Below are 133,084 nucleotides of genomic sequence, written 5' to 3'. Positions count from 1 at the left end.
ACAACTTTCTCTAAGGACCCTAAATCTCGGTATATAATGCAGAAGGTTTTTTATTGCAAACAAACAACTGAAATGGCCCATTAGGACAGTTAGCCCAGAACCCTGCCTTGCCAGGTTCATTGCTTACAGTCAGGACCAGCAGTATAATGCAATTACGTGGCTGTGTACTGTGCTGCATCTTAGGAAAATATATCTGATCATATGTCCGTTTCCCTCTGGTAAAAAGAGCTTGTGGACAGCTTGATGGCAGGATATGGCCGGTCTTTGTGTGCGGTGATAGCCAGACTGATGGTAAGGATTGAAGACTGAACACTGTAATTGCCTGTGATTTTAGTTGCTTTTGCGTAACATTTTGAATAATTGTTATGTCTAAGTGGCTTGTATTAGCCCATACCTATTTGATTGTTACAGTGCTCATTGGCAGGGTTTTGGCCCATTTGGGAATAATTTTGGGGGAAAATATGTAGCTGGGACTGTTCCAAATAAGTAGTTCTGGCAGACTGGCAGGGGTTGTATATTTTATCCATACACCCAGAGAACACATCCTGGCCCATTTTATTTATTTATGTTGACAGTCATTTTCTCATACAGTCTTTTATAAACACCTGAAAGAAGGAGTAAGTTGTTCTTATCCTGATTGTCTCGTATTATTAGGTAAAAAACCTTGGACCAAATAATTTCCTACCATGCAGTCAAACATCCACGAGAAACTAATTCAATTCTGATGGAATCAGAGTTTGGAATATGAATAAGATTTCATTTGGTTACAGCTTGTGAAAAAAAAAAAATATCTTGCCACAGAAACATCTTTAATTAGTACAGCAATTATGAAGATATCAAGAGCAATTTGGATCTTGGGCAGGAAATTTCTCTTATGCTGGAAGATTTCTTTAAAACCCAACAGGAACTGAAAAGAATGGAAAGAATTTCTTTCCCCAGTTAAAACGTGCTATCGACAAAGCCACTCTGAGCCTAGTGCATGACATGAGCATGGAGAAAAAGGACCAGAATACAGGGTTTGCATTATCTCTACAGCTTCTTAGTTTCAGTAAGGGGCAAGAACCATGTTTGCCCAGGGTTAGTCAGAAGGTGCCTGTGTATCAGAATCTCAGTGATAACTCATGGGTTAGTTAGTCTATACTGCTAAATCAAAAAGGACTAAGCAGTATGGCTGAGTCCAGATGACCAACCAGCTTGTGTTTTGACTGCTTTCTGGCTCTTTTACAGATTTGCTTTGGAGAAAACTAATGGAAGCAACCTAGAGCAGAAACAAGGAGTAAAGCAGGAGCTGGCAGTGTGGATGATCTACCACAATGGCTCAAATTCACTTTTTGAATCTTTTTTATTAAATAGTTTAAATGTCTCAGTGTCAATCTGACTAACCTGGATTTCTGGTGCAGTGAGAAATGATGGTGTAGAATTAACACATTAATCTATATCATTCATATTTATACTTTGTATCCTGGTTCCAGGTGCACATGATATCTTCAACACAACGTTATGTCAGGACTGCTAGATGACTGCATGGGACTGTAGAGAGTGGCCAAGAATCCATTATTTCCCTGAACAGGCAGGAAAAGGATCTTTGCAGACAGGTCTTCGAATTAAGATTGTCATTGCATTTTGTAAGGATGTGTTTCAGCAGCCTCGTTGACGGTTATGATCCTAAGGCACATGGGTGCTGTCATTTATGCCCATCTATTTCACGTAAATCAGTAGCACAAAAGGAGTGAAATTGAGCCTCCTCATACAAGGGTTCTTGCTGTAGTTTAAAATGTAACTCAAACTCTATTTCATCTAGAAAAATATTTGTCTTTTCTAGTTGCTTTTACTTTTAGACTGATAAACACACTGAATTGTGTGGTGATTTTGTTACCTAGACAAATACCTACAAGGAACAAGTATGAAACCACTAAACTGATTTTCACTTATGATTTTAAAACAAGATTTCACAGTAGGTCTCTAGAGGCGAGATCTAACCAAAGATTAATCTCAAGTCACCTAACTGTTTGATATTAGCCTTAGGAGTTTATTCTTCATAAAATAAAGCTCTATTTTGATACCAGATCTTAATGCCTTTACTCAAACTGATCTCAGCTGATAGCACTACTGAAAAAGCTTTTAGCAACTGATAGGAATTGAAGCACTATCTCTATTTGCATGTAACTAATATATATGGTAGACATCTTTTAAAGTATTTCTCAAACTAGATGGCTTGATACTCAATACTCAAATAGGAAAGAAAAACTATTCACACTGATCTCCAGAGCAGAATGAAATCAGATGACTAGTGACTGAACAAGCTAGGTTCATGAAAACAATCTTTGAATATTATGGGTTGAATATAAAGAACGCACAGAACAGATCAAATCCAAAATGCAATACTGTATTTCTATTCACTGGGTATCAATGTGCCCCTTTTAACAGCCTTTCAGAATCCAAGGAAGTCGTGATTAGATGGCATGAGTGTTCCATTTCCAGAAGAATAGATAAATGGCATGAAAGTCCCCTTAAGAGCTTAAGAAGAAATTCCCCCCGCACTATTTCTGGTTCCTAGTAAACTTTGCTGTTCTTTGAGAAATACCATTCCTGCAAGATATCATGCAATTCTACATCTGCAAATGCCAGAAACACTCAGATGCCAACACCACTGAAAAAGTCCTTCAATATATTAAATACTTCTCCTAACTACCCTTCTTGTCACAAATATTATTCACTATTCATTTCTAATGACCTTTTTTGCACTCTTAGATTGGCTTATACTTTAAACAAGAAGAATCTTAGTGTGAGGGTCTCCAACGAAATTTTATGAGATAATTATGCAATAAATGATGAACAGAACTTACCACTACTATTCTGCTATCATCATCATTCTGTGCTTTACTATTCTTGTTATCACCACCTCTAAAGGCCTCAAATGAGGCTATTGAGGCTTTACTGAATGCTGCACTTGCTCAGATGAAAATAATTTTTTTTCTTGCTGGGCTTTCACAGTCTGAGGCCCTGGCTGAAGTAAGTGGGGTCATTTCAACCAAGTTAAGTGCACCTGTGTGTTCAGTTTTCAAGAACCACAAGTAGACACAATCCAGTTTCTGGATAATTAGATATCTGGATTGTCATGAACAAACTTGCTTGAAAGGTGTGGTAGGAAGTTAATATTCCAGTGCACATGGAATACAAATTATCAGATCATAATGCTCTAAATCTCCATTAAATTGAATCCCAAGAAAACTGAAGAAATAGGAAATTTAGCCAAATTTCTTCACCCATTTACTATGTAAGAAGTCTTAATAACTGCAGAATTCCAAAATGTGTTTCAGAAATAAGTTTACTAGTGATCTGCTATGTTATTGATGCTGGGCTTCCCAGCTTGTTCATTCACTGGGGTTTAGTGAGAGGAAGGCTTGAACTGCACCTGGTGTGACGTCCTTATCACAACAGAATCAATTGTGAGGTTTTCCAGCACTGACAGGGACATAACGAAAACAGATCTGTCTTCTGACCTAGCTACCTCTTGTAGAGCAAGAGATGGCATCTTCAGAAGACGTGAGAAACCACAGCTCATTCTTTTGGCATAACGTAATATATTTGATCATCAACCCTGGCTTTCCCTTTAGCTACTATTTGGCCCTCCATTCAAATTTTTTTCAGTTTTGAAGTGTTTAGTCTCATCTCTGGGCTGTCCACTGAGCACAGAGTACCATCCTCATAAGAGGATTAATATAAGAGGCATTTGTGTCCTTATGATGGGCATGTATTTGATCAAGTAAAGAGCACAAAAAGATGTTTATTGTCCTAGACTAAATATTTTTTTTCATGTATCAAATGCCTATTTTAGATCATATTTTAATTAGAAGTAAAAATACTTTAGGAACAGAAATGCATTAATTTGATGGTTCACTTCTAAATTTAACATCAATCAGAAGTTACAGTTAGAAGACAGATCTACATGTTCTTATTTATATGCTTTTTTAAGTCATGCGTGTTTGAATTTTGAATGACTATTTTCCAGTTTTATTGCTAAGTGATAAATCCCCTGATAAGCACTATGCAAAGCCAAGACAAATAAATATTTGATTGACATGAGTTTTATTTTATTGCATAAGCTGATGCACACAGGTGAAGATAACTAAATTTTATGGTTTATGCCTGAGGCATCTCTGATTTAAAACTGTTGTAAAATAGCCTGGTCATATGTAACAGTTAGAAGTGTACACTGCCACTATAGGATAGCAAGGTTGTTAGACTCGCAAATGTTATCAATACTAATCCTTGTTCTGAAAAAAAAAACCAACTTCTTTTAAATAGAGGTCTTCATAAAAGCAAAGGCACTAGAAAATATTCTTGAGGAAGCGGGTTTTATGTAGGACTGTAGTTAATTTGGGCAGTCAGACTTACCAAGGTTACCAGGTTTTGAACCCTACAGTTCTGACAGCAACCTTATATTGACCATGGACAACTACTGAAAGTTGTTACCATCTTAACTGGGTGAATAATTGGTGTCCTGACCAAAACCAGAACCTTAGAGATGCTTTTTTCCAGCCATCTTGCAAAACCGTTTCCCCTCAGAAATCGCAGAGTACTTTTTTGATTTGAGATTATTAAAAAAATACAAAATATTTTAATTTCCATCCATTTGAAAAAAAACTCATGATGGAAAAAACATTTCTGCTCTGAAAAAACAATATTTTTTTTTAGAATTTTAATATATCAGCACTATCAGCATTTTTTTCAGGTAAAAATGAATATAGCAGCAGATCTCAGAGGCTGCACTAACCCCTTTCTTAATTTTGTGGATATGCTCATAGTGTCCTTTAAACTAACACAGTAAAAACAATCATGTCTGATGCTGTTTCATGCCTCCCAATGAACGGATATTATTAACTGAAGGACTTTAATGATGACTCACAGAGATTTTCTCCTTAACATCTCAGGAGGAAACACCTGGGTTGCCAACATGCATGAACTTACTAAACTCCATTTTAAGAGTATTTAGATGTTTCAATTTCACTGTTCTCACTGGAAGGCTGGTACATATTCTGCTTGTTTGGTTAGGAGGCTGCTTCTTGTTTCTACTCTAAATACATTAATAACAATTTATACCCGTTAATTTTTGTATCAACTTCAACTTAACTAATTGCATGCCTGTGCTGTTGTTACCTAGCTAATACAGAGCAATTCTCTTCTACTGTCTTCTCATAAAGCCAGCTCTTCCCTGAAGAATACAACTCTCTATATTTCTGTGTCAGTTCCTTATTCTTGAACTTCTGTCACTGGAACTGTGCAGTGTGTTCTGGATGAGGTTTTGTCTGTGCCACATACAATGACAATAATATTTCTCCATTTCTTCTTATTGCCCAGAGGATCACCTTTATCCCTCACATTGCTTATCATTTTGGCAGCTCATATTTGTGCTTGGGTAGCCTGGTACCTTCAGCTCCACCAAGGTCACTTCCAAATGATACCTCTTTTCCCTAGCAGTTTTCCTGAGACCACGTGGTTATGATTTTGCATTTAGTCCTACTGAATTTGATCTTGTTTCTGTTATTCAGGCTCTTGAAGCCACTCAGATTTTTTTGCATTCTTTTTGTCTTGAAGATACCTCCTGTCTTTGCAACACTGCAGATAACGTTATCTCCATACTAATGGCTATGCCATTATGCAATTATGAGCATAATGAACAAGAACAGTCTTGCAATTTATCTTTAAGGAACTACATTAGTAAGTACCCATCAGTCTTCCCCTTTTAATCTTTGCCATCTTTGCCAGAGCCAGTTCCTTACTTACCTGTAGTTCCTCTAATACCCTTCTCATTATCCCCTAGCAGTGCCATGCAGCATCACAGCATTTTTTTAAATTGATGAGATAGCAGAAATCTACTACATTGTCTTTTTATAGAGAAACAAGTCTATTTGACACCTGTCATAAACTTATATTGACTTCTAGCTGAATTACAATGTAATTATTTTTTAATTGTTTGTTACGTTAAGGAATCTCATCCATTGTGTTTATTTCAAATATATTTTCTCAAGTACATTTTCATTCAGATCATGTGAGGGCGGTGGCATCAGTAGCAACCTCCCTGTCTTTTCCTCCAGCAGCCTACACTTCCTAAAATTGAGGGGTTTGCCTCCTCGCCATTTCCAGAGACTGGGGAAGAAATTACAGACATCCTGCTATAGCATATATAATTTTTATTTTCTTATTTCACCTTTACTTGAATTCCTCTGTGTAGATGACCCCACTAACCATCTTCTTAATTTATTGATTAATATTCTTGCAAAATATAGAAAGTTTAGAGAAATATATTTTGTTTATTCTTCAATTTATTTTAAACCATATCCTCAGGGTTATTTTCAATAGATGGTTATCTTACAATATTGGTATTATTTTCAAAACCAAGATCGATGTAGCAGCTCAGCTTGTTGATGCAGTACTGGTAAGGAAGTTTGTGATCTGTAACACTTCAGAATAGCTGGAATGTATGGTTACAAATAATCTGTATTCTTTCATCTGTATCTTAGAAATCAACATTTTTCATAATAATGCAATTCCCGAGAGCATTTATTCTGTTATTAACCTTCCCTGTTATTTATCACTTTAATTTCTATGAATCCTTAAGAGTCGTTAGCCTTCAGTACTCCTTAACAACCACGCCTGCTATTCCATCATGTATTTGTTATCCTGACAATGGTGGATGTCACACCCGTCACTAGTTATTCCAGTTCCTTAATTTTTGCTGCTTAAGACGCTCATTTTTCACAGAATCATATAAATGTTGACTGGAAGGGATCCCAGGGGCCAGGTGGTCCAACCTGCCCCTTGAAGCAGGAGCACTACCAACACGACATTCAGTCACCTGCGGCTTTTTCTAGCCAAGTCTTGAAAACCTCCAAGGATACAGATTCCACTACCTCTGGGAAATATACCGCTGTATGGAAATTATTCTCTCATTTCGTATTATTCGTCTCTCATTTCTCAAGCACATTCCTGTCACTAAGCACACTACCTGCTACAGCTTCTTGCACTTCAACCTTCTCCTGACTGAAGTTTATCTATTTTAATAACTATTTCTCTGATTTGTTTTCTACTTGTTCTAAAATTAGTATGCGACTTACCTTTCCCTTTTCATATTTTTTTCCCATTTTACTTTTTATCCATCATGCCAGTCTGAATCCTAGAATGCTGCTTAAAACCCTTGGCACGAATGACTCTTTGTGGTCCAACATCTTCATGTCTTTCCTACATCACCCATCATGAATTTACCTGTTGAGGACATCTTCTCATAGCTTCTGCCTCCCCAGTGGGCTATCAAGGGAACTATACTGAGCACTGGCTGGGTTCCTTTTCCTTTAAGCATCTTTCCCAGGATATTAATCAGTCATGCAGTCATTGCAATGTGCATTTTGTCATGTCAGGTGAACTTCCAGAACATTTTCCTCCTCCTGCCAGAATTATTTTAAACTTAAGGTCTCCACATTGTTTTTTGCTGCAGACAAATGACTCTGAAGGAATCACATGACAAGCTAGCCAGACTTTGTAATATATCAGGGCTTTTAATAAAGGCCCTCTACCTAATGTCATCCATGAAGATTAAAACAAAGGTGCCAGGCATCTTATCTTACCAAAGAACTATTGTAGTGGTCTTGGACAAACTGTAATGTAAGACAATCTTATCTATGACAAAGAAGAATTTTTTAAAATCTCTGTTTTATCTTTTGATTAGGAAAATGAGACCAAGGGCATTTGTATACTTTTCAGAAGTGTGCGTCTCATCAACATTCATGTCAAAAAGAGCAATCATATCACCCAAATCATATCCCCAAAAGCCTGCCCAAACCTCAGTGAAACTAACAGTGAGTATAGACAATTTTCTACAGACATTCCCTGAATTCCCTATGCATCTCTTCCCGTGCCACTGACTGATACATCATTGACCATTATATTTCAGAAGCTGTCATCCATGTCAATAATCATGCTCTGTGTTTAACTCTCCATTTTACTTGTGACCTTCTCTAGATTGCCTACAATTTCCTCTTCATAATGCCAGATACCTCCCTTGAACCCTAACCTCCCTGTATTTTAACTTTCTAATAAAGTCATTACTAGTGGCTCTGTATAAGCAACAAAAATTGACAAAGAAGAAATGTAAGACAGTTCTTTTCTGCAAAAGTCAGAACATGGAAGGACAAGCATCCATTACCAGCCACCATGGTCAGTATACAAATCAGAAACCTTATGAATGAGTGAGAAACTTATTCTTGACTTACCAGTAGAATATCTGACTACCTGGTATCCTTGAAGATTTTTACATCTCACTAAGAACATTTTCTGGGATATGGACAGCTTGATTTCATTTGATTTCACACCACTTCAGCACACAATTAGATCAGATTTAGATGGATGGACTTTACCTATGACTGTCTGGAAGGACAAATTTAATTAACCTGATTGTCTTTCCATGTATTCTTTATCTTTTCTAGGTTTGAAACTCCTATTGATTATGACTGGCCACAAGAAACAGTTGGATAAAATACGCATATACTTTCTTTTTTGGCAATGGTGATAAACCTAGATAAATCTAATTAAATTAGATAGAATAAAATTTAAAAAAATAGAGGGATTAATGATATAAACTGGAACCCTTGGATCATTTGCCTCCTAGGTTTGGATTGGTATGCTGTGAATGAATAAACACCAATGAATAAAAATACCCACCTCCAAAAAACCTCAATAAAATGTCTACAGAACACATGTGAGTCCACTGTTTTTAAACAATTTAATATCAAATACAGAACATTAAAAATATTTCCACATATCCCTATCATGTAATCATCCAATCAGTTTTCTGTGACTGAATTTCTGAACGGGATTTCACAAAGAATGCAGAAAGTTTTCAGAGTTTATGTACTGCAAAGTGCTTTTGAAAACTCAGCACCTGCAGTATGTGATAAAAGGTCCAAGAAGAATTTACACAATAAATGAGACCACTGGAACCTACCCCATTTAGGAAGACATGATGGATTGTGTAAAAACTGTCCAAAATCAAAAGCTTCTCTTTGAAGCTTCCTCTAATTTTAATAAGGATTTATATATACACCTGTAACACATTTACTGCCTAGGTACGCTTGTAATGATCTTAAGAGTGCAGATGATACTGACAGACACAAACAAACATCTAAAGATACTTGTGGATGAAATCAGAGGCAGCTTTGGGGGTTCAGAGAACAAAAAAGTGCAGCCCTCACGTTTCCTGTAGTTCTGAGAAAAGTTTTGTGTGTGAATGGGGTGGGATTCCCCACATTCTGACCGGTGCACTTATGTCAAGGGAAATCTTTGGCTTGCGTCACCTTCAGAGAAAAGCAAAAAATTCCTTGGTGGTTCATTTTCATTCCGTTTATACAGCTTGCAACCCTGATTATTTCTCTGCAAACACCTGCTTATACTGAATGACTGGCAGAAATGTAACCCTGCTCATGAATATCTCTGCTGAAAAAGATTGGACCACAGATACAGTGTCATTAGTCTTTAGTTACTAATGCAGTGCTGTGTTAAGTGTAACTGACACCAAAATTTGTGGGGTTTTTGCTCAGTTCATAGGACAGTATTACAGAAAGGGAATATTTCTTTGCACATTTCTGTGCATACATACAGGTAACATTCCTTGCACCATGAACTGAGCTTGTCCTTGGGAAATCTCACAGCTTTGGGTTTTTTTCCCTTGTCCTCTTTTTATTCCCTCATTGTAGCCTGTGATCAGTAGAAGAAAAGGAGCCTTTTACCAACAACTCAGAACTGAGTTCAGCATTGATCAATACAGCTCCAGATACTTCTTCAAGATTGCAAGAAGATGCTTATTGATCTTTCCTGCTGTGGTACTTCTAATCAGGCAGTACAGGTAGTCGAAAGTTCACATCTATAATTCACTCTGGCCCCCCATTTGTTGATATGGTCTCTTGCTACAGAATTCTAAAATCTTCCTAACCTTCCTTGCATTTATTAAAAGAACACTTGCCCATCTTTCTCTCCATTCTTCAGTTTCCAATATTTTTCAGGTCCTTACTGGGCTGGACATTGCAAATAAAAAACACTGGCAAGGCTGCTCAGTGATTCAGTCATATGCTAAGCCTTGTGACATACCTCCAATCTTTAAAAAAATACATATATAAATTAATCATAGTTCTTTGTACCATCTTAAGCTTACACTTACAGCTTCTGTGTCACTCCTCTTAATAACACAGGGACATATAAAAACGTTGAAAGTTACAAAAATACTGACACAGAAAGCAACTGGAAGAAATATCCTCCTATTTTGCACATCTTCAGAAAGGTTGTGGTTTCTCTTTTTCACTGCTTTGGCAGGCACTTAGTGATTTAAAGGGTCATCCTTCCAGGAAGGGTGAGTAAATGGAAACTCCAGCTGCGAGGGAAAAGAAAGAAGAGCATGTTTGATATTGCTACAGACCATCGAGCAAAAATCACAAAGCAATCTGGTAGAGAGAGACAGAAGACTTCTGTATCTTTTTCTGAAAAATGTAACATGCATTGACCCGATGTCCTTCATTGTTTCTTGAGATTTGGACAGCCAGCTTGAGATAACCACAAACAAGAACCAAATTGTTCATTACAACTTTGCATAAAAACTTATTTTAGTTTTGCGTTATCCCCTACTGATACAAATAATGGAGCTAGTTTGGCTATGAGAAACTGCAATCCTATCGACCTTGGAAGAATGTTCTCTCTTTTATTTGAAATAAATGAAAACTGTACGCAGATGTCAGCAACAGTATCTTCTTTCAAATCAAGGAGGACAAAATAGATAAATCATTATCTGAACCTCAAGTGCCCCATGCTGCAAGGTGGTGAACACCACATAAACAACGCTACATCAGCTTCTGTTAAAACAATTGAGAATTGAGGCAACTGGAGACCACAAAAGATTGCATGCGTCTGATGGTGATGCTTTTAAAAAGACAATTAAAAGTTCAAACTTAAAACAATCTGTAATGCAAAATACTGTTTCTATAAAATATTTATTGTGGCTGTTGAAATTTATTTAATAATAACTGTTGTTTATAAAATATTTCCATAGCATCTGTAATGAGGTTTTCAGTAATTAATTTGAAACACCCTAAAAGCCTACTTCTTCTTTGGATATTCAAAATGGCTTCAAATTATAGATGGAGTTTTGCGTATCATTTCATCTGAAAACACACAGTGACTAAGAAAGAAAGTGACAATGGGGACTCAGGAGTTGTGGATTCCATTGGGTTGGACTAGATGATCTCCAGGGGTTACTTCCAATCCTAACCATTCTGTGATTCCATGATTTCCAGCCCAGCTATGCTACTGCTCATATGCCTACAAAAAAATCACTAACCTTTTTGACCCAAAGTCCTCACTGAACATCTAACTAATAGTGATGTTGTGAGCACTAGTAAACTTGCAGTGTGTCTGGAGAGTCTCAGCCAGAGCTAAGTAAATGCAAAGCATTGCTTATTTTCTTTCATATATTTCTAAAATATTTGTATTTGTATTATTTTACAGACATACTAAGGTGGGGTTTTTTTCTCTGAGACTTCAAAGTGTGTTAGTGGAAGCAGGTGTATACGTTTGGGCCCAAAAGGTCAAAATATATCTCTTTGCAACCATAATTTTTTAAATTGAGAGCTGATCCCAAGTATCGTTACTGCCAATAATTCTCTGATAGGCTTTTCAATTTACTGGGGGGAAGTAGAGAGCTGTGTTTGTTACAATTTCCTATATGTCTGTGCTGATTGTGATGGGCTGCCATAGAGGAGAAATAGGACTGTATTGCTAATGAGGTAGGTAAGTTCTTGGCAATTACAATGATACTCTTCTAAATATCTGAACTATTCATCACCAATGAAAGCAAACCGGTGCCTTGATGGTCCAGAAGAATCCCCTTAGAGCTGTCGGAAACCAGATCATTAGTAACACAAGATTCAATTTCTGCTCCTCCTCTCTGCTCAATCGGCAATATTATAGCAGAGGAGAATCGGGCAAGGGAGAAGCCAATAGCTGACACTTGATTTCTTAAGATATAATTTAATGTCTTCTCTCAAGTTAAAGTAAACAGTAGCATGGTCCAAAGTGCTCAACAGGAGAGACCATATCAAACAACATGCAACAATAAATGCAGAACAAAAGTGAAGGGGAAAGCTGGGAAAAGAAAAACTGAAATAAACCAAAGGAGACTTCTTGGCTGCAAAGGAACAAGTGTGATATTCCTTATTAAGTTTGCCAAAGCATGGTACGTTTTAAGCCGTTAGCTTTGGGGAATAAACAGTGGTTTACCATCCTATTTACTGTGAAAGATAACTTTTTCTAAAAGAAAACATATAATTTAATGTTATGACTGACAGACAGCAACCCAGACCTTAAAAATTGATGTTTTGCTTGTGTGTGTATTCAGTCCTTCCTAAATTACAAATGCTAAGACATAAATAAGCATTTCTGATATAGGTATGGATTTGTCATCCTAGGTCTGTTTAAGAAATACATAATCTTGAAGACTGGTCAAAAGGTTTTTTCACTTGTGACATTTCAGTTTGGCAACATTAAACATCTGTTTGTCTTCCATGTGTATTTCCACATTTCAGTTGCATCTAAAGAAATCTAGATATATCAATATTTTTTTTTCTAATAAAGAAAATAGTCTGGTAATGGTTAAACTTAATTTACTGGGGCAATATTCAAAGCCTTAATTTTGGTTTAGCATAAATGTCAGTCTTTTTATTACACATTTGAGAACACCCAGCAGACACGCTGAGAGCCCTAATTCTCTAGTGCTGTTTACACACAGTGTTCTTCACCCACAGAAAAATGGTCCCAAAACAGCAGGTAAGTCTTGTGCCTACTTTGCAGCCACTTTAGTAAGAGATGAGTGGCTGGGAAAAGAAGTGGAGAATCAGGTTCTGCATCTCCAATTTAAAAGGTGTTAATTAGCCTCAAGCCTTAGTTTACTTGTAATTGTTATTAGAATCCATATCAGCTGACTCTCATTTTGCTCCTTTCCCATCAACATACTTCATTACACATTCTCCTGATGCCTTCCCAAGTCACCATAAACCAGAGATGAGGCTGATTGCGGATATTGATTCCAACATCCTTGTTCACAAAAATATGTCTTTTTTTGCTGCTAAAGAGTAATTGAAAGCACCTGGGAATGATTAGAAACTGGAGTAGATGGTTTGCTGTCCTGGAACCCGTGCTGCCAGAAGGGGGAACCTGCTGCACATCCTTGAGAGAAACTCGGGCGTACAAACCACAGGAAGCTACAGGAGCTAAAAGGCAAAGGTGTCTATCTTGAGGCTCTCAGTTCATTTTATTTTACTTTGATACCACTTCAGCCAAGTTATACTAGATTTATAGACGTCCAGCTGAGAATAGAAACATGTTCACATAGCTATCCAGCACAGATAATTTAAAAAAAAAGAAAAATTAATATTAAGACAAGGGTCAGATTAATGGAGGATTAACCCTTCCCAAAACCTTGCACATAGCATATGTGACATGTTGCAGAGTGAGCAGGAGGCTTCTGCTTTGTGCCGTCCAGCTTGGTCCTCCTGTCAACGTTGCTGGTATGCCTGTACTTGATTAAAGCTCCTTTGCTTTAAGGTTAAGCGATTATAGATCAAAGATTCCAGAAACTTATTACGAAGCTTCTGCATTTTAATTTAATACCGCTTGCAGGATGTTTGGGCACATGGAGCTTTGAAAAGGCTTTTTTTTTTTTTCCCTTTTATGTTATAGGGAACCAGTAACACTAAAATACCATCCTGAGGCAGGATGATATTCAATTTTTATTCGCATCATTTTTGTGTGACACCACCATGACACTGCGGCACTGGGGAACTGGAGAGCACCGTCTGAGACCTCGGACCTTATGATTCTTAAGTCTGTGTCTCGGTAAATGGCTCTGCAAAGCCTGCCCGGCCCTCGGTGAGCAAACGCGCCCCAGACAGGCGCCGAAGTGAGCCTTGACGCTGTCACAACACAGAAGAACCCCTATGTAGACCCCACTGAGGAGCGGTGGCCGGGCCCGCTGTGTCCTCCGGCCCACGCGTGTCCGCCGGCAGCGGCAGCCCCACGCCCGCCCCCGACAAGGCCCTGTGACGCCGCCTGGGGCCGCCGGAAGCGTCACGTCGCCTACATTGCCCGGCAGGCCCCGCGGCCGCAGGAAGTGACGCCCGGCCGGATGCGGGGAGCGCGGCGGTGCGTGGTGCTTGGCCATTTGTGGCGCTTGCGGTGGGTCGCGGGCGGCCGGGCCGGGAGTTCGGGCTCGGGGGGTGGTCGCCCGTGTCCCTGCTGAGGCGCTTCTCTCCCCGCAGGTGCGGCCATGGCGGACTCCACGCAGAACGGGCCCATGCAAGGCGGGGCCGGCGGCGGAGCGGTGGTAAGGAGCGGCGCGGCTGTGCGGGGGACAGCAGGCCGCGGCGCCGGCCCGGCTCTTGCGGGGGGAGCGTGAGGGTCCTGGGCCGGCCACGGTGCTTCCTGGGCAGCGCGGGCGCCCCGTGCGCTGCTCGCCCTGGGGGGGAAGCGGCCCTTCCACTTCTTGATGGAAAACGTGTTGCTGCTGCGCCGCCGTTCTGGGAAGTGCCTCAATCAGAACTATTTCCGTGCGGCAGCAACCATGTGTCTGTGGTTATATTACGTAAGTCAGAAGATGATGATATGAAGACGCTTTCAGGTTAGGTTAATTTCTGGTCGCTTTCATAAAAAGGGTCTAGGAACGTGGAGGAAAAGTGCGGTATTCGAAAGCTGGTTCAAATTCGGAAAAACATCTTGAGCTCTTTCAGGTGAAAGGGAGCTGATGTTTTGACTCTTAGGCACCTAATGGCTAAAAGCGTGTGATGTTAGAGCCATTCTGGTACCGAGACTGCATCAGGTGTGAAGAGAACTGTGGTTATGGAGAGCTGCTAGATTACCGTTAAAAGTTTTGCTTTTTTTTTTTTTTTTTTTTTCTTTAGGCCAAGAATATGTAGGCCAAAACGGTGTTACTTTCCTTATGATGTAGCTATGCTAAATCTCCCAGACCCCTTCTGTTTTCCCCCTTCATAAGAAATGTGATTTAACCTTAGGTGTGTGAAGTGTATTTTAAAAGAAAACTTGAAGGAATAGATACAGAAGTCAGACCTTGCATGATGCATTTTGGAAGCTGGCCGTCTTGTGAGGTTGGTTTGTTCAGAAAAGCTACCTCCACACAAGATCTTACTACTGTGTTTTATTGCGACGTACAAAGGAGCCTTTTGATTCTGAGACAGCCAAGCTGTTTGTGATCTGGTTAGTAACATTGTATGAGTCAAGTTTTATACAGATGAAAAAGATGCTCTTTGCCTCGAGCTATGATTTGATTCTGTTCAAGGTTGGAGAAAGACTTGCAGTTTAATATAGAACAGAAGAATGTTCATTGTATTCAAATATTAAGATATCAACTTCTGTGGGGGTTGGCTTTTTTCTTTTCTTCCTCTGATGTAGCAATTTCTGATGGCTAACAAGTTGGAGACAGCAATGTGGATTTCCCGCTTGTTCACAGTTTACTGCTCAGCTTTATTTGTCCTGCCTCTTCTGGGGTATGTATTGTAATTTTGTAAAATAGCATTGAATATTTGCAAAATAGCTACACTCCCTTTTCAAAGAGTTGTTTTCCATGTTAGGGTAAATTTTTGTTATTCAGCCCACTTGGGTGATTTCTGTAAGAACAGTTTATCCATTTTAGATTGGTTTGAAATGTTTGTAGACACGTTTGGAAAAATGTGTTGAATAACTGCAAAGTACTGGCAAATGTGTGTTTTTATGTGTGGTTATGGTCATATATTGAGTTGGTTTACCTTTGGTACCTGCAGTAAGTTGGTGTTACCAGTTTTTGAGTTGTATTTTGGTAATACTGCTTGTGTATGAGAATAGAAATACTCCAGGTATTGTGCAATTGTGATGCAATTCTCAAGGGTGGAAGACTTCTGAGCAGGGGCTTGGTTCATATGGTAACGTCTCCTCTGATGATTTGCAGGTTGCATGAAGCAGCGAGCTTTTATCAGCGTGCCTTGCTGGCTAATGCTCTTACTAGTGCCCTCCGACTACACCAAAGGCTACCGCACTTCCAGCTTAGCAGGGCGTTTCTGGCCCAGGCTTTGCTGGAGGACAGCTGCCACTACCTGTTGTACTCACTTATCTTTGTGAATTCCTACCCTGTTACAAGTATCCTTTGCTTTGGTCACCCTGGTGATGTTTTTAAATATGTTAAAAACTTGATTCTTCTCACCACCTGTGCCATGGGTTGAAAAACTAGTTTAAACTAGAATATGTTTGCTATTCATAGAGCATATTCTGTGTAAAATAGGAGAGGCTTATGTTGATTGATCCATACTCAGGTTAATCACCTCTATAGTGCATTGCAGTCTCTGTGTACTTAGGTTTTCTTTACCCGAGACTTCAGTGGATTTTATGACCAGCCTCAAGTGATACTTTGACAAGTTGGTAACTTTCATTTACTACCAGTACTGAGTTTATATATGACTCCTCACTGTGAGTAGGACAGTAGTAGCTTTTGAGATAAGTTATTAAACAGATAAAGTCTGCAAAAAGAGTCTTGGTCCTGTGTCTTGTCAAAGGCGATGTGTAACAACTTTCTTTTGTGCCACTTTGTATATATGCTTAATATCCTACTCTTAAAATGTTTCTGGCAGAGGCATGGCTATGTTCTTGCTCTCTCAAATCTGAATGGCTGGCAACTGCATGTTCTTTGGTAAAGAAATGCATTTTGTAGCATCTCTAATTAAAAGTATTATTACTACATGTATTTGGTAGACCTTAAGTAGTAACCTCACACGTCTTTCATGCAGAAAGAATGCATTCCAGCAGAAATGCACTGGTGTGTAATGGTGTATGTTGTACTTTTGCATACCTACGTACGCGCACACTTTGAAGTTAATAAAAATGCATAGCAAAGAGGTGTAAGAAGTGAAGAGCTATAAATACAGATGTTAGACATATACATATTTTAATACAGCATAAGTAATTTCAGCCAACCTCTTGCAAAAAGCCATCAAGCTGTTACTTGTGTGTTAACATCACGGAGAAATGAAGCACTTGTGGAGCCTATAATTTTCCTTATCGCTTGCTTCAGTGAGTATTTTTCCAGTTCTGCTGTTCTCTTTGCTTCATGCTGCCACATATACGAAGAAGGTTCTTGATGTAAGTATGATATGATTTTTGACACAATTAATACTGTTGGTATTCTTGGGGTTTATAAACAGGTTTGAGTTGCAGCTATGGTTTCCTTTAGCTACGCTGGAGGAGTTAAAGTGATGTTGTAGTATGGAATTTCAGCACAGAGAACCTGAGAAGTCTTTTTTTAGGTTGGTGGTTTGTTTTTTTTCCCCCTTCTGTTATGACTTAATGCTATGTTGGAGTTGACACAAATTCTTTCTCTTCAAATGCTGTTCTTTGAAGGAAGGAAAAGCTGTGTAGCAGTGAAGCTGAAACTTAAGACACGCTTTCAAGCTAAACCATAGCCTGTGAAATTGATTGCTCTGTTTCAATAGTAAAATTACAAAATACAGGCTAGCAAGGAAAATACTTGCCGTTGGACTTGCTGCTCAATGAACTGCCTTGTGCAGCTTCATGCAAGTCCAACCTTTGGTATTCCTAACCGGACTGTCTTGCTGCCATAGGTGCTTCCTCCTAGTGGGCAGAATAAGGCTCGTGGCCTTCTCTGTGCTGTTGAACCAAAAAGGGTGTGGGAGGAAACTGCAGCACCTCATGATTTTAATTGAACTCTATGTAATTACGGAGTTCCAAGCTTCCAGTAGTTTTCTTTGAGTTACTGATCTCCACGCCTTTAAATGACTTAGTCTTAAAATGCTTAAATGAGTTTAATATCATTGTTAGTATTTTTATTTCTTTGTGCTGGAGAAGGTAGATTTAACTTGTATGTTTTTCTAGCAATCTTTTTTTCTTCTTTAAAGGCACGGGGTTCAAATAGTTTGCCCTTTCTGAGAAATCTTTTAGAGAAACTGAATGCTAATCAACAGAATATTCTAAAATTCATTGCTTGCAATGAAATTTTCCTGATGCCAGCTACAGTCTTTATGCTCTTCAGGTAAGAATTACCATAAATATTTTCAGAATTGGAAACTTGCTACATGGGATTACTTTTTGTAATTGAGTTCTCTGTGGGTCATAGATCTCCATTTGTATGGTTCTGACTGACTGAGGCTTGAACTTGGAGAAATCTAGAAATCAAATAAATTTAACTCAAGTTGGTGCATCATGAAGTCAAAAAGCATTCATTCTGAGATAACTAAGCACAAAAAACGCTTCCCTGTCATAGCATGGGTAACATTGTTGGGTCAAATCAAAGCTTTTCAGGCCTGTAACTCATGTTCTCCTACATTGTTCATTTAGGTTGATGTAATAGAATTGAAAGTGAACTCTTATTTTTGACTATTAGATTCCATAAATTTAAGTGGCATTATATTTCATTCTGCTAAAAGTGTGCAAGCAGGAGTAGGTTATGCCCTTTGTTCTATACAAGTTGTAGCATAGTAAGAATGTTTGTCTTGAGTGGTCTCCCAGGCAGCAGAAGGGAGGCTTTATCTTCGTGGAAGTTGACAGAATACGTAATTTGTCTTTAATATGTCAGCAGAACACTTAAATGCTTCAGCCCTGAAGGATTCCATTTCATTTAAGGCCACTTACCAACTGACAGATACTCTCTGTATCCAATATCTGAAACCTTGAAGTGCTTAAAACTCTTTAGGGTAACTTTTTTTTTTTCTATCTCTGGAGAATTTAGTATGAAAAGTGTTGCTACTTTTGATATATCATGTAGTAGATAATGAAGCTCATAAAAGATCATATGCTAAATTTTAAAATTGTGTAACGGTTAAATGTGGCAATTGTGAGAATTTGTTCTTCAAACTGTCCTAGCATATTAAATGCTTGTAAATACTGTACAGGTGCAAGATTTCCTCCTGTAGTTCACTTTTCACTTCGTTTTTTCTTCTGGGTAAAGATATCGCTTATGCTTGAATGTGCTGTAGTTACTGGGACTGTGATGTTCAACTTCAAATAGAACTTTTAAATATTGTGTTATATAAAGAAACTTCAGTCATTGAAATTATTCATGGTATTTCTGTGCTTTGCTGTATGGCTTCTATGCTACCCTTTCACTATTTTACAGCACTTTCATGTGAAACAGCAGTTTTGTTAAGCATCAAAACCTAATTTCAGTGTAATTGAAATAGTCAAATATTGGCTTGGCATTGATATCTCAATACATCTATAGTAGTGTCCAGTGTGTTCTGGGAAGTTTTGCAAAAGATACTAGAAATGTGGCCCAGGTATTCAAAGTGCTATGATGAGAGCTGAAAAAGGTCACTGTAACTGGACTGTTTGTCAGCCAATTTCTGTGCTTGGCCTGCAAGCTTTTTCTTAATACTGAACAGGCACCCACCATCTTTTCTGTAATTCTTTGTCCGCCGCCAGAAATGAGATATATAAAAAAACTTTATAAAATCTATACAAGAACAGCACTTTTAAAACTGCTTCATTGAACACTTTTATTCTATAATGTAAGTTTCTGCTTTCCTAAGTGTATGTTTGTGTACTTTTTCTTGTCACATGTAGATTATCTGAACCAATGTGACTCCAATGTAGCCTTTTTGATCCTAAGGAGTTTGATTGCTTTTATTAGGAAAAGTCCTGATTTTTTTCTTTTTTTTTTTTCTTTTTTGTGAGTATTAAGTTCTACTTATCTATTCTCTTTCAGTGGGCAAGGTAGTCTGCTCCAGCCATTCATTTACTATAGATTTCTCACATTACGCTACTCCTCTCGGCGAAATCCATACTGTCGGTAAGCACGAAGTTGATTTTGGAAGTTAACGTTTAACTGCATAGTGTTAGGTGTTCCGAAATTTTTCCTTCTAAAATGAATGCATAACTTACAATACTAAATTTGCAAATGGTAATTATAGAATGTGGAATACACCTGGATGCTAAAAAAACCCCCAACTAGGTGGTTTAAGGTTACGTTTATTTCATGTAACTGAACTTTTCTGAAACATGCCATCTTGAATGGGAGGTTTCAGAACATGCTTATGTAATTAAAACTATGCTTTGGGAGAGGAAAGTCTTTTAATTGTCCTGTGACCATTTAGCAGAAAGATATTCTTATTTTAGATTCCAGGCCTGTCTGAGGCTAAGTCTATATGTGAACAGGCACTTACGAACTTGTGTGATGTTGACAGAAAAAAAAATCTGTGGATGATCTTAAACATGTTCATTACTTCCTTTAGTTAAATTCGTAAGTCAGGTTAATTGTAATTGAAATAGAGCCTTCTCGATTTAGTTTGAAAGTTGGTCAAGCCAGTACTATGGCTTTAAACTTTGAAATCATAAATATTTCTATGAGGATTTGCTCAGGTCAGTGCTTTCTCAGAACTTTTCTTATTACAAGCATTGCATAGGGTAAGATTTTGTGAACTTTCCAGTATGATCACTACTTGATTAGAAAATGTTTTGCTAAAGTACCAAGTAAGTGGCTTTGGCTGCCATCGTATGCAAAGACAGGTCTGAGAATCATAAACTTAATTGCCTCCTATTCCTTACCATTTTGTAAGAAATCAGTTGCTCCATCTTAGTACATGGATATTTTTTTAACAACAACAACAATCTACAAAGGCACTTTACTACTTTGGTACCTAAAATAATTAAAGTTTTGCAATATTAAAACTAACTTTCAATAGAACTACTTTATCCAAGATGTTCTGGCATTTATGTGCTTTTAAGGGAAACTGGTGGTGTGGGTTTTATTTCTCATGTCCGTCTTCTAAGTGTTGCTTCTAGAGTGCAGGGTTCTTGCATTCTGTCAAGAAGCAGTGCAAACACACAATTGCCTCCCAACTCCTTACACCATTTCTGATAGAGCATTACTCTTTTTTTAGGGCTTGGGGGTTTTTTGTTTGCTTGTTTTTCTTGAAGGTAGATTTTTTTTCTGCTGTTTTTATATCTGTCCTTACCTTGCAAGCTGCTGAACTGAAGTTAATTAAAATGTTAATGTTTAAAGGATAAGAATTCTGAAGCTCTTGCAAGATACTGCAACACTGAGTTGATCTAAAGAACTTGCTAGCTAGAGTTTGTGGGGGGTGTTGAGAAAAGAAGTGAATGAAAGATAGATTTAGATTATACTTCTGATAAATGCTGTAGGATTTTAAAACTCTCTTTAAATCTGATTTTCAGGACTCTCTTCACTGAGCTGAGGATTGTTGTTGAACACTTAATAATGAAGCCCTCGTGCCCTGTTTTTGTAAGAAGACTATGCCTCAGCAGCATTTCTTTTATAAGCAGATTGGCACCAACTGTTGCATAGCCAGATTTCAGGCCCTTGTGTTTTGTGAACATTATGAGCAGCTGGTACTTCTGCTGATGGTTATAAAATCCTGGTTTTACACCAATCTCACTCTAGGCTGTATAAAAATGTGTATATGCTTTTCTTGGAGATAATATGAAGTTTAGCATATCAAAAGTAAGTCATGGAAACTTAAAATTACTGTGCTGTATTGGTAATTGGTGAAAAAGAGTAGCCGTGTACTATCCAAAACATGCCCGGTCACACAGAATCGATTTTTAGGAATCAAGGACTGTTTGAGGTTGATTAAAACTTTGAGAAGCCTGTGCTCAATAGGCTTGTTAGTTGGATCTATACATACTGCAGGATGTCTCCAGTGGATAGCAGCTGGTATGCATACCTATGCAATATGCTTTGGACAGTGTTCTTCTGCGTATTAGATGTATCTGTAGAACCATTTTTCCTAAATTACTATATTCAATGTAAAAAATATGGCCCACATTGAATTTCACAAAAGAGATTAAAATCTATCAAGCTGACATAGTTAACACCTTTTCTGAAGGAGAGGCTATTTCTGTTTGCAGTACTTAAAAAGAACTCTTCCAAGTTTCTACCTTGTGAAATAGTCTTCATGTTGTTGGAAGAAATATCAACACTGATAGCAGAAAACTGTGCAGTTTTCTTGTCCTAACAAGATGTTTTACCAAGCTGAATTGCTGACCTGTGGGCTTTTCAGACAAAAATGCAATGCTTAAACTTTTAACCATCTCTCAAGTGAACTAATCAATGTAAACTAAGTAACTTTTGCAGAATCATTGCAAATTTGTTCTTGTTTCTACACAAATGTGAGACTGCAATAATCCAAGCATGCCAGCTTTTTAGAAAATTAATCTGTAGCTAGCTCTATATAAATTGTTCTTACAGTTTCTGAGACTCATTGTGATGGTAAATTTGCATAAGGGATTGCACCTGTTTAGGCAGCTCCTGAAACAAATGGGTGTAGGATTTTTTTAGCATAAATCCGTCTGATGACTGATCTGGAGCCAGTGTAATTACTACAGAAATTAATATTAAATTGAGTGCTGATTATGTATTTGCCCAGCAGCTGAAAGATAGGTTATGGAAAAAGAATATTATCTGTCTGAACACAACTGCTTTCCGTAAATTCAAGGCAAAGTATTTGCCTAGTCTTCTGTAGTTAATGTTAGTATTCTAATTGCATAAAGTAAATGGGTTTCCCTGGCCTTTTGTAAGGCCTATAGCACTGTACTTAACTATTCTTCCTTGGTCAGAGAAATCTTAATGTGAAACACTTCTGAAAACAGTCTTGAAGCAAAGTATTTTCCTGTAACTATTGAGTTATCTTGTTGTGATGTGGATATCATTCATACTTTCCCAGCTGTATTAGTTCGTTAGATCATAGCCTGTATTTATGAACTTATTTTTTGCTCAACCTCTTGGTACTGATGAACTAGTCGGTAATTGAATGTGATATTCTTTGACTACTTGTCTTGCTCTCTGAACATGATTAGCTATTTATAGAACACTTGCACACTGCAGAAGCAACTGCATGCAGTAATGCTCTACAGCTGCTAAAGACTTGCCATGAGATTCACTATATGCATATCCTGTAATTTGAGGATTTTATAAAAACTAAAATTTCTACTGCAATAAAAGAAGTGTTAAATGTAATTTGCTAGGCTCTTCAAGCTTATTTTCTCACTAACAGAACATACTGATGCTTGCACCTGGAAGTTGAGCAGAATGCTGTCCCGTGTGTATGTGTGCATGTTCTTATATTCCCAGTGCTATTTCTGAATTGGGACATAAGGTCCCGTGTATTTCTCAATTATTTTATAGAGAATTTTTGCCTTCTAAAGTGCAAAAATTTATGACTCTTTCCTTCAAAATTTAGCCCAAGAATGAGAACTGCAACAGAGGTATCTAATCAGAGCAGAAATCTAGGCCTACTTACCGCCATTTCAATTCTTCAGCACTGTTCTAGACGCTCTTTTTTGTTATGCCGTATATTTTTCCGAGTTGTGACATCAGACTCTGTTCAGCTCTTTGCACCACTGTGATTTAAAAATTAATTTGGTCATCTAAGTTTGTCCCCCATACTGGGAGTGGAAGGCAAAGAAATACTCTTGTAATTAATATAAGCAAAAGAACGTGTTACCTCTGAGCAAATTTTTGTGGTCTAAAACTGCTGTTATGGTGCAGTCTACTGTTCCTGTAATTGCATGCTGTTATTAAATTAGAGAGGAGTCTAAATTGGATATACCAGGTATCAGGTTGAAACTAACTGAAGGATGCTAAGTCTTGAGATCCAACTCTATGAGTGGATGAGAGGATTGAAGGAATAAATGAATGAGATTGCAGTAAGTAGAGAGTTGGAAGACAGTGCCATGAAGCAGAGCTTATGTGGATACTTGATTTCTTGTGAACTCTTTCTAACTAGAAAAAGCCTTAAAAAAGGATCAAGAGGAGGAATATCTTTCATAAATGGGATTTGATTTGGCTAGTAGTATATTCTTGGATTTGCAAGGAATTGCTTGACAAGCGAGACCTGGATTTTACTTGTGGCCTGGTAAAACTTACCTCTTTAATATGCCAAGAAAACATGGAACAATGGGATAAGAAGAACTTCCAAGCAAATTAAGTCTAGCAACTGACCTGCACTCTGCATCAACTATGATTTTTACTGTAGCCTTTAGGCTGCCTAAGTGATAACACCATGAAGTTTACTCAATGCTGGCAAAAACACTGTTGTGCCTGCTTCCTTCCCACTGTTTGTGACCGCTTGTATACTAACGGTTCAATTAAATGCATGAAATGCTGGTTGTGTCCTGATAGGTTGAAATTTTTCTGGTGAAAAGAACTGTATGTTCATGCTGCTGTGCTGTGATGCAGAGGCTGCAACAGAAGTCTGTGGTAGTAGAGGAATTTTGCAGCTGATCATAAAATGCCTGCCAACCTCAAATGTAAAGCAGAGGATTTTTTTTTGTGTTGCTGAAAGGTTGTCTACCTAATGTGGTAACTGCTTCCACTGGTGTAAATCACACCCATGATTGTTTTTATCGTCTTGGCTTTCGTAAGCTGTTGCATAGATTCTATGGGTAGACCTACCCCTTCCTGTGCTCAGGCTTGCTGTAGATCCAGTGTGAGACTCTTCTGTTTTCAGCTGTAGATAAATGAAATATCAGGACACATTTGGTCTGTTGGAGCAGCTTATGCCAGTCGGGATTTCTTACATACAAAGTAGTTTACTAATGCATCCATCCTTTCTTTTATTATATTTTAATTTTATATTTTATTGTCATTTTTGTGCTGTCAGTTTTATGTTTTGTTCCCTCCTTTGATGGATGTTCAAGGGGAGCAGTATCTGTTAATATCGTGTTACACATTTTAAGGATTTTTTTCTTTTATGTAATCATGAGCCACTATTTGTTTTAACAGTTTCCGAGCTGCTAACTATATATGTGATAGTACTGTCCAAACAAACAAGATACGTGGTTGTTTTGTACAGTCTGTCTTGGAACTCTTTATTGTTAGGCACCAGTATTGTGAGATTTGCTGTACAGATCCCTTGTTAATTAAGGAAGTGCAGTTCTTGCCCATTTAACAGACAGGAATGGAAACCTGATTACAGACAGCACGGAAGACTGATTTGCCTGAGATGATGTAAGAGCCCTGGCAAAGGAGGAAATATTTAAAAAAAAAAAAAAAAAGTTGGACAAGTGTTCAGGAGGAACTGTGATTTGTTTCTACGCCATATATGACCTTGTGGTCCTGTTTCCAAAATGATACTATCTGCTGCTTAAACAATTTCAAAAAGTACTGTGCCTCATGGTGCTCAAATTAAGGATAGCAAAGACCATTCAGCCAGAACAGAACATTCTTTTAAAGTAGTGTCAAAAACTGATTCCCGCATGCAAGAGCCTAGATATGGGCCCTGGTATTGTCATCTTTCTGGTGAGGAGAAATAATGCAACAGAATAAGATTGCAAGCATTTACATACTAGATGTTAGAAGGGTATGCTGATCTGTTGTAATTGTCTATAATTTTTTAGTTGTTGCAGTGCAAGTATTTGTGGTTAAACTATACTGAAATTGGTTAAACTATACTGAAATTGGTTAGTGTATCTCTGTACTGTAACTTTTCTTATGCTATAATTTTCTTAAAATCATAGGAAGAATCAGGCCTTGCTGTTTTAAATTGCCTTCTAAGGACAGAACCTTAAGCAATCCTTTATTTCAAAAATGCATTATCAGTATGGATAATGTAATTTAATCTTAAATGTGGATTCAAAAATACCTTTTTCTAAAATGTCAACTTATTAACTTTTCTGCAGAAGCTTGCTCTGTGATAATAGCAGATATTGTGCAGGTAAGGGAGTTTCATTGCTTAGTTTTGTGCCATCCAGATGGTACAAACTTCTAAAATGAATTGGAAAAATTCATCTTTTACTTGTATTCAAGGACTGAGGCACAAAATGCTAATGCAAGGGCTCAGAGGGGAAATACAGTTCTCCTGCATATTTGAGAAAATGTGAAGCCCTTTCAAGAAAATCTAATAAACATAATAATCACAGGCTGCTGACACTAAGGAAAAAGCACCTCATTCGCTCTTTCTTTTATGCAGCAATTTACTGGTCCCTACTGATTTTCAAATTGCATCACTGCAGTAAATTATCCCTGCCAGTACCTGTGAAAGAAAGCACTGGGATCCATATTTGTTTAGTGCTGTGCTTAAATCAGCAAGAATGATAAATTTGATGGTATGAAATTGGAAATACCAAGGGCTTTTCTCAGTGAACTAGCAGGTATCTCCATTTGTAATTTATTGTGACCCTTTTTCACTGTATGTGCTTTGTATGTCAAATATTTATTTCTAAACAAATTGTTTTCTGTATTGATATAGCTATGGTTTTGTTGATGTTCTTGAAATCAAATTGTGTATTTTTTTCTGTATTTAAAATATTACCAATGTTGTGTTGCGTAACAGCACTTGTTAAGTTCAAATCTCCGAGTTTGAGTTAGTGACAAACAGTTTTCAATGTTAAGTGTTCTAGATGTGTGTTTGGTTTGTTATGTGTGTGTTGGGTTTTTTTTTAATGTGTGTTTATAACAGTGTAGGATGCAGTGGCTGCTGCAACTTCTCATTTGCTTTTTCCAGAGAAAAAGGAAGATTAAGCTGTATATCAAAGCCAAAGCAAGCTGATCCCTGTCTTTAAGTCACTGGAGCCATTCTGCTTTACACCTGACGCAGCTAACACCAATTCCTGTGAAAAAATGTACCTACTTGCTCAGTTTACTGCCACATTTTCAGTGCAGGTATTAATAGAGAAAGTTGACTGTACGCTTGTATTTTCACAGGAGTCCTGTCCCTTTAATCTTAAAATAGGTTGCTTTCTATGATTACATCCTACTGCCTAAATAAGTGTCACTGCTGAACTGAAAATAAGTTGTAGCTAGTGCTTCGTTACTTAACATTTATATCAGTATAATAGTAATAATTCAGTTTGCAGCTAGTAAGCAAAATTGTAAACCAGTGCTGTTAATAACGTGACCCTGTGTTACTCTCTTGTGGGCCAGGCTTAGCTCATTTGTGCTGGCACATTAAATAGCTGGCTTCTGCTCAACCCCAGTGCCAACTAGATGGGCTTTATTCTACCACAGTGAGCCACCACCACACAGCTGCAGTTTTGTAGAAGCAGTAGTGTGGACTGTATTCTGAGGAGCCATGAATGCCTTTGCTCTTAAAAGAAAGCAATGATTAATTTGAGTTCATCTCTTTTTATCCCAGTCTCCATGTGCCTGACCATGGTATCAGGCTTGTGAGGTGAGTGAAGTGTTGCAGCGGTCCAGACTCCTGCCTGGGGTGAGGAATCTAGTTTCCTTGAGAACAAGTGCAGATCATAGTGTTTTCATTTGCGGTGTGTTTTCCTGAGAGTGTTCACTCATGCACCTTTGCTGGTGTGAAGAGTAAGAGTATGTTGGATGAAGATGGTGCATCAGTTGGTTGAGATTTCACAGGAAAATTAAGCTGAAAATCAGAAACTATAAAGATGCAGGGCTAGATTATCTGCAAAGGTTAAGACAATGTCAACTATCGTTTTCACAAAGGTAGAAATGTAATAGAAGGAGATGGAAGAACAATGGAGAGAAAAACAACAAGAATGCATAGGAGTTGAGCTCTATGTGATAAAAAGATGTACGGAAATCCTACTGGGTGCTCTTGCATTCACAAACCCCAATTCACCATTCATGGTTTTATCTATCAGTATCCTCTGGATAGTACTTAAGTCTTCTAGCTGTAAATTATTTCGAACTTAGTCTCTATTAAAATACTTTCAGAATAGCATGTTCATATGCTGACATGTTGTACAAGAGCTGACAGCCTGATCTTGGTTTACTTAAAATGGAAAACAGCTGCAGTGCAATTATGTGTTCTTGTCTGTTATGTTTGAACTTCCTGTAGTGGAAAAGTTGATAAATAAACACAATGGTCTACATTGCTACTGGGTGCCTTTTTTTTGGGGTGTTTTTTTTAGGCTTTTATCTTTCCATGTTTTTTTGTTACATTTTTATATTGACAATCTAAAAAAAGATATCCTGTATGCATGGGGTTTTGTCCTCATGTATGTTTGTTTCTGTCTGCAAAGACACATAGAACATGATATTTGTAACTTAGCATTTTGACATTTTTGGATTTAATTTTTTAATCTACAAAATCTGACCAAACTGTTTTCAGATGACAGATACTTGCCTATTGCAATCCCTTCCAACATACTTTCTGCTATAGCAACTTCAGTTAGGTTCTTACTAAAGTACAATGAAAATCATTGTGATTCCTTTGAGTGATAAAGTTTAAATCAAAGCCATTATTAGGAAGTGGTGGTGGTTTGTGGGTTTTTTGCGTGTGGGTTTTTTTTTTTTAATGGCAGATGGAAATCTGAAGTTGACTTTCTGAATTCTCCACTGGTGTTTTATCAGTTGTGTAACTGTATAATACAGAGAAATATTGAAACCTTAGAAACTACAGTTGCAGCACCAAGCATTAGTTGAGTGTGCATTTGTAGAGCATCCACTGGTTCTATTTACGTATTTAATTCTCACAATTTTTTTAACATCACCCTGGGGCAGAGGTAAGCAAGACATCTGGTTGCATCAGTGTACATGTGCTGTGGATCGATGGTGTATACGTATACTTACAGCAGTAGATAAATGACAAAATGTAGTATTTTGAAGGTTTGGGGTGGGTTTTTTTTTCCATTTGGATATGTTAATATACTTTTTAATCATAAAGCCTGTTCCTTCCCTCTGCCAGCCTCCTCTCTTTTCAGAATGTTACGCATTTGTAAGGAAAATAGTTTTTAGAAAAGATTCTTGCAGTGCATTGATGCTTCTAATGTCCTACCTTTATACACTTCAAAAGTACTAGTCAAGTTTAGTTCATATTCTTGTAATATTTTTTTTCTTGCAAGCTAAAGTATTAAGTCGTTTTTAAGCTGGTCCTTGATTTGTTCATGTAGGAGAACATATGACAGATGGAGTAGCAGGAAGCTAGACCTGGTGATGCAGGAAGCTTCCTCCAGTCCTGTGTTCCTATGCATGTCTGCATGTTATTGTAGAGATAAGAGCAGTTGTTTCAATATGTTATGTACCTAATATTGTTTGTAAGAATTTTAAACTAGCTTTCTGCTTTAGGATGAAGATATGTGCTGCTAACCTTAAGAATTCTTTTTCCTTATTCAAAGACTGGGAATTTGACGATATGATTTGATGAATTGAAATGAAATTGCATTTTCCAGGTGCTAATTTTATTCCAGTGGCTCTCTATTCCAGTGACCTCTAGTGGCTGGTTTGCAACTATGAACACCCACGTGCTGGAAATGAAAGATACTAACTTTGAGTTTATGTTGGTCTTTGGCCCAGTGACCATGAAATAACTTTACAGATCTACGTGACTCAGAGTGGTGTTACACAGACTTCTGTAGATTTACCATTTTGTGCTTTGGTCATGTACATGCCTGCCATATGAAATATTTTCTCCTGTTATTTTAAACATTTCACCTGAAAAACTTAAAGGCTGTTTGGGATCACTGGACACTTCATGTATTCATACTTTTGTTTTAACTATCAGTATGTATTTGCTTTGTGTTAACATATGTGTAGGATCATAAAAGGTACAAAATCAAAACAGTCCCTTTTAAAAACCTTCCTATGCTGCATGAAAGACACACAAGGCAGGATGTTTTGTGAATCCCAAAGAGTAATTTAAACTATAAGTCATTACCTCAGCTCTTGTTGCTGGTCTGGGGACATTGGGAGTCTCCTCCACTGTGTGAACTTGAAATCTGGAATGAACTTCAGATTCAAAAATATTCAAATTGGCTTTATATTACATCATTTTTTCATATAAAGAATTCTAAAATCCTTCACTGTGTATTACCCTTCACATATCACTGATTTCCTGCTAGGTGGTAACATTAGGGAATTCCATCATGATATACTGTTGTAGCTCGAGTAATCCAGTCAGATCCTAAAAGGTTGTACCCCCACGGTCCCTCTTCTTCCTGAAGACCTGGTAAAGCAACTTAACCTTGTAAGTTTTTACTGGCAAGGTAATATGCTTTATACAACAAAGTTATAGAGTTTTTGCAAAAGGATGTATGAGAAGATGACCCTAATAGAGAAGCCAGCCTCCTCCTTACGAGCAACGTATTAAGATCTTCATGCAAAAGGTACATTAGGAACCTCTTGTCCCCTTGCCAGAGGTCCAGGTGGCACAGAAGCCTCTATACAGGCATCACCTGTATAAATAATAATTTTTATCAGGTCAGAGTTTAGCAACTTGAATGATTTTTACTTTTTTTTTTTTCTTTAACTGGCTTGATTTCATGAAACATGGACTTAGAATAGCTACTGAATAGCTGCTGCTCAAAATTAAACCTTAGGATACAATTCCAGCTATGTTGGAGGAAAATGTCACCACTCAATGAGAAACAAAATCTCGCCTGTTTGCTATGGTTATCTGTAGAAGTCTTTGACGTAGGCAAAAGGTTGTTTAATATGGATTGGGTGTGCTGAAATACATAAACACTTCCCTATAATTTAGGGTGTTTCTCCATTCATTGCTAGTGATTGATAACTAATGTTTGTGATGCTCATAACTAAGGATTTGACATTTTTGTCTTGGGACGATGCAGCAACATGCCATGGGGCATGGCAATTCATTATCAGTTGCTTTATGTACTTGGCTATCCCACACTCTTATTGATGCTCTTTTGCTTGTTCTTAGTCTCCTTCCCTGGGTTGCAGTGTTTATCAAAAGAAAGGTTCATGCTGAGCCCTGGATCATGAAAGTCCTGGTTGACAGCCACACCAGTAGTATCTATTAATCTGCATATGGTATTCTAGCTTTTTTATTTTCCTTCCTGTTTCATATTTGCAACAACACAACCAGACAAGGCAAAGTCAGTTATTCAGCTGGATAAAAGAATATGAAATAGTTTAGTAATTCCATTTGGTTTTGGATAGCAAAAGATAAACCTAAATAAAAGTATTTTTAGAAGTAATGCAACAGTTAGCACCTCTTCTAGAGTATAGCAGAGACTCTTCAGGAATTACAAATGTTTCAAGAATGTCTATATTCTTTCAAATGTCTTTACGTAGAGAAAATAACAAGCAGCTAGCAAAACATACATCAGTTGCATGTTAGACCCCAACTAAAATTGGTGAATTGACCTCACCTTTGCTACTTTACAACTTGCAGTGAATCTAGTACTTCATTGCTGTACATCTGGTACTTAATGGCACAGCATCTGTTGCAGTGCTCCTGATTCACCTGGTATGGCTGTGATCTGACTACTGGGAAGATGATTTACTTTAATCTGCCTGCGTTGGGCTTCTAGGAAAACTTGTATTGGCGACGCTAATCCCTAGCTGGCTGGTAAAGAAGTTACGTGCCAGCAAACCTTGCTCAAAATCTAATTGGCTATGTTAAGGACAGGCGCTGTAATTATTCTCCTCAGTGAGCAAATGCTTTGTGGATTATCAGGTACGTTAATTATCCGAATTCCCTGCCAAGTTTACTTCTGGCGAGCTCCCGTGTTCTTCACAGTGTGCAAACGAAGACAAGGAAGCCAGAGTCATGTAAACTGGTATCAAAGCTATTCTGGAAAAACTTAAAACCGCCCAAATGCTTTTTTATAAAAAAAGTGTATAATGTGATGCCAGGGGGAGCTAATGATACTCGTGGTCCTGAGCCAGAGGACGGAGCTGTCACAGCCGAGACGGGTTCAAGGAGACATCACAACTCTCCGACTGCAGATCAGCAGTGAACGAGCAGCTGCCGAGCAGGACGCGCTCCCGACGCGCACTCCGGGCGCAGCCACGGCCGAGCCGGGCTCAACCGCCGGCCCGGCGCGGGGCCGCCCCGCCCCGCCTCTGCCGCGCTGGGCCGCTGAGGCGGCACCACGGCGCGCCCCGCTGTCCGCTCCGCGCAAGCGCACGGGAGGGGCGGGTGAATCAGCGAGGCCCCTCCGCACATCCGGGTGCCGCCGCGCCGCCCCCCGCCGGCCTGCCGGCTGCCGCTGCCGCCCGGGAGCCGCGGGGCCGCGCCGCAGCCGCGCAGCGGTTCTCCCATGCGAATCGCCGCCCGGCCGCTGGCGTGCGGCGGGGAGCGGCTGCGCTCCGCGTGGGGTCGCCGCCATGATGCCGGCCCTGGCCGCCCAGCGGCGGGGCTGCCGCGGCCTCTACCGCCTGTACCTGCGGTGCCAGGCGGCGCCGCTCCCCCGCAGCTGCCACGGTGAGTCCGTCAAGGCCCGGGGCCCTGCCGGGAACCCCCCCCCCCCCCTCCCCGGTCGAGTCCCGGAGGAAGGTGTAATCGAGCTACGTGCTCGCGTGCGGAGGAGCGCGTACCGGCGCTCGCAGGCGGCCGGCGCCGGGCGGGGAGGGACGTTCCTCCGGCGGCGCTGGCGCTGCCCCCGCTGCGGGGCCGCTGCGGGCCGGGAGCCGCCGGAGAGCGCAGGCTGCCAGCCGAGCATCGGCTCGGAAGAGGGAGATGTTCAGGTCGTAGCTGCCCGGGCAGGCGAGCCGTGTTCTGCGGTGCCTTGTCGCGGGTGTTCCCGCACGTAGGGCGGCTGCCCTGTCAGCCCAGCCCTGCGGAAAACCGGTACGTCACGCCCGTGTTGGAGTTTGCGGTAATGATATAAAAAGAACAGCCTTTCGGGGTTTGTGTTGGCCTGAGGAGTGAGCCCTGGCTTTTGCTTTAGGCCACAGATCCCTTGAAATTTAAATTCTGAGTGGTTTTGTCCCTCTTCATGTTATCGCTCCTGGCTGAATTGCAGCAAATAGTCTATTTCCTTAATGGTTTCCTGCGTATATGTGAATTAATAGGAAAAACGTCCTCTAAACGTGCTGATAAAATTTCTCTTTTTCAACGGCTCCAGTATCACCAAAGCTTGGGAAACAACACTGCTCGTGTTGTGCTGTGTATTTATTGTAGTCTTTTGTGAGCCGCAATCAGCGAGTTCACTGAGCTGTGTCGAGTTGACTTTTCTGGGCTTTTGTCGCATTAGCAGTAACTAGTAGGCAATAAGAGCTTATCTGACTTGGTTTTGGTGAAGTTTTCCTCTAAGGTTCAGACTGGTGCGTGCACACGTGCAGGTGCTTCTGTTCTGTAGAAGACTAAAATAGAAGGAAAGCTGTTGAAATTTCTGTGGAATAAGCAGTTTTATAAAGAATTATTGTTTTGTTGAGAGGTGCGTTATTCATATGTGGTTAGTCATGCCTCATGTGACTTGATTTACCAGGACTGCTTAATTTTTTTTTTTTTTTTTTTTTTTTACATTTATGCATTCTTTTAATGAGTGCTTTCTGAAACAGTCTGCTTGTTGCATTTCTGGTTGGAAGAGGTATATGCCCTCCCTACAGAAGTGTTTGTGCCGCCTAATACAGGTTGGCCTGTACTGCATGCAACTCTGCTTTTGGCTAGTCTTTTGCCTACCCAGGGTGATTTCTCAATAGGCTTTTTATGTATTTATCTGGTAATTTCATTGTTGCTAATGTTGCAAAAATTAAGATTCTTTTGTATAAAATGTTTTGTACAATGTTGTGTGCTTTTCTACATAATTTCTGTAGCAAGTCGCTCTTGATGTGTAATGTACACAGTTCAATTTTTCTTAATTGGTAAGCTGTGGTTTGTACAGCGTGTACATAGAGTGAAATGAAGTGGCAACACTGGCTAATAGTTTTATAGTGGTCTATATTAGTTCTTTTGTCAACACTTTTTTTTTAAAGATTTTGATGCAGTATGACTAGAATGGGACTTACTGTGTCAGTAAGTCTATCTTATCAAATATCTTTTTATCTTTTCTCTCGCTCTTTTTTTTTTTTTTTAAACAAAACAAAACATTAGGATCATCTAGGGGTCTTTAGAAATAGTGTATACTGGATTGTACGGGAAAACCCCCTAACGTTAGAATGAACTTTAAAAGTGGATGTTTGAAGGGAGGCAGTGAAAGCATGCTATGTACTTCCATTTTGTAATTCCAAAACATGGGTAAAATAAGCATAGATCAGTATTTAAAAGCTACATTTCCATAGCTGATGCTGATACAGCTGGATAACCTTTCCTCCAGCCCTCCCCCCCCTTTTTTTTTCTTCCAGAAATGGTTGCCTGAAACATCTTTTTTTCCTCCCCCTCTTAGGATGGCAAGCTTCAACAAAAAGTGGGAGTTTGTCTTATATTCTACCATGCAATCGTCTGCCTGTGCAGTTGATGAGTCAAGTGAGAGTTTATACCTCCAATGGTCAGAAAAAAAATCTTGGATCAGAAGACGCAAATGGATCAAACCCTGAAGAAACCCAGCGTAAAGTTGGAACAGGTAGTACTAAGCTAAAATAAAGAGCATTTATATAAATGTAAAAACTTTTGCTGTTTAACAATTGATAACTTTTTTTTTCTCCAATTGCGTGACGTTATGGTTGTAGAATTCTTAGTATTTGTTGCTTGTGGGTATCTATATATAAGTTTCAAATGCCGAAGCAGGGAGGAATGCTGAAATTTATTTCTTGGTCATTCCAGTATTTAAAGGATTTAAGTTTAGATTTATCATCACCACTTCGAATGTGATTAAATGTGGATGTCAGAAGGGACTAGGTAACTTAAGGGATGAGAAATGGAAGGTATTACTTGTCTTTTACCACTTTGCTTGCTTTAATTCTTTTTGTTGTAGTATTTCAGGTTTGTTGTGTGAAATGAACTAGTGATAAAGATTGAACGAGTGTGAATACTGAGCACTGTGACTTCTCCAGGTCAAGCTATAGATGACTGCTAAGGAGAGTTGAGCTGTTTCATCTGCTAGAGCTTTCAAATCTGACAGTTTTCAGAACTGCAACATTGGTGTTAAACACTTGATATGATGGGCATAACCTGGCCTGCCTTGCTGTTCAGTTTGATTGTCAATCTTGTGCTAGTTAGGTACTTGTGAAGTTCAGAACTGTCTTGTCTTTCCTCCATCGTAGCATCCTCTGGTTTTTTTTCTGCTTATTAAGTGTAGGGCTGCACAGGTATGTTTGGAAGGCTACTTTGCTTAAGAGATAACAAATGCTTTTTAATATGAAAGCTCTCTTTCTGTATGCTTTTGTCTAAAACTTAGTGGTCTACTGAAGAAAATCTTCATTGTCAGATTAGCAGGTATTCATTTTTTCTTTAGTAACTTGTAAATTCCTGAGGCTTGCAGCAGTCTTTAAAAAGTAGTAACTGTAGCCAACTAAGAGTATTACTTTTCTGATGTTTGAAAGTACAAAAGTGGATCTTCAATGTTGTTGTAAGTGGAACAATCAGGTATTGTTTCTTAAGTCTGTGATTGGATTTTAGAAGAGTATAATACCATTTATGTTTCTTAGAAAGTCTTGAGCTGAAGATGGTTACCAGAGGGCGAGATTCTTGCAGAAGAATGTCTACCTGAATACGGTAGAGCCAGTTGTAGCTCTTGGTATTTTCTGGGTTCTTAATGAGCAGCTACTGGTGTTAAAATGGGACATGTGAATGTAGTCCAGCAGTATTGCTTTCATGATTGCCTTAAGTTGATTGTTAACTGTCATCAGAAGGGATGTTCCCACCTTCTCCCACCCCTGTCTGATGACTCCCTCTCTCGTGCTGGCGTTAATGATGTTTAGGCCTGTTTTGTGAAAAATTCACTGTTTTCTTGTTTTGCAGAGCTGGGGCAGAGGTAGGATGGGTCAGTGAGCTGCTCCTGCTTGCTGTCTCTAACGTGGCTGGAGGAGAGACGCTGCCCTCTGTGGCAACGTGGCCTTGAGTCACAGTCGGCTGAGAGTGGAACTGTGGAACACTCAGCTTTTGTTGAGAGTGGGGGCTGGCGTGTGCGAGTGTATATGAAGCTGCAGCCTAGAGATATTGTGCGTGGATGAATAACTGCTTTAAAGTTTGTTTTGGAATGCTGCTTGTTATATGCACACCTCGTATCGGGGGTGTTTTCTGGGGTCTAGTGGATAGAACGTTCTTATGCATTACGGACATAATACTACTGTTTATTTAAAAAAGCATATTTTGGTAGAATTCTGAAGAGGTAATACAATACTTGTAAAGATTCCCATAATTTTCCCGTAACTTAAATATTTAGTAAATAACGGATCTCTTTTGCACTTCTATCTGTTTATCAGTAAACCTGGGAAATGCTTTTCCTGTTAATGTGATATTGAAAATATTAATGCATTCATCTTGAAAGTTCTGTCATATCAACCCCTGCTTGTCTAAAAAGCAGTAGTTGTGAACTGAAATATACTGTATTTTTTTTTCTTCTCACTGATACACTGTGATTTTGTCCAATTAGGTAGTAAACTTTGAAAGGGTAATTGATATGGTCTCTGTGCATAGATGTAAATCTTGGTATTTTTGGGCCTCCTCCGCTCCCCTGAATTCCTATAACCCAATCTTTTGTTAAACAGTTTTGATCATATTTCTTTTAATGACATAAATGGTTGCACACAGAGTTTCTGAAAAATAACCTACTACTCAGTTTTTGTTAAGCAATCTTAGCTGAAGTTTTTATCATAAATATTGATTGTCTGCCTGGTGTTTTAAACTAGGTAAGAAAAGAAGGAAAAGGAACAGCAAAGGGTTTTTTACTTCTGTTTTCAAGTCAAACAATAACTGATAGGGATGACTGTTTTAGGAATGCAAATTTTGTATGGTCCAGCCTTATATGTTGTGTAATAAGACCAGCTTTATACATTTGTAAGTGTTATTCTTCCAAGAAGGTAAACTTGGATTGTTATTAGCCTTAGTCCTCAGTTGCTGTTAGGGCAATAACTAATTGCCTGGTGAAAAGATAGTTACGTAGTCCAAGCTTCAAGAATATCTGACCTTTGAGTAATTTGGGTAGCACGTTAAGCTAGGAGTATCTCATTAATTAACACTAACTTGCTTGAAAAGTCTTTTTTTATATGTTACTTTCAACGAGGTCAGTTTTAATTTTGTTAATGACTGCAGATGTGTTGCAAATCTCCAAAGTTAGGGATGTAAGGGCATAAAAGAGTGGGTATGTTGGTTTGACATGTTAGAATCATAAGGTTTTTGTTCTGAAAGCTAAGTCGAGATCTGTGAGATAAGGATGTAATATTTGTCTGTGTTTTCAATTACTATTGCTGATTCTGAAGAAATCACACTGAAATTACTGGAATTAATTATTTTCCAAAGATTAGATTAACGGTACTGTAAATTACATTTTATTGGCTTTTTGTTGAGTCATATCCTCAAATTTCAAAACCAGTTAAAATACTTTGTTTTCATTCTAGCTCCAGCTTGTGACACAAGCATTCTGGATTTTAGTTTAAATATTCTGTGTTTTAATAAACTAGCTTTTTGTAAGTGAAAAAGCTTCAGTTCCTTAAAATTGAATTGCAGCTTGAAAGCTCTATGAGACTTGGTTGATGTAAACTATATAGAATTCATTATATTTACTAATATAAAATTTTGCCTAAAGCTTGCTCTAAACTATAAGTATACTGTTAAAATATTTTTTGAAAATTCAGATTACTTTCTGAAGTACGTTGCAAGTTGGTGCTCTTATTGATCAACACTGTATCAAATCTCTTATTTTGTTGTTAATTTTTTTACCATTTCTGTCTTTTGAGAGTTTTAAATGTTGGAAATCTAGCAAAAATGGGGTTTTATTGTCAGGATGGAAAGCAATATTAAGACTTATTTTGTTATGTTAACCAATCTCTTTACTAAAAATAAAAAGTAGGTACTGCCATATTTACAGCAAGCTTTATTTTTATTTTGCAGGACAAGATACAAGCAATGCAGGTCAAAAGCAGTCTTTCCTTAAAGAGCCAATTCAAGTAAAAGGTAAAGAAATACCTCCTGTATTGAAACTTTAGTGCTGGTTCTTCTTCAATTGTGTAACAAGTTATATGAATAACATTTTAAAACACACTTGTAAGTCAGCTTTGTCTGGTACGCAGTTGTTTGAAAATGACTTCTGAAAAATCAAATATAGCAGTATTCCTTCAAATTACTCACTCTTCTGTATCAGTTTTTGTTTCATTTAAGCTGATGAGTTCCTCAGGAAAAGACTGATTTGTTTTCTTGTCTGTAATCACAGTCTGTCCTCCTTGCATGTTTTTAGGCATGCCCATTCACCAGCTCAGACTTCATGTGGCTAAGCTGGATACTTGATCTTCTCCTGGTCCTTGCTTTAAGTCTTCCTCTGTTCCTTCTTATTGCTGACTTAATCTAATCAGTGCTGCTTCTAAATATATTTTGACCACATGAACTGCCTAATCTGAGTCCTGTAATGTTCCCATTTATGCCTGCAGTGGATACATGCTTTTGTCTTTAGTTACATCGTTTAAAAACATAAATGGATAAAGTGAGAGCATAACTTTCTTTCATGTTTTTATCATGACTTGATTTCACTCCATCTTCACACCGCTAGTTTCTATTATGTTATTGTAAGAACTATGCTATTAAAAACTCCTGTGCTTCTGATCACTCCTAGCCTTCTGTGCATAGAAATAACTTTATCAAATTAGAAATTGCTATTTCTTTTTAAACTCCATTAAAAAATGTCTGGAGTGAAAGTGACTATAAACTGTATCAAAATTCTGTCATGTCTTTCCCCAAATTTAAAGAAATATAAAATCATAAAACTTGTCAGTAACAAGGTGAGATCAGTGTCTGTGTATATTTTCTGTACACTTTTGTCTACATCCTTTATGTCAATTTCTTTGGGTCTGTTGTCAGTGTGTGTGTGCAAAGGGAATGTACAAGATAGGAGAAATTAGACTGTGAAATAATTGTAAAAATAGATATATCTTTCAGTGAGAAGAGAGTTTTGCCGTTGTAGATTATAGAGGTGCAAGCAAGAATGTTTATGATGAATATTTCAATCGGATCTAGAAAGTGCAATTGTAGTCTTCAGATGCTGCTGTGACTTAAAAACTTACTGATCCAAGTGTTACTAAGGCAATAACTTTTAAAGAATCACTGATCATGTACTACTTAAAATGTTATATTTATATCATCTTTTATTTGGCTTCGTCCTTCTCTTCGAAATAGCATTTTTTTCTCTACACTTATCGCCAGCTTTATACAGTTATTTGAACTAACGGTAGGACTACTGAGATATTCTGCAATTTACAATTGGTTATAGTATTTTCTTTTAGTGAAATTTACCTATATTTCTGAAAGATGGATTAGTAAGTGTTAGTAAAAAATAACTTGTGGATTTATCAAAGGTTGATACCCTTTGGATATATATCTGTTTTAAATAAGAAAAGATGGGAAGCATTCTTCTTATTTAAAAATGTTCATCCTATTCTAACCTTGGTAAATGATGGACTGTTTTTAAGAAATACCTAATTTTTTGTCACCTTCGCTCAGGAGCATTGTGGGATGAATGTGATTACTCAAGTACTTAAAAAAATTGTTTAAGTTCAAACCGGATGACAGAAATCTGATTATTATGGTAAATATTGATATCTGTAGTGTTAGTGGATTGTTGAGTTGTTAAGCAATATATTTTGCCTTTTAAGCTTTCAAAACCCAGAAATAAATTTTACCAGAGTTCTACAGTGTCTATTCTCAACATGTTTAAATGTAGGATCTTTCTGTAAGTGTCTTGTGACTTAAGGAGAAGTTTTGGACTCACTATAGAAATCATGTCAATCCTGTGATACGCAGGAAATTCAAGTGTGTTTGTAAGTCTTCTCACCTGCAGAATTTGAGCTTTTTGTTTTCAGTTGTGTTCTTTATTGTTGTATCCTTCAGTAATTGTAACTTTTCTTCCAGTAAGCATAACAAACGGAAGTGAGTGTATGGTGACTTATATGCGGAAATAAGATGAAGTTATGAACATATTGACAAGCAGGAAATAGCGGCATAAATTTAAAGTTCCATTTTTCCATTTTCTGAATACATGTGGTATTCTTTTCCTTGTGCATGAAAATCCGATGTGATAATATATATTCTGGACATACAAAGCATTATAAATAAAGAATGTGTATTTTTATTGTAAATGCCCAATATTAAGTGCACTAATTTGAAAGTAATAGTTGATAAAAACAATGTATACCGTCTGTCTCAGTTCTCTGTATGGTCTGCAAAGGTCAAAAATCTCGTCTGCAGAAGGTGGAATAGGTAAAGTATTGGAAACAAAGAAATGGGGCTCTGTGGTGCCATTTCAGTTGCTAAAGCAAGGGTTTCCAAACTGCTGTATTTAATGCCATCTTAGTAGCCAAACACCATCTTTGACATCAAAGTTGGAGAAGTAGCTGACAGTGACAGTTAAGTGTGTGAAATGTTTGAGAGACCTGAACTACAATTTAGCAAGTAGCATTTTTGGAGGTAAATCATTCTACTCTTACTCATTCCTTTCTCTTCACTGTTAAGTTTTCTGTCTCACCAACAAACATTGTTTTTCATATCTCCACTTAGAGGTGTCATGATATGACACTAGATTGAACTAACTTTTGAAGTTTCTGCTGGAGTCTCCATGAGTGACTTAACTTGCTTATTCATTTCTGTTTTTAAGTGAAAGCAGTCCTTAAAAAAAGAGAGTATGGACCAAAATACACACAGAATAACTTCATCACCGGAGTCAGAGCAATAAATGAGTTTTGTCTTAAATCCAGGTATGATGGCTTTGAGTTGAAATTTAAATCATTACTGTTTGTATGTGCTTCAAAAATAATTGTGATTGGTGAGGGATTTTACACAGCAACTCCTAAATGCTTTTGTGGTATACATAATCATAAGTGGCTGAAGTTAGTTCTTTTTTACTTAGTGTTACAGTGGATTAGGAACTTGTGCTTAGTTTGCGTGTTTCCATAGTGGCTTTTTAAAGTAATTTATTTGTACTTCTGTGACCATGAATCTAGTTGGGGGAGTCTGCCTCTAGAGGAGCTAGTTATTGGGGGGAGCGGCAAATAACTGTTGTTTCAGAATTTTGAGGTCATGATGATTTGATGTGAACATATCTAAAAGATCCGTGGAAACTTCATGTTACGTGAGGTCTGTAATTTGGAATAAAATATAATCTGGTTCATTGTAACAACTATTGTTAGTTGATTCACATTTACTGCCTTTTACTATGTGCTATGCCTGCCAGTAGGTCTTACTGCATATCGCTATAGTTGAGGTGTCTGTCAGATTTCATGCATGTTATGTGTGTGACCCATGTTAAATCTAAAGGCTTTAGCACCTTTGTTTATAACTTTTTATGCTGTCAGTGTTCTTCCCTAGTTTTTACATCCAGTGTATGTCACCAGACTTGGTCTTTGGTGAAGATCCAATAGCAAATTATGCTTAGTCCTCTGCCATATTTTTATCATAACTGGCTTGTTGTGCAGAGAAATAACCAGATAAAGTTTTGCTGGATTGACCAAAAGGCAGTTTTTTTAAAAAAAAAAAAAGTCTAGATAATTGGTTGGGCTAAAAATGAAATGTTCTGTTGTATTAAAATTTTTTAAAAAAATCCTTGATGCTTCTCAATGGAGATACCCTAATATGTAGCTCAGCACAAGCAATTTATCTGTTCCCCCAAGTAGTTTGGTATCTCCAACCTTGTGCAGCTGGTGCTGGCTGTGTAGGTTTTGAGGTTAAATTTCTTAACTTTTCATGTTACATGACTTCTGATTTCCACTTGGAGATGTTAAGCCATGAACCCTCTTGTTTAGCATTTGTGCACGTTATCAATTACATGCAGATCATTCATTGGTTGTTCTGTTATTCAGTGTTTTATTACTTTGTCTTCCATGTGTAGTATTTAATAGTGTGAGGACATGATTTGGACTTTTGTGTGCGTGAAACACAGTACTTTGCAATAGCATCATAGAGATCTCGTGCTTCCTATCGCATATCTGTTCTGTTTGGCTCAAGTAAACAACTTCACTTTTTTTTTTTTTTTGGTACTGCAAATTAATAATATCAAAGTTGTGGAAGATCCCCCAGACATAAAAGTAAAATTAGAATAATATGAACTTTTTCTTGCACTAAACTGTTTGTCCACTTTCCTTAGTGATTTAGACCAGCTGAGGAAAATTAAACGACGAAGCCCCCATGATGATACTGAGACTTTCACTGTGTACCTGAGAGCGGATGTAGAGGCAAAGTAAGAACATTTTTATGAAGGAAAATATTTGGATCATTTAAAATGGATTACACGAGAGAGAGACAACTTTTAAAAGTCAGGTTAACAACGTGAAAGGGCATTAATGTTTTCCATATTCTATCTGAACACATTTTATATCCTCATTATTGTAATAATTACATGGTGTATATAAAATTGGAGGGTATATTTCATGTGTCCAAAGATGAAGTGCTTGTCCTCAGCTCCCTCTTGCCTGGCTTTTTATTCTGTAAAGTAATCTGCATGGCTTCTTATCAGAAAGAGTGTGATGTTCTGCTTTTAGGAAAGGCATTTGTAATGTGGTCAAACTGAAAGAAATTGCATAAATAGAACCACTGTTAAGTTGCTTTTATTATGTGCAGGTCTCTTGAAGTTTGGGGTAGTCCGGAGGCTCTTGCTAGAGAAAGAAAACGACGTAAAGAAGCAGAGATCAAATACAGGGAAAGTGAGTATGGAGTTTTCAAATAACTTCAAATGCATACAGCAAAGTATGGTTGTTAGAAATCTGCTAGGTGGGGTGTTATTTCATTGACAATTCAGCTTACCTTTGTGCTTCAGAAAGGGCAGAAACACCCTCAAACCATCTTTTTGCTTAAAATTACTGTTGTCATCCTTGCTGGTATTATCAATAGCAGGTGCAGTCAAATCAGTAGTTCGTAATGGATTTTGATCTGTCTAGTCAGTTAAAATCACAGGAGAGGTGATATTGCTTCAAGGTATTTATCCCAATTATGCACCTTAAAACTAGAGATATTTTCATTTTTTTGTGAAACAGTCGTACCACTGGAACATTGTCCTAGTAAAAAGACTAGAGCTGCAGGTACCTGTTAAGGCACATTTAAATGTTTGTACTGAGAGTACAATCAGTAGCTTCAAAATTTTTAGGGACCAGCAGAATAATTATTGGACATAATTGAAAAAGTGAGTTTAAAAAAATATTAGTCAGTCATAATAGCATACTGAAACATCATATACTTGAAGTGGTAACTCCCTTTCATTACAGACTAACCTTGTACTCCACTGTCTGTTTTAATCTGTTTAAATTATTGTGTACTGTGTATTTTACATAACTTTGTGGGGAGAATCTAGCACTACAGCTCCTAGATACTGTAGTATACTAGTGTTTATTTTGAAGTTACTGAACATCATCAGTGGATGGAAAAATACTGACGATAAGAGACTTCTTTGAAATATCATTCCCACTCTCCTTCATGGTTAAGGGGTGGGAGGGGGGCAGTAAAATGGCCTGGATTTGGTTCAGTGTGTTTTGGGTTTTTTTCCTTTGTGTGTCATCCTTTGTTGGTAGGCATGGCAGTGATGTATAGGATCATAAAAGATTGTATTTGGCATTTTGCATGGGTATATAACAATGTGTGTTTCTGGTTATAATAGAAGGATAGACCATGTAGCTCTTCCTAGAAGTTGACTGCTGCATAAAAAAACAGACTTCAGTTCCTGAAACTACTGCTTACTAGTAAGTATTCATGAAAACAAATTTGTATTGCAGATCTATTTAGAAACCAAAGGCTGTTGAGAGAATATAAGGAGTTCTTTGGAAATACTAAGGTAAGAGATGTTTTAAAGTTTTTGGCTAGAATAATGCCATGAGATATACTCTGACATTTTGAATGAAACTGCTGCATAAGCTTAACTAAGTGAACATTCTTGGAAGATCTATTTGTACTGGAATATACCAGATCTATCTCTGATTGTAATGCAGTGGTAAATGTTATGATGCCAGTTTAAAAGGGTTCCTACTGTGGCAGTGTAATCCACCAGTAAGGTGCGTGGTGGTTTTTTTTGTCAGTTGCATTCCTATTAACAAAATTGCAGCTGTATTGGTGGTTTTATCTATAGCTGATAAACATTTATAGTAAATATATTGATAAGAAATGAAGTAGGTTTCTTAAGGAAAAAAAAAAGACAAAAAACCAAGCTCAAACCAAAACAAGAAACATTAACACTTGCTCTGTGCCCTACTGGCCCTTCCTCTTTGCTTAAGCAGACCCATTCGCCAGACCCAGGTGCTCTGCTATGGTAGAATGATTTCTTAATTGTTCTGCTGCGCAGCTGCCTCCTGTCCTTATGGTGCAGTGGCCCCTTCTGGAGGCTTTGGTTGTTTGTCCTTTTTATAGCCATCTATTAAGTTAAGACTCAACTGCAGTTTGGGTGAGCATTCCATAGTAAATTAATAGGCTTCAAGGACTGTAGCTTCCCTTTTGCAATACATGGCAATGCAAAGTTTTTATTTAATAATTTGTATGGTAGGTCCTTAATGAGGTCAAGATTTAGTTATTTTATTTTAATTATCTCTTATTTCTTTATGTAGCCACGCTCCAGTGCAGCAGCTATGTTTTTCAAGGGACCAGGGAAGGTGGTAATGGTAGCCATTTGCATGTAAGTTTAAAAAAAATAAATGTTTTGTTTATGCAAGTATAAAACAGTTTATTATCCTGGAAATGAGAACAGTCTGTGTACTCAACCTAAAGATACCTCAGTCTCTGTAACTGAAATTAATAGATTTGTTTATTCATTGTTGATGGAAGTGAGTCTAGGTAAACACATTCATCAATATATAGAGACCGGGGACAGAATATATCTCTGATCAGAGCACAGCAAATTTTTTGAAATTAGACTAAACAGTTTTTTAAAGTAAAAACTAAAATTTTGAAGGACGTGGAGAGGCAGGCATTTAAAGTTGTCCATTTTTCTTGCTCCTCTTGAGAGGAGCTTTTCATAAGCTTTAAACAATCTTTCATAAAACCAACAGAAAATAATTCACTTTTTCTGCTGTTATTCAACTATTTTCTTCTCTAACTGAACAAAATGAAGCAAAACTAAACTAATGATCCTGATTTAAAGCAAATAAACACAGAGACTGTCTGGCATGAAATAAATAGAAGTAGGTGAAGTTCCTCTCAGGAAACGATGGGTAAAATTTACTTATAATAAAATCTATGAATTTTAAAAATAAATTTGATTTTATAAAAGGTATTTATTTGCTAAGACATTATCTATATAAGGCAGCAGAATAGAAATATAGGGATTTTTTTTGGCACAGGACACATTTTAGACAGGAAATAACTCTGAGTTTTCCTACAAAACTATATGCTTTTTACTTGGGAGAAAAACACATAGTTTGACTGAAAACCTCCCTCTTTCTTTACTGAGTATTCTACTAGTAACTGTTTAGGCCTTTATAAGTTAAAAACATAGAAGAATTGCTAGTATGGGTGTTTCTAATGGGGAAAAAAAGAAATTAAAAAATTTTTAAAAGGGGGGGTGTTGTATTGTCACTTCCACCTCCTTCACTTTCTTAAAATGATCTAGGGAAAACAGTCTTGTCTTCTCTGTTTTGTAAATAGGCTGTTGCAATAAACATTGCGCACTCTTCATAAATACTTTTTGGATGATTAGGCGCTTTTATAAATGAATGCCTGGCAGCCAGGCTGGCAGAAGTTTATAGGGCCTGTTATATTCTCAGTCATCTGTTTGTGGAGCTTTTTTAGAAGTTAAAGGATCTCTTATGGCCCACAAATACCTGATGACTTTTCGGAGATTTAAGTCATGACCACCATCAGTGCTGCTTTGTTTGTGGGCCCGAGCTTCTTGACATGAGCATGATTTTTAATGGCTTCTGGTTTGGGGTCAAGAAAGGCTAATCTGTCTTAACTTCTCCAATTGGAATGATTGGTTGGCTTTTCACAAACTTCATGCTTCCTCAGTAAGGTTGAAATGTGGTTCAGTAAAAGCAGAGTGTGCGGATCCACGTGCGAGGGTATAAAGCAGCTGCACGGGCTCACTCTTACGTTGTTGATGGAATTCTCTGTGCAAGGAAAAGCTTTGAAGGTCTGTTACAGAAATACAGGAAGGCAATGTGTTTTATCAAAAAGGGATTGATCTGTTATTAGCAAAACTTTCTTCAGGGTCTGGCATTGTTGAAATGATTTCATTGTTAAGCTAATGCTTTACTTTTAAACAATAAAGGTTTTCATGGTATATAATATTTAAAAAAAATAATAGCAGTGAAGGATGTTGGTAGTGTTACTGCTTCCTTGTAAATAGATGTGATGAAATGTGTTTAGTTCTCAAATCTAGGCACAAATAGATTTTTTTTTCTATAGATTTATAATGGATCTGAATATTTTCAGTTTGATTTTTTTTTTTTTTAAATTTTGACTTCTTTTTTTACTGTCCTTTCTTCAAAAGCCTAAATATTTTATGTAGGTAGACAGGGATGGTCATGTAAATCAGACCATGTCCTTCTAGACCATTCTCTTATGCTGTAAAATTGAGTATAAAAAGTGAGCAATCATATGATGGTACAATTGCCTCTATCTATCTATCTATCTATCTATCTATCTATCTATCTATCTATCTATCTATCTCAATTGCCTGTAATACCTGTTCCCCATATATATCTTGATGTTTTGAGGTGGTGATCTGTGAAACAGTTTTGGAATGATAAATATATAAATGGAAATATTAATGCCCTTTAATGTTTTCAACTTTACAGTTCAGTCAGGATACATTTATTTGAATTTGTTTTAATTGTAATTTAAATTGTTAAGTTAGGAACTTCAATTTGAATGTTTGATTTTGATCTGCTTTTGCATTTGTAGGGTTTTTTTTTTCAAAGAGGCTTATTCTGTTCATGTATCAGTACATTTAAAAGTTACCAATTAAATTTAGACTTTACAATAAAATTGACAAGACTTCTGACAAAAAGGAAAATGTATAACTTTTTCCCCCCTTGTTCTCTTGGCCTCCTCTGTGGACTTTTTAATACAGTTATAAACAGTTATATTAAATGAAACTGCTTATTTTCTAGATGCAGAAGAGAGGCTTATTAGAAAATGCTGTACAGTAGTAGGTTTAATAAGCAAGAGAATTGTACCTAATGAATCATGTTTGCTTTTTTTTTTTTTTGTTATGTCTTGGCATGATGTCCAAAACATTACAATAAAGCTTTTTCAGACTTTACCTAGCTTTGGTTCAAGTTCTGTTAAGATTTCGTATTCTTTCAGGTCCCTGCGGATAGGAATGAGGTAGTTAAATCAGTCAGTTCATTTCAGTACAGCAGGCAAAATACTCCACGAATTGTTGGTCACTGATGTAAAATATAACTTTGTTTCAAAATGATTCAGAGTATTTTAGCTGCCTTCTCAGAATTTGATGGTTTTGGATTATTTTTCCTCTGCTGTTTAAAATCTTTGTAGTATTTCTTTAGCAGAATTTAGGCTTTCATAGGGCTTATTATTTTCAAATGCAGTGGTGAATTTGTTTTTTAAAGTAATACATATTTTACTTGCAGTAGAAACCTTACCTTTTTTTTTTTTCCTACCCAAACCTGACTTCTATCTGTTGTCTTATAGTAATGTGAACATCTAGTCAGACAGGAGCCACCAAATAGCCTTGATGGCTCTGCAGACTCATTAGGGTTTTTGTAATTATTTCCCATGTGGCAATCTTTATCTTTCTATCTCATGTCTCCGACTTACTGGGCATTATAAACAGATTGATTTTTCTGGGCTGGACATTTGAAAATCTTAGTGTGGTTTCTTTTTAGATCACTAGGATGTCAAATCTTGCCACACATTTAGAATTTGTAGAGGTGAAATAAAATATCAGCTGAGAGCCTGTTGCGTCACCTGAACCAGGCGGAGGCTGTACAGCTGAATTGTACCTTCAGATAAGCTGTCAACTCCATTAATACAACATTGAGAAGAACAATACAAAAGTCAAGAGACGGTGATCATGAATCCCACTGTAATTTATTTAATTTTCCTTCTATGCCAAACATGCACTATAGTGGAAGAACTTTTAATTAACACAGGGAGTTTAAATTATGGTTTAGTGCTACAACAGCTTTCCATTCTTCTTGGATTATCCACTAATTTATGCTTTTTTTTTTTTACTTCCCACCTGTGAATTATGGTGATGCCTCACCATCTCATGAGGTAGTGAGAATAAATGAAAAAGAGTAAAGCACATTCAGGTCCTTGGATTGAAGTTAGTCTAGAAAACAGTGCTACCTCTTGCTTGAAGAAGTCGATGTACTCTCACAGAAATTCTTTAAGGATGACCTTGGAAATGAATGTTATTTAATCAACTATATAATTTGGTGTGTGGCAAGGGGCTGGACTTGTGCTTCCTCTGACTTAAATATAATTTCTTGGCATATGGTTGTTCAAAAATGCAACTACAAGATGTTAATACTTACTTATAACATGTAATTTCATTTGAATACTTTAAAAATTGCCAATAAGCTAAACTCAAATATATTAAAAAAGATGGAGGATAATGTTATAATCTTCTAGCCTGATTTTCTTTGCAATATGATTGTAACAATTAAGCTACCGATAATGAATGTTTGAAGTGAGAATGTAGACCTGGATTTTGGTGCTAATAGTTACCCTCCACTGTACAACATAACACAATACTTACTCCAGTGAGTTCATAACCTAAAAAAGGCTTGAGAAGTCAGGCTGAACAGCTTAATGGAAAAGTTCCGTAGATAATTTTTACAGTGTAATCTGAGGACAGCCTTGTCTGCCTGTCATCTTATGTTTATATCCTACGGGGAATTGCCCAAACTGACACTGAAATGGGGAACCTTGTACTCCAGTATGAGCTGAGGATGTGTAGGAGGCAAAAGATTGACGAGGGAAAAGGAAATCGTTAAGGCTTGTGTTCTCCCACTGGTAGGCAATTATTTGCTCTGAGTAGTGAATGTGATGGTAGTTTTCAGGAAATGTAACTTACTCAGGACTGCTTAGAAGTTAATGATTTTTGAAAAATAAATTGTGTATCTTTACATACCAGTTTTAGCTGGAAGGGCTTTTTAACAGTAGCCGTGCAGAAAATATCTGTGCCTTATCTGCCTGTACAGGTCTCTAATGAACTGATATTTGGTTTCACCACTTGCAGGTATTGCGTGATTATACAGCACTTGTGGTTGTGCTGAAAATATTACAGACCATACATTCTGTTGTTGTTTAGCTTATTTCTTCTCTTTGTTTTCAGAAATGGGTTGAATTTTTTCTTTAAGCTACTTGCTTGGGTTTACACGGGTTCTGCAAGTATGTTTTCAGAAGCCATACATTCTTTGGCAGACACATGTAACCAGGTGAGTGTTTCTTCTGTGCTGCTTAAGGTTAGCACTTGTGATAATTTTTCAGGAATAAAGACAGATACTTACAGTAGTTGTATTACACTTGAATGCAATAATTGAGTCTACTAGTGTTCTTTAGTTTGTCTGTACTGTCTAAATAATAAACATCAGAGAAATGAAAACTGTTTTATTTAGTAGGACTAGAGCTCATGGCAAAATACTTCATTTTTCTTTACAATGTTTGCTCATAGATAACATTGACATTGTAGAGAAGCCTAGAAATTCCGAGTTTATTGACCACAACTCGTATTAAAAAATGATGTTCAGATTCTGCCGTGGTGTGTATTTACAAGGCTTTTCCCCTTCAATACCTGTGATCACTTTCGTACTATTTTGTACAGTTTACATGCTCCCTAGAATTAATAGTGATATATTCTAGGAGGAAAAAAACTAGTACTTAATCTCATGGCTATTTAAACAATATTGAGGCAAAACAGTCTCAAAGGTGTTTTTTAAATAAACAAATTCATTTAGGAGAGGGTGTTTTTGTGTTTTAGTTTATTATTAAATAATTTCTCGTTTAAGTAATTCAGATTACAAAGCCTGCCCAGAGCATGACAAGCTCTGCATGCTTGCAGTCGGAGGAAGATGTATTGTTTTCTGTGTATGTGTAGTATACATGTGTTTTTTTTAGCTTCCCAGAGGCAAAAGTAAATCTCACAGAGTAATATTATTGTTATATACAGTTTTTATCAAGCCGTAGGCAGATGAAGGCATATTTTATCAGAAATTCAGAGTGCTTTAGAAATATTGCTAAGCCCAGAGCTCTTTCTGTTTTTCCTCAGTCCCAATGCAAAGATATTGTTACTCTGTTGCAAAGTTACTTGCTGAAACTGGCGGTTTCAACTAGTGTTTTCTACAGGTTTATCTAACTGCTCTTTTTTTAATATATATTTATGCTAGTAATTTAAAGGAGGGTTTGTAAGCTACCAGTAAAATAACTGACCTAGTCTAGAAGCCTTAAATGCAGAAGGAATCTAGAAAGTCACCTGTAATTAGAAATAAAATATATTTCAAAGGTGTTTGGACTATTATTTCTGCTAATATAATACTGTTGGTAATACATCTACATTAATTGGAGCAAGTGGTTTGAAATGCTTCTGTTTTCCTTTTCTAAACTATTGTTTTTTTCCTATAATTGTTCCATACTTCAGCTGCAATTTATTTTCCCTATAACTGTCAAGATACAAGAGCACCAAAAAAAGGTTAAATGGGTCATAATGTTAGGCAAATACATAAACTTTAGGAAATAAGTCCCAGGACAGACTTAATTTTGTTTGTCACAATGCATATGCATAGTGTGGCCAGCCCTACCTTTAGGAAGTGGTGTCAGAAAAAAATCTCAGTAATTTGGGTTACGTACTCACTCCTCTCTGCCTTGTTCCCCAGCCCTCCCAGAAAAGAATGATATATGGTCATCTTGAAGTATTATTGAGTTCCTGTCCAGATAAGAGTGTTTAAAAGTTTGTATTAATGAGACAAGTCAAAATGTAGATTCTTAAGTTTTTGTAGAAATGAGTTGAAAGAGAGGAGTTGTAGTAATCAGAACTATACTCAGCTACTTCGTAGGTCATAAGTGGGACTTGAAGCTAAGATGATGTACAAAGTAGGCCTCCTGAAATACTTTTCCTGACGGGTATTGTAGTAGAATGACAGACATTGTTGCTTAGTCATCTCTTGGTAGAAGAATGATGAGAATTTGAGTATCTCCGTTTCTTTTCTATTCCTAGACTGCCTTAGCTGCCACTCACAACACAAGTAGCCATGTACCTGGCACTTTTCCTTTGATAGGTTGAGCTGGGCCTGTAATACTAGTGTGCAAGGACAAAATTAGTGTTGTTTTGCTGTGATTTTGTTTGGTGTGCTTGAGGTATACATTACGAGGCCTTGAAATCTTCCCTTCTTCTAGTGTAGAAATAATTGTTCTTGTTGCAGCTTTTGATATAGCAAGGCTTTGGAAACAAAAATACTTAAAGATGCGTGACTGAAACTCTCCTGCAGCTCAAGCAAGAGGGGTCCTTGGATAGCTTGTGATTCATAAAAGCCCTCCAAATTTGACGCATACGTGGAACCTTAGAGCAGACTTGCATCTTAAAAATAATTTTAATATAATTTTGGCTACCTTTTTGCTTCAGTTGTACCTAGCATGGTTCTCTGACCAGAAAGACCAAGCTGAGAATCACATTTTTGTTTCCTGTTTTCCTGTAAGTGGTTTTACGCAGCCTCAGCTGCTCCAGCTGCAAAACGAAGGCAGGTGTGCTAGTAACTCAACTGATAATACTTAAATTTATGGGGAGGCATTTCATCTGGCCATGCATGTCAGTTTATAGGTGAACCAAGTTTGATAGTGATATTATCTAGCACTTACATGCGCTGTTCTGGTTTAAATGTGGAAGTTAAATGGTCTGCTGGAAATGTGGAGATGTTTTTCTCAAATATTTGAGTATGTGATTTTGGGGAAAACACAGGAGAAACATTGTGGGATGGAGGAGAAAATCAGAAAAAGTGAGAAACTGTCTTTATCTCAACCCGTAACTTTTAATAAGTAAAGCAGAAGCTGCGCATGCAAGCGAAGCAAAACAAAACAAGGGATTCCTTCACTGCTTCCCATGGGCAGGCAGTTGTTCAGCTGGGCTCCATCATGCCTAATGGTTACTTGGGAAGACAAACACCATAACTCCAAACGTCCTCCCTTACCTCCTCCTTCCCCCAAAATACATCCTGATCGTGATGTCACATGGTATGGAATATCCCTTTGGCCAGTTTGGGTCAACTGTTCTGGCTGTGCCCTCTCCCAGCTTCTTATGCAGCTGGCACAGCATGAGAAGCTGAAAAGTCCTTGACTGCTCAGCAACAACTAAAACATCACACTACTGTCAACATTCTTCTCATTCTGAATCCAAAACACAGTGCTATACTGGCTACTAGGAAGAAAATTAACTCTATCCCAGCCGCAACCAGGACAACACACTATATAATTCCTTATATTTTATATATAGGTATAATTAACAGTTTTTTGGAGGCAGTAGAGTTAAATGACAGACTTTGAGGATTATATTCTACCTCTAATAAAGCATCATTAGCAAAGCATATGTGCACATCAGCAAATTGCATCTGCCTTTATCTTTCGAGTTCAGTTGATACAGAATGTTTCTGAATTTGTTTGTTTATTTTTTAACAAAGATTTTTTCCTTTTGTCCTAAATAGGCTTTGCTAGCTTTGGGCATCAGTCAGTCTGCAAGGACACCTGACCCTAGTCATCCGTAAGGTTTTTGAGTAAATAGTGATTTTGGTAATTATATATAATCAGTAAGAGTAGTTCTTGTTTGTGCATCACCTTGTTCTTTTTAATCTACTGTTTTGTATCATTTCTGAAATGCATTGTTTCTGATTTTATAATAGATAAAATAAGAAAAGAGGTTTCTTCCAAATTGCAGGAGTTTTAGCTTCAGTGACTTGATACATGTTATATTTAATGATTTTTTTTTTGTGGTATGCTTTTGGATGTGTATTATTTTAATTGACTTTATTTCTTTAAATTATTCTGGGCTCTTCTACCTCTTCCAATGGATAGATTTACTTTATTTTTAAACACTTACATGAATGACAAGGTGGGTTTTTTTAAAATAAAAAAATACTGTCCTCTTCTTTTTTCAACAAAGTGGTTGTCTGCAAGGCAGCTACTTCTATCATAATTAGGTATATTTGACTTAAACTACTCTTTGTTTTTATATGAGTAAGAGGGATATTACTGGTAAGTTCTTAAAATTTCATGAAAGTTAGAAGCTACTCTCCATGATATTTTCTTGGTGTTGACCTGCTTTACACTTCACATGTTTGGGCAAGTCATTCATACTGTAAGCACTAGTTCAAAATATGTCTAATTTACAGAATTAGTTAAGTTTTTCTTCATTAGGAGCTTCAGGTAATTTGAAAAATGTTTCAATCTTAAATTTATCTAAATATTTGTTGTATCTTCTTCCCCTTTTCACTTTTCTCCCTTCTTCCTCAATTCGGTCTTTTGTACTATTGATTTTTAAATGTTGCTACAGAAGTGTACTGTTTGTAGTAGCAGTTAATAACAAGAAAAGGAATAAATGTACACTTTTAATATTGCTTTTGCCTTTCTCACTGCTCTTAAAAACTGCAAGTGTTGAATGCAGTTAGCTGAACTACTTAAAGGTGTCACAGATTTTATTCCCTTTAAATTAGCATTATAAAATATGTAGACTAGCTGCCTATCAGGCTGGAAATTTATTTTAGAAGTAGCATTTCAGTAAAATGTAAAAGTGATGTGAATTTCTTTTTTTACAGTGGTAAAATCCTCAGTCTCTACAAAAGAGATAATGCAGCTATTTAAATAGCTTGCTTAAAAAAGAATTAGAAAAATATCTGTGCTTAATGTCCTTGTGTGTACTAGATATCCTTTTCCAGGTAGTTTTGTTTGTTTGTTTGGGTTTTTTTTCCCCCTTGGATTAGGCTGAATTTAGCAGCTTTGTCTTAAATAGATGCCTGGTCATAGGATGATAATTTAAGACATATAAAAACTAATGGAAAAAACGTATAGTTATGTTTGCAGACATACAGAACCTTGTTTTCCTAAATCACTTCCTTTGTTTTCATCTAGGTATGGTTTCACAAACATGCGCTATATTGCCTCCCTGATCAGTGGGGTGGGCATTTTCATGATGGGTGCAGGACTTTCTTGGTATCATGGGATCATGGGTTTACTCCACCCTCATCCTATAGAATCTCTCCTCTGGGTAAGCTAATCTTGTTTGATATTGTATCTAACACCAGCGACTAGGAAGTAATGGTACAGTCTGAAATCCGCTTCCTGAGTCAGTTTGAATCCCAACGCAATTAACTCAAACTTTCCTTAGTGAGAATGTGTTTTAAGAAAAAATCATCTTAAACCATAGCTGATCTTAGAGTAAAGGAAGCTGTTCTTTAAACCCTGCATCTTCACACCTCCCAAGAGGTCTTCCTTTCTTATTTTCCACTATATTGCATAATTCAAACATTGTTGGTTGCCTTCTGTTCAGGGACAGCTACACAGCACAGTGGGTAATGGGGTTCTGGAATGCTGCATTTGGATAGTCTATGGTCAAGAGACCTGTGCAAACATGCATCTTACATAATAATCGAGACTTTTTTTTTTTCACACAGGCATACTGCATATTAGCAGGGTCATTGGTTTCTGAAGGAGGTATGCAGTTTCAAGAAATATTTCTGTTTAAGTATTTGTAATCTTTAAGAGTGCAATGTAAATACAGTAATAATTGCTCCTTGCTTACAGTAAAGTTTTGAGCTCTGCTGCAAATTACTTGGGTTGTAAATAAACAAAAAAAGAGAACTATTTTTCTTCTCTCTCTATATAATAAGAAGTTGAAGAGTACATCATTTGGAAAGTACACATAGAATACCTTTTTGATGTTAAACTGTCAGTGAATAGAACTATTCCAATTTGCATGGGAGACATGCATGTAGAAAAGAAAATAACTTTATGCTTTGTTATTATTGGAAGTATCAATAATCAGAGCTTTCTTGATGATCTGTTGCTATGACATAAAGAAAAGTTCCTTTTTTTTGCAAAATGGAAACAAGTCTGTTTGCCTCTAATCATTTTCAGCAACTACTTTGGTGTTGTTTCAGCTACCCTTCTTGTTGCTATAAATGAAATTCGCAGGAGTGCTCGAGCCAAGGGTCTGTCATTTTATCAATATGGTATGTGTCTTTATAGCAATAAGGTATGTGGTTATTTAAAACAGAATCTATTAACCTGTATGTGCATAATGATAGAAACCATTTTGTTTATTCTCCCTTTCTCCTTGCTTTATTGATATGTTTTCTAGTAACAAATACATTTTACAAATTAGGTGAAAGCCTGTTGATTTAAGTAACAATGCTTAGATACTTTTACTAAACTACTTGAATTTTTCAGGATATGTGCCCCATAATTGGCACAGGGCTTGTTCTGTGTATTTATGAATGCTTTCAGAAGTCTGTGCATATGCAAAAATTCAGTTTACACCTATATACTTGCAGAAATTTTTCTCTTAAGTTGCTGGTGTTAGTATAGTTTAAAAACTGTGCATAATGTAGTAAAGCTAAGCTTTCCAAAGCAATGTAACTTTTTTTTTTTTGTATACGTAGTTGTGCAGAGTCGTGATCCTAGTACAAATGTGGTGTTATTGGAGGATGCTGCAGCAGTTCTGAGTGTGGCTGTAGCTGCTACCTGTATGGGTCTGACTTCTTTAACAGGTAAAATTCTGCCTCAAACTGAGCTGAGCAGGATATGAATTTCCTCCTCTGCATGATATGAACACAGAGCATTTAGTTTATATTGGTTGATTTAAATACATCTCTACTGTTTTTGTGATATTTGTACTCTGTAAGCTCCTGGAGATTTATACTGTTCTCTGATCTGATTTCTAGTAGTTTGAGTTGAAAATATTTAAAATAAAAAGTGAGGTTTTTTCGTGTATGTTATTGGTAGGGTTAAGCTTGAAAGGGGACGTGCAGATGGGTCTAACTTCCTTTTGACCTGTTTTGTCATACAAATTTAACATATTTTTTTACTAAAGGTATATTTATTGTAGTCAGTTATGTGTTATAAATCATTCTGTGCCAGAGTGGAATTACATACTAGAGTTTCCTCATTCAGTGGTGTGCGGTTCCATGTGCACATGGGAAGGATTTAAGGAAGCAGTTCTTTCCTTCCTTTTGATGCGTAGTGGTATTAGTTTTGTTGTCAGATTACAATAGCTGCTCCTGAACCGTGTGGCAAACCTCAGTCACACAGGTAGGGTGGTCTGGGTGGCAACAGATTCAAAATCTGTCTTTGCTGGACAGTCAAGTTTTCAAAAGAGGGAAGATGATTTATTTATCTGTTGCTTTTTAAGCATTGGCTTTGGCTTTTCAATTGTTTAAAAAATAAATACGGTAATTTCGTTTCTTTGTGGCTTCTAATGAGTTAATTCTAAGTTTCATTTTTGTATAGAAGTCAGTTCTTTATTCCGTCTCTAATTTCCTTCGTAAAGTTAAAAATACGTTATTGTTTCTGCAAATCTGAGTATGAATGAATATGCGTTTAAAGTATTCCAGAAATGGTTAATACAAGTTTTGAGTTACTGATAAAAGAATAGACTTTTGTGCTACTACCTGTGTTTAGATGTATATAATTTTATATTAATAAAGGTAAATCTATACACAGAAACCCAAATAGCTGACAAGAGTTTACTCATTTATTAGTGCTGCTGGAGACAGGAGTGGCTGAGGGAGAGGAGGGGACTTTAGGCTTTATCTTAAGATAATTTGTTTTCTTCCAGCTTCAGCTTGTTCCTTAGTATGAAAGAGTTGGCAGTGTGTTAAAAACGAACCATCAACAACAACCCAAAAACCAAAACCCAAACCAAACCCCCAAAATCCCACCAAAAAGCAAACCAAAAAAACCTGCAAAAGTGATGTACAGTGCGAAATCTGAATTATCTGCTATGTTGTAGAAATGGTCTGTGAAACTAATTTGGCATGTCTTGTTTAGGAAATCCATATTATGACAGCGTGGGTTCTCTAGGTGTTGGAACTTTGTTAGGGACTGTGTCAGCATTTCTAATCTACACTAACACTGAAGCCCTGCTGGGACGATCCATTCAGCCGGAACAACTGCAGCGACTCACTGAGTTACTGGAAAGTGATCCTGTAGTAAGGTAAGAATCTTTACAGCTCAATCTCTGCTAAGAACAGCAAAAAGCAGGAAAATAACATCTGGAAAAAATAGTTCAAGCACTTTAAATGAGAGAAATCTGGTGAGATTGATTAGGGTAGATTCTTCTGTATTGAGATTTTAGGATCTTAATTTTTACTAACTTCTATTTCTGTGCTAAAAATGGCAGTAAGTGAATACTCCTACCTCTCAGACATTCCAAAGCTGAAATAAAATTGCAAATATGTTCTAACAGTTACATACATTACAGGAGTTGATAGTGACTTAACGAGAAAGCCGTCACATACTTAAAACTATTTTCAAATGCATGAAATGTAAGCACTTAAATGATCTTGTAATGTTGCTTTTATAGTTTATTAGCACTTCAATATTTAAGTTCTCTCACTGTTAATATTCAGTGTCTAGAATTCTCTAGCGGTTGGCAGTGAAGTGGTGCAGTAGTGCTACGATGTAATAGATTCTGCATGTTGGATACTTACAGAATGAACTCAATGCTAATTTATCTTTCTTTGGAAATCTGCAATTTGCAGTGAAATAAACTTCTAGATCATTGTAACTCTGAAATCTTGTTTAAATGGTTTTTAAGGAGCTATTAGTTTCCTTTAACCCTATTAACCTTGATCTAGAAGCAAACCCACTTTTATTTTCTTAATCTTTATTCAGGAATATATTTCGGTCTAAATCAGCTGGAACGTTTTAAAGCTTTTTTAATTTGTAGCCGTTACTGAACTCTGTGGAGGGGGAAAAAAAAAGCCCATTATCTTCTTCCACGTATTCTTGCATTAACTGGATGCTGGATCATCTCAGTTGCAAGCAACAGGTCTGAACAACATGTCTTTCATTCCAGAAGCTAAAAAGATTCCTGTTTTGGAACAGGATTGTGTTAGAATTTTCACGTCAGTAACTGAACTCTGTTAAAATATTTGTGGCGACCCCGGATTAGTCTGAGTGTTGGAGCATATGTCAACAGTGCTGTGTTAGAGTAGGTGAGTTTACGTGGTTATTCGTACATGACTTCTGTAGTTCTTTTTGCAAAGTGCACAGGTGGCTTTTGGTCGCCCAGGATGGATCATAAAATTTTTCCTATCCCAGGCACCATTTTGTATTATAGTCTTTTCTGTAGATGGTTATAACTTCTCAACAGTGCAGACATAGTTCATCTCCTTCTCACTGCAAACAGTTCTTTAAACAAAAAGTAACTTAATTTAAAAAAAACCCACAAGATAAAAAAAGCAAAGACTTAATAAGAAACTGTGTGTTTCTCTTAAGGTTGGAAGCTTAAATATATTTAGGTGCTTCTTGTAACAGTATCTTCTGTGTGCACTGTGTCTTGAGTCATCTCCTTCTTAGATCCATTACATGATCTGCGTTGATTTCTTTTAGTGCCAACTTTGTTTTTCACCAAGTTCTTCTTGTAACAACACTAATATCCTGAGCTTGATTAACTTACATCATCTTATAAGACATCTGGTCTTCATCTCAGAAATCTGAGATTTTTTTTTTTTTTTCCTTTGGGAAAAACTACTCTAATTCTTTTCTTACTCCAACCTATGGTTAGTTAGGTGTGTTGTTCTGTTTTCAGCTTTTTTTCTATGAAATGAGGAAGTCTTTTAGCATCAAGTATTTATTAAAAAAGCTAGTTGTACATTTTCATCAATGTAGTTTGGGGCCGATAAGAATTTCAGCATTTTCTTGAATGTTCAAACTCTCTCATTTTCTTAAATGCAGTTGTGTAGTATGATGTCCTACTCTTACATTTTTCCATCTGACACCAAATCTAAAAGAAAAACCTCCTGAGTACTGGTATGCTCGTCCTCACTAACAAGGAGGGTCTGGTCGAAGCAGTAAAGGTGGGGGGCTGCCTTGGTTGCAGTGACCATGAGATGGTGGAGTTCAGAATCTCCTGTGGTGGGAGCAGAATACCGAGCAGAATTGCAACCCTGGACTTCAGCAGGGCCGACTTTGGCCTTTTCAAACAGTTGCTGGAGGGAATCCCGTGGGCAAGGCTGCTTGAAGGTAAAGGCGCCCAAGATAGTTGGTTAACTTTCAGGGACTGCTTCTACCAAGCTCAAGATCAGTGCATCCCGACGCGCAGGAAGTCAAGGAAGGGAGCCAGGAGACCTGCGTGGTTAAACAGGGAACTGCTGGGCAAACTCAAGTGGAAGAGGAGGGTTTACAAATCATGGAAGGAGGGGCTGGCCACTTGGGAAGAATATAAGGCTGTTGTCAGAGGATGTAGGGAGGCAACTAGGAAAGCTAAGGCCTCCTTAGAGTTAAACCTGGCGAGAGGGGTCAAGGACAACAGGAAGAGGTTCTTCAAATACATGGCAGATAAAACTAACACCAGAGGCAATGTAGGCCCACTGATGAACGGGGTGGGTGCCCTGGTGACAGAAGATACAGAGAAGGCAGAATTACTGAATGCCTTCTTTGTCTCTGTCTACTCTGCCGGAGGCTGTCCTGAGGAGCCCCGTACCCCTGAGGCCCCAGAGGAAGGCAGGGCAATGGAGGAGTCTGCCTCAGTTGATGAGGACTGGGTTAGGGAGCAATTAAGCAATCTGGACATCCATAAATCCATGGGTCCAGATGGGATGCACCCGCGGGTGCTGAGGGAGCTGGCTGAAGTCATTGCTGGACCGCTCTCCATCATCTTTGCCAAGTCTTGGGAAACGGGAGAGGTGCCTGAGGACTGGAGGAAAGCAAATGTCACTCCGGTCTTCAAAAAGGGCAAGAAGGAGGACCCGGGCAACTATAGACCGGTCAGCCTCACCTCCATCCCTGGGAAAGTGATGGAACACCTTATCCTTGGTGCCATCTTAAGACATATCAAGGATAAGAGGGTCATCAGGGACAGTCAACATGGCTTCACCAAGGGGAAGTCGTGTTTGACCAACCTCATAGCCTTTTATGAAGACGTAACAAGGTGGATTGACGATGGCAGAGCAGTGGATGTGGTCTACCTTGACTTCAGCAAAGCATTTGACACCGTCTCCCACAGCATCCTCACGGCAAAACTGAGGAAGTGTGGACTGGATGATCGGGTAGTGAGGTGGACTGCAAACTGGCTGAAGGAGAGAAGCCAGAGAGTTGTGATCAATGGGGCGGAGTCTGGTTGGAGGCCTGTATCTAGTGGAGTGCCTCAAGGGTCAGTTCTGGGACCAATACTGTTCAATATATTCATCAATGACTTGGATGAGGGAATTGAGTGTACTATCAGTAAGTTTGCTGATGACACCAAGCTGGGAGGAGTGGCTGACACGCCAGAAGGCTGTGCTGCCATCCAGCGAGATCTGGACAGGCTAGAGAGTTGGGCGGGGAAAAATTTAATGAAATATAACAAGGGGAAATGTAGAGTCTTGCATCTGGGCAGGAACAACCCCAGGTTCCAGTACAGGTTGGGGAATGACCTATTAAAGAGCAGTGTAGGGGAAAGGGACCTGGGGGTCCTGGTGGACAGCAGGATGACCATGAGCCAGCACTGTGCCCTTGTGGCCAAGAAGGCCAATGGCATCCTGGGGTGTATTAGAAGGGGGGTGGTTAGTAGGTCCAGAGAGGTTCTCCTTCCCCTCTACTCCGCCCTGGTGAGACCTCATCTGGAATATTGTGTCCAGTTCTGGGCCCCTCAGTTCAAGAAGGACAGGGAACTGCTGGAGAGAGTCCAGTGCAGGGCCACAAAGATGATGAAGGGAGTGGAGCATCTCCCTTATGAGGAAAGGCTGAGGGAGCTGGGTCTCTTTAGCTTGGAGAAGAGGAGACTGAGGGGTGACCTCATTAATGTTTATAAATATATAAAGGGTGGGTGTCACGAGGATGGAGCCAGGCTCTTCTCGGTGACAACCAACAGTAAGACAAGGGGTAATGGGTTCAAGCTGGAACACAAGAGGTTCCACTTAAATGTGAGAAGAAACTTCTTCTCAGTGAGGGTGACAGAACACTGGAACAGGCTGCCCAGGGGGGTTGTGGATTCTCCTTCTCTGGAGACATTCAAAACCCGCCTGGGCGCCTTCCTGTGTAACCTCACCTAGGTGTTCCTGCTCTGGCAGGGGGATTGGACTAGATGATCTTTCGAGGTCCCTTCCAATCCCTAACATTCTGTGATTCTGTGATTCTGTGATGCTTCTGCAGCTGTGACTAAAATGTGTTGTTTTTATTTCAGCCTTTCAGGGTCTTCAGCTATCGAACTGTACCTGAGTTCTCATGCAATCCTTTTTGCAGTTGCTGTTTCCCATAACAGTCCTTCCGTGTTCTTTCAGGAAGGGTTTGCAATCTTTATTTTCAAATGTGTTCTGCCAGATATGAGGGGGATGTATTAAGGAATCATTTATTTTTCATCAGAAGGTATTTTAGATCCAAACTGACCAAAAGATCCAGAGGTTCTGATTCCATCACCAGCACCACAACTACTTAACTTACTATTTCAGCAGTACATTGCCTGAACATCATGTTCCACTGCTAATTATAAAGTATTTGATTTATCAGACAATACTAGCTGCTGTACTACTAAAATAAATAATGTCTATGTTGTTGATTGTTTTTTCAGCTAAATATTGAATTTTTTTATGAGGTCGTTTGACACAGACTTACATTCTCTAAAATCTTAATGACTAATACTATTAATATATTATTTTTCCCCCGCCTCTTTCACATTTTTTCCTTGGGTTGTCAGGTGAAGTTAAATGAATTGCCTCATTGGCCCTTCTTAAATTTTGACACACTGTTGTTAATCTTTTTTTTTCTCCTTTTTTTAATTATTAATTCTCATCAGTATTGCAGGATGAAAAATTTTCTTAGTTTTCTTTGTTCTTCTTACTCTTGAATGCAGGTTACAGACCCTGCTGAATTAGCAGTATATTTTTTTTCCTTTCAAATATCCAGTATGCTTCTCTGCTACTAATAGAGAAATGCTGTGTTGTAGTAATGTATTGTTGTGCTTTTTTAGATCAAGAGAACAATGCTTATTGCTTGTTTCTGCTTATTCTGTATCATTAGTAACAATTTCACTGTTTCCATCTAGTAGCAGACTCGTTTCCAGGTTATCGTTTGTTTCTGCTATGCTTAAGAGGTGTTGGTTTGTATCACAGACAATGCCTTTTTTATGCTTCTCCTATCAGTTTGCTGGACTTCATAATTGCTTTTCTTAGGCCCGTGGTTATTTATTTCCCCTTTCTTTCCATTTTGCTTGGAGATTCCTAGTTGTAGCCCTTATTTCATTTGTGACCTGGAATGAGCTTTCAGTCCAAGTTGTTCTCAGCTGGAAAATTATTTTATTTTATTTTTCGCTACAAAAACGTTACGTTCTTAACTCTCACACCTTTGGTGCCTAAATCTTTCTTGTGTTCAGTTTAACTGAAGTGTAGGAGATTGAGCTTTCAGAATTGTGAAATAAAATATATGATGTGGTACAGACTGTCCTGATTCTTATGGAATGAATTCATGGATCCCTAGTCATAAACTATTTTATTCACAGTTTCATCTTTAATTTTTACTTCATTGTAGCAACTGTTGGATAATTGTGCTGCTGTTGAGCTGGAAAATCTGTCATTCTGGGGGGGTGGGGGCAAGTATGACAACTGATGGCTCAAAACCAGTACTTGACATCCTCTGGCAAATTTTTCTTTAACTTGCTCTTTTCCCTAGTTTGAATCGATGGTGTCTACTAGTTGTTCAGAGACTTCCATGAGCAAGCTTTGTAACTTAAGTTTTAGCATGCACATTTGTATTTTTGAATTATTAGTGTTTTTTTAAATTTCTGACTCACTGTCTTATCTTTCCTGGACAGATTATAAGCAATAAGGTAGATTTTTTTTTTTCTTTCACATTTACAGAACATGCGTCATTCCACTCAATTTTATCAGGTTACCGCTTAATGAGAATTTCAAATATCTCTTGTTATCTTCTCGCTTAGCTCTGATAGACACTTGATGTATCTTCAAGATTTTGAATCTCATGGTTTCAAATTCTCTTTGGTAACCGTCATTGAACCACATCCATTATTTTAAATACCCTCTTGTGTGAGGAGGTCGTTTGATGCCAGTTAGGTTACTCCAGTTAATACTGTTTTGATTTGGTAGCTTCCCACAGAATAGCCGTGTAAATGTGATTTGAGCTAGAAATTCTCAATTGCTACCAGTAAGCTGATAGTTCTTCTAATCTGCTTTAATGTTTACCAAGATGTATTTTTTGGTGTCTCTATGTTTAGTTCATGTTCTGTTTCTTTTTCGATTTGCTTAACACTACCCCTTCTCCACCCCGAGCATTACAAGAAGTATTCCATAAACATTTCCTGTGACTGTTCCTCTTAGATTTTTGCCTCCTGTTCTTTGTAGGCAGTTCCCTGTAGAAGGCTGCTTCTTAAATACATGCCTTCCACTTTATTCCTGCTCCCCCTGTGAAGTCAGTTTTCATTTATAAATATTCAGATGAGAAGAAACGTTTCTACTTGGGAAGAGTAAACTTGCTTAAAACAAAGAGCATGCTATTTTTGCAAGATGCTGGGAAATTGCATAACTTAGTAAAATGAACAGGAAAAAAGTTTAGTACTTTCCATCAAGTGAGCTTTCTTGCCAAATCTAAATTTTGTGTTAGAATTTTAAAAATTGTCAAGATTGCATTTTTCTGTTAATACAGCTGAAGTCTTTGGAATATTTTATAGTTGACCTCAGATACTTGTTTTCCTGTTTTGCTTTGGAAATGAATAAATAAAGAATTTTTAAAATTTGAAACTTCTTTGAGGTTGATCCCATATTTTAGTCTTTTTTTCTGGCCTAACTTTGCTACGTATCTTTTTGTCCCTGAAGAAGAGGACTTTTTGTTTACTACCTGTATTCATATGTCATGGAATTTGTCTAACAAACTGGAGCAAAACTGTACTTTAGAAAAACAGAAGTCTTCAAATGTCCAAAATAAACATATTGCAACATTTGTATTCTATCATCTATTAGAAAACTTTAAGTAAATACACAATTGCAGCAGTTACAAACAGCTGTATTGTGATTAGTCATGATCAAAAATGAATTCCAAACACAATATCCGTAACCTTTTCTTACATCAGTTGTAACTTTGAATAGAAAATTCTTCAAGAAGTCGTGCTTTTACAAAATGTAGTTGTATCTAGGAAAGGACACTTACATGATTGCAATGTGTACTTTCAGTAATTGGCAAGAAATTATTGTTCTTTCCCTCAGAACTGAGGGTACTGAAAGATTATTAAATAGTTGCATGTATATGCATATGCACAAAAACTTCTGTGCAGTAGAGAATAAGTTGAGCTGAAAAGTTGAACTCAGACTAGGGAACTTCGCACTTCTGTGTGGCATTTTTTTAATACAATTAGTCTAGTTCTAAAATTTGTGATGCGTCTTGTAGTCTGTCTTTTAGTGAGCCTTTTATAGATGCAGGATACTTGCGTTGGTGTAGCAGATACCTGTGGAAGTGGTAGAACTGGTTAAATCTAGATTAGTATTTAATGGCAGTGTGTGGTGACAAAATGAGGATATGTTTGTGAAAGGCAATGGCCTTTTAAAATTACACAATTATTTTACTGTGACGATATTGTTAACATCAGAAGTCAAACTAGCTAGTTGTTTGTTTTATGTTGTTCTACATTTTCTTTAAAAATTATGTGTTTCAGAGCAATTCATGATGTTAAAGCCACAGACATGGGAATGAGCAAAGTGAGATTCAAGGCAGAAGTAGACTTTGATGGACGGGTTGTTACTCGTTCTTACCTGGAAAAACAAGACATTGAACAGCTGCTACAAGTATGTTTTAAAAAAATGATTTTGTAACTTTCAGTATTTGATATTTACTTTCCAATTTCAAGTATGTCTGAAAACAAGATTTTCAAGTAGGTGAGATACATTCCACTTCTTCATTTTGAAGAATTGTAGATTTTTTTTTTTTTACTTTGCGTTAGTGTGTTAAATATCAATACACAGAATAATATTATATGCTACTGAAATGGAGCCACTTCTGGGTTGAGCACGACTTGGGTAGCGTTTTTAATTAAATTTTTTGTTAGAAAATGCAGATTTGTCCAAAATAATTTTGATGAGAACGTAATTCTTCTGATAATTTTTTTAATTGAATTAACAAGACCTGTGGTTAAAACTGGAAGCCTGTTACCTGACAATAAGCATCTGTTTTGGCAGAGCCATTTGCCTTGGGTGCTGACGATGCACTGTTACGGTTTACAGATCCTGCCATTCAGGCTGGGCTTGAATGTGAATTGCGTGTATCACGAGTGAGCATTTTGACAGCATTTAACAACTAACCAAGCTTAAATCAGTGTCTGTCTCTGATTTTAGTGTAGTTCAGAGTAGCTTTTCTTAATCCCTCTCTTCAAAATAGAAATGCAAAATTGCTTCCAGCTGGATTCCATGTGGCAAACCTATGAAGTAAATAATAAATTATCTAAATTACAAAGGGAGTTTTAAGTGGGCAAAATGTTTTGGTTGCTTACCCGTTTTCACCAGTCACATGCTTATATACATTTGCTTATGTACCTATGAGATTTCTGTCTTTGCTACCCTTTCAAAATGAAAAGTAGGTATCAGGTGTGTCTGCATTTTATGTCTGTTTGTTAAACACAACTTGGAAGCTGAGTTTACATTTAAATTACTGCAGTTTTTTAAACCAGTAGTTATTGTCCCAGGTTTTAAAAAGTACTGCCCTTTAATGTCAAAATAAGAATGTATGTATATTATAGATACATAATGCAATAAGTGATCTGTTAATGTATTGGATTTCAATTTAATATGTTTTTGAGAGGAAGAATACTGTCAGCTTTGTACAACTGAGGCACTGCAGCTTTGTTTGCTTTTATATTGCCAGGTCTCAGTTGCTTTGTTGTTACAGCTGTTCAGTGTGCGACTTTTCCTTTCAAAGGCTTTGATGCCTTCTGATCCTTACCCACTATTCTTTTTGGCCATTGCATGCAGCCTTCACTGGTTCTTCCAGCTAGTATTGTTGGGAAAGTTCTTTCTTATTGTTTCTAGGTTGGCAACTGTTGCTCGTTACAGGTTGTGGTAGTTTCTTGTAGTAAGCTGGTGTCAGCTGTGAAACTGTTGTTGCAGGATAGCCACTTTCAGGGAGACTCAGCCACCCAAAGTCAAGGGCAGACTTAGCGTTTGCCTTTTTCAAATAATTAGCTTGTTCAATTAGCACTGATAGCAACATTTACTCTTTCTAAAGTTGTGAAGTATTTCTTGAATTGCTGTCATTCAGATTAATCTTGTTTCTTTTTCTTGTTAGGCTTGCCATGATCCTAGGTTATTGTGGCTGGGATATCTTTTGAGCTCATTCAATTACATTATTCCTCTTCAGATTTAGAGTAATGGGAGGGAAAAACTAAATTGCTGTTGTGTTGTAATTGTATATACAAGAAGAATTAGCTATTTAATAATTACTGTGGCTGTTAGCAATAACCTATTTGTCCTAAACGTACTGCAGCTGTATCACCTAAAATACGGTGAGATACTACAGGGCAAATGGCTTGTGGCCAACTTGGTTCTTGACGTGAGGCCTGTAAGGAAGGCTCGTGATGATGCAGTAATACCTGCTTTGATGCTTCTGATGTCTGTGGCTTTTTGGAGGGAGGAGCATCGCGTCCTGCCTTCCTTAACCTCATTTCTTCAGTCTTGTAAGCTGTGGGTCTCCAGTCTGAGTTTTTACCAACTGCCTTTGAGCTTTTTTGATATTACAGAGGAGCCATATTTACAGCAGCAGCATTCATAGTAATCCTTGTGGGTTTTCAGATGAGTTGGTAATGTGATGCCCAGAGTAAGTAGTGTAATGGAATAGTGAGAATGTATGAAAATGAGGAAAGAATACACAGGGGTACCCTGCTCTGCCTTGCCGTGAGCGGGAGATACCCCAGAAGCTTCTAGAAAATCAGTGTAATTCTCTAAACTTACTTGGAAAATAAAGGAGAAAACCCATTAAAGATAGAAGAGGGGTTTATGTCAAGTGTGGGTGTAATGGTAGGCCAGCCGTACTACTCTTCTGTGTCTTTGAGACTTAGGAATTTATGATGCTTTGAAAGGAAATGGCAAAAGCTGAAAAGTGGGTGTTTTGTGGTTTGGTTTTGTTTGGTTGGTGGTTTTTTTTGTTGTTGTTTTTTGTTGTTGTTTGTGTGGTGTGGTGGGTTTTTTTTTTTTAATCTACCCTCTTCCCTCCTCTACTTGAAATACGTCAGGACCCTCTGTAGTGTTATTCCTTTCTTTTCTTTCCCTCACCTCAGTCTCTCAAACTTGACTTCTTCCTAGGAAATTCAACAAGTGAAAACCCTTGAAGAATTAGAAGCCTTTATGCTTAAGCATGGTGAGAATATTATTGACACACTGGGAGCTGAAGTAGACAGACTTGAGAAGGACTTAAAGGTAAAATTTAGCTGCTTATTAGGGAGTACTTATTCTGTGATATATTTTAAACGTTATCACTGTATCTGCTTTTTGGGATCTTGTTTGTGAATATGGGAGGGGGAAGAGGTTGATAATCCTAATGCAAATTTTCTTGCTATAGAATCATTAACGAAGTTCTGACCAGCAGGAAACCCTTCCTTTGTCATTGATCTGTTTGTTATGTATTTTGTTCAGTTTTATACCACTGTAGAACAATATTTTTGTGAAATGAGACCTAATCGTGTCTTTGTTACTGTATTCTCAAAATATCAGGTTAGTTACAGCCTGTTGAATTCTATTTTAATTGTAAAGAACAAATTTCAATTTTTTTTTTTAATTTTTTCTAAATCTGGTACTTAGCATTGTATCAAATATATCAGTGTGCGAAGAGGACTTTGCTCAACATTTTTTTTGCTCTTGTTGAAGCAGTACAGTATTTCCTTAATAAGCCTGTCATAACTTCTTTTTTTTTTTCATTCTGCAATTTAAATATCCTTTGGTTGATGCGACACTGGATTGTTTCCATTTTTAATTGTATAACTGTGGCTGTTATTCTTACCTTTTCTGGCATGAATACAGAACTATAAGTATACTGACTGCCAGACAAATACAGTCCTGTCATGACTCCTTTTTCCATTCATCAGGAGACACTGCTCAAGAGCACGTCTGTCCTTTCTTATTACATTTGATAAATATTCTAGTTTTCGTTCCTAAAGTGGTGCTATTTAAAAAGTCAAAATTTATTTTTGAGTTTAATTGTACCAGCAGATCCGGTTCTTCGTGGGTTTTGAGGAGTAGGATCATGACTAATTATTTTATGAGCATGAATACTGGTTTTTGGTATAGGCAGGGATTTCAATGATTGTGTTGCTGTTGAATATGGTTTACTAAATATGCTAGTCAGATTTACATGCCGGATGACTTTGAAGTCAGTGACTTTCAGTAAACCTCTCATGGATTTTACAATCCGTGTAATGAAGATAACCTATTTCCTACAATATCAGAAAATGCAGATTTCTTAATAGAAACAGTATTTTGAATCTTTATAAATAGCTTCAATGGCACAGAACAAATTATTTCAGCAATCTTATCCATTATTCAGGAGAGTATCTGTTAAACATATATCTCTCAGTTTAAGGAGGTTTTATTTAGACAGTTTTGTATAAAAACTGCCTTTTTAAAATCAAGAGAGCTGCTTCATAATTTATAAAGCATAAGAACTAATTTATCTGTGATGTTGAAAAGTATTTGTCAAACAAAAAGACGACTTAGCCTTTAAAAACCTTCTTATAGTATGGGCAATGTTTGTTGAAGCTATTCCTTGTTTTGAAGTAGTCTCTATGTTAAAATAGTCCCTATCTTACCAGAAAAGGGGGTTTGTTATCCAGTTGCCAACATCACACCAAAAATAGGTTATTCGTATCCATGTACAAAAATGTTTGAGTATTTTCAAAAAAATGTATTTTTTGTTAAATTTTATTTCAGCAACGAAATCCTGATGTTCGTCATGTGGATTTGGAGATACTATAGACTGGGCAGAAGAAATCTTCAGGTTGCTACCGTTTGGCAAAGAAGTCGTGTAAAGGGCTGAAAAGCTTCTGAAATTGCAGCGACCTCAGCACCGTACCTTGCTTACTTGTGCTGTGAGCTTCCTGGGCTGTTAGCACGGCTCTGTTTCTGGAAGAGCGCTAGACTCGCAGACAAAAATTTCTATGGCAAAATAAGTTTTAAAAAGCTACTTGACTTAAATTCCACAGGAGAGTCTGTCAGAGTATATTTACTGCAATTCAGAACTTGAGGTCTAGTTAGGCAAATGTTAGCTGCCTGTGAAAATATACAACACACTTAGTTTTTCCATTTGTGTCCCTTTGCAGTCAGTTTGCACTTCTCTAGTTTCTTTCAAGATATCGTTAAAGATTCTTGGGAGATATTAAGATTAGCTAGGAAGAGTTTGTTCCAGTGGAACCTGCCAATCTTAAACTTATTGTAAGATTTCAACTGTGTGATTGTTTCACAGTTTTTCTTTTCTATGAGATAAGTTCTTTCAAACAGGCACTGGCCTTCTCTCAAGTACCGTGATCTGGAAACCTGCTTTTTGCTGCTGTTGCGATTACCAGCTGCACTTCAGAAAACCAAGATTTTTCTCCTTAGTGGAGTCACCTGTATGTGGTTAGCCAGAGTACGTTAAGTTACTGTGAAGAAATTACTGTATAGAGATTTCAGTGAACTACTTCTGTTTAAATTTTGTTCTTTTTTCTCTACTTTGACACTTGTTCTTTTATTTGTAAACATCTTCAGATGTAATCTGGGAGATATTTATGGTAGCGCCTATTAAAAGTTACCTGGCACTTTTTGCTTTTTATACTTTTAATAGACTGTCTTGTCAGAAATGGTCTTTGCTAGAAGGTGTAAGAGATATAGTTGGATGTTACAATAGCAAAAAATGTATTAGAACTATTTATGATTAAACAAATGAATACATTGTATTTTTAATTTATTTACCTCTAGACATTTTCCGTTATCTGAATTCTAAACCACTTACTTTTTGTTTTTTAAGAGTTGACCTTGCTTGTTTAGGAAAGTAAATCTATCAGTGGTCCTCAGCAATCCTGAGATAAATGCTTAGAGTTTATAACTTTGAAATGTGCAATTCTAGCACTGCACACAATCAGCCTCAAGACTTTCAGCAATAGGCACCCAAGTTGTACCAGATTCTTTGAGACCCAGTCTTTATTAGTAAAGCCATGAGTACTGATCATGCAAGTTGACATGTGAAATCACTGTGTATAAATAACTCTGACGGAAGCCCTTTATGTGCTTTAACATATTTCAGTAAAATGAGAATTCCTCATGAGTGAGAGGTGGTAATAAGACGCTCCTAGTGACTCCGTCACTGAGTAACGACTGACTTGCTGAAGGAAGAAATGTTGATAAGGAACGCAAATCTTCAAACTTCAATTTAAGATAAAATTATAAGCATTGCAGCAGATAATAATTGTGGAGACTAATATGTCCAGATTTGACTAAAAGCTTTTTAAAATGTTGGGGTTTTTTTTCCTACTAAGTGTCACCAGTGAACTATGAGAATTTAAAATATTAATAGCATGCCTTCTGACAACTGCAAAGCACTTTGCATGCTGGTCACTTTCAGTAGAAAAACATTCCAGAGTTTAGTTACAGATGGAGATTCACATGCAGTAGTTGTGGGTGAAATGGGCTCTTTAGTCCATAATTCCAGTTCATTGGTGGCTTCTTTATAGTATATTATTATGGCTAATCTGAAAGAAGGCTTTATCTTGTTTTTTCCTATTGTAGAACTAGTTGGTATATTTAAACCCGGTGATTCAAAATGCAGTCTAAAGGTAACACTGTATCAAGTAAATAAGGCATATTTTAGCACGTTATAAATCATTTATCTTTCTACTCACTCTTCCATGTAAACTTCATCTCATTTCAGTAGGCACTCTGCTGATGCTAGTCTTATTCATGAAGAGCACTGGAATCTGATAATGCATAACCTCTTTCCTTCTTCCTAGAATATTTAAATGGATTTTGAATTTGAATGTGAATAAACACGTTGGGAAACCCATTATTCCAGAAATCTTAAAAACCTGAAGAGAAGTAATACTGGGAAAATGCTCTTACTGGGGAGGTTAGTGAAGCCAGCCAGTATGATCCGAGTGGTTTGTATGCTGGAGTTACTGACGAATGAGTAGCGGTAGTATGCACTTTGTAGGGCAGGAATTTCACTGAGAGGTTAGTAAATGTCATCTCAATATTGAAGCGTTCCTAAATCTTGTTTAAGATGGGGCATGAGTTTATATTCTTACAGAGCATCTGCTCCAAAAGCCTATAAAAATGTTTTGTTATTCATCAGAGATTAATTCCTATGAATTCTAGTCTTAATTTCCCTATCGGAGACAGAAGCATACCCATCCACACACCTTTTGTTTGTATTCCAAGATAAAATTCAAGTCCTTGTCTCCCAGTTACATTACACTGATTATAGCATCACAATATGTTAAATTTAAGAAGCCAGAACTTGAATGTTTTTGGGTACATAACAGTTGTGGAGTTTGAGGACCCAGTTCCATTTTTGAAAACAACCTGGATGGTGATGTACCACAAGAAGGTAGGCAGGCTGCTGTTGGCAGTACCTTGTGAGTTTGCCTGTCTTGCAGTTGAATGAAAGTGTGGATTCATTGAGCCTGTCAGGTGAGAAAGGAAAAGTAATTCCGAGCTGTTACATTTTAATATATATTATACTTTGCAGATTGTTTTTAGCAGTTTTGACATTTTTACTGCTTTTTTTTCTTATCTGTCTTTATGATCTAAAACTTGAGGTGATGTGGGTCCAAGTGCTTAGTTTACTTTTGCTGTAGTGTTTTTTGTGGAACATGTTCAGCTAGTACACTCACATGATAGCGTTCTCAGAATTAAAGAAAACTTATAAAGTGTGAAGGAATGGGTTTTTTTCCTTTATCACAGATGCAATTACGTAATGTTTCTTTTAGATTGATTTTAAGGAGGAGGAGTGAGGATTTAGCTAACAATAAAGTTATATTCTAGGATTTTTTTCAATTAAGATGTGATCTTCTAAGAGAATTTATTTTTGTAGAATGACCTTGCAGGTTCTATTTTTTCAAATTTTGTTCAAAGTACTGCTGTCCTCTGCTTTGTGAAAGATTGCTTACATGTTGTGCAATGTGTCATAATTCTATAAAACTTGCGATGTTTGAAAAAATTGTCTTGGTATTCCAACATACCCAGTGATCTTAATGTGTTTTAAGTCAAAGTTGTCTGGACATTAGTAATACCTGTTTTCCTGTATAATTTGTTTTTCTGGAAAAGATAAAATTCTGAAGTGATTTTCTTCCCCCCATGAGTCAGTTTCAAGTCTAAATTGTCTCCATAATACACTGTGGAATTCAGTATTTGATGTAGTCCCCCTCTACGCCTCCACTTTGTAAAGTGTTTATTAAGCTTGTTGTAGTAATAACTACTTCAGTGACCTATGGTATTAACAGAGACTGTTTGATCTCTGTTCTGGTCTAGGAGTAGCAAGGACTCAGGGAACAGGAGAACATATTTTTTTAAGGACAATTTGGATCATTTATCCTCTATGACTCTATTCAAGCTGAGGGACTTTTAGCCTCTGCTTTTCTCCTTCCATGAATTCCCGCACGTATTTTATTATTTTTTTAATAACTTTTAGAGGAGGAAGCCATGACGAGCCTTTTTGTTTTAATTGCAGGGCTAGATGCTACTCTTGATCTCTGGATTTTGTACTGTACTTCTTGGTCATGGATAGTTGACAATAGTGATTGCTGTTTTGAAAGCTACAAATCATGTTAGCCAAAAGTTTCCAAATTCTGGCAGGTGCCGATTTTTTCAGTTATATCCAAAGACTCAGTTTTTACTGAGAGATTTTTACTGGCCTCTCTTTGATAAAGAGGAGTATAGAGAAGAGCTTTACGTGTGTTTTGTCTAGGTAATAAACTGATTGCAATTCTGTGCTCTCTTTGTTATTTTAGCTGACTTATCTTTTTTCCATAACAAAAAAATATGCTTTGTGGAAGTACCTCTACTAATGATGTGTGCATCAAATGCAGGCTTCCTGCAAAGGGTTTTTAGGCGTTTGTGTATCGAAACTGTGGCAATTTTTGAAAACTATCAATTAAATAATCCATTTTCTAAAGTTGATTTATATGTGTTTCTTATGAAAGAAACCACAGAAGCGTATTTTTTAAAATTTGAAAGAAAAGTGTTTCATTTCATGGTCATATGTTCTTAAGGCATTTTGACTTGATAGAACAATTGATTAATATTGACTCCTGTACAAAAAGTGAACGTCTGTGCAGGCCTAAAGGCCTGCACTGCAGATGTGAATATAAAATGACAATGTGCTTTTTTTTCTTCTAGCTTAAGTAATGTGCTGCCTCTATTCTTATTGTTAGCTCTGAGTAGACAGTACAACTCTCATCTCTTTTGCAGTTTACCTGCTTAATGTAAATGAGAAGTTGAGGTGTACCAAAAAGATTTTTTTTTTTTTGGGAGAGGGATTGCGTAGCTTAAGTAATTAATTTTTCCTTTTTTGTTAGTGAGACACAAATGATTAAGAGCAAAAGTAGACTATATCTTTATAGAGAAAAGAAATAGGCAACAGGCTTCAAAGCATAATAGTTAGATTTTTGAAATAGATGTCCTTTGAGGAAAATAAAATGTGCCAGGTTGTATAGACTATAGTAACTGCAGTCAATGAGGCTGAAGCAAAAGAAAACTATGATGAAGTGTGTGGTAAAAAGAATACAAGGAAGGAAAAAAACCTAAGGTGTTGAGCACTGGAGAACAGGAAAAGATGAACAATCTAAAAAATGTGGCTAGAAATAAGAAATGATGACTGGGGAGGAAAAGAACAGTAACAAATTGTATTTGATTAGAATGTATAAAACAATGTAGTATGACATGCTCTTAGCAGTATTAAGATAGTTGGGTGATTCTTCCATCCCACCCCCAGCAAAAACTCATCTGTGTTTTTCCTTTAATGAAAATCAGTGCCTCTATTTAACTGTTTCCCTATATGGTCTTCAGCCTTGCAAGTATAAACATATTTGCCCTCTGAAAATTTAGTCTTATTGCTAAGGGTGATGGTGTAATCTCAGTCTGGAGCTTTGTTGGTGAGGTATGTATTTGGTGAGTGGAGGGCGAGTCATTTTAATTGTCGTAATGGGAGCTGGAGTGAATTAAAGAGAAAATGAATTGATTCTTCAGCCAGAAAATGATCGAAGCACCGTACTGAAGATGTGGGGAGGAAAAAATGGTGCGGTGTTCTAAGGTCTATGGTATTCTTAAAATAGACTGCGGTCATTGGTGAATATGTCAGTCCATATTTTTCAAGTTCCTTAAATGCCTGTGGATAAGCAAGATTTTTAGTTAAATCATCACGTTCTGCAAAGGAGTTTAAGAAAACATTCAAAGTGTAATGTGAAAAGAATGTGTATTTTTAAATACCACAGACAATAAAAAATAGGTTGTAGTAGATAGGCAGTAAATTGTTCTATATTACACAATGCTCTTGAGGACAATTCTTTTCCTGTGTAAATCAAAGCCACCAATTAAAATAAAAGGTCTTGTTTACTTTCTAGAAGTGTTACCCTAACAGTAAGCCTGATCAAATTTTTGTATTGCCAGCATTCATAATGCTCTTATGGGGAGAAGGCGTCTGTTAAAATAGTGGAATACAGCTCCACAATCTAGGATATGTTTGATTTTTGTAACCTAAATTTAGATTATATTTAAAGCTTTTGAGTTTGTGATCAGCTGCTTCTAAACCTTAAGACCGAAGGAAAAAAAATAGGCAATGTTGTAGAAATGATGTAATATAAATGATTTTTTGTAAGTTTCTCTTAAAGATGCTGAAGAATTATGTGAGAAGAAGCATTAGGAAAGCATTTTGGTTATTGCCAAAATCGTATTGAAGTTGAAAGTCAAGGGTGAGGATTTTCACTGGTGGTAGAACTTTCAAAGGGCAATCTCAAAGTTGAACCATGTTTTCCTGTGCACCTTTTAATCAAATGTATTCTCTTTCCCCCATTTGGCGTATTGGCTTTTTCATTCTGTGTCTTGGTTACTCCAGATTAGTATGGGGAAGTAATTTTGATTTGTGAAGTGTAGGCATTTAAATATTTCTCTGCATATGTTTTTTCTTTCAGTACAGCCTGTAAAATGTCTGCAAGTTGTAATTATTCAGTAAAACGTTGCATAGCTGGTAAAGGTTGTGTTCTGTTAATTCAAGTGATTTTACATATATTGTAAAGGTAAGCAATAACACTGGCTTTAGGCAGTTGATGATGATTTGCTACATTTCTGAATTCAAAATGCATATATCAGTATTTTATAGATGCAAAACAAAGGTTATATCCATCTGTTTGCCCTAGTTATTCAGTTTCCTTTTTTCGACAGCATGCACTCTGTTAAATAGCATGCACTCAGTATGTGAGCAACCTGCCTAGGAGAGCCGAGCCGTATTTATTAATACTCTGAACTTCCCTGGCAACTGTGCCTTTCGTCCTGTTCACCCCCCCAGGGCGCCGTTCCTTCCCCAGGACAGAGCGAGCTCTTCCTGCCTATGTCTGCAGTTGGATGGCCGTCCTGGGCCGGATCTAAGGATGATGTGAAGAAAGGTAGTAAGAGCGATGGCTTCCTTGTCTGTGTGCAGTCAAGGGTATGGAGAATTTCTTGAAGAGATTGAGTTTATGCATTAGACTTACTTAATAACTGTAACATGACAGTCCCAGCAAAGCCAGGTTTTGACTTCAAATTAGTCAGCTTATGATCTAGCGTACTGTCTGCTTCGTTAAAGTGCCTTTTTTATCATTAATACTGATGAAAACTGGTCATCTCTACAGTTATAGAAAGAACTACTTCGGTTTTAGCTGAAAAAATCTGTATGTGGTTCTAAAGAGGAAACAAAAATGCAAGAAGCCTGGGCGTTAAACTGGAGAAACTCGAAAAACTGGAGTTTTTGTCTGTATGGTGTCAGCTATGAGAAATAGGGTGGTCAAGCAATGTACTTCAGGAAAGATGAAAAGGTTGTTCTTCATCTCAGCCTTAACAAATGATCAAGTTCAGGTTGCTAGAAGACTCAAATTCATCAGGACATGCAGGTAATGCTTCAGGTACCAGTTTTCTGCATTCAAAAATAAACTGGGATATCCCGTGACTTGAAGATGAACCTGTCAATAACCAGATTTTTGTCTGAATTGATAGAGACATTTCATTTCATTGGAATTTCTCTCAAAAGAGACCCCCTTTTTCAAGGGATTTTCTTTCAGGAACACACTGGATATTAATGTGCTGGGATTGTTGAAGACTGCGTGTCACAAGCTCATGTTAAGCAGCATTATTTTGGGGTGGTGATACCAATACCAATTAGTAAGGTTAGTCTCTCACTGGAACTGTCTTTCTGATGCTGTGGACAGGAAAGATAACCTGGGTGTTTCCTACACTTCCCTTTTATCAAGAGATTGTGTTAGAACTGCTTGCTGCTCTGCTTCTCATTTTGGATTATCCTTTAGAAAAATAATCCCTCTCCATCAGTTCAATAAGTAGTTGAGTTGTTGGCTCTTTCAGGTTCACAACCTTTTTGCAAGAAGACTTTTCAGTTTTTCATGTAATGTTACTACAAGGCATTTTTGAAAGGTTTAATTAGACTTTTTCTACTGTACTATGACCCTGCTCCTAAATGAGAACTAAATTTAATATTAACTTTTCTAATGGGAAACTACTTCGAGTCATTAGCAAAACTATTTCTTTCCATTTTTCTAAAAAGACTGCCTTAGTAGTGGCAATTATATCTGTCAGATGAGTGAGAGTAAAGTGTTTTTAAGGACGAAGGGGCTTTTTAGATTTTTCCCGACATTGTTACATAAGTTCATGTCAGTTTTTTTTTCTCTTGACTCAGTTAAGTAAACTGCTAGTTTGTGATGGCTTTTTTCTGTGGTTTTTTTGTTTTGTTTTGTATGTGGTGTTGTTTGTGTTGTTGTTGGAGGGGGCAGGGGGGTGTTTTGTTTTCCCTTAACACCATACATCTGTAGTAGAAGCTGCTTTTCTACTTCAGATGTTGAAGAGCCTTTGGAGGAAGGTTTTTGTATTCATAAGGCAAGGTCATATTCAGAGATGTGCCCAGTATGCCAGAGGACTCCATGCTGCAGCAGGGAGGATTTATCCCTGGAGAGCTGTTCATGTATGAACTTGCTAGGAAATAACCAAGACATCGCCTTTGATTTAAAAAGGCCCCACTCAAGGAGTACTCAAGATGCATCAGTGGTATTGGTTTGCTGTACCAATAAGATTTAAATGATTGTCACCTGGAGCTGTATTCATGCTTTCCTTGTGCTGAAGCCCTTGGGAACCATTTGTAGTCACCCATGGTGCTGATGAGCATAAGTGCCAGGTAAGGAAAGATGAATTCTTTCTTTGCTGTTCCTTTTGAGATGTCATTTATGTGCATGTTTACAAACCAAAGCTGAACTTTGCAAGTCAGTACTCATCTTGCGTTGTTATCCATGCTGAGTGAGCTTGCTGACTGCAAAGCTCTGAGAAGAGAACATAGCGAAGGCAGTATTTTAAGGACTTGGATCTTAAGAGAGAGCAAAATTAAAGCTGCTATGCTAACATAACCTCAGTCTCCTTGTGCCTGTGAGTCTTTGCATCTACTCCACAATGCTGCAGCTGTTCAGCGCCCCAGCCTCCCACAGAAGGATGCTGCTCCTTCAGCAGTGATTGATGTTCTGGTTTATCCTCATGATTTGATCTGCAGCCTGGTTTTGTGTACTGCATGCACTCAAACTACTCTGCGGGAAGGCTTGTTACCTTCTTCGAGGGTTTTTCTGTTGTGCTTAGCACCATGGCTCTGGTTCTGCAGTAGCACTAATCTTCACAAAACACCCGTGGAGAAGTAGAACTATCCGGGTTTTGGGCGCAATGGTCTGAAGGTTGAAACATGTCACCTCATGCTGTGTTCCTTGGGACTCTGATGTTTCAGTCTCCTCACTGTGATGGAAGCACTTCCAATTCTGACCATCCTTCCACTGGCTTCGGTCACAAAGGTGCCTCAGCAGAGGGAAGGTAGCAGAGAAAACAGCAGTTCCTGCCTAGCTGAACTCCTGAGGGCTAGATTTTGCAACTCATCTTATTAAAATATTACAAATATTTTTATAATGTGAGCTTGCGCATGAGCTGTTTTTAAGAAAATCAGTTAAAAACTAAATTCCTTCATATGTATGAGATTCAGTGGTTGACTTGGACCACGAAGATCCTCTTCGGGGACATCTTGGCACTTGAGAAAGGGCATACACGCTCGCAGCAGTGAGCTGTGCTTCTCTGAATGGACCAGCGTTATGGCAGAGCAGAAGCATGGTTTAACTATTGCCCTGCCAGTATGTTTAACAGGTATTTAGTGGAAGAGTGGTAAAATGTGACACTTCGGAACCACGCTGAATCACACCCCCGAGCTGTGCTGCCTGTTCTCCATCAGTTATTTCCCAGGCCTGGTTCTCCCCCACTCCAGGGACCCCTTCCTTACCCCTTCTCCCTGCCTCTCCAGCCCCAGTCGCTACCTCGCACGTTTATCAGCTTTTTTACACACTCCGCTGTTAGACCTCATCTCTGTGGGGATCTTTCCAAGCTTTGAAAACCCAATTGCTGCTTCTAGTTCCACACCTACGTGCTCTCTTTCCCTGCCAGGTTTCCCTGCTGGTTTGCTGCCTGTCCTGCCCCACGACCCTGCTGCTCCCCCTCCGCCTGTCCCCCTTCACTCCTGCCTCTGGATCTGCCCTCTGACACTTCAAGTCATTGCCCAAAGGGCTGGGAAGTTAGAACTTTACATTTTTTTCAGATAGATTAACACCTTTTTTTTTTTTTTTAAAAACTTGGATTTTGCAGAATCATCCGAAATCATTTTGGTGAGGGTTTCACTAATAAGGGTTTTCACAAAAAATACAGTCTAGAAAATACCAGCCCAACCCCAGTTAGTATTGCAACATTACAGGCACCTGAAAGTGTTGTTTTATAAGGGAAATATTTCGCAACTGTTTCTGATGGTAGCACCAGCCTGTGGTCAGACCCGTCTTGCTTCGCAGCCCAGCAGAAGGGGCTTGCCATGCCGAGCGTCTGTCACCCTAATTCCCCTACAAATTATTTGGAGTCAGGATTTTCGAAAGCATTTAAGAGAACAGGGGGACATTCAGCCATCACTGAAATTTGAATTAAAATGGGATTTAAACTTCACCACTCGAAAATCCAGGTCTTATGATTGCAGATGGGTACTTTCTCTGAACAGTCTTTCTGTCTACCCAGTGCATAAATATCTGGTTATATTTTGAGGTGAAAATGATTTGTATTTATATTCATAGTTTAATTCTTCATAATCTTTCACTGTGCTTGCTGGTGCTTCACACCAAACAAGCATTTAACGCAAAAGACAACACTCTAGCCTTTTATAGAAATATAGGTCTAAAACTTTATATATATATATTTATATTGAGAGCCAGTTGTGACAGGTGTCAACACTGACATAATGCCTATACAGAAAGAGAGAGATTAACCAGAGACCAACTTTTATTGTTCATTTTTATGCAACAGAACAAATGGAACTGGAGGTATGTAGTAATAAAACAAATATTCAAATTAGAATTAACACCTGAAATAGTAAACTGTAGGTAACAAATGTCTTTATAATTAAAAAATATTGACTGTTTAAAAATTTCTCTAAGATTTTATATTCTTTAAAAGAAATGTGTGCTGCCACATAGAAAACAATTCACACATCCTATAGAAATTGTCACAAAAACCTTACTAGTCTATATTACACTATGCACTTTTTTTTTTTTTTACAATATCTGGTAAAGGTCTATCCTTAGCTTGTACTTACTCTACACAGTACAATCATCATTAGAAAGTATTCATAGAATTAACTACACCATAACAATAAAAATATCAGGATTAATGGTTTTTTAATCACAGTTTCTCCACAAATATTTGTCATAGAAAATATAGAGAAGGCATGTTGGCACAGATGGGAGTGCGGTACTGCTACACCAAGTTTGAGAGAAGGCAGATACATAAATGACAGTAAGATTAAAGAGTATGGAAGGATAAGACAAGAATCTCTATCCTCCTGGGACTTTCTGGAGTGACATGACAGATAGCAGTTTCCTTCTGTTGCAAGCCGGCTGTCGACATCCAGAGCTGGGAAGGGATGTGGTGATTTTGAAAGCACACCGCTTAAATGCGGGTATCTCGCTCTGCAGGGGCTTACGTGCTATCCCTTATTTTAGGTCCTGTACTATTACACCTAACATCTTGTGGATATTTAGACACTTCGATGTGTATGAACTTAAAATGTTTCATGAACAAATTAATCAGAATAAGCTGTTGTGGAAGGTGTGGGTTTTTTGTTTTTTTTTTTAAAATGAAATGAGTGGGTCAAGAGTCAAGTGGCCATGATGGTAATTAAAAACAAAGACAGACAACCGAGAAAAGTTGTTGTACTTGTTCGTGCTTGGTTTTAAAATAACAAAAAAAAGATGAGCTGGTGTCTGCTAATGCTTGTTTGTGACTATAATTCACGTCACTGGCCAGTGCACACAAGCAACTAAGGGCAGAGTTTTGTAAAGAAAGGTCCAAACCTGCAAAGCCATTTCTAGTGCTAAAGTGGCTTTCAGGATGAAACTATACATTTGGTTATTTTGCACAATATGAGAGCAGAGGATTGTGAGTGGTTCCAGGAGGCTGGCTACATGTTTTACACTAAAAATAAAGCTAGGCTTACTAGTTAGTTCAGCAAATCTTCAAGTTATTAAGTGAGAGAGGTCTGTCCAGTCCAGTAATTCTGTTCTGCGACTGTTAAAAATGAAGCATTTTTAATTTTTGACCTCATACAATTAAACATTTAAAAGGAAACCATCACAATGTTTACAAAAATACAGCATGATACATATTGCTGTGGACAAATTCACAGTATAATGTCGACTCACATTCTGACATGTTTAGCAAGTAGTTCTGGCAAGTGTCACCACATTAAAGACAGACCAGCAAGACTTACACCATCTGAGCAATGTAACATCTTCTATTATAGTTCTTTTTAAAAAAAGAGTGTAAGTTCAACACTGAAAAGCTACTATAGGATTATCTGTACCGTGACATTTCTATACACTGAGTTTCTTTGCTGGAGGCCCACCATGCAACATTGACTGTTCAAAGCCAGTCACCTCCTGCCTGTGGTGAGGGACGGTGTCCCAAACCCCTGGGCCTGGTGAGGTCCAGTGTGACTAAACCGTTCATTCACTTTTAGAAAATAAATGAGTTATTCTGGGTCAACTGAGTGCCTTTCAACCACCTTTTAAAAAAAAAATCACCAGAACTAAAAAGAATCAAGAGGTATCGGACATTTAAGGGCCTAAGGCCTATCCTGGCTGACCGAGGTCCTACTGTGGTGCACGGTGGAGCCCATGTCCCGGGACACCCTGCAGGCTGGCTGTGAGAGACCGGTCACAACCGCAAGCAAAGAAGAGGCAGATGGTGGGAAGAAACCATCGTGCGGGCGAGCCAAACTTTGGAAGACTGCCTCAGCCCTCCATCTGCCACCAGGCCGGAGCTAGTGGGGCGCTTCACCCCATGGGGACCTTCCTCATCTTTGAGGAAGGGGTTGGGTGTCTCCTGCCTGGTGCATGGGGAGAAGGTCGGGAAGGAGAGGAGAAGGGCGAAAGGAGCGATTAGTAGCTTCTCTCAGGGTGTGGGCAAGGTGGTTAGGAAAGCTGGGGAGTATGAGATATGTGTTCAGGAGAGTCAATGCTGATGAGGTAGCACTAGGGATGGTGAAAAGCAAAGTGAAATTTCTTTCCAAAAAAACAGTTCCTTGTACCCGCCAGAGGGGAAATGTTGCCTCAAGGAGAGCTGGCTTGGGCTGTGAAGGATGCCAGCACTGGCCTGAGCGGCTGGACAAGGGTAAAGGGATAGAAACACCCTGATGTGGAAAGGAAAGGGTTTAGTTTCTTTGGCATTGCATGTTTCTGGAGTGCATCAATTTGGAGGGACAATGGAGTTCTAAGCCTTTAAAATTAAAGGTTTTCAGTGGACCGATGTGTTTTTTAAAGCTGGAGTCGGCCTCCAGTGTTGTGTGCCATTATGAATTCTGCTGTAACACATCAGAATTTTTCTTGCAGCTATTACTTGGGACCCTGTGTTTACTTACAACAGAAGGTTAAATTAGGTGCTTCTTACCCAGCCCCTCCCTGAATGCAACTCTGAGCATCTGACTGTTAAGACCAGCACGTTGCCTCATCTATTTCAAGAAATGGATATAAAACGCAAATGAAAGCAAAACCCAAGAAAAGGCAATTTAAAGCCTCTAAAGCTACGTAATACGGCTGCAGAATAGGAACAAAGGAAAACCTGTATTCTGAAATGGCAATTTGTTTTTAGCAATCTTGTTTTAATGAAAACTGTCATGATCAACTCTAATCCCCTAGAAATCTAGATAAATATAGTGTCTGTCTGATATACAAAGCAATTTTTATCTATTAGAAGTGCCTGTTATTGTTCTGGGTCTTTGAAGGATTCTGCTGTTGACGAGTGCTGCTGTTTTACCCGGGAAGCTTAATTTCCTGGCAGACTTGGCTTAAGGAAGTCCCTGAATTTTCCATTTTGTGCGATATTTTAAGGTAGCATTTATAATTGTGTTATTTTCTGTTAGGAAATGGGAGACCACTTCTTTTTTTGTTATAAGCATGCAGACTTGTTCTTACATCTACTACTCAAGGAAAGCAAATAGTACCTAGCTGTTCTGGGTCCAGACTTGGGTTTGTTACCGACAGGCAGACAAGAGAGTAGCTGCTGTTTATTTTGGCATTTTTAAAGTTTAAAATGACCTTTCCTCTAGAACTAGATGAAATGAGCTGCAGTTTCCCTTTGAGGGTGCTATGAAGGATTTGCAAATAATAGGCACTGAGAAGTCCCACACAGCAGGTCTGGAAGTGGATTTCTTTTTGTTAACTGGGACATGGTAGGATGAAGCAGCTGAAATGTATGCAGTATGCGTTCAAACATGCTTTGGACTCTTAAATGACAGCAGGGTAAGTATGTTTAACAAACAGTCTCTCCTAAATTAAGTGGCTGCTACTGTTGTATGAGGATCTTCTCACTGCCATCAATCGCCAGATCCATCTTGCATACCTCTATTGAAGACTTCATCCTGTGATCCTGGGTGGTCAGTCCCTTCATAATACGAATTCCCATTGTGAAGGAAAGTCCCCACGGCACGCCCTTGACGAGCATGTCCTACTGCGTCGCTGAATACCTTGTTTATTTGCTCTTCAGATGGCATCCACCAGTCCGGGTTGGAAGTGCAATGCATCCTAATGAACTCTGCAGGAAAACAGGCATGGATAAAAAACAACTTGTCTTTGTGGAACCCGCTATCGGCCAGGTGTCTAAAGCTGATGGGAAACAAGAAAGGGCCATTACTGCTCTACTTAAGCAGGAGTAAAGCCTTATGAGGGATGCCATGATAATGCCACTTGGACCTATTTTATTTCTGTACTAGTGTGTTTCTCCGCATGCAGCATATTTTGTTATACCTGAGCTATGTGATACATGGGACCTGGAAGTAAAATGCCTTCTTGTGGAAATAAAAAGAACTAATTCGAAGAGGCGGTTGTGATTCAGCATGTGCAAAACATGTGGGAGTTAACATGAACCAGGATGTACTGCATTTGCAACCTGTTGTGTACTTGTACCTTAAGGTGATTACTCATGGATCTTTATGATCTCCCTCTGCTGGCTGCTGCAAAATCTGCAGGCTGCTTCAACATCTGCAGGCTGCAGGAGCCCACAGCCTGTCACTACCATTATTTTTCAGTTTGGTGCTCCTTTCTGTTTGGAATATCTTTCATTTTAAGTCCTGCTCTTTCCCTCTTCCTGAATCTGACACCTATTTTTCAGAGACTAAATTTCCCTTAGAAATGGCTAAATGAGATGAGAGGGCTAATTTGGGGAGCTTTGCAATAGTTTTCAATGCAGGAGAAAATGAATTGTACTGCATGTAATTTGGCTATTTAAATAGCTGCTGCTTCCACATACAGCTATTTGTATGTGATGATTACATTTTTTACGTTTATTTTTTCAGATTCTTTGACATGTAATATGCTAAGCTTGCAGAAGGCATCTTACCAATTCTGGAGTTGTAACTGCTAGACATAGCTCAAATAGGTGTATTTGGACTTTGAAATGTCCAAATACAATTTTAAATGTGAGGGCACCTTATTAGATATATTGAATACACTGTAACTCATATGGAAACTGAGCTTCTTATTTATTCTGTAACATTAGTTATTCCCTCATACGGTATTGTGTGTCCCAGGATATTTTAAAATTCTATTTTCTACTGTTGACAAGCCAACAGCACAGTAAGTGGCGTAAGGTAACTTCGTTACTGTCACTGCATCTCAAGGCAATGGAATGCAGTGCTTTTACATGAGTGCCCGTGCCTGCAAGCTATCTCATCTGTTGGACAATTAGGACGTGATTTTTGCAAAGCTCCTCCAGCGGTGTGTCTGCAAAACTGACAGCTATCTTGGTTTTTAAATTCATTTCCCTGGAAATCCACACAGGCAACAGTAATCCCTACCTAGTTATGTTCACGTGAGGCTCTGTGGACCGGTGTTTTTCTTAGGGAAATGGTTACCACATAAAGGTGTAATGCTATAACTTAAGTATGCCAGGTTGTTTTAAAGCTGGTTCCAGGTATCAGTCAGTTGCGGGAATATATTAAAAATATTTATAGATGTTTAAAATACTCTGAGTGCAGGGAGAGAAGCAGTTTGTGCTCCCTGTTATGGTGAGGTGGCGTAATAGGATGTGCTGAGAATTAGTCAGACACTTGTTGCCTTGGCTTGCAAATAGGTAAGTGCCAGTGGCCAAGTCCTGGCATTGGAGAAAATTGTCACGTTCCCACCCATGCACGGAAGGCCAAAGGGAGAGCTGTCTACTCTGCTTTCTTAACTGGTCCTTGGATACTGAATGTTTTGGTTCCTTCCTCAACCTCCTGAAAATTAAGGAAACTGGCCTTTCTCCTTCTCCCAAGGAGTGCTCCACACATGCTCTATGTCCAGGACACCAGAAAGGAGAGTGGCCATAAGCAAAAGTCCATCTACAGGTGAATTTACTGATAGTCTTGGTGGGAGGCAGGGAAAAGAAAGTTGAACAAATGGGTATTATCACTCTGCTTGTGCATAAATCATTAGATGAAATTTAAAGTAGTTTAGTTAAGGGCTAATGCATTTGTATTCAGCCTTCAGTTTATAGGAGAACTTTTGGGACCCTGAATCTTGCTCCAGACCTCTGTGCAGCATGGTGTGCAACAGACTTGCCCTTCTGCTAAGCTCTGATAGAGTATAAGGTCTGGCAGAGCATCATAGAAGAGGTTACCAGGCTCTTTTGTAGTAAAAAAGAGCCTCTTTGCCTAATTTGGCTGTATGTAAAATCTGAGTTCATTACCTGGTTACATCAGTGTACCCCAACTACAAGTCTTATTTACTTGGCCTTGTTGGGTTCTTCTGTCCTAGATGGCATGAGGCTCTGTCTGATGTGTATAACCACTTTGGACTCCACTTGGATGACTAAAGGTATTTTTATCACTGACTGACCAAAATACAGCTTTTTACACTGTACTGATTAGTGGAACATTCTCAAAGTCTGTTCAACCAAAATTTTGTGTGTGTGCTCACAAAATACTATAAAGTTAACTATGAGTTAATTAAAGAAATTATAAGTGTATGCATTTCTAAAATGCAAATGCTACTACTACAAACATGTCTTTAATTGGCCTTTAAAAAGTCCTGTTCTGTATGTTTCATTATAACGCTCAGTATCAGGCCTTTTGAATGACTTCAGGAAACCAAAGTATGAACTGCCACAACAGAGAATTCTTCTCAGTCTAGACCTTTTCTCTGTATTGTCCAACATCCTTGCCCCCTGACATTGTGAAATGCTTGCAAAACTCTGCCTCCTTTTCTGCTAAACATCAAGGAAAGTTGTTCCCTAAATTTTTCAGTCAATGGTGCATCAGTACTCAAAAAAAAAAGTTAAATCCTTGACAATGCATCTGTATACAGTTTGTATGTAATTAAGCAGTAGATGTTAATTGCCCTACAAAATATTCAAACCTATTCTGAAACTCAGCTTTTAACTCCACTGGTGCACTGTGGCCTTGAGTGCGCTATGCTCACTACACATTAGGCTATAAATATTCTTTTGGTTAGTTTTGTTGTGTATCAGAGTCAAAGAATGCCCCGTTAGCTTATTATAAAAGAGCGTTATCAGGATTGTCTGATTCCCTTTCTTTTTAAGTATATCAGTGTGTTGTGCCCTTGTATTTGTCTCCTCTTTTAAATTAGCAGCCCTGTTTTTTCCCATTAAAAAATAGTACACATATATATATGTGTACACATACATATACTTATGTATGTATAAAAAAAAAAAAAACAACAACATGGGGGGGTTTCTGGCTGTTTGTCACCTGCCTGTGAAACCCCTTCTAGTTCTGCAACTGTCAGCCAAATGCTTCTACTGAGCCAGAGCCAATGTGGTGAAATGAGATCACATATGGTGGACACTGAGCGAAAAGATGCAGTACCTCTGAGACATGTTACTTTAACTGGATCCAGAGGACGTCTTTCAGGACCTGTCTCTCCTGACTGCACTGACCTTTTCCTTTTTCCAAGGCCGCATGAGTACTTAAGCTCATCGGTTGTGAAAACAAATCTGATGAGATAGCGAAGGAGCCGTCGTCCATCTTTCTTGGAGGAATTTACAGCCTCATCCCACTGTTTACTAGTGATGTAGACGGGGTAGTTGTTCAGCAACTGCTTGCTCCCCTGAAAAAGTGAAATATTTTCATTGCTTATTTTACAAGGCAAATAAGTAAAGATGTCAGTTGCAATAAAAAATACCCTTTTTAACTAGCTGCAATACTGACAGCGAAACACATCCTGAAGTGAACACGTAATTGCTCTTACTGTGAATAAGTACTTTTAAAATTACATTTCAATTTTCTAGAACTCGAGTTTGGTGATGTACAAGGACTACTTTTTGAGAGGTGGCTATTGATAATTTCCACTTTAACAAGTAGGTTAAAAAGAATTAAGAACCAGTGACTAGCTATACTATTTAAGTATAACCTTTCTTCTTAGTCTGTTAAAATGCATAAGAAGGGTCTTTGAAGAGTGTGATCAAATGGATCACTTCATTGCAGCTGACAGTTTACTTCAGAGGTGACTCTTTTGGTCTATTTTTATAATAAATTTATTACTTCTGTAGAACACACCTGAAACTTGACAGCAGTTATGTTACTGTGAAAAATAGAAAGAAAATAAATAAAGGAACTATGAAAACTAAAAGCTTCATTATTATTAATGAATGCCATATTAACTCAAATTATAGATTTACAGAAATGTCACCATGTCAGCTGGAAAAAAATTTTTGCTTTTAACCTTCATAACTTGTGTGCTTCAATATTCCAACATTGAAAGAATGCTGTGGGGCTAATTTGGGGGATTCCTGTAATCCACACACATTTATAAGCCCTCTTCAGTCAACTGTACCTAAATTGTATCTAATTCTTGTTGCCCATAAAATGCTATAGTTCAGGATTACCCAATTAACATAAAATAGTACTGCTAATACACTTGAAATAATTGAAGTACACAAAGAAACTAAACCACACTCTCCTAGAGACTCATGCACTTTTGCAGCTATACCTCTTTATTAAATCATGTAAATCTGGAGGCCCAATTAGTAAAATATTTGAATAGCCCCGAGCTTAGACAGGAGCTCACTGTTAACTAGAAAAAACAAGGGTCCGAGGCTCAACAGAGGTGATCATCCACCTGCTGTACTTAGGGGCAACTGTTACAAATTTCTCCCCTTTGCTTCCAGAGCTTTGATATCTTAAGACTATTTTAAGGAATACCCTTGCCTCCTTTCTTGTATTTATTATAGCATCCTGGGAGACAGCTTGGGAGCATCTTTGAAGTTTTTCCTCAGGTATTTGCTTTTAATTTTTTTGCAAGTTTGATGAATATGTGGAAGGTTGAATTTAGTGAGGACTGTGATGAGGGGCTCCTTGAAGAATCTGTGTGATTTAGGGTACCACTGCCTCCCGGGGGGGATAGCATCACTGGGAGCCGAGCCTCTGTGACTGTCTGCTACTTGCTGGCCTCGGTGCAAACCTGGCTGCCTTGGTGCAAACTGCTGACAAAGGCAGCTACAAGCAATCTAAACCTCTGCAAAGGAAGCCAAAATATAGAGGAGATGGGCTTTGTCTGTCTGATGGGCCCCTCCCCTTCTCCCCAAACATCTCAACCCTCCAACTTGCAAATCCAAGCTTGTAAACCCTAAAAGAAAGACCCTTCACCTACAGCCCAACTCTATCTATAATCCAAGGCTTTCTCTTTGCTTGTCTCCTCCTGCCGCTGCAAAAGAGCCAAGGGTCAACTCACCCGCCTCCGCTCATGGCACAAGAACCTGCTTTAATTTTGTCAGGTACACGCACCCCTGGGAAGCCAACAGTATGGCTGGGGAGCTCTGCTGTGGAAAGAACTTTTCTTCCAACCAGCCCAGCTCCTCATCCTCTGCCAACGTGGAAAGGGGGCTGGGGAACCAGGAAGAGCAGGGGGGCAGCATGGGAAGCTCTTTGGGGGTGTGATGCTCTTACGCTGAAGCAACTGTGACTGCTCCATCTCAGGGGGAGCAAACGCTACTATTTCCTTGCCTTGTTTGATCACAGAGGCAATACACCGGACCATCTGATCCCTACAGTGGTACTGATTTTTTTTCAGCAGCTAGCTCAGCATCGCTTTTATATAAAGATAATTATTTTCCTACCTGAGATTCCTGAAACCTACTTTTTTTCCCTATTAAAAAACTGCAGTGAGGCAAGGACCTTTCTTACTGACACCGGTGCAAAGTACAAGCTGCAGCTAACTCTGTAGGCACTGCCTTGCTTTGGAGCCCTGGCAGGCAGGAGGAACGCAATGCAAACCAGCAATGTAATGTAAGGCTACAGGCTTGCTCTTGTGTGTTACGGATGGATGCTCATGTGTGACTTTGCTAAACAGCAAGCTATCCTAAAAGTCACCTCTGTGTTTCAATGTATTGCACTGATGGAAATAGGGTGCAGAAAGGCCCAACATCTAAATTTCATGAGAGCTCACATTACTGTTAACTGAGGAGAAGGCAGTAAATTTTGTGTAATTTCCTCAGTCCCAATTTTATTCTACTTCTCTCTTATTTCCCCTGAAATTTAGGATATTTTTCCTTCTTCTCCAAAGGCATGAGGCGGTCTTATACTACTCTGTTAACCGATTACTGGGTTCCTGCTACAGATACACTTTCATTACATTCTCTGAAAGTAAAGCACTTCTGGGCAAAAGATTCTCGGTAAATATATGATGCAGTTTGGTGTGTCCAGCAGTCATTAAACTAAAACAAACAGAAAACCTTCCAAAAATTAAATAAGCCAATCGTGAAGGAAGAACCGAAGTACAAATGCGTTCATGCTGTATTTGTACATGATTAAGCTTATGAATAAAATATTAGCATCTATGTATTTAATTGAATAAAAAATTCTGTCACATCATGACAAGCTATTCCATTGGGGATGTTACAGAAAAGCCTCATTTTTTACAGTGCTTGAAAATTTTAGTTAAGCAAAAGAGCATTAGAAAAAGGAAAATGAATCCTTGGAATACATTTGAGCAATAATAGCTGATGTCATACATAAATATGAATACTGAATGGAGAAGCAAAGTGATGCACATCCTGAACTGCTGCAAAGCAAGTTCAGTGAAACTACGGTAAGCTGGACTATGAGAGGCTTGCACCACGTATCACTTATGTGCAAAGGGACGTCAGACTAGGCCTGTCTTCCCTCTTCTGATTCTGTTTGCATGAATAACAGGTAGTGACACGTATACACTACATATACAAAAATGTGTAGCAAGAGCTTCAAATACACACAGTCTCAAATAGAAAAGTCTCAAAAAAAATCACTTCATTTGACGCATTTTTGCAAGCCTGGATAGAAACACACTGGAGTGTGTGTAATGCTAGAGCTGATAGAGAAATCTATACATCTATCTTATAGAGAAGGGGAGGACTTAAATCTCCTGCTTTTGCACTGCAGCGCTTTTAAACACAACATAATTACGAAAATCCCCAAACTCTATATCAAGTACAAAATTGTCAACACTCAACATTTTGTTTGGGATGCTTTCTGAAAACCAAGAGGACTCCAAAGACTTGAAGAAGTCTATATTTGGGTCTGTCTGCAAAATGAAGGAAACATATATTTTAGTGTTAACCATCACAGGGCTGCGTGAGCGCTACACTAAGCGTATAGACGTACTTGCATGTGTCCATACACACGACATGTTGGTGCTCCCCCATGCATGGGCTGCAGCCCCTGTGCACCCACAGCCACCACTGCGGCCACTGTCAATCAGCTAGCTCTGGTTCTCACCAGGCTAGCCCTAGCCTAAAGTGCACCCATAAAAGTGAGGCTTCTGAGGAAAGGTGAGAGAAATATTCCCCAAGCAAGGCAAGTGCAGCTGGTGCTGATGGAAGGAGTTACGCACTGCTCAGTAAAATTCATTCTAGATTATACTAGTGCTGAGTCTACTCCCTTTGGGGGATTACTGTACCTAAGAACAACACTTTAATAATAGATTTTACTTTTTTTTTTTTAACTACTAAATATATTCTTCCAGCACCCGCTGATTTATTTGCCTACATGTTTTCAATGAATTGTCAAACATAGAGATGTAGCTCGTCTTCACTGTATACTACCTCAGTCGGATGGTCTGTTGGCTGTGGTACCATAAGCTGGTTGTGATGCTGAAGTACAGTCTTCAAATAATCTAAAACAGTCTGGCAGGGCACTGCATGAAACAAATTGCAATTATTGTATATTAGCTATCTAGCACAAAAAAGAACAACAATATTATATCAAACAGTGTTCTTCAGGATCTGTTTTGTACATCTGTGAGATTTATTTCAAATAGGAAATACTTCTCATTTTGATTTGTGAAGTAATTTCATTCAATAAATATATGACAGACGTTGTATTTCCTATGTTGAGATCTCTGATATTGCTTTTGTTTTCTGCCCACTAGCTTTCAAAGGTTATTTTCCTAGTTTGAAATTATAATTATCACAAATACAAATTAGGTCAGCAGTAATGATAATAAGAAAAAAAAAATCTGTAAATATTGTAAACAGCCCAAACCATACAAAGGAGAAAACATTTATCGGACCTAAATCATGTACTGATTAACATGTAAATATGCTCGAATGTTTTTGAAACTAGTCTGATTAACTATACTGAACAGATTTAATGATTCATATACTTTAATTTCTTTTCCCTCCCTCCTCCCAAATTTGTTACAAAACTAGGTGTTAGGCAAATTGCTTTATTTCTCTTTCCCACAACCTCCCCCCTTTCCATTCCCATCACTCTCATCCATTTCAGTAGTGGTATCAACGTCCTATTCCCTTCTGCTGAGGTGATAGGTTAATTAGGGATGATTCAATTACGGGTCTCTCTTAAGCAGATGCTGCCACATCCCTGATTAACTCTGGAGTATTTTTGAGATACAGTGCTTTTCTCCTGAGCCTGAAACATCGTAGGAGAATTAAACAGATATTAACCCACCATTATGACTGACTCGTGCAAGACTAAATAAGCATAGTTTTTAAGGTACCTTATCACTCTCACATTTCATATGGGTTGTTTTTGTAAAATATTCAGAGATAATCTTAGCTTCAGCTAAAATTCCTGAAAAAATATTTCAGTGTTCCTTTTTTAAAAAAAAAAAAAAATTCTTGGCATTTAGACTTTACACCTGGAAAAATGTGGCATTTTAGCTTTTGTCTTAAGCTGGCAATCTGAAAGCAAGCACTGAAATCACTGGGAATGTCTCAAGGCAGGATTTACATATATTCTGTACTCTTTCCTGGGCATCGGCACTGTGCAGTAACTATGCCCCTGTCCAGGCAGACAGTGCAAAACACCTTTGTGCAAAACAGACCCTTTACTAAAGGCTAAGCAGTGTTACATACAGTACTCTGCATACAGAAGTCATGCAAAGTGCCTCGCATGGAGAATAAAGTCCTGTATCATTTCACCCCATGCTGACTCCTCTGTAAAGACAAGCCATCCATGTATTTACTCTTGCTCCATTTGATACATCACACTTTGCCGCAGGAGGTCAGGAGGTTATGCATTAGGCAGAAGTTAGGATTTCAAGTGACTTGTACCTGTTTAATTTCTCCAGTGACTTCACTGCTCATGGCCAGACCAGGGCAGTGTCTCGGTGGTGTAGCTGCTACACAGTGACTCTGCCCAAGTACATGAGCTTGGATACTTTTTTCCCATAGGAAAAAAAAACACGGATGATTTTAGAAAATATTTCAATTATGATAAAGTCAGAAGGGCAGTCAAGCTTAATAGTCCCACCAACATGTTCTGTGGCCTTCCTGTAACGAGAGTTGTTGTATTTAGCATATAGCCACAATAAAAAAAATAAAATTAATGCAAGTTCTCACATAGAACAAAGGAGAAAAATAACCACAGGTAATGATTTATAATAGTACACTGGATATTCATAAGCAAGTGTGGCAAAAAAAGAATTTGACTTTCTCCTGTGCCCCCATTTTTATATACGGGAAAGCATATGTGGCAAAAAGAAAATATTTCTTTTTCCATGTGGATGGGCTGAAGGATAAGATTGTATTTTGAGATCCTTTTCTTACACTGTCTGTTTGCTACCTGGCATGTCCAAAACGAAGATTAAACTAGGAACTCTCATGCAGAGGTTACTCACTGATTAAGTAGGTGTCCAAGAAAGAGGATCATGAAATCTCATCCCAAGCAGCACCAGAAACCCTGTGACAAGCTCAGCAAAACCTCCCATTTGGGTGGAAGTTACTGCGGGTACCCAGCATCTCCTGTGAGATCCTGGATCCCCTGCAAGGATGGAAGGGGCCAGATGGACTATTGTGCTATGATGGGTGATTGTACTACTGCCTGAAAGAAAAGATGCTCAATACTTGGACCTGGAGGACAGTCGAGCGATACTTGGAAAACCTGAGACACTTGCAAAGTATCCCTTTCCTGCTCTATATGTGCTACTTTTTGTTTGGCAAGCTCACCAAGGACATGGCTGCCAAAGCATCAGCGGTACCTGGAAGCTTTAGCATTCTTTGGTTCCCATGAAGCTGTGCTTAAAACAGTCTGTGAAGTTCGCACTTGCTTGTCTGGTTATCTCTATTAGCAAAAGTCCCTGGCGACGTCTTGATGGCTCTTAGCCATACTTGGTACTATTACCTGTAACTATGTGAAACAATGTGGGGCCCGAAAGGGAACAGAATATAATGCACTGAAAATTTTCTAATTTTTAGGGGCTGATCTCACAGCAGGATGGTATTTTACCCACAGTAAGTAATTTCACTGCAGGCTACATCTGAAGATGTACTTACCTACGTTCCTCCGAAGGGATGGGCACAAGCGAGAAGATACCAGGAAACTATTTAACCTGCTGTGTCCCCAGCAGATGAAGTACATCTCTACTTTAACTGTATTTTGCTAATAAAACGCTTCTCATTACTGGTGAGAAATACAAAGGTACTAAAAGCTGGCCGAAGCTTATAAATACTTCTGTCTTCACAAAAGCAGTCATGTTTCAACCATGAAACCATATGATTTTGTTTTCCTTCTAGTTACTGGAGGACTCTGAGCACTTTTGACTTGTAAAGCCACCATACATCACGCTGTCTGCTGTCGGTACAAATAACCTCAGCCTTTCAAACACCAGATGCTATTTGCAAAGCCAGGCTGCTTGGGCTGCCACATGAACCAAAGTCTAAAGGAAGCCACAAACTGCGCAACACACGGCCGAGAATCAAAGCTTCAGTTTTGCTTCTCTGTCTTTCTGATGGCTCTACAAACATCCTTTCTGCTGAGAGGTAAGAGGAACTGTTACCTCCAAACCCCGCAGCAAACATAGCTTTGTAAGAGCCTGCCGCTCCCCCCTGTGAGTACAAATAATCATTTGAACCTACTAGCTTATTTATTTTATATTTTTTTGACTCTGATGTGGTCTCTGGAGACTTAAGAAGAACGTAACCCTGAGAGCGGATTCTCTGTGTGCTTATGCACATACTCACTCCCACTGACACCACCAACAGGGATCTGTGCCTACTGAAACCAACGGGAGAGACACTCATGTAGAAATCACACTTGCTTGTCATGATTTAGTAGAAAGCCTGTGCGGAGGCAGTAATTTTCCTGCCCATTAGGAAGAAGTTTCCATGGCCTTTACTTTCTGAAAGCGCCAGTGACTCAGAAAAGAGACTGGAAGTGGCAAAGTAACCTGGCCTGCAGCGAGTGAAAGAAGAGTGCGATCTTTGCAGGAGCGAAAGGCGAGAAGGAGATGCTCCAGGGAACGTGGCGTGCTGGGGAAGGCTGGCCTCGCTAAGATGCTAAGCAGTGACTAAGGAGGACATACACAAGACGTGGCAGGTCTTTGTTGTTTATTGATCCAAGCTGTAAGACTTCGTTGTCATTCTAGGCATCTGTTTGCTGTGGTAAGTGCTGCTTCGGCATAGTTTGTCACAGCTTTCTGTGCAGAGTATCCGAATTCCAGATAAACAGTTGAACAGTGTGGAGGCCCCTGACCGTGCTGATCCCAAAAGCCAGGGTGTGATCTCACAGTGCAGCAACTCCCCAGATTAAATCCTCTTTACATCAGCGGGTAAAACACAGTACAACTCAAGTCATCATTTCCCGGATGCAGATTCTACCATTGGTTTGTTGTTACAGTATGTACTATTTCATTCTCAGAAACATTCACCTTAATTCAAGTCTGCATTTTGTTTTCCTTCAATTCGGTTATATAAATTGTTGGAAAAGAAATTGTAAAAGCCTGTCACCTGTTACGTACTTCTAGTTAGCAGTCAAATAATTTATCTGTCTTTTCTTTGCTAAACTCAACACTAACCTTCCTGAGACGCTGGGCTCATGCTAAAAGCAGAGTCCTTACACCTACCTACACGTCTGGGCAGCCAAAGACCACACTCTGTGCTTCAATACTCAGCCACCGCAGCCTCCAAAAGCCTTTCTCAGTGTCCATTTTCCAGGGGCTGAAACCAAGAACAGGCCATGTTCTCTGTGCCTCAATACATGTTGATGACACACCGCGTTTGGCTGAGTCTGTCACCTCTCATGGTCTTCCTCATGCACTGCTGTCTCTGCACTGCTCACAAGCTGTGAGCAATGACTGCATGCTTTCTTTCACCAAGGAAGTATTAAAAACATAGGCTGTGAGTCCTTCCAGAAATTCATCTGCATCATGGCCTGAATACAAATGCATCTGCATTTTTTAAATCACTCTTAAAAAAATATGTAATGTTATGTAACACCCTGAATATCTGCGATACCCTCATCAACCAAACTTTTCATCTCATCAAAACCATAATTTGGCAAGATGTTGCCTGGTACTAACTCTATTATTCTCTTTTAGTACTCTACTAATCTAGCATCAGCTGTGCAATTACTTCATCTGGGAACAGGATCAGGCCAACGAGCTGATAATCATCTCGGACACATTATGTGTCCATTTTAAAGAAAAAAACATTAAGTATTTGTGTCTTTCAGTCTTCCAGAGCATCCCAAATATTCCAAAGCACAAAGAAAATCATATTCAGAGCTCTCTTTGTCTACTGTTGTTTTTGTTCTAGCTCCTGAAGCGAGTTGTCCAGATCTCATGATTCTGGCAACATCACACTTCGGTAGCAGCTGCCTAATGCTTTTGGTAAGAAGTTGATGGGCTCTTAGGGATGAAAAGCTGATGTGCAAGCAGTAGCTGCTCTTGGTGGCCTGTGCTGCGGCTCTCCTGATGATGCCAGTCTCTAAAGCGAAACTCCTGACTCTGCCCTTGAACCACTCTGTCTTACAACCTGAGCTGGGCTCAGCATATCATCACCATTTCCGAAAGGGCCAGCAATTCTGGCGCTAACAAGCTCTTAGATTGTCTCTGACGCTGGGAGAAGTTGTAGCAGATAGCTGAGGTTGCAGTCCCACCTGAAGCCACTACTGAATTCATGCTAACACCCAGAGTTATGGTGGCAATGGAAAATATTTCTACCTGGTTACCATCATCATTGTATGGTGGTGTGACTGCATCACTTTACTCCTCATGAGTACCAGAACAGGAATATGCAATGAGCAGTCCTCTATTATTGGCATAACCCACTATCTCCATCTGATAACGGCCTGATACTGTTATTATGACTCAATATTTTTCCTATAATTTGCCAAGGAAGCAATATCTCCTCCACAAAGTGGAGTTTTCCACAGATCCTAACCTGTGCTTTTTACTCATCACCATGAACTTCCCCTTTACTCCACTTGTTATGATCCTCACTGTTCCTTTGCTTTGCCTCTAAACTGGTTGTTTCTGTAACCAGCATGAAAATTTTCCTCCCAGATACTTTTTCAGGGCCTTCAACAACATGCTTTTAATGTTTCCCAATTATAACCCACTAATTTTTTTTGTTTGGTTGTTTTTTTTAACCTTTGGCTCTGATAATTGTTTCCAATGTTTTACAAAGTGCCAAGAACATCTCTATTATTGGTCTGGGCTGGGGTTTTGCTCATTATGTATGTTACTGAGCCACTTGTATTGGTATCTGTCAAAATGAAGGCTCATTCATCCTCCCCAAAATGTGACCTCCTGTGTAACAGACTTTGGGGCTGTTTCTATTGCCAAAGCACAGTGCTATAAAGAGATGCTTGGGCTTGTTGTAAGGAAGGCATATCGCCAATGTAAATAAAGCTATATCTCCAGCCTCTCCCGGGGCATCAGAGAGCCCTCGCCAGAAGGGATATCTCACCCCTGGCTCAGCCATGTCTCTCCCCATGGTGGCCTCAGCCCCCGTAAGCAGACAGTAAGAAATCTGGTTATTCTGTTCATTAATGAGATTTTGCGCTCTGTAGCTGACACTGGCTAGTATTCCTCCTGGTGTTTTGCACAGCAGAAGATTAATCCCTTAGCACTCAAGACCATTTACTTCTGACTCGCCAGCGAGGAGAAGGATTGGGAAGGGTGTACATCTGCACCCACCTCACTCAGACTGGCAGCTGTTAGTTAAGACTGGCTCAGCTTTGCAATGCGTCCTCCTTTGCTTGACCTTGAGCAATTCTTCACTCTGAGTTCATTGCAGGGCATTTCTAAATTGATGCTCGACTGTCAAAAAGATGTAACAAATGATAGGGAAACTGCTGACGAACTAGATGGCAGTGTGAATTTCTTATAACATTAACAGAGATGCCTTCTCTGCCTGAGATTTGGACAAGTGTGCAGTATAACACGACTTGGATCGCTTTAGCTCATATGCTCATTTATTTCAATAGTCAGCTGAAAGCCAGCGAAATCTGCATGGACAGCCTGTGAAGACAAGTTGTTGGGGTGCAGTGAGCTGGAAGAAGAACGAGGAGTGAGGAGAGATGGTGTTAGTAATGAGGAACTGATCTTGGTGCTCAAGACTCTGCAAATTTGGATGTTCATAATTAGATGGTAAAATAAAACCAGCACTCATTCTTAATGAGAGTAGCCAGCAGAAAGCAGAAGAATTGACATTACACGCAGAAGGGTGTTAAAGATTGCCTAAACTGACCTCTTGTGCCTGCCAAAAGCAGGGAAGAGAGAAAAAATGATAGCAAATATCTCATTACTTTTAAAATCCCTCTCAGTTGTGTTTTCCAGGTGGAGTGGAAAACCATTTTACTTCTGTTAATCTGCATCTGAAAAACTATTGTATTTATTTCAGTTTTATTTTGCAAAAATATTTCTTCCAGAAAGAAAGAAAGAATGTGCCCCTTCCATACGTCCCTGGGATGTACACCTCTGCCTGAACAACAAGAGATAAAACAAGGCAACTGTGCACCTCTCATTTAAGCGATGCTACCACATGCTCCTGTGGCTTTTATTTTTGTCTGTGTTCCCTACCTTTTCTTCTACTTAATAGAAAGTACCTCTTCTTGTCCTCCCCTTCAGCCATGACATTTTCAAGACGGGGACACCCCCTTTAAACCCCTCTACACACTCATACTGCTGATAAAACAACAGGGGAGTCCCTGGTGAGCAAGAACAGCAGTTTGTGTCACTAAAATGCTAAATACTGATCTGCAAAACACAGAACGAAGTTGAAATCAGGGAGTGCAGCTTTGCCAGGCTGAACCACCAGCCCTCCACAAAGCTCCTACCAGCTCTTGCTCCCCAAGGTAGGCAAAGAAACCTGCCTCCCCAAATTCTCATGGGTTTTAAACTAGAAGCATGGAAAAAGCAACTAATTAAGCCCTGGTCTGCTGCAGTTATGTGTTTCAGTAAGTTTTTGTACTCAGGCTGGTTTAGCAAACTAAGCTGGCACCCCCAAGCTGCCAGCAAAGGCGTGCTGCAAATTCAAAGGGGTTCTCACGCCAAACACTGGGCGACTGCACTCAAGGCTCCCTCTTCCCGAAGTAACTTCAACACTTTGAAGCTGAACAGCAGAACAAGGCCACAGATCAGACCAAAACATCCAGAACATCAAAGGAAACCAAAGAAGTGGTTAAACGTGAACATCAAGAAAAAGGACAAAAAAGAAAGGACATGAAAAAGTGTTTGTCACAACCCTTGATGGCTGCTTTATCTACGCTGCGGCTGTGGTAGGCTCTTTGGAAACACGATGCTCTGAAAGTATAAAGGAGACAGGATTTGTAGGGAAAAGTAATATCTTTTATTAGATCATCCGATATAGTCAGGAAAAAGAGTCAAGCCTTCAGCACACAAAACCTTCTGGAAAACTTGTCTGACTTTCTGAATTACACTGATATTAACTCTACCTGCAAATCCCACTTTGCTTTGGCTACTTCCAGTCACCATGAACATCTCTGTAGGTTATCATCTCTCTACACTTGAGGGAGTTTTTCACCCTCATTCTTCCACATTTCGGTGGAGTATTTTCTGCTGCCAGGCTTATGAGGTAAAAATAATTACTGTATCACACACTGCTTTACCTTACTTACTTGTACCTTTTCACCACTTTCTGGCTAGTTGGACACAAACGACACAGCAAAGCTGGGAGCACTTGGAGGCAAACCCTCACTCAAGACTCCTGCCCTTTGCTTTAACCACCTGGAAATATTTTCTCCCTTCTAGGCTGAAAGCTATGAGAAGATCATACTGACAATAGCAAAGAACTGCTTAATATCCTTAGATATTAGATGGTCTACACCCAGGTCTTACATGCAGTTCCACAAATGAGTCTCTAATTTTACTATTGGGAATGTATCAGAGCCCTAGTAATTTTCATACAGAAGAAAGAGATTAGGAGACATTTTTCTCCTCACATAGATAGATTAATTTACTCTGTTCTTGACAGTCTCAAAACTCTAAAAAGACAATGACAAGTTTGCCAAACTTCTTCCAGAAATTACTGAATCTTTAAGTATTTTTTTAAAACAAGACCAAAAAACCACACTGAACAAAAATGTTTCTCTCTTTTTTTTTCAGTTGAACTGAAAATCTTCAGTTAATGCTTTTGCCTTAAAAAAAAAAAAAACAAACCAAAAACGGGGAAAACTGCACAAATTGCAAGATGTCATATTGCTCCAAAACCAAAGCACTGAAATGTGAATTTTACTTCATTTATTCCATAGCTGAAACAATTAAGATTTCACACAAACTTAAGTATTGTTTCAGTCAAGCCAAACGGGTATTTTTTAAGATAAAAACACCCCAACGACCAAGGCATATGCAATATTTCACCCATGTAATTGCTGTTCTCCAGTGGTGTCTGCCAAAGAGTCATGCTAGGCTGGGGGCAAAAAGAACCTACAGGACTGAAAGGTTTTTACAGCAACAGGGCAGAGTCCTGAAAACAGGAAAAACTTATCTTCTGTGCCCAAAAGCTACAGGAGGATGTTTTGTGTAATATTCATAAAAAAGAAAAAAAAAAGAAAAAAAAAGTTGTTGCCTTTACATCTGCAGAGAAAACATGCTTCTTCCTGGTACTCTCTTTGTGAGCCATGCAAATGGTGCTTTGCAGAGCTTGAGGCAGAGATGTACAGTGGTAACTATTTTTAGACCTCAAACTCTCATGGATTTTAAAAGGGGCTTTTGCATATGGAAAGTAAAAAAAAAAAAAAAAAAAGCAAAGTATTTCAGGAAAAGGATAAAATGATTCATAGACGGTTACAGAGCAGAAGGAGGGGTTGGTGCTTTTATCTGCTGCTGACAGGGTTGCTGGCGGGAGCCCCAGGGCCCATGGGGAGGGCATGGTGCACCCCTGCAGCCCGCGGGCTCCCGGGCCAGCCTCAGCAGCTCCAGCCTGGCTCCCCCAGCGATGGGGGGAAATGCCCTATGTTAAAAAAAATCTGCTCTTTCAGCAGCCTGATGGGACAGCACGGCGGCCTCCACGCTCACCTAGCTGCCACCACAGCTGCTAATCACCTTGCCTGGCGTGCCGGGTGCCCAGCGTGGGACACGTGGATGAGCAAGGAAGAAAGTTTGTGCTCTGAGATGACTGATGTGATGGATGGTGGCAAACACCACTGAAACCCTCTGCAGAGGGCCTTCTGGCTCCCTCCTGAGGCACGTGTCTTGAGTGGCAAAACAAGCCTGCTCACAGAATGAGCATTGTGCCTGGTTACATACAGAGTTGGTTGTTTCAAGTCCCACAAAAATTTCTGCCGGCTTCTTTGGTAGCAGAAGCTCATTGGAGCACAATCAGCACTGGAGGGAGAGACTGCCTTTAGATGTTTGATCAGCCTTGCTTAATGGTGGCTGTGGGACTGCTTGGGGAGCTCAGACCTCTGTCCTAACACGTAGCAAAATCTGAGGGCACCTTCTGTGGCTCTTAACACTTCCCCAAACACACAGGTCACTTTGGACCTATCTGTATATGTCACCCAGATGGCAGCAGATGCAGCTGCTGCTGATTTTATGTTAGCTGATGAGGTCATACATCCTTACATATTTATGTTTGTCTGCTTCCTTTGATATACTACTAACAAGGTGTTTGATTACTCCTGAGGGCTGAAAAAGGACTACGTTTATGTATATTTCTCTCTCTTTCAGAATGTGACAAAGGGTAACTGTGATGACCCAGGCAAATACTGGCTGCCTAGGCTCACATTAATCCTAGCAAAATACAGGCAATTGCAACAGGATTCAATTGACTAAGAGCTAAAGAACATGAATATAATTAACGCCAGTCAAAATGGTCTTATGGAAAGTGCATCTTGTCAAGACTAACCCGATTGTCATTCTTTGATGAGATTATAAGTTCGCTCGAAAAAGTTGGGTTGAAGAGATGTACTATAACTAGACTCCTAACTAACTAAACTAACTAACTAAACTAAACTCCTAACTAACTAACTAAAGGGCATTTAGCTTACTACCATGAGTTACCTGATTGCAGAAGCGGCAACACATAACATCAGTAGACTAGAGCACATATGGATTAAGAACCTGCTACAGACACCTCATGTATTTGTCATTGGGGGAATCATCATGAACAGAGGTGTTTCTAGCAAGGCTCACCAGGGACTGACAGCAGCCTCAATACCATTCAACATTTCTAACCAGGATCACAAAGTTAATTTAAAAACAACCAAAAAAACTCTGGATGGTATAGAAATTGGTGAGCCAGCAACAGTGGGAGAAAAGGGCAGCCAAACCAATCTATATCACTTAGTAAACAAACACAGCCGAACACAAAGTACGTAAGTGTAGGAAGAAATGCACACAGAACGAGCAGCTCAGCTGCACGATCAACGGCCAAATGATCAGGGCGACTGCAGGTGGGAACAAAGAAACTATTCACCTTCGTTTAGGCATGTATTTCTAGTGCCCAAGTTTCAAAGAAATGAGTAGAGGAAAGAACTATAAAAAGGTTTCAACTCATTTGAGGAGTTTCAAACAACTCTGCTTAGTTTATCTAAGATAGAAAGTCAGCTTTCAATCTGTAAGTAGCTTCATCTGGAAAAAAAGTACCCAGTCCTATACAGCACTTCATTTAGTGGAGCAAAGCACGAGTCAATGACTAGAAGCTGATTTCAGATGGCCAGGCAGGGAATTCGGCACACATTTTCACCAGTGTAATTCCACTGGAGTCAAGTGTCAGAGTTAGAGGTAGAGCCACTGCTTAATAGAGTCTCCAACCCAGGACTGGAGGCCTTCCAAGATATTACTTGACCCAAATGTAAGTTACGCTTTAGCCAAAACTGGAAACATCACTGGGTTCAATACAGGTCATTGAATGAAAGCTGTAGGTGAGATTATAGACCCTAACGATAATTTTTGGTGTCATACTACTGAAGCTAGGACTCAACGGGAGTCGAAGTCCACACAACTCCCTTTGTCACAGTGTTTCTGTGTGATGTACGAACCACTACTGAATCTGGTGAGAGTGTAAGAGTTATGGTGACTCTAGATTTTGAGAGGGGTGGGGAAAGTATTCTAAACTTTGGGTTTTCTCTGCACTGCACAATGTTCGTTATGGGATTTGCTGCTACTGCCTAGGGACCCACGCACAATAGAAAACCACAATGTAATACAAATAATTCATAATACATCACTGATAGCTGATGAAAACTACTGCTTGCTTTTTGCTCAGATTTTGCAACTCTGTATACATTTTTGGACAGTGGTTGGTTGCTGCCATCTTCCTTTCTGCATAGTTAGCAGCTTCGGAGTATTTTCGCTCTTGCAGCCCATGCAAAATGGCTTTCCCGCTATTCAGGGAGTAGTTCAGTGAACTTTGCATGGATCTACCCAAGGCATCTCAAACTTAGCTAGCAAAGGTGCAGCTCTGTAGCATTTATAGAGATTTCAAAAGTTGTTGTCTACTTATCTTCCTTTCTAAATTTCAGTTTGCTTTTAGTAGTATTATTTGGGGTCCATTTTTGCCTGTTTAAAGTTTAGAGGATAGGGGTCCAACATACTTTGTTCTCATCCAATATCAGTCTTCAAATATGTCAGAGGACCTTAACAGTGTGAAGTTCCAAGTTTAAAGGGGCAAGAGAAGATTTTCCCAGAGGGCGTTTCAATTAGATGGGGTTTTCTGTCTGCTTCCTCTCCCCCAGTGGCAGCTAGGTATTGCTGAACTGGAGAACTTGTTGCCGAGCCTTTTTTCAGGTATTATTTGAAGATCAATGGGAGGAGATGTATTTATGCTTCTCACTGAGCTACAAACAATTTAAGAGATACTGTTCTAGGCAGAAGCCAGATCTATTTTGGATAAAAATGTGGATGTAACTTTGAATAGTTTCTTGAAGTAACCAAAAGGAGCACAAAAAATGAACTAGCTTTATAAACTGCAACATCACTTAAAGAACAATACGGATAATTAGGTATAAAAGCATATGTTTGAAATGACCATGACAAATCACCTGATATTTGGGATTACAAGTACATTCCATCCTGAACACAGCTCACTAGTATAGGACTCACAATTTGTACGGATGAGTATCAGCAGATAATTTTCCAGTGGGCACAGCTAAAGGAATTTTGGATGGAGACAAATTCCAGTGTTTGATTATTAGGACTGCAACCTTAAAAGACAACTAGAACTTAAAACAGACTCCTTTCTAAACTGTTTTTATCCGTGAGTGACAATATTATATGGCAGGGGATTATTTACCTGGAATGCTCTCCAATTTTCTACGAAGTTCTTCATTTTCTTGTTGCAATGAAATTACCTCCTGCTCTAGCTCTTGACACCGAGGGCAGTAACCTTCTTCCTCTTCCTCCTCTTCCTCCTCTGGAAGTGTAGATGATGATGGGTGACCATGGGATTCAGATGTTGCTGGAGATGTCCATCCACCTAAAGTGTGTACTGGAGAGGTTGAAAGTGGATCCACATCTGCCAAATGGCTAAAATCATTTACTGATGAGGTGTTCTGAGAAGGGAAGCTCCCAGAAAGCAAATAGTTCTGAAGGGAATCGGTAAAAACTCTCAGAAAGGCTGAGGTTTGTTGTTTCTTTTGCATATACTGCATCTCTATGTCTAAAATGTCTGATGTCTGACTATGGACCATTTTCCCAAGCTGACATTGCTCTTGTCTTTCACTATAATTTGGGTTTTCCTGCTTTATACACGAAATCATGGACTGAGAGTGATTGTTGTCCAGTAGTTTTCCACCACAATTTAAGAGACTTAGAACCCGGCTGCATTGTTGGGCAAAGGCATCCAGAATCATTCGACTCTCTGAAACAAAAGAAAAAATGAATCACAGAAACCTAATGCAAAAGGTTATGCCAGGCAGTAGCAGCTAGATGAATGTACGCAACCCTTTACAGTAGCATGCATTTTATTTCTGAACACATTAAAATTATGGCTTCTGCTTTAATACTTCTGCAACACTGTGATTTAAAACAATCCCGACTTCGCTTCTATTTTGAGAGTGCCCTTGTGCCCTTGCTGTTAATCAGAAATGCATTGTGATGATAGTCACTGCTTACTGCCATCTTCTTTCAGAAGGATTAAGACAGGAAAATGAGGAAGAAAATACAAATTCCATCCGATTTGCTACAAGTAAAAGTTCAAGTTATTATTTCTCTGGAAGCCTGTTTCAAGCTGCTGGTGGGCCTTGTCTGTACATTTTTGCAGGACTTTGCACTACACCTTCTTCCCATGCCCTGCTCCTCTCCAACAAAACTTCCAAGTGTTGTTTTTTCTCCTTTTCATCTGTACTGCACTTGCTTGACATTGGACGTGGGACACTTCCTGTGACCCACCCTCAGTTTTATGGACTTCGCTTCTGTTCCTCTTGGTTCCAGGATCGTGCAAGAACAACTCAAGAGTGATAAGCACAAAACCCTCTTCTTACACCAAGGAAAGGCATAAAATGTACAATCTGAAGCTCCTCTGGTCAGAGGGGGAATTCGGTCCTGCTGACCTCCTAAGAGTTTGCATGTAGGCCAATATCACACAGTGGAGAGCAGTGCAGCCTTCTTCAAGCCGCTCTGGACATCATCAGGAAACTCTGCTTGAGGCTGCGCAGCAGTTTCTGGAGGCAGCAGCTCAGCTCTGGAAGCAGGATAAGGACACCACCCTGCACCTAGTGAGCCTTGCCTCTAGTGACAGGAGGTGTCACATCTCAGGGAGCAATAGCAGCTACAACCTAAACCTCTATAGTAGGATGGTTCATTTCTGAGTGTCTGTGTATGCAGAGTCAAGCTGCTCTAACAGTTCTCAGACCCAGACGGAAAACGACCAAGACATTTGGCTGTAATTGATGGTATGACTTGTTAGATTCCTCCCCCAAAAATAACGCCTTTAAAAAATTTCCTAGCTTATGCATAGCTGAGTTCCTCTAGGTGCCTAAAACCATGCAGCTAGCATTTTGCATGAGAAAATGTAAAAAAAAAAAAAAAAGTAGATTTAAGCGCTGCCAAATTTGGAGAGCTCTTCTCAGGCAGGCTTGACTTTTAGAAAGTGACAAACACATTTACTTTTGAAAAGGCAACCTGCTACAGATGCATGAGACTGAGTGCCCCAGACTTTCATTTATGTTAACTTCATAACTAGAGATGAAAGCACAGCCTCATCACACTGATAATACATAAAGAACAGAAGCATTCAGAATTCAGGCCTTTAAGAGGTGGCACTTCCCACGGTACTTCTCCATGATCCAAAAGACATACCTTCTGGTGGAAAATCTACTTCACACTGAGGTTAGTACAGCTGGCCTGAAGAATATTTGAAACAACACTAACTGGCATTTTCACCACCCTCCAGACCTCTGCAAAGAGGGCAGGGCTGAAGCAGCATACAAATGCTTTCCATCTCGCACGCAGCCTGAGGCACAAACCCATGGATGTGACCTCCTGAGGATTCACCTGTATGAAGAGGGATGTGAGGCTGCTAGAACAAGCATAGGCACAGCGCTGGGCAATGAGGCTGCCCAGGGCCAAGCAGAGGGAGCCCACCGGTACCTGAAGGATTGGAGCGGCCCTAAGACCCCTTAAAGCATCCTTGCAATCAGCCTCCTGTGCTAACGAGTCGTACCACACCCTTACAGATGGGCTCAGATGAACCAGGAAAGATTTCTCTAACACCTCTTTGATGCAAAATACTAAGCAATGCTCTCTGCGAGTGGATGCTGGTGCCAGGTGCTCTGTAGCCTCTGTACTTGCTGTCCCTCCTTCCCTCTTACTGCACTCACCTAAGGTCAGCGGCCTTTCACCTTTACAATGCAAGTACAAAATAACCTGGCACAACAGGTGTAACGCAAATCAAAAGCACGGAACCACGGCAACATTGCAGCTTTCTAGCTGGAACTTACCGATAAACCAAAAGACAATGAAGAAACTCAAGCATCACTAACCACATTAAGCTGTGCTTGCTTTGCCTGATTTCTTCCCACATTTTCCCTTTAAAATTATTACAGGATGATATTGATTGGAACTTTGCAATCCTACTACAGAGCAGTTTTTCATTCATTTTAATCCTATAATCCGATTCCAGACCTGAAGTCATAGTTACTGTTTGTATTTTAATCATTATGGTCCCTGTTGACAAAACAGTTACTCATTCTTTGCATATCCTTGTTGCAAGGAGAGAAAATATGAATGAAACTGAAAAGAGATTAGATTAGTATAAGATATGTTATTCTAATATTATGGTTTCTCCTAAAATATGGTGAAAAGTAACCTGACATTTCAAATATCAGTTCTGAAGAATGCTATAATACACACTAACATCAGAAAAGATAAAATTAATGATTAGTTTTGTTGTAAAATTGAATGCATTAGGCACATCCACTGTGATAATAGCTTAGAATGTAACTGAAATTTTATACAGAAATGACAGTATTGATTTAATCTTCAGTTCAGTATCAGATCAACTACAAAGACACAATAACAGCAATTACTGTTTTTTTCTTAACTTTAACCCATACTCAAAGATATAAAAATTAAAGTCATGACAAGGCAGGGCTATTTTGAAATGCTAGCAGAAAGATTTGCAAATGCTTTTTTTCTGGGTACTGCTGGGCAGCGATAGCGAGGGATGCTCTCAGCACACATTCTGGAAACATCTAGCTCTGTGCTGAAGGAGGTACCACTTCGATGTGACTTCTACACCAGCAACAGTACACATACCCACAGTGTGAACAACCCTAAATGAGAATGATAACTATGGTTATTTCTTGTAACGGAGAAAAAATAAGAACAAATGCTGGCCATTTAGCATATATCATAGAAATTGGGATTTCAGCTTTTATGGGCTGACTGTCATTAGAAATGCAGGCACAGTGCAACATCTAGTCCCTAAGAAATGACAAAAAGTTGGGTTTATGTGAATATTATTGAATAATCACTGATCTATGATTCTTAATTGATTTACTGTAATGTATGTATTTTCTAGGAAAGAAGGATTCTATTGAAGACTCCACCAGACTAAAACAGTGTAAACAATTTATTAAAGTCTTATTGTGGTATTCCTTTTCCTTATTATGATGCTCACCAACCATGTAATTCTAATGACTCAGACCTCACACTCTTTAGTCTTACAGAACTTTCAAGGATTTTAACTAGACTTTTGCCTGAAGGTAGACTTGCCAGATCAAGCCCATAAAGTGCTAATAGATCAGGATTAAATCGCTAAAAGTGTTAAGTATTCCTAACTAGATTATTTGAGAGCGCAAGCAACCGGAAGATACTATCATACAGCAAATCAGGTACCAGCTCCTGGATATAGCATTCATCTTTACATCTTTTCCTCATTGATGCTGAACTATGGGGCTTCTTAGTTATCCAACTGTCAGACTAAAAACAGGGTTTTAGAAAGAGCAAACTTCTGAAACTCGACAACTTACACTGATGCATCAGAAAAGATATCTGGAAAGACTGGCAGGTATAACATCAGCTTTTCCTACACCTGGTGATCTTTTCAATACTTAAGACCAGACAGCTTTATTAATAAGGCATTGTGTTGGGTCTCAATGGCTTTGGATTCAGGCTGTGGCTCTTCCATAGTTTCCTTTGTAATCTTGTGCATAAGGTTTAAAAAGTCATCTTTGTAACTACTGAGTGGGTCTGAATACCGTACATTCTCGCCTGTGGGGAACGTATTCATTGCTATTTAATTTTCAGCAAGATTTCGAAGTCCAGGTTCCTTAGCAATTTCAATCATCTCACTCTTCACCTTGCAGTGTTTTCTGTCTTCTCACCTGATGATTTGTATTTCTTTATTTGTTGGATTGTAATAACACTATTATTACCTTAGATCCTGGGGCAGCAGCTCTGCACCCCTCAAATGGCTTCATCCATGCATACAGACTTTTTCATTATGCTTTTAGATATGAACACTGCTGCAAACATCTATGCCTGAGTCACAAAATTCAAGAGCATTTGACATCCCCCCATCCTGACTAAGCGATGATTTCTGGGGCATTTTGCACAAAGATCATCAAGGCAGTCCAGCGGATGAAGACTAGAAGTGTTTGTCCATTTCAGGACTGATCCAATAGATCTACTTCCAGATGAGGGTTCCCAGCTTCTTGCCTAAGGCCAAAATTATGATCTCCACCTTCTCTGTTCAGATAAAAACCTTTTTTCTGTCTGGACATGATAAAGGTTGATTAACTGGTTGTGTTAAACATGCCAGGTTTTTGGCAGTGGGATAACACTTCTAAGACAGCTTCTTTCTCTGCTTTCCACCTTAAATTTTAAGGCACACTATAAGGTCTGCATCATGATTTCCTAAGGAAATGGAGATTCTTTGGTGGACTATGACACATGTAAATATAGCATGTAAATATTAACAAAGACAAACATTCTTTTCATCCAGGAAAATCTGAATAGACTAACAAAGAACTAATATTTTACAGGATAAAATGGGTGTCTGTTGGTGCTTTGGATGCATCCATTTGTGTGGCTTACTCCACAGCAGCAGTCAGCATAACCACTGTTCACTAGAAGAGAGAGAAAGCTCATGCAGCTCCACATTTCCCATCATAAGATGGCATTTCTCATGTGGGATCTTTCCATACAAGATGGGATCTCAAGTGAGAGCTTTCCTCACCATGGTGTAGGGTGAACACCAGCTTTTCCTCCTTCCCCTAACTCTTCATCCTGCATTTCTTCTGGAGATGGAAACCAGGGCTGTGTCTTAAAGAGGAATTGAGGAAGAAAACATTCATTCTTGGAAAGAGTTCTAACCATCAGGAAAAGTTTCAAAAATATGGAAGCATCCTTACTTGTAGCTGTGTTTGAGGTGCCAACTCTAAGAAACAAAGTTGGTATTCTGAATCCCAAGCAGCCAGAAATGTCATGCCTGAGGATTAAGAACGCAGAGTTAGACATCCCAGGAATGGTGTTTTACTAGCCAGCTTGCTCACTGTTGCCCACACAAGTGAAGAGGTATCAGCAAAAGAGAGAAATCTCTGAAACTGAGCTTATGAAACAGGCACCCCTATAAAACTGACCTACAGCCCTCCACCTCTTCACTCAAGTAAATAGCTGCCAAGTGCTATGGCCAAGCTAAGTGGGAAAACCATACCAGTCATGGATGGTGACTGTCTCCTCTGTGGAGAATAACCCAGATGACTTGCATCTGGATACCTGCTAAGGGAAGGATCCTTCCCCCACTACAACAGCCACCACTTGGGAGGTGAACCTCTGGCAACAAGGTGTTCTGGAAAGGGCCCAGCCCATGCCCCTTGCTGCTGCGGGGAACCCAGGAGATGGGTGGGCGCAGACCCTGCAGGCACTGGGCAAAGCGCAGAGTGACCAGGCATGGAGCACATGCAAGCCATCCCACTCCCCAGGGGCAAAATCCCAGCTCTGCTTCCCCAGCATCAGCCTGAGCAATTAAACTGGCTCACACATTTGCTAAGAGGATTTCAGGGCTCCGGATGATGCGACGGAAGTACTTCCCATACATACATAGGGCTACAAAGTTGCTGAAGGGTTTGGAGAGGAAGCCGTATGAAGAGCATCTAAAGTCACTTGGTTTGTTCAGCCTGCAGAAGAGGAGACTGAGGGGAGACCTCATCGCAGCTACAGCTTCATCACAAGGGGAGGAGGAAGGGCAGGCGCTGATGTCTTCTCCTTAGCGACCAATGACAGAACCCAAGGGAATGGCAGGAAGATGTATCGGGGGAGGTTTAGGTTGGACATTAGGAGAAGATTCTTTACCCAGAGGGTGGTGGAGCACTGGAACAGGCTCCCCAGGGAGATGTCATGGCCCCAAGCCTGACCGTGTTCAAGAAGAGACTGGACAAGCCTTCAGACACATGGTGTGAACTGTGGGGTTGTCACATGCAGGGACAGGAGTTGGACTTGATGGTCCTTGTGGGTCCCTTCCAACTCAGGACTTTCAACGATTCTACAGCCTCAAGGCCTCAACTTGCTCCCTCTCGACAGCTCCCTGCTCAGCTTACCCGTGCTACAGCTCCTCCAACACAAGGCACCTGGTGTTTCTCCATCTCCAAGCGGGAAGGATAGGTCCATAGCTCAGCAAAGCACCTGCACCTCAGGGATTACAACACCCAACAGACCTAAACCTTGACTCTATTAGCCTCTGGTAACAACTTGTACAAAATTCCACTTCAGCACACCATAGTAAGTTTTTGTTTTGTTTTCTCCTATTCTGTTTTGCTTCTTACTTAAAAGCCTTAGCTGAGAGAAGGGTATGTTGGGACCTATATAGAAACCTAAAGTAAAAGTAAAGCCTGGATGTGCAGGTGACAGCACAGGGACTTCACAGAACTTCAGTGCACAAAGAGCAGTTCCTCAACTATGGTTGTTTGTTTGGTTTTTTTTAGCACAGGACTGAATCAATGACAAACTTTGAAGCCTGCTCTAGCTCTTGGCTAGCACAATCTACAGAGACAGGAGAAAGTCCAAACTTCTGCCTGTGAAAGCCCAAAGGGCTTCACTGTGAATATGGCCTCATATATCATCTACCAGACAGCTGAATGTTTTCCATGGCGTAATGTGCTTCTGTAAAGAAACATAGGTGTCACACTCATCAGAAGCATTTTGATTGTGGGCCACAAAAAATACTGAACTACCACCATTTGGGCATTTAAAATAAGTAGTAGTTTCAAGAAAAAAGAAAAGATGACCCTCTTCCATGGATCACAGGACTATGCGTCAGAGCTGTGAATTTTCAGCCTAATCTATTCTAAACTTTTTTGGTAAAGTACTTGAATTATCTGTAACAAGACATCATAAATTCATCCAGTATACGGCTGCTTCTGAGCAAAAACAGGCATTAAAACATAGCCATATATCCTATTAACTAGCATATCTCCCTGTTTAGTAAGGAAATGTCATCACATTTGTTACAAAGGCAAACAGCAACATACCAAAACAGGATCCAATTTTTCTAAATAAATAAATCAATGATGTGTCAAAAATTAACAGATGAGTTAATATACCCGATGTTATCAAAACCAGATGGTGCTTCATAATATTCATCCTGTTCAGTCAAACCCTGAATATATTCTGGACCATAAGTATATAAAATAGGATGCTGCTATTTGTGATGGCAAACAAAAGCAATCATGCCTGCCAAGCACATACTATAACAGGCAGCATTTCAGCTCTGCTAGACAGAAAGTAATTAGAATGCTTTTAATGTCCAAAAGAATGATGCTGATAGGCTGCCACAGATGTGTAGATTTATGAATATTTATATGGTGGTTTATAGCTGACACTTTTATCAGTTGAAGAAGATAAAATATCTGCCTGACTCAAAAGCTTGACAGTCAGGTTAATAAAATCTCATTAAAGAGAATGACCTATGCAATTATATAGGATTTATTGTAATTCATTTTTGATTGTACTCTGCTTAAAGATGCAATTTCCCATTTCCTGATGCCAAATTTAGGTTGCATATCAAGATCTACGTGGTTTTTAACTCCAAGCCATCACTAGAAGAAAGATATGCGTTCAGCATCTCGGTATCTTACACCTTTAAAGAAAAAAAATAAATAAAAATATCTGATCGCCTGTTCCTCGCTGCATCTTATGAAAACAGTGCAGGCAAGCAGCCGAGCTGTCTTCTTTCCGTTAAAATCACCACCACAGCAGCCTCTCCATTACCAGCAGCACCCCCCGGCAGCCAGCCCCCGCCTGCCGCCCTCCCCAGCCGCGACCGCGGCGGAGCGGCCGGCCCGGCCCCCCCCCTGCCCCGCAGACGGCGGCGCCGTTCCCGCAGGTACGAACCTGCCGGCGGCCAATTGCCCCACCACGTCCCGAGTAGCTGCCGGCACCGCCCCGACGGCAGCTGGGGCGGCAGCGATTCCCCCCCGCCGCCCCGGGGCGATGCCGGCCGGACAGCGGCCCCGCCCGGGCCCGGGAACTTTAACGCTGCCCCACCGACGGACGGACTCAGCCGCTGCCCTCGCACCCAGCCGCGGGGCGCCCGGCGCCGCCAGCCCCGACGGGGGGACCGAGCGCGCCGCCAGCCCCCCGGGAGAGGAGTGTGAGTGTGGGGGGGTAGCCCGCAGCCCCCATCCCGCTCCCGCCTGCTGCAAAGTGCCCCGCGAAGTTGCGCGGCGGAGGAGAGGAGTTGCGGGTACCTGCGCTCAGCTCCGCGCCGCCGCCCCCCGCCGCCGCCGGGCAGGGGCCGTAGCGGCCGGAGGAGCTCGGGGCCGGCGGCGGCGGGCGGCCCTGGGCAGCGCTGGGGGCGGCGGCGGGGCGGGCGGGCGCGCTGGGGAAGGCGCCGTGCGGCGCGTAGGGCAGCGGCTCGGCGGCGTGCGGGAAGGGCTGCCCCGCTCCGCGCCCGCGGGGCACCTCCACCATGGTGGGTCTCTCGTAGCGCTTGGCCAGCGCCGCCCGCTTCCCGGGGAAGGTCTTCAGGACGCTGTAGGGGCCTCGCTGCTTGTAGATTTTGGGGGTGCTGGGCCCCTCCTCCGCCGGCTGCATCTCCTCCTCCATCCTCCGCCGCCTCCCCCGGCGCGGCCCCGCTCCGGGGCTGTGTCTGCCGCCGCCGCGGCTCGTCTCTGTGGCACGGCGGAGCCCCGGCGCGGCGGGGCGCCGGCCTGATTGACAGGCGGCCGCGCCAATGCCTGGAGGGAGACGGGCGGCGACCGGCAAGTGTTTAGGGTAATCTCTGCTAATGGCAGCGGGGCGGGGAGGCGGGCCCTGGCGGGGCCGCCGCCACCGCCCCCGGCACTCCCCCGCGGGGGCAGGTGAGCAGCGGGGGCCCGCCGCGGGGGTCGAACGGCCACGGAGCCTGCCCCGCTTCCACCCAGCTCGGCCCGGCCCGGCCCGGCGGGGCCGCGGGGTACCGCCCCGGCCCGCCCCGCTCCGCCCCGCTCCGCTCCGCGCTGCGCGGAGCCGCCGCAAAAACTTTGCGGCCCCTCCGCCGGGCGCGCAGCCCCGCCGCGGGTGCCCCGCCGGCCGCCCGGCCCTCCCCTCCCAGCACGGAGCGAGTCGAGGACCCGCCTCCCCGGTTATTAGGGATAAAATAAATAATGCCATAAATAAAAGTGTTTGGGAGTCCAGGACCTGTCAGAGTTGATTAGGGCACAGAGGACATTTTCTTTCTCATTATGCAAAAGCATTTCATGGCGAAATAAAGGAGGTTTTGCTGTAACTCATGCATGTCAGATTTCCAGGAATCCGAGAGATTAATCACATTTAACATTATTTGCATCGTCTCCTCCTCCCCTCTTCCCCCCACTCGCTTTTTGGAAACTGCTTGAATAAGGCGACACGTGAGGCGAAGCCTCGTCCCTCTCTCCTCCGCCTCCTGCCCAGATTCTTTCAGGGACAGTTAAGAAATAATGAAACGCTGGTGAAAGACAGGAAGAGAATGAGATGCCATCGGGAGACGTTTCTGAGAAATGGTGGAGATCTGGGTGCGATGGGAGACGGCTGAAACTGAACGATATGTTGAAGAAAAATAAACGATAACAAACCGCTTGCTTGCTCTCCCCATTCTTTTCTGCGAGGCAATTTTATATTTTGCATTAACATTTCCCTTCTTCTGTCCCACTTCTCTCCTGCTTCTGCTGCTATAATTTATCAGGATTACAATAAGCCCTCTGGCTTTTGGAAGTAAAATTACAGAACACCTTAGTTATATTTAAGCGGTGGCAGTGGGAAATCATTCCTCTGTCATCACGTGGAGTTTCGGCTACTTATCGTGGTCATTGCTCTCCCATTTCAGCTTTATTTATTTAGTCAGAGTCGCGCTTGCTGGAAATGAAAAGCAGCCCTTCTCTACTGATGTAATTAACTCCTGCGGTCTTTGGCCCCTCCTCTGCAAAAAAGTCAGCCAACTTCTACAGGCTGGCCATTTCTTTCATGCAAGGTGTGGAAGGAGCTGGGTTGTTTCTGATTTTGATTTTTTTGACAAGTAGAATAAATCGATTCCTTGTAGCAGCCAAAAGCCTCTAAGTAAAGGCCAGTGTAATAGAAATCACTATTTTACTTAAGCAAAATCAATCATAAGTCTTTTTGTTTTCTGACTGACTCTGATCATCTGTGCTTTAAAAAAATATTGTACTGTAACACCAAAGAGAAACTGGAAATAAGTATGAGAGAAATTTGGTTTCCGCTCAGAAATGAACTGTGTCCTCCACCTTGTCTCATCTGATTGGCCTCTGCCGCAGCTGTGGCCAGCTGCTCTCTGAGGTCAGTATGGTAATAAAATTGTACAAATTTAATATTAGGCTGTTAATAGTTAGATTCAAATAAACAGCAAAAAATTGCCTGCTCAGGTATCAACTACATTCCTAGGAGCTCACTACTCTTCAGTGTTCGTGCCTGTCCCTCTGCTGCTGATGAAGGAAACAACCCATGCCTGCCACCAGCCTCCTACAAACACGGAAAACCAGGATCGGCAGATCGAGTCCTCCAAGTCTGCCTTCTTCACCGAGGGGGTCCCTGCAACTCCTCAGGCAGATGCTGGGTCTCTATGGACATGAAGAGAGAAGCAAGTTTGGGGCTAATGGGGTCCAAAGCCACCAAAATGAAGCAGGGACCTCATCCAGGAAGAAAATGGAATACATACTTTATGCACTGAATTTCTTTCTGCTGAGGTTTCTGACAGTGCCCATCACTGGGCCACCAAAATGCCCCTTCAGCTGTTTTTAGGAAACCTTGGCTTTTCCTCTGCTCTGCTCTCAGTGCTCCTTCTGGGTATGTGGACCTGAAAAATGTGTTGTGGGGTTTTGTTTTGTCTTGTTTGGTTTTATTTATTTTATTTTATTTTATTTTATTTTATTTTATTTTATTTTATTTTATTTCATTTCATTTCATTTCATTTCATTTTTTATTTTATTTTTTTCATATTTTATTTTATTTTATTTTATTTTATTTTATTTTATTTTATTTTATTTTATTTTATTTTATTTTATTTTATTTATTTTTTATTGTTTTGGTTTGTCTTCCTCTTCCCGCCCGCCCCCCCACCACTTCTGTGGCTTTTCTCCTGAGTTTCAGAGGAGGGACACTGGTGCCATGGCCCAAAGGCTGTGTGTTGTGCCTAACCTGAGGGGCTCCTGCAGCTCAGTCCTGTGGAGCAAAAGTGTTTAATCCTGGTGGTCCCATCTTTGGCTTTGTGGGATGCACCTTTTTAGGGGAACACCATTTTACTCATAAGCTATGTACAGGTACGCAGTTGCTCTTGCAGCATGACTAATGTTGTTTTGCAGTTGAGGAGTGTGGCCCTTGACTGGCAAAGAGGCAAACAGGGTGAGGTGATGGTCTCAGAGTACGTGGAGATGCCGCTGTACCTGCTGCAAGTGGCTGTGGGCTGCCCCCTTCCACGGCTGCTCCCTGTGGCACATCCTACAGCACCCGAGTGGCCTCACGAGTAACTGCAGGTAGTAATGAAATTACTATTAACCAAACATTTTTCTCTGAATTAGAGTCCCATTTTGGTTGCACAGTGGATTAAAACAGTTAACACATAGCCCTTGCCTTGATCAAGTAAAAAAAAACCCCAAACCTTAGCTAATACCAGCATCTCATTTCAAGAAAGCCAAACACCTTTATTTTCCCTAGACTGTGATACCACTTGGGATTTGACCCTGAAGCGAAGGTTGTGTCTTTCCCTACCTGTTTACTGATGCAACTTTCCACTGTTCTACTGATACTAAGAGCCGGAGATCTGTAACAGGATTATTTCAGAGCACTCTGAGCAGAAAAAGGATGGGAAGTAACTGACCCTTGGAAAAAAACCTAATCAAAACAAAGGGCACAATGAAAAATAAGAAACCCAACATTGCTGCAGCGTATACTCTGCTCCTAGAAATCACTGCGAAGGGAATATTTGTCAGTATATAGAAAAATACCCGATCTAGACACAGGCTATCAATCACTGAACATGCCTGTGTTGAAGGTACTGTGAGATACTCAAAGAATAAAAGTGTGATTCATCTCTATCTTCCGAGCTGGGGCTAAATCTTGCTCCACTTATTCATGGGAGCAGTGCTCCTCTGATAACTAAAGCATGCAGGGTTTGGCCATGAACTGCCAATATTGCTCTGCACATTTGGAGTGCATGATGAGAGCTAAGATTGGCAACTCTCCCCTGTAATCTAAACCACTCTGCAAGCAGGCTAGCCATAATTTGCTGCCCTAAACATTTAACCCCAGCTAGTTAATTTAAGCTTAGCTCAGTTGCTCAGGTTTATGGATAAAGAAACAAAAGCGAGAGCATCAAAAGGAAAAGATGACTGTGGAATTCAATATTTCAGCAGCTGTTGATAGGTAAATGTTATTGAAGTGTGGCATTCAAAACCAAAGGCCTGCATTTATGATAATGAGCCTAACAAGGAAATGAGATTGACACAGCAATTCTCTGTTTTTGTTGTCCCCTGAGGTTAGAGATTATGCGGCGCATGGTGCTGTTTTTAGCCTCTTTGGTGATTCCAACTGTGAGAGACAACGCTGTGCATATTTGTCAAGGTTGCACTTTAATCAGGTGACTCAGGAGCTTTTTGAGGGAGAACATGAACTGCTGGTCTCACTTAAACCTTAATCCACGTCCTGTGTCAGAGATCATCAGCCAAGCAATGTGGCTTTTAGTCCCTGCTTTAGCCTAACGCTTACTCAGTGCTCTGTGAAAATGCTTTGAAATAATTGAAATGTATCTATCATGGTTACATTGTATTTTGAAAATTACTGGAATGTTTCTCAGTGACATTAATTGGGTTTAAAATATTTTTGTCTTTCTAATTAGTGCAAGATTGATGAGCAGTGGAAAGGGCATTTATACACAGGCAGGCACATATTTCCATGCTACATTTGTATCTTAATAAAATGGTAGCTAAATGGTAGCTAACTGGATTCTTGTGCTGAATAAACACTGCTAAGAAAGAAAATATCCTATAACTTTAGGAGCAGGAAAAATCCTATGTTTCAAATGGAATCACATTGTGTAAAAAAAAGAAAAAAAGGACTGGTCTCCCTGAGGGCTGGAAAATGGATAAATGAATTATTTAAATATAGTTAAAGGACACACAGGAAAAAGTAATGGCTTTGACACCCAATGTAGGGAAAATTATTAATGTTTTAAAGAATTTATTGTAGACACATGGAAAAGCTTGTTTTAATTAAAGACAGCATACATAAAGCAGTTTTAAGGAGGAGAAATAGTATAGGGCACTTGTTGCTGAGAATTCTTTAGAAATATGTCATGGATAAAGCAGATGACATAACATATTCCAAGCTTTTTTCTGCCCTAAAAATGCTTCACATCTGCGTTGGAGTAATTTGGAACAGCTTCAGCTCCCTGGAGCATTAGCTCTTGCCCTAGCCCTTACCCAAGCTTGGTGCTCTCATCTTGGCCTGTACTATGCAATGTAGTTGCTCTATTATGTTTAGTTGCCCTTTGCAACATTTTGATGCCATCTTGCAGCACTTGGCCGTTTGAGAGCAGCACCTCAGAAGGTCTGCTGGTGCGTGCTGAAAGGGAGAGCTGATGCTCCACGGGTTGGAGTCCAGCTGCTTTGCCAAACCTGTGCAACTCTCATCACTTCTACTTCTTGCCCTTCACGTGCTTACCAACCTCAGTTATCCAGGAGTGCAAAAAGTTGGTCCGAGCAGGGCAGGACAAGTCACACTGAGCTAGAACTCAGAGCAGAAAATGTTGGTTTCCCCATGTAAGTTGCAGTTAAAACGCAGATGGGATGGACAGGGGAAAACAGCTGGAGGCAGAATCTTCCTTAAGCTCATCTAGATGTGGAATCTGACTGTGGTTCAAACAAATGGGATATATGTGTTCAGCCATGTGGCATCTACCAAGCAGAGTCAACTCGGCTTAATTTGAAGAAAAACATGGGCCTGACAGATGCCTGAAGGTAGCAACTGTGTTGAAAGCATAGGGATGATTGTTTGGTGAAGACAGGCTTCAGGACAGATGAGATGCCTTTCCCAGCATTAAAGAGGGCCTGTTAGGAATTCAAGGGTGTAAAATCTTCCTTGCATTTGCCTTCATCACTCTTCCGTTCTCAAGCAGCCCCTAAATCTTACATTAAATCATGACAACTTAACAGCTCATTCTTAAATTCAGAGTTCAGCCACTTCGTGGAGACGAAATGAAGGACTTCTCTGTATTAATAATCTCATACAAGTGACAGTGTTAATCCTGTGGGGAACCCTAAAAAGCCACCCTCAGGGATAAAATAATTACTTAGGGTCCAGAAAAGAGAAAAGCAATGGACAAAACCTGGAGTCCCCTGAGACCTCGATTGCACACTGGCTGGTGCAGCACAAAATGGCTCAGCTGGGAGAGGTGCTAAAATCTTTGGAACACAAACTGAGCTGAATGCCATGTTAAAAGAAGTGGGAAAAAGTAGACAACTGTACATAAAGGCAAAATTGCGTGGGAGCAGGGTCAGCAGATTGCTGTGGTTTCAAGTGAGAAGAAATTCCATCACCCTATAAGTCTTTGTGCCTGGGAACATGTCCATCACAAGCTGCATTTCCTTAAGAATAAAATTAATAGGTGAAATCATGTTTGCTCAGTGGTAAATGTGCAGATGCTGAAATTCAGCTGATGCACCACCCACCTCTGGCCCTCCGCACACAGATGAGTTGCACCCAGAAGACGTGATCCAGAGGTGATCTAAGAACAGCACTTCAAATAAGTGATATTCTATAAAAACGTATGCTTTTACTTGTTTAAATGCAAAGGATCTGAAAAAGATGATGATATGTGTGTGGTTGTCTCAGATAATAATACGATAATATTACAAGCATCTACCAGCTTTGCTTTTGTGATTACTGTATCACGAGAATCTCTTTATGTCCTGGACATTATTCAACATCCTTGTTATTATATTATTGGTTTTTTGCTATGTGACAATTGGTTTAAATCTTAAAACAGGAGAGAAACTTGCCAATCAATACCAACAGAGAGGTGTGAGTTAACTTTAGCTAATGCTTTGAAGTCTTGTATCATCTACCATCCTTGGAAATGTTTACTGCTTGTGGTGCTGATTCTAACACCCTTAGTTAGAGTAAAGGAGATTAGAATGTAGGTAATTTACATTATTTTAATCAGGACTAACATTTTAAAAATTATTAAAATCTTCTTCCCAGATGGTAGGAAAGTGGCTCTTCAAGGAAGACAGTATTTCTTGCTCTCCCTCCACAAACATCCATTTGACTTATGTAGGATTTAGCTTGTCAAGAAAAAAAGGGTTGTGGGCTTTTTGGGGGGTTTGTTTGTTTTTCCTCTGTAATTCTCCAGCCTCTTTTAATACTATGGTTATTGTAATTTTCTTTTGCTGGGTTAAAACTTCTTTCTGATCAGCTATCTTAATGATGGAAGAAACCATGCTTTCCAAAGAAAGGGCTTTAGCTTCCCTAATTGTTGTTTTCAGACCATATATATGTATGACAGCAAGAGACTGTGGCTCCTGGGAAACCCAAGAACCAAGAAAGATAGCTGTCCAGGTTTGAAAAAAAAATACACCACCCAAATAAATCTGGCCAAAGCACAACCACAGACATAGCCTTTCTTTCTTTACACTGTTTTGCAGACACACGCATCCAGAAAACTGGAAAATGAAATATGAAAATCTGACACTTGCACAGTTAAGATTTTACATGTTCGCTTACATAGGCATCTCATTAAAAATGCAAATGAAGCTGGCTTCGCTGAGATGCTGACCTGAGATCAAGCTTTCTGAAGACAGGTTATTTCCACTTTCCTCAGAAGAAAAAAATAAGAGTCAGGAGTTTTTATTCACCTGGATGAAACAAAAAAAGTGTAAGAACTATTTATAAATATTTATGAATAAATATTTAATTATATATATGCTGAACGGTTTAACTGTTGTTCAGCAAATACATAATTTGTTAATTTTGCCTGCTTCCACTGAATAATTTATTCATCAGATCAGCTTTTTAAATATTCACTAGATGATCGGCTGATCAAATCCTGTTAGCTGAATATGTTATTTGATTTTTTTTTTGCCCTTTTTAAAAATCACTTAGTCTGTTGGAAGAACATTGCTGTGATTTATTAGTGGTATATTCCATCCAGTCCATAGTGACATTCTTCAAGAGTAACCTCTGAAGACAGTAGATTTCTTGCTCCTATCATTTGATATTAACCTTTTGTAATCCTGACACATATTAGATGTCTTTGACCAGGGAAATAAAACCCCATGTCCGACAGCACCCTTTTGTCTCACACATTCATGACAACACATGTATGATGTGTCTTATTTTTCATTTGATGACTGAATATTGAATTATTTAGATTAGCTACATCAGTCAATCCTATATTCTGGTTCATCCAAGTGTCTTCCCTGCAGTTTGTTCAGTAATATGTCTCTGCAAAGGATTTCTTCTAACCCCTAAGTTTGCCATGTATCTTCAGATATCTCTGACATACAGTGCAGAACAAGATGCAGAAAGGACAGCGCCTAATCCTTTACAAGTCAGCCTTGAAGTCAATCATTTTATAGCCCTTTGTAGTTAGAAAAGGACTTCTTACACATACCACTTGAAAAGGGAGATTCTTAGCTTTCGATAGTACTGTCTTCATACCCAGGGAGGTCTGCAGAGATCAGTAAGTAAAGCCACAGTATCATTATGTTTGGAATATTATTTTATGTTTTTATAGTATTATTTTACATTTTCATAATTTTTAAAGCTTCTCAGGACATAATTTTAACTTACTGAAGCCTAAATATTTGAATAAGGCTAGCTTTCTAAGGAGGAGGTTGTAAAAAGCAGCATCAATTCAATTAAAAAAAATGTTCTCAAGCTAATTCTCTGTAACACTGATCTATAAGACTTATAGTATATAGAGAATAAACAACAGGGCAGTGACACCCAAAAGCATGGAGAGCACTACTCTGAAATGACGTGTGTAACTTCGTGACACTGCCAGTCAAGACTAGTGCTGACATCTAGTACTCAGATGTGTGTGCCACAATCTGTGTGCTACAGCCTAATGTATTCCATATTTCAATATGCATGCATATGTAACAGGCTATATAATATTCCATGCAAAAATTGCATTAAGAAAATGTTAAAGTTGCCTAATTCAGCATTTAAAAAGTCAGGAAATAAAATTAAGGTTGTACATGCAACATTAACTCTGTTCCCTAGTGCATTTGCCTATGAAACACTCTAATTACGTGATCAAATATTATTTCTCAGATTATACAGTATAATATCTACTTTTTTTTCATCTTGCAAAGTGTGAGGTGAATTAGGCAGGACCCAGCTAGATTTCTGTAGACCTCCATGTGAAAAGACTCCAAATGAACATGGACTAGTCAGTTTGGAGAAAGGATAACTGAAAGGGATTATAATAAGGGGCTATAAAACCATGAGTAGTGTGGAAAAGGTGAATCAAGAATGATGATTCACTGTAAAAGCTGGGGGACATTCACTCAAGCAAGTTTAAAACAAGCTTATTTTACATGCCACACGCATGAAACCACCATAGATTGTTGGAGATATCTGAAGTATAATGCATCCAAAAGACATCAGAGAAATATGTATAGAGCCAATGCCGACTATTATATGTGAGTTATGGGTACGATGCCCATGCCAAGAAGTCACTAACTTGTTGGTGACTAGAAGTTGAAACGTTCTGTCTGGTGTTAGGGAAGTGTCTTCACCCTAGGTATCCTGAAGCAACAACTCAGGCATGGATTCTAGAAATTCTATTTAAATAATTTATTTATTTGCAAGGCACAGCATAGAGCAGCCTGAGCAGGGTGCCTCCAGTAGAGGGACATCAAATAAAGAACCCTTGGACAGTCATACCCTTACAATCTGAGCTTCCCACCCCTCACATGTCAGTTTGGGCCAATTGTAAAATTAGAATCTAGGGTGTACTCCTTCTTCATTGGATCCCTTTATTTTCATCAGGCAGGCTGTTTCTTATCTCTGTTGGTAGTTGTTTGCCTTTTTACCGGCCAGACTAGCCGTCAATCAAAGTCCTGACCTTCAGTTGTTATTTCGCACCTGTAGTTGGGAAGAAAAGTAAGTTCTTGGCACAGCCAAAGAATTCTTGTTTCTTGTCTTCTTTTAGACACGCTATTCCATTCCTTTTCTTATCTCTAGGGATGTAGTTCCTTTATCCTCTAGCTTGAACAGTCTCTGGGGTCTTTTTTGCTTAAGGAGGCAGAAAGTTCAAAAGTTCACAGCTTGCAGTCTAAGCAAACTTACTTATGCTAAGCAAATTCTATATAAGCAGTCTCTAAATAAGTTCTATAAGGAACAGTATACCAAATAATTCAATAAGCTAAGGCAGTCTATTCCCTAACACTGGGAAGGGTTTGTTTAATTTTTCTTCTATTCTTTCTCCAAACAACCACTGCTATCCATGGTTTCAGAAGAGTAGCCATTACCAGTGTTTCCATACAAAATAATGGTAATGATAATGGTGATAGTAATATTCTGTATTTGGGTACAGCCACAAGGAAATGAGGGGTGAGTGTGACATCTTGGTTTAGGAAAGATGTGACCCCTGTTTAACAGCTGAGAATACCATCCACTTAACCACTCCTTACTGGAGGTGTTTGCGTGCACACAAATAATCCAGTGATAACAACATAAAACTCACTGTTTCACACTAAAGCAGGATCTTGCCCTAGGTCTGTACACCAGGATGTTTAAGCACTGAGCAGAGGAAAACTGGATCCTTCTTCGTATTTCCCCATTTTTGAGGCATAAGTACCTGAGCCTCAGTGACTTCTCTCCCTGACTCAGCTGCCAGAGGTGTTGGTTATGAGATTGTCGCAGTCCACTGCTGGCTGGCATGGAGTGCCCTGGGTGGCCCAGCCAGTGATGCTGAGCATCCCTTGGAGCTCTGGACCAAAGGTGCCCAAAGGGCCATAGGAGATGACGCACCCTCCAGGTACAGGCTCTCTTTCCATATGGAGTGGGAAACTTAAGTGAGGCTGTTTTCCTGTGACAAGGAAGTGTATGCCGGAAAAAAAAGCATGTGGAGATGACAGGCATGTGATAGACCATATTCACAATAAATTCCATTTACCTTGCATGTATTATCTGCCTGCTTCACCTGCACTGTGACTGCTAATTCATTTCTACCAAGAGTCTTTTTCTTATGCTAATGAGGTTCTGTTTAAACAATTGTTGCTAAAAACTCACTGAGTTGCTAAAGAAATGGTCTTTTTTCTTTTTTTTTTTTTTCCCCCAAAATGCAGAACAGTCCTTCCTTCACTCCCTGACAGGCCTGAAAGGACAGTGTTGTTCCACTGGCAGTATTAAGGTCTGTTATTTCACTCTTCATTAGGCCTAGAAGTCAGTATTTTACGTAGTTAAAGATAAAGAAATATTAGTTCTGGGAATTAGATTTTGAGGAAGTCTTGACAGATAGCAAGGTATTACGTATAATTAACACCAAATAATCTACAATCACAATATTATGCATATATAAAGGTTATTTTGGGGAAGTTAATGATATTTTAGGAAATATATGAGTGATGATTTTTACTCCCTCTGAAGTCTGAGATTCTTCATGCCTTTGCAGATAGAGCAATATAAAAACAGTGTCAATTTTCATTTTAAAAGACCTGAATTCTTAATTTTGTATTCTGTAAAATGTCTGTAACTGTCTGTAATGCTGATTCGTCTGTAACATCTCAAGATTACATCTGGGCGAGGTACCAAATAAAAAAGTTGGTCTGTCTTTATTGAGAGAGGAGTTTATTTTCTGTATGTGGGGAAAACCAAGCTTGATGCTTACATCTGCCATGCTACAGCAGCTCATACGATAGGATTTTCAAGCAGGGAAGGGAAAAGTAAGTGTGAGAAGAATTACAATATTGTGGTAAGGACACAAACTGAAAGTACTGACTGTATGCAGCTGTCCCATTACTTACCTGTATGGTAAAAAAGAGGTTGTTAGTAATTTGAGGAGTTTAATTCCCTTTTGTTCTGCCATTTAGGTAGGGTATAAAATACAAGCATTGTAGAAGCACTTGGCACTGGAGCAAATCACTGCACAACACCCCCAGCACCGGGAAATGTAACTCTGCATCCCATTGTACATCTTTAGTGTGCAGATCATAAATATTCCTTTTGTCTCTGTTTTATTTTTCAACAATATATATTTTATTTTCCAAATTTGAGACTAATCATTTCAGTAATGGATAGACAAGAGGCCACCAACCTTTTTATCTCTGTGAGACCCAGCTACCAGCAGCTACTGTCCCTGGAGAGCTCAGCAGGCTTGGTCTGCTCACAATCCATCCATGGTGACCTGTGTGAGTCCTCTGTGGACTCTTCCCATCCTATACAGCAGAATTTCCTGCCAAAATGAGGAACCTGGAGATGTTCAGCATTCAGCTCTGCTGACTGATATTCCTTCGGGGGCCAGATCTGTGGAGAACAGCTGTCCTGAAGGATAGACATGGTTGGAAGCAGCTCTGTCTCTCAAGATACGTCTCCAGTGCCTGTCCCCTACCGTGTGCCACTACAGTTGTGCCTGCCCATCTACAGGATTTGGCACTTGCCTTGCAGGTGACAACATTGCAACCTACACAGCACAAAGACATTTGGGCTAGAGCAGTTACTGCAATGGTGATGTCCACAGTTGGAGCAGGAATAAAGGCAGGCTCAAAAGGAGCGTTTCATAGCTCTGTGACTTCCCAGCACACTTTGAAAGGTTTACAAGCCTGAACAAGCGGTGTGATGGGACAAAGTAGTTTCTTTAGGAGTTGCTGGTGAAAGACAGGGTACAGGAAATATGATCAAACCTTAGCCATGTCCAAGCACAGGTAGAGGAGCACTGGAACTGTGTTTTGAATCTTTTTTTCTTATTGAATTTGCAGATTTTTGGGATGCAAAATCCACTTTTAGGTCATCCAGACCTAAGAAAATAAAAAATCTCACATACAGCCTGGACGGGTTTCACACTTTTCAGGTGGAATCACGCTTTCCCCGGCCATGCATGAGCACCATTTGTACAGTTTATGTGTGGTTAGCTGCTGTGTTATAAATGCAGTTCTGACTTGGTACTAGTTAAATTTCCTATTTAGACCAAACCGATCCTTGTTCCAGAATGTAAAGCAACAAGTTGAACCTACACATATTTACCTTCTTCTTGTTAGGGAAGTTTCCCCAGGTTTCCCGTAGCAGTGACTCAGGCATGGATTCCAGAAATTCTTCTTAAATAAATCATTTATTTGCAAGGTACAGCGTAGAGCACCTTGAGCTGCATGCCTCCTGAAGAGAGGCCCTCAGTGAAAAACTGCATAGACAATTATACCCCCAGAGTCCAAGCCTCTACCCTCTGTGCATCACTCCAGACCAACTGCAAAATTAGAGTCTGGGGTGTCCTTGTTTTTCATTGGACCTCTTCATTTTCATCAGGCAGGCCATCAGTCAAAGTCCTGACCTTCAGCTGCTATTTTGCACCTGCAGCTGGAGAAAAATAAGTTCCTGGCAAACCGAAACGTTCTTCTATTTTGTCTTCTGTTAGATGCAGTTCTGTTCATTTACTTATCTCCAAGGATGCAGCTCCCCTTATCTTCTAGCTTGAAGACTCTGTGGTCTTTTTTACTTAACTAAGCAGAAAGTTCAAAGGTTCACAGCTTGCAGAAGTTATGCTAAGCAGGCTTACTTATGCTAAGTGAATTCTATATAAACAGTTTCTAAACAATTTCTCTAAGAAGCAGGATACGGATACCCAACAATTCAATAAGTTAAGGCAGTCTATTCCCTAACACCTCTTCTTCCATCTCTTCCTTTTCTTCTCACATTTACTCTCCTGTTTGTTTTTCTTTTGTTTTGTGATACTTCATTTACTGGTTCACCCTCCAAGTAAACAATGAGGGGTAGCAAAACTCACGGGGGAAGGCAGCATCAAAGATTTTGGACTCTGACGACCATCCTGTAACAGATCACACCGGCCATGTTAAGATTGATCTCGGCTCTGTGTCAGGTCCCACCACCAGAGATTTTTTGCTTGTAGCCTATTACAGGCAGAATAAGGAAAAACATCATCCTGTGATGTAGCTGTGCAGTTCGCAGTCTGAGCCTGCAAGTTGGTTAGTCCATAAAACAGGAGCAGAAGAGCAGTATTCAAATGCCTGAGACCTCACAGTCTCGCACCTGCAGGAAAGAGCAACCAGAGACTGCTTCTTTCGAACATCAGGAAAAAAAAAGATATTTAAAGAGGCAGGAACTTATGGATTCATTTGTTCCAGCTGATAGAAGCCATTAAATGCTTGCAAAGCAGTTTTTCTCTGTAACAACACACTTAACGGGAAAAAATTAGACGAAAGATATGTTTGCAAGAATGGTAACAGTAGGATTCTCTATGAGCTTTGCATTTAACAGGGTGCTTTTTCTGCTCCTCCATAAAGGAAAGAGCTCCTAATGTATAACTTCTGTGGCATTGTAAACAAATAAAAGATGACATAATTCTTTGCCCTTAAAATTGACTCAAGTTATGTGATGCACAGACACAGATGAGACATAACTCTGAACTACTGCATTCTTCAGGGCTGACACATTTCTTGTAGACCAGGACTTTTAAAATCAATAGGGGGAACCTGGTTATAATAAATTAGCAGAAGTTACATGGCCCAAATTCTGTGTTAAATGGGTCAAATGTTAGTACTGGCTGTGAGAAAATAAAAAGAAGCTATGGAGAGAGCATTAATAAAAGATTCACAGAAAGAAACAGATAAAGCTGTATCCAGACTGTGACAGCAACAGTAGGGCTGTGGGACAGTTGTCAAAAATGATACTCAGTAAAGCATTAAGACTTCACATGAGAAGACAGACATTTCAAACCCTAAGTATTAAAGCTATCCCCATCAGAATGTGCACTGACATTGACATTGATTGCCACACACTGTAATGCAAATTAAATGGCTGTGATGCTTATTCTTTCTATCCTGCATTTCTAAATTTGCTGTATCAAAGAGACTCCTGGTATTCCTAGCATCAGGTCTCAACTCTATTACAACAAAGAAACTACAGAGGACACATAATTTCAAAACCACTATTTGATCTTGTGTAGTCAGTATATGTTGTGGTCTTATATAGCGCTCACCTCTTCCAAAAAGTAAGGTTTGCCTAAGACCATATAACAAAGCTGGCAGAGCAGAATATGATTTAGGATCAACCACCTACCATATGGCACTCACTTCTCCTTCCTATGCTGCTTCTTGATCATGCCAAGGTAGTCACAGCTCTAGCAACAGAAATAAGAGGAGTTGTTTATTTTCCTCAGTGTAGTAATGATAACTCAGGCCACAGTGACAAGTAATTGAAACAACAGGGGTCTCAGAGATACTTAGAAGCAGAGATCTTAAAATATACAGAAACTGGTGTAGACAAATGGAATGTGTAACTAATAAATTGCCAGCTATCTGCAGTATAATATTACAGTCCAAATTCAGTCATTCCAGAGACTTCCACATTGCCACTTGCTATTTTTCAGAGTATAAATCTCCGTTAGGCTGAGGCTAAAATAACAGCAATAATAATAATAATTAGTTGTTCACACATACATTTGCCTGAGGGGATTTCCACTTGTAAATGCCAGGCAGGTGAAGAGTAAATTTAACACCAAGGTGTGACAACAATCACATCCAATTAAGGACCTATCACTATGTGGTACTGGGTATCTGTGGCCTAAAGCTGATGAGGAGTTAATCAAGTAAATAGTGATCTTTATAAATATTGTTGACTTATTGTATCATGTTGTGCTAGCCTAAAAATATGCTATATCATACTGGCTACAGATTTAGAGATTAAAAACAAAACGAAGTGTTTTTTCCATAGTTGTATTTGCCCCAAACAGATGTCATGGAGCCCTTGATTATAAGCTCTCAGGAAGGAAGGATGCAATCTTCAAGGTAAGTCTTATGCTATCAGACCCACTGATGTGCCTTTCTCTGTGTTCTTTATTAGATGAGATTGTGTTTGATATTTTTCATTTGCCTTTATGATCTATTAATATCACTTTACGTAGGTATTACTCTCTATTTTCTGTATCATTTTATCCAGTGCTTTTGCTTTTAAGATGGTCCTAGAATTTATAGTACTATTCCATGTCCTGTATGCGTTTTGGGCATATATCATACTTAACAGAAAGTTTTGCAAAACCATAGTTTTACATTGTAATGAGATACAGAGAGATTAAGGCTATTTTAGTACTTTGGCTACTGGATGGCAGATGAAGGGCAGTATGATTAAATGCAAGATAAAACTGTGAGCTGAATGATAAAACCAGACAAGTACATGAAAGATTCTTCTGTCAGAGGTTTTTCTTATTTGTCATGTAAATACTGCCTGAATGCACTATTACTGAAACTGAAGTTTGTAATTTTGCAGCTAGTAATTCTCTATTAGAGGTATCATTTCATTTATCACTATGGGTGTTTTTTTTTTTTTTTGGAAGAATAAGAATTGCGACAAAGTCATATAACAATAACCTTCCTTAACCCATGCTAACCTGGTTGTACTGTTTATTTCTAGTAGCATGCACCATTTCCCAGGGCTGAGATCTAGCAAGGTACCACAAGTGATGCCACGTGGCTCTGCAATGTATAAAATCAGTATCTGGCTCAAAAAAAGTGCTTTAAAAAAAAAAAAAAGGCAAATCGGATTGCCAGGCTCTCTAGGTCTTCATCAGGGAGGGGTATGTACATCTGGTAAGTGGTTAATATGCTGAGCGGGGAAGCACCAGGAATTAGCCAGTAGGATATGCTGAGCAGTAGGGTCTACTCAAACATCCTTGCAAATTATTTCTGCTATCAAAGAGTGGAGAAAAAAGGGATGTAACACTCCAGCAACCTCATCTGATCTTTTTCAGGACCCAAGGTGATATCTGTTTTGGAAAGGTCCAAGTTTGCTCAACCATGGCTTGGAGATCCCTGTGGCACACTGGGCAGTGTGGTGCACTTTGGTTTACCCAGGTTCAGCCCACTGCCCCTGAGCTGCTGAGGAAATTACCCTAATTTTGAGGGTGTCAGTATGTAAAGAATGGGGATGTGAACTCTCGCGGTTATCTCTCCGGTAACACAATGTTTGCACCAGGAAAAAATAGGAGCCCCATTGCCAGCAATATTCCAGCTCCATTTTTCTATCGAGACACAGAAACCCAGTCTGATCCAGGTTTTTGGGATGTGACTGGAGCACCTCACACCACCAATGCACACTAGTTCCAGCATGGGACGAGGTTTGCAGGGGTTTGCTGATGTTGCTGGTGTCTCTTGCTGAAAGGCTGTGGGGGCTGCGGGTCCGCTGATGCAGCTTTGGAGGAAGATGCTGCTCACCATAAGCTACCTGAGCAAATTGTAGGCTCTGTGTATGTTGCAAAAATTACTGGCCAAAGATTTTGAAAAATGAATACATTTGTTCTCAAGCTATTTATGAACAGGAAAAAATCAAACCAAAACAAACTCATAAAAAACAGTGATTGCTTGAATGTGCTTTGTTTGCCTGGCATTAATGGATATCTGAAGGAGCTCGGTTTCATGACTCATTCAGTCAAGCTGTAGAGATAATCAAAGGGGGTGAGAAATACTTCCAAAGGATCCCATTCTGCATTCTTCAAACATCCCAAACTCCCAGTGAATTCAGTATAGAAGAATTAAGATGAGGTTTCCATCCTTGCAGGTCCCTGTCTCCCCGGTACTTTCTGTACAGCAGAACTGGGACTAAATCATCTCCCAGAGCTCATATGCGAGCTGCACAATCGGCTCTTTCTGTGTGACATTTTTTACATGCATTTCCAGTCCCTGAGCTCAATCTAAGCAGTTCGCATGTGACCTGCTGCCTGTCCCCTGCCCCACTCTTTCCATAAGGCCCTCCTCATCACCTGGGGATGGAGACCTGCTGTGCAGCCCTGGGTGTCTTGGTAACGAGCTATCTGGCTGCTCTTGCTGAAGTTCTGGGGTCCCTCGTGGATATGTGACACCCAGGAGTAAAATGGAATTTTCACTATAAAAAAATCTGATCTTTTCATGTCTATAATTTGTTCCCATGTTTGTGTGTTATTGCATTGCATTAAGCTCCTTCTAAAAATAAAAAGCTATAATTCATAATCAGAGAGAGAGAGAATAATGCTGGGAATCCCAGATTACTGAAAAAGAGAGGAAAACAACAACACAAAATTGCTGCCTGAGATGATTAAAGACACTTCAAAATTTTATGGGGAACAGCCTGCAAAATTGCTACAGAAAATGGTGGGAGATAAGGCAGAAAAGGAGTTGCTTATCAGAGGAAGAAGCTGGAGACCTTTTTTGGAAAAAAGTCATCACATGAAAATATCCTCTCTTGTCTCCAAAAACAAAAGGTGCCAAGAACAGACATAACTAAGGAACATAGAGATGATCAGTGTCTCATGCTTCATTCAATTGGGCAATCAAGATAATTAGAAAGTATGGGAAAGATTGATTAATGGCCAAGGCAGACGTTGAGTTGACCTTTTCTTTATTGCTAAAGCAGTACATTTAAATAGTCTCCACTTAGCAGGGTTTAAAATAGAAAAGTGAGCTGTTATAGTAAATGTGTAACTAAGAATACACGATCTAACACCCCTATTCTGTAGCTTGCTTCCCACTTTTAATCTCCACACCATCTTATTTGAATATGAATGACTTTAATTTCTTGAATCCGTGCTCCAACAGCAGTACTAGTTACTATCTTATAGATATGAATTTATTTAATGGTAGTAAAATAAATATAGCTTTAAATATTTTCAAATTGAAAATACAAAGATGTAGGGGTCAGTGTTACTTAGTGAACTGGCATCAGTCATCTTATTCAGTGGAATAGGATCAGGGGAGTTGAAAAACACTCATGCTAGGAGTCCCAGGTTCAGTGATAAATGAACTTATCCAGGGCTTTCTTGGTGGTACCTGCTGCTAGGAGAGCCTGGCATGTCTGCAGCTGGGTAACCTGGGCTGGTCCTTCTTCCCGTCAAGAGATTTTGGCTCAGTGACCCACAGCTGGGGCCCATGGATCTGCCACAGCACCAGTGCCAGCGGTGACAGTGACAGAGAACAGACAGAAATCTCAAGGAGAAAGAGAATTTGCTAAGGCAACCTTAGATGGTTGGAAGAGCAGCCAAGCAGGGGAGAGGGCAGGAACTGTCTGGAGTGGGGACTGGGTGAGTGCATGGCAGGGAGGGGACACCGTGCGGGAGACCTTTGCTAGGATTTGCAGTACCCATAAAAAGAGCTCCTGATTCAAAACATGTGGCTGGCAATGCTCACCTGAGAGGGGCTTAAAACATAGCATGGCTCACAATGCTATGGAGGCTGTCTGACTTGTGTCGCTGGGCTGATGGTGCAGAGCTGGCCACCAAAGCAGCAGACTTCAGGGCACAGCAGTGCTGTCACAGGGAAGCCAGGACTCAGGTGTGTCCAGGGAATATCCCCCTTTGGAGAAGGGTTTAATTTACCTTTTTTATACAAAACATCCCTCTCTAAAGTGAAAAATACAGCAAACTGGGCTCTATAAGGTGACCCTGATAGCAAATGTAAATGAGAAGCAAAGGTAGGCACAGACACTTCTCGACAGCAGAGTGGGAATGAATGATGCTGGATTTTGCCTGGAGGCAACCCAGGGCAGCAGTGTTGTCAGATCTTACACAGAGGTAGTGCACTGTGTATCCTGCCATCAACAAGGGCTGGGCTGCAAGCGGAGTGGGCCTGAGCACTGCCGAGCCCGCTGGGGAGGGCTCAGATTCTCACTGAGCTTCAGTGATACCTGCTAAAGAGTCACAGTGTTTTCTCAGCCGCTGAACTGAAGAACAGTGTGTAGTGCTCAGGGCTGTTTGCTGAACAGTGCTCTTCCTCACAGGCAGGTCTGCAGGGAGAAGAGAAGGAAGTTAATTAGTAACACTGGAAGGCATTTAGGGAAAAAAAGCATATTTGGAAAAAATCCACACCAGCCACTCTGTGGTATAATGCAGGTGAAATCAATGGATTTCTACAGAAAGTGTTTTTGCAGAAATTCACAAAATCTGCAGGGAAATTATGACATTAGGCAATGTTTGCAACTGCAGAATGGTGTTTGAAGCAAAAAATCTTATGTGTTATGCATTTGTAGTAGTCAATTCCCCCCCCAGCTAGAGTGTTAGCCTTTTAATTTTGTAGAGTTGAACGCCATTGACATATTGTATAAAAAGTTTTCTTCTGCGAGTTATCTCTATTAAGCAGAAACAATCTTGATCACCAGCATTGGATCAGATATTCAGCGCATGTATATCAGCAGAACTCCTCTGGTGTCAATAAAACCACCTTGATTTATAGTAGCGGGAGATCTGAGCAGTGTATTGCTTTGGAAAATTGAGGTCTACCTTTATTCATTGTTTTAAAGGTAGAGGCTTGATGTGCTCTGCTGGGACACAGCCTTGCTGTGTCAGGCAGCTCTGCTGAGGTCTGTGCAGGCTCTGGAGGACCAGGGCTTGCTTACAGCGAGTGCTTTGCAGGATCAGCTCCTCGCCGAATAGGAGCAACTCCAGCACTTCCTGAGGAATGCCTCTTTACCATAGCCCATCAAAAACGCACTTGCAGTGGCAATTAATTGGTTCTGGGATACCCTCCAATGCAAATGGCCAGATCCAAAGCCCTCTGCTTTGCTGGCTTCAAAGGGCACCAGCTTAGTCTCAAGGGTGTCAGTTTTGAGACTAGTGCTGGTGCTT

General features: G+C 39.4%; 3 protein-coding genes across 4 annotated transcripts; 2 read left to right on the top strand and 1 right to left on the bottom strand.

The window, feature by feature from the left end:
* The first annotated feature begins 14,200 nt into the window (after positions 1-14,200).
* Positions 14,201-26,378, top strand: TMEM33 (transmembrane protein 33). Of its 2 annotated transcripts, none has more exons than XM_065634942.1 (8): positions 14,201-14,271; positions 14,355-14,419; positions 15,502-15,596; positions 16,034-16,221; positions 17,150-17,217; positions 17,991-18,124; positions 19,796-19,879; positions 21,265-26,378. In XM_065634942.1, exons 2-8 carry the CDS (start codon positions 14,363-14,365, stop codon positions 21,392-21,394), a joined length of 756 nt encoding a protein of 251 aa, XP_065491014.1. In that variant the 5' UTR covers positions 14,201-14,271; positions 14,355-14,362; the 3' UTR covers positions 21,395-26,378. The 2 variants fall into 2 exon arrangements, with proteins under 2 accessions (XP_065491014.1, XP_065491015.1); XM_065634943.1 differs by having other exon boundaries at positions 14,211-14,238.
* A 5,582-nt stretch (positions 26,379-31,960) lies between these two features.
* SLC30A9 (solute carrier family 30 member 9) lies at positions 31,961-75,086 on the top strand. Its single transcript, XM_065634941.1, has 18 exons — positions 31,961-32,189; positions 34,093-34,269; positions 37,698-37,760; positions 40,447-40,546; positions 41,932-42,024; positions 42,405-42,487; positions 43,550-43,608; positions 44,372-44,439; positions 49,069-49,171; positions 52,424-52,479; positions 53,844-53,979; positions 54,386-54,425; positions 54,872-54,943; positions 55,373-55,480; positions 56,760-56,925; positions 64,573-64,702; positions 67,208-67,321; positions 68,828-75,086. Exons 1-18 carry the CDS (start codon positions 32,093-32,095, stop codon positions 68,870-68,872), a joined length of 1,710 nt encoding a protein of 569 aa, XP_065491013.1. The 5' UTR covers positions 31,961-32,092; the 3' UTR covers positions 68,873-75,086.
* Positions 75,087-83,051: 7,965 nt separating this feature from the next.
* On the bottom strand, positions 83,052-112,899 carry BEND4 (BEN domain containing 4). The gene is made up of 5 exons (XM_065634649.1): positions 112,542-112,899; positions 103,646-104,212; positions 90,749-90,840; positions 86,538-86,778; positions 83,052-83,269 (listed from the first exon to the last, which is right to left on the bottom strand). Exons 1-5 carry the CDS (start codon positions 112,897-112,899, stop codon positions 83,052-83,054), a joined length of 1,476 nt encoding a protein of 491 aa, XP_065490721.1.
* Positions 112,900-133,084: the final 20,185 nt, after the last annotated feature.

Source organism: Caloenas nicobarica, chromosome 4 (genome assembly GCF_036013445.1).
Source record: "Caloenas nicobarica isolate bCalNic1 chromosome 4, bCalNic1.hap1, whole genome shotgun sequence".
Classification (NCBI taxonomy): Eukaryota; Metazoa; Chordata; class Aves; order Columbiformes; family Columbidae; genus Caloenas; species Caloenas nicobarica.
This window is presented reverse-complemented; position numbering and strand designations above follow the sequence as displayed.

Coding starts and splice junctions, on each gene's coding strand:
- TMEM33 (XM_065634942.1), top strand. CDS start 14,363: ATGGCGGACTCCACGCAGAACGGGCCCATGCAAGGCGGGGCCGGCGGC. Junction 17,218..17,990: donor ATACGAAGAAGGTTCTTGAT/GTAAGTATGATA, acceptor TCTTCTTTAAAG/GCACGGGGTTCAAATAGTTT. Junction 19,880..21,264: donor CGGCGAAATCCATACTGTCG/GTAAGCACGAAG, acceptor TCTGATTTTCAG/GACTCTCTTCACTGAGCTGA.
- SLC30A9 (XM_065634941.1), top strand. CDS start 32,093: ATGATGCCGGCCCTGGCCGCCCAGCGGCGGGGCTGCCGCGGCCTCTAC. Junction 32,190..34,092: donor GCTCCCCCGCAGCTGCCACG/GTGAGTCCGTCA, acceptor TCCCCCTCTTAG/GATGGCAAGCTTCAACAAAA. Junction 54,944..55,372: donor TCTGTCATTTTATCAATATG/GTATGTGTCTTT, acceptor TTGTATACGTAG/TTGTGCAGAGTCGTGATCCT.
- BEND4 (XM_065634649.1), bottom strand. CDS start 112,899: ATGGAGGAGGAGATGCAGCCGGCGGAGGAGGGGCCCAGCACCCCCAAA. Junction 86,779..90,748: donor CAACAGACCATCCGACTGAG/GTAGTATACAGT, acceptor TCACTTTTTCAG/GGGAGCAAGCAGTTGCTGAA. Junction 83,270..86,537: donor TAAAGTAACATGTCTCAGAG/GTACTGCATCTT, acceptor GTTTTCCTGCAG/AGTTCATTAGGATGCATTGC.